The 112299-nt window shown below is 41.1% G+C and overlaps 1 protein-coding gene across 2 annotated transcripts; it reads right to left on the bottom strand.

The window, feature by feature from the left end:
• Window positions 1-17109: 17109 nt before the first annotated feature.
• On the bottom strand, window positions 17110-89509 carry mtss1 (MTSS I-BAR domain containing 1). Of its 2 annotated transcripts, XM_030051181.1 has the most exons (14): window positions 88655-89509; window positions 65435-65496; window positions 60386-60459; window positions 51443-51527; window positions 50664-50755; window positions 50490-50564; window positions 37743-37900; window positions 37374-37481; window positions 32472-32569; window positions 31972-32050; window positions 26920-27063; window positions 25341-25491; window positions 22320-22346; window positions 17110-20824 (listed from the first exon to the last, which is right to left on the bottom strand). In XM_030051181.1, exons 1-14 carry the CDS (start codon window positions 88724-88726, stop codon window positions 19665-19667), a joined length of 2385 nt encoding a protein of 794 aa, XP_029907041.1. In that variant the 5' UTR covers window positions 88727-89509; the 3' UTR covers window positions 17110-19664. The 2 variants fall into 2 exon arrangements, with proteins under 2 accessions (XP_029907041.1, XP_029907042.1); XM_030051182.1 differs by lacking the exon at window positions 22320-22346.
• Window positions 89510-112299: the final 22790 nt, after the last annotated feature.

The raw sequence follows: 112299 nt of genomic DNA, 5'->3' as shown, positions 1-112299 counted from the left end.
CTGATCTGACATTTAAATATATGATTTCAGTTATTCTAAATATAATTTTCTTGCAGTTTTAAAAAAGAGTACAGTTATTTACAAATGTTGGGGTAATTTGGGGGATTATATTTCGCCGTATCCTGAAAGAGATCAAGCAGCTTTATGCAGGTTTCAAAGGTTAAATTGTTTTGATGTCAGACTTGAATTCTGCTAAATCAGGATGACATTAAACCGGAGGGAAGAAAACATTAAAATGATTCCTCAAACATTTTCTGCATTGCAAAAAATTTTAGTGAATTAAATCATACAATAATTAAATTATATAATAATAATAATAATAATAATAATAATAATAATCATTACTCATACTTATTTTTGTGTCACAATGATGTCAAGTGATCGGAAACAAAACAAACAAAAAAAAAACAACATCAGTAGAAAATTTGCAAAACAAAAAAGCAAAACAAATACAAAAAATTGGCAAAACAAAATGTTAAAAGGGCAAGGATAATATATAACACATATAATAATTAAAATGAGATATTTTGAGTTTGGATGAATGATGCTTGTATGTAATGGTCTTTCACCAAGGTGGCAGCGAATACTGGATCATGAACCGTGACTGAACCATTTAATATCATTGCTGTTATTATTCCATGAATGTCATGATTGTCTAGTATCTGACTTTTGGAAATGATCAAAAATTGATATTTTAATGTTTGGACGCAAATATTTTATATTATTGTCAATAAAATTAACTAACTAACTAAATGCTTGTGAAAGGCGTCCACATTTTGCCGAGGATCCTCAGCGACCTTCGGGGGTCCCCGGACCGCACTTTGAAAACCGCCGCTGTAGAAAACGCAGAACATGTCCCATCACGGAGGTCAGGTCCTCTGAAATGTTGAAATGTTTTGGCTCCTGTCCGAGTTTCTCGCTGATAAGAGTCAACGAGTCAGCGAGCAGGAAGTGGAGAGCAAACAACAGACCACAGAGTGGACGGCGGCTGATGATGTCATCGCCTGTCAGATGTCATAAACTGCCCGCTAAACGCTCTGAATACGTTATAAAACCATTTAATGAGATAAATTATCAGGCGCTCCAATAAAACCGCCTGATAAAAAAAAAGTATTAACCAGCTGCTCCATGAAAAGTGTGTCATTGTGACCTCAACTGATGATGCAATAATAACTCTGAATGTAATCATGAATATAAAACAGTATCTCATGGAAAACTGTAGAAAGTCAAGTTATTATTATGTTCTGTTATTTTACTGGAATGTTTTGTTATTGCAGTAAAATGATAATAATAAACTCAATTAGCGATTAATTACAGTTGTGATGAAACGACTCGTTGATTGATCAGTGGACTGACAACCTGACAGAAGCCAACAGGAAATTAATCGATCATAACTGCGGTAACTGGTTGATTGTTTTTGTCATTTATAAAGTAAAAACACCAACGACTGTAGGATTCCAGCTTCACTGAGATGCAAAGATTGTTTTAACTTTCCTCCACTCATTTCTTAATAAAATCAGTACTTTTTTTTTTTTTTATTTGGCTGCAGCTCAGACTGACGAAGAAATTTGAAGACGTCACTTTGGGCTCTGATCACCTCCCATCAGACTTTGGCTTTATCTTTCACACGTTAAATAAATAGAATAATTTATCATCAGCGAAAATGATCATTATTTGCAGCTCTGCGTTACGGAAAATTACATTACTGATGCTTAGCTCAGTCTTGAACAAGGTAAATAAAATTTTTTCATCACATGCAGCTAACTGGGTCAACATCCTGCAACCAGGGGCCCCGCCACAGATTTTGGGCCCCCGTGAAGACACTGTGTATCACCTGGGGGGCCCCACCACCGCCCGACCCCATGCGCTGGGTATAAAATATTAAAAATGTGACTTAAATCCAAGGTTAATCAACTAAAATCAAAGATGATACTTTTGTCAACAAAGACGATGATGAAAAATGTTCGTCATAAACCTTTTTTTCCATGACAAAGACGAGACGAGTTACAAATAGATCATACATAATAACAACTTTGACGATGTGTAATTTTGCTTTTTGTTGACGAGATGAGACAGGACCAAAATTTTATTAGTCGAATGTCAAAAGTTCAAAAATCCCCCGTGTTTCTCTCAAATGTACCACCCTGTGATTGGCTGAAGTTCAGTGTGCATTCCTGTCAAGTGGATCTAAAATCATCTGTGAGTGCTTGATGAAAAGTCACTGTGTTGATGTCATTTTAAAAATCACAAAACGCATTTGACTAAAACGAGACTAAAACTTTTATAGATTTCATTGACTAAAACTAACAATAATTCAGACGACTAAAATGTGACTAAAACTAGTCTGCGTTTTAGTCAATAGACTGAGACTAACTCAAAATCAGCTGCCAAAATGAACACTGATGTTGCAATGATTCGGACCTTCGGCTGCTCATGAAAGTCGAAAATTTTCCTCCTCAGATGCTCACCATCTTACCTGTCTGCATTGAAAACAGTGGGATCAGCATGCACACCTTGGATTTACGTCATGTTTTTGCTGTTTTATTCTCAGTGCATATGAGAATGAAGCGAACCCCACATATATAAGTGTGTGTTTTTTATGTTTGTCCATTATTTGTTGATTTTAGAGCGAGGGCAGGATGAACTTGCAGGTTGCTGTTTAGGAGCATCTCTCGCCTCATACATACAGACGACCATAGGATGTCGAAGCTTGTTTGAAGCGGAGCTGGATCTCGCCGACCAGAGGGCAGTTGTCAGATGTCATACTTTCCAGACACACACACACACACACCCTCACACACACACACCCAAACAGACTATCATCAGTTTATGATCACTTGATGATAACAGATAGCAGCTCCAAGGACATTTCCTCCTGCAATCACAGCTCATCTTGTAGTGGATAAACCCTCACAGTCGACACGCTCACAGTGAAGAGCAAAAACCTCCATCATAACAAATCATTCAGTCCCAGTTTGAGAGTAAAGATCTTTAAAAAAAAAAATCTGCCTGTGGGATGAGATAATCCCACTTTTTTCCAGAATTTTTCATGAATCAAGTGTCATTGTCTTGATCCTAATGGGCTGATCTGCCTTATTCTGCCTTGTTTCAACACATTTATAAAAACTAAAAAAAAAAAAAAAAAAAAAAATCTCACTGGAAACTAGTGGGATTATCTCATCCCACTGGCAGATTTTTTTTTTTAATCTTATTTGAGAAAAAAAAAGATTTTAATACATAATATGAAACTAAATCACTTGGAAAAGAAAAAAGAAAATATTGCTTACTTTCTAGTGACAACATACAGACATCACAAAATGCATTTTTACTTATTGAGATTTTTTTTTTTTTACAGTGTATTAATGGTGATTGAAAAAAAAAGATGATGGCAGAATAACTGTTGAAGTCCTAATCCTAATCCTAACTCTGAATTTAGCTGTTAAACAGGTAATAATAGACGATTGTGGTTGTATTTCTCGTCTGCCAGGTGTGTGTGTGTGTGTGCTGCTTCCACTTCGCTTGCCTCCGTCGTCCAACACACACTACAGGGAAGGAAATCAGTTATTTTGAGAGTAAACACACACACACACACACCCAGCAGGAGAACGGGGTTAGTCACCTGATAACTTCCTGTCTCAGAGCCGTTATCACACCGGGCTGCGCGGTAATAAAGACTCATCTGTCATCACGGCAGTTAAACCATAAAACACTCCAACACACACTCCAACACCGCTCCTGAGCACACACACACACACCAGCCTGAAGTGGTCGTACGCTCTCGTGCACCTGAGCTGTCGGGACTCCGGTGTTTTATTGGGGCTTTGAAGTTTTATCACAAATCTCCCATCAGCCACAGCTGCCGCCATCACTGGAGCAGCTGTTAATAATAGCAACATTTTTTAAACCGAGGCGAAAAGTGTGCGGTGGAGCAGCTTGTTGTGGCGAGAGAGTGAGTGAAGCTTCATCTTTTTTTAAAACACACAAGCCACAAAGTGCTTCACACGTGCAGATAATAAAGACAAAGGCACAGGAAAACAAACACAAGATCCTCTGTGGAGATCTATAGGAAGGCTGGATTATAAAAAGAGTCTGAAGAAGCCACTTAAAATAAATTCAGCAAATCGACTTGGCTGGGGAAGATTATTTGGATCAGTTGATGGATCAAAGGCCGAGATTTGAGGATCGGCGTGGCTGAGAAGTGGCATGGGGAATAAAGAGATACAAGATCATGCAGCGCTTTATTTGTAATCTTATAGTTTATTCTGAATTTTACCGAGGAAAGCAACAACAGCTACGGCTCGTTCTAGTAAATAATCTGACCCAGCTGAAGACGGTTTAAAGCGGCTTGGCTCAGGCGTGTTTAGAGCGAGTTACAGTAATCCAGACGATTAGCTGAAGAAAACAGGGCTGGAGGAGTTTAGTAACATAAACTGGCAAAGACGGTACCGAGACTCTTTGATCTAAGAGTGAAGTTGACCAATGAACTGATCAATGAGGTGAGGTTATCAGGACCGATTAAAATAACTTCAGTTATGTCAGGGTTAAGGTGGAGGAGCTTAAGGCACATCTAATCTGATCAACTATCACTGGAGGAAAGATAGTTGAGTCAGGTTATTGGGTTTGGCAATCAGCCGGCGGGATGAGGTAATCCAACTTGTTTCCAGAATTTTTCATGAATCAAGTCTAATTTTCTCGATCCTAGTGGCTGATCTGCTTTATTCTGCCTTGTCTCAACTGATTTATGCTACAAATTCAACAAACAAGTGAAACTGCGTTGGAAACCAGTGGGATTATCTCGTCCCACTGGTGTTTTTTTTTTTTTTTTACCTTGTTTGAAGAAAAACAAGGTTGTAAAATGAGACCTGATTTGATATGAGACTAGAGATACTCTGCAGTGTAGTGAGGAGGTCAGAGGTCAGGGGTTCGACGTCCTGGTGGCCGTGGCCGGGGGTCGGCCAGCGTCCCGGTGCAGCAGCAGCAGCAGCCGGTGGCCTTGTCCTGCCCTTCCTGTTCCTGTTCTCCTCCGCTGTTTGTTTTCAGATAGCAGGAGCGTTTGATGTTCACTGTTAACCTTTAACGTGACTGACTGCGGGGCGTTCAGGAGCCACGCTGGAGTTTGTTTGCTGGAGAGTGAAGGAACTGAGTCAGAGAGCTCATAAAATAACACATAACCCTCAGATTAACACCTCTTTTATTGTTTTCGGTAGCCTAAAATCAATGTTAGCAGAGTTACGTGTCAAATGCTTTCAAATCAAATGAAGATCAGACTTTATTAGTGCAGCACTTTTCATATGTAGCACCAGATGCTTCACACAATAAAACACAACATGAAAAAAAAAAGAAGAAAAAAACGAACTAATGAATGAATCACTCAATAAAACAGGAGCTGGGGAAATGCTATTTTACATCTCAACAGTTTGAACTGAGGAAACAGAAGAGGCTAGACTAAGACCTCTGAGAAATGGATAAAAACTTCAAATAGCAAAAATAAGAGTGAGGTATGAAAAATAAAAACTCCAAACAGTAGATAAAAAGTAAAAACAGAAGCTAGAGATAGCAAGATAAATGAATAAAATAATAAGAAAAAAAGAAAAAAGAGTGTAGAACCAGGATATAAAAAAGAAGCATCTGTGAGCTCAGACTCTGATGTTGGACCAGAGGGCCCGGCTCCCAGTCTGCGTTCTAGTTGATCCCAAAGGTGTTGGATGGGGTTGAGGTCGGGGCTCTGTGCGGGCCGCTCAAGTTCTTCCACACCAAACTCAGCCGGCCACGCCTTCATGGAGCTGCTCTGTGCACTGGGGCTCAGTCATGCTGGGACAGGAAAGGGCCTTCCTTCCCCAAACTGGTCCCACAGAGCTGGAAGCAGAGAATCGTCCAAAATGTGTCGGTGAGCTGAAGCGTTCAGATCCAGCCCACAGCGTGATCCCTCCTCCAGAAAACTGCAGAACCAGCCTTTCTTTCACTGATGTCTGTAAAGGCAGACTGCATGGCTGCTACTGGAGGTTACACACCTGTGGGGACGGGACTGAATGAAACACCTGAGTTCAGTGAATAAGAGGTGTGGCCCAGTACTTTGGTCCGGATAGAGTGTGATACAGTGATGGAGGGAGCTGATAGGGGCCTTGTCACACTGGTATTGCAGGAAAGAGCGATCGCAGCAAAACATCATGCGGGTTGCGGGTTGCGGGCAGGTGCAGCGTGAAACCGCGTGGGAGCGTGCAGGTGAGCTCTTCCAGTAAAAGGTGCATGCAAACTGTGATCCTTCACATCTGCCGTGTGACCGACCTTTGATCCACATTCCTCCTCTCCTCTGGCTGTTTACCGTTTGTCAGGCTACATCAGCCCAGGGACTCTACTTTTCTTTGAGTACTGTAGACTCTCTCTCTCTCTCTCTCTCACACACACACACACACACACACACATACATTGGCTGCATCTCTGTCTGTGTCCCTGAAAGTGATTTATCATTCAGAGGTTAGCGTCTAAAAATAGCACAGCGATGCTGTCAGTGTGTGTGTGTGTGTGTGTGTGTGTGTGTGTGTGTGTTTTCCGGTAAACCGCTGAGCTGTGCTCTTACGCCGCTGCAACCTCATCCTCTGTCCTGTCCACTTAGGTAACGACTTCCTGGGTGACATCACCACGATGCGGTACCAAGGAGCAACAATCCCCGATGACGTAGATGAGACGCAGAGGGTGCCGTGACACACACACACACACACACACACACACACACACACACACATTAAGTATGACATTTCCGATTCTCTGCAGGAGCACCACATCATCCTCCAGATAAAGTCAGGTCAGATGGTGACGTGTGAAGGCAAAGTCCCAGAAAACAGTCATGATGCCGCGTGGAGACGGAGCAGGATAAAGGGACGTTACACCCAATCAAAAACATGGACTTTCTAATTTAGCATCATTCATAAGTTCTAATGTCATCCTCCAACAAGATGTAAGAGCTCCTAAAGTCACTACCTGATAAAATGGAGTTTGAATCCGTTCCAGCAGGACTGGATGGGCTTCAGTTCACTGAGACTAAACTCAAATGCCTGTAAACATGAACAGGTCTGAAGCACAGAGATGGAACGAGTAGAAAAGACTCCGACTCAGGGGATTTTACAGCTGCTCACGGCCCAACTGGCAGCCATCACTGAATCATTTTATTGGCAGCTCCATCGCAACAAAACAAGCATGAGAGAAAATATGAATATTGGAAGCAGCAGGTGTTACAGCTGTTGCCATGGCAAAGTCAAACAGCCGGGAAAGCTCCGACCTGTCGTGAACCAGAAGGCCCGAGCTGATTCTGCCCAGCTCTGTTTCTGTGGTCTGAGCTTTCTGAGCTGCACCTGAAGGCAGCAGGGGAGCAAAACCAGGGACATGCAATCACCTGAAAACAGCTGATGTCACCGGGTGAGTCACCACACACACACACACACACACACACACACACACACACTCCATGTATTGTTCTTCAGATGCAACTTTGTTCCGAGAAATCTGAGACTGAGGACACGGCCAGTGAGCCAGCTGCTGTGTGTGTGTGTGTGTGTGTGTGTGTGTGTGTGTGTGTCAGATGCTGTGCCTACTGCAGTAACTCAATCAGCCGGCTATAGAATACTGAAGTAATGACACACACACACAAACACACACACAGACAAAGTTACTACAGTTACACAGGTGTGAGTTTATTCACACAGTGCGGTGATTCAGGATGTGTGTACAGTACATGATGATGATGATGATGATGATGATGATGATGTACATGATTTATTTATGTATTTTCAGTGACCAACAGAGAACACACACACACACACACACACACACACACACACACACACACACACACACACACACACACACACACAGCCGGCCTCACACAGGAGCCGCTTTTATGTCTTCATGTGCTCCTGTCATTCTTTACTTACCTGTACGTTACTATGGAGACCTACTCGTATGACTTTCTGTCTGTCTGTGGATCTATCAATTCAATTCCATTCAATAAGCTTTATTGGCATGACTGTATTATATACAATATTGCCAAAGCATTTTTGGACAGACAGGTAACAAAACAGTGAGTGATGATATACATAAAATAATACAAATGATAATAAGTCATTAATAAGTAAATAAGTAAATAAATAAAATGGATTTCATTATGACATTATTCATATTATCTAATATTTTCACAAGCATTTCTATATGTGTGTAGTAATTTCATCATTAATTTCTATCTCTCTGTCTATCTATGTGTGTATATATATGTATATATACATACACTCAATATATGTATATACACATATAGATATACATACATATTTATCTATTTATATGTGTGTATGTATAGATAGGTAGATAATCAACCCCATTAGTCACATGTGTCACCATAAATATGACATTCATTTTGATACTTTACATATTTCAGTTATACTCAACACCATATTCTCTCTCTACACACACACACACATGCGCATTCACACACATTCAGGCACACACATACAACTGTAACATCTATTTTTTTTTGTTCTGCCTCTCCCTCGACCTGTATTTATACTAATTATACTAATTATTATACTAATATAATTATGTCACCCACTGACGATGTGATAAAGGAAGAAGAAACACCTGTTTTGGGTGAAGTTTCCTCCGTGTGTTTGTGTGTTTGTGCTTCCCGACGTCGCCGCGGCACATCAGGATGAAACGGGGCTGACGGGGTTCAGCTCCACCTCCTGTCCCGTCAGAGCGTCCCGGGACCGCTCTGCTGTGTGCCGCTCCGGGACCCAGACCAGAGCTTTGGAAACACTGATGTAGGGCAAAGTTCACCTCACAGTCTGTCTGCGAGCCTGTGGTCTGCCACACACACACACACACATATACACACTGAATAATGCCGCACACTATGGCTGTATTAAATTACACAGTGTAACTTATTTCCATACACGTGCACACACAGATTTTCCATTCACACACACACACACACACACACACACAGTAAGTCATGCTAAGTCGGCTAAATGACACCGTGTGGCTGCGGTCTGACAGCAGCACACAGCCGGGACAAAACCTGCAGGCAAGTGAGATGAAACAGGAAAACACCAGGAGGAACAGGGAAAAACTAGAATAAAACAGGATAAAACTGAATAAAACAGGAATAAAACTGAATAAAACAGGATAAAACAGGATAAAAACTGAATAAAACAGGAATAAAACAGGATAAAACAGGATAAAAACTGAATAAAACGGAATAAAACAGGATAAAACCTGAATAAAACAGGATACAAACTGAATAAAACTGGAATAAAAGAATATAAATGGAATAAAACTGGAATAAAACAGGATAAAAACTGAATAAAACAGAATAAAAACTGAATAAAACTGGAATAAAAAATAGAAATGGAATAAAACTGGAATAAAACAGGATAAAACCTGAATAAAACTGGAATAAAACTGAATAAAACTAGAATAAAACAGAATAAAACTGAATAAAACTGGAATAAAAAAATAGAAATGGAATAAAACTGGAATAAAACAGGATAAAACCTGAATAAAACTGGAATAAAACAGGATAAAACCTGAATAAAACTGGAATAAAACAGGATAAAAACTGAATAAAACAGAATAAAACAGGATAAAAACTGGAATAAAACTGGAATAAAACAGGATAAAACAGGATAAAAACAGAATAAAAAAGAATAAAACAGGATAAAAACTGAATAAAACTGGAATAAAACAGAATAAAACTGGAATAAAAAAATAGAAATGGAATAAAAATGGAATAAAACTGGAATAAAACTGAATAAAATGGGAATAAAAGAATAAAAACGGAACAAAACTGAAATAAAACAGGATAAAACAGGATAAAACAGGATAAAACAGGATAAAACGGGTACGTGTGGATACAACTAGAACATAGTAAGACTGAAGCAGGATAAAAAGCCCAAATCAGTCAGTAAATAAAAATGAAACAGGATTTGAACCAGAATAAAACAAAGATATGTGTTGATGTTTATGAAGTTCTTGTTTATTGTTTATTCTTGATATTGGATCCTCGTGAGCTTTGAGGAAGTTCTCGCTGATCTTCCTGGAGCTCCACACAAAAACAGCAGCAATAATAAAAAAAAAAAAAAAAAAAAACAAGCAGAAAATTAAAGCCACACGGCAGCGAGAACAGAGAGACAAAAACAAACCAGATGAGAAAATCAGAAAATATGAAAACAAAAACAAAAACACAACAACAAAAAGTAAACAAAGAGAAGCAGCGAGAACATCCAGAGAGCGCGGCGAGGCTCGCTCGGCCAATCAGACGCGAGCAGCTGCACGACCTTGATGACTTTCCCTCTGAGAGCTTCTCCCATCTCCCTGGCAACCGATGTCATCGCTCAGGGTCGCCACGGTGACCAGGTGAGTTAGCAAAACCAGTTCAGATTCGCATAAAGATCAGAAGAACAAGCTTGAGAGTCAACATCGAGGCCAACATCGAGCGTTGCATTGTGGTCTATCGAGGCCGCAGCGTTGCATTCTGGTCCGTGCGCTGCTGCCGTTTGATTGGTTGTAGCGACACCGCCTCGTCTGATTGGCCAGAAGAGCCACGGAGCAGCGAGCACAGAGTTAACAGAGTTACAGGGATTTTGGGTGGAGTTTTCCTTCAGGGTCTCAGTATCAGTATGACGCACACACACACACACACACACACACACACCACATCAGAGAGTGACCACATAAACACACACACACACACACACACACACACTGACTCACTCCCTCATGACCTCCTTTTCTCCTCTCTCTCTTGTTCCTTTCATTGCTCGGCCTCCACTGCCTCACAACACTTAACCCCACTTAACTGCACACACACACACACACACACACACACACACACACACACACTGATGTGGTGGTGGGAGGGGTTTCTTGTCTATTTCTGTCGATGCGTGTATAATTTAAAATTTTCAAGTGTTTGACTCAAGAGGAAGAATTTTGTCTTTTCTGCTCTGACTGGATCCGGATGAATTTACAGGCGTTTCCACTTTGTCTCAGGTTTTATTTCTTTATTTTATTTTTTTTAACCTTTTGGTCCTCGTTCACTTTCATTCGTTCCTCTCATTTCATTTAAGTAAAGTATGAAATTCTTGGCAAAACAGAACAAAGAGTTTATATTGTACAGGGGTCTTTTTAAAATGATTTTTCATTCTTTTAAAGATGAGGAAACGATTCAAATCATTTTTGCCTCTGCTGGAAACACAGACTGTGATTTGGGGAAAAAATTAAAATAAAATAAAAAAAAATCTCCTGACTTTGACGTCTCTGATATCAGACAATATAAATATATCATTTTACTTGATACACAGATTTGTTTGGGGGATGACAGTTTGGAGTTATTGGAGTGTTTGGAGCTGTTCTGAGTTAAAAAAAAAAAAAAAAAAAAAATCTATCATGTCTTTAATTTAATTTAATTTAATTTAATCATGTTATGATGTTCTCTTGTTTGGCCCTGCTCTAGAAACTTCATTGTTGTTGTTAATAAAAATGAATCTGAAACATGATTAATCTGGTCTGTTCTGCCCTCTGCTGGCCGGGAGCAGAACTGCAGCTCACACAGCAGCTGGTGCAACACCGGCGCAACACACACACACACACACACACACACACACTTGTGCTGAGTCACAGTGATGTGGGCGCTGAGTCATGAGATTGCACTGAGCCTGGAAATAGAGAGAGAGAGAGAGAGAGAGAGAGAGAGAGAGAGAGAGAGAGAGAGAGAGAGAGAGAGAATGGAGACTTTTACCCCCTTCAGTATTTAGGTCGGTCTGACTCTGTTATGACAGTTACAGTGTGTGTGTGTGTGTGTGTGTGTGATTATGTTTAGTCATTGTATGACAATGACTAAGCAGATCAGCTCTGACTCACCCCTCTCTCTCTCTCTCTCTCTCTCTCTCTCTCTGCTGAAGTGAAGCCGACTCGCCCAAACAACCAGCAGAGCCTCAGCACAGCGGCTGCCCTCTGACCCACTGATGACTACAACGAAAAACACACACAGCTGTGAGTGTGTGTGTGTGTGTGTGTGTGTGTGTGTGTGTGTGTGTGTGTGTAACTGAACCCCCTCGCCTTCCACCTGTTGCCATCAGATGAAACCGACCCTTAGTTTCGTCTTGTTTGTTGTTGTTTTGGGGGGAAAACCAAGAGGCCGTGCAGGAAGCTGTTAACCCCTCCAAGCCCAGACCCGAGAGGCCCGACTCCTCATTGGTTACTGAGATCATGTGGATCCAAGGGCAGCCGTCTGATTGGCTCGTTTGAAGTGTGAAGACACGACCGAGAAGCAGCGCCTCTCGTTTGTTATTTTGTCTCGTCAGAAACGACAGGAAAACAATAAAAACTGATGAAAACCTCAACTGGACTCGCTTCACTTTGGTCAGAGGTTCGCTCCTGACATTCTGACAGTGATTCTGAACGTTCGGCCTGTTTACTACATTTCCCACATTTTCCATGTCAGCAAAAAAACTGCAAGGAAACGAAAGATTTCACAGCACAGAATCAAAATGTGGATTTTTGCTTGAAACAGACGCTTCATAATGTTCTGCTTCTGCAGCAAACAAAGTCCTCAAACGTTCAGAAACCACACAGCTGATAAACGTTTCCCAGGGGACTATTTTCCCCGGCGGAGGGAGCGTTTCACTCCACTTGATTTCAACACAACAGCGCTGCTGCTCTTAGGAAAACTGATGTGCACGACTTTATCCTGCTGATGGAAAACTGGAGTGAGGAGAAGTGTGAAGGCTCTGAAAGGCTGGAGACACATCACTCCTGTTCCCTGTCGGTCTGGGGGATTCAAACCAGCAACCAGCTTCTTTAGGGTCACAGAGGTCGTGTGTGTGTGTGTGTGTGTGTGTGTGTGTGTGTGTGTGTGCATCCGTAACTCATCTCCTCGCAGCGCCATGTGCTCATCAGATGGAAAATAACTCACTGAGAGTCTCTTTAAATGACAACACATGATAACAGAGGCAGCAGCAAACCATAACTTACTACTGAGAGTGGGCGGAGAGCGCGCACACACACACACACACACACACACTACACACACACTCTGTTGGGTGTGTGTGTTTTTGGGTCAAATGGGGGTTTGTGGGTTCAAACTGCCCCCTGGAGAGAGGGAGAGAGAGAGAGAGAGAGAGAGAGTGTGTGTATGTGTGTGTGTGTGCGCTCCACCCTTGCCTTAATTACACCCTAAGGATCATGGGTAATCATTTGGGTCTGGTAAATCACAGAGAGTCTGAGTCAGGAGGAGCAAGACGTTTCTCACAAGACGATTCAGCAGAATTTCTGCTGCCCTTCCTGTTTCTGCGAGCCACGTGAGGCGTTCAGGGTCCGCCGTGTCCTCGGACAAAACGTGCGTTCGAAACCCTCCACAGGCCGTGTGGGCGGAGCTGCAAACTCGCCTCCTCCTCCTCCTCCTCCTCCTCCTCGCTTGGACACGACGGCGAGACGTCACAGAAGAAAACCCTGACTGAGCTTCGTTTTGCTTTGTTTTGAAAATGCAGCCAGTTCCATGAAATTAAATGATGAAATAAATGGAAATGGAATCAGTCACAGCCGCTAATCAACAGGCTGGTGATTCCTGAGGAGTTACGCCTGAATGTCTTTTTAGTAAAAAGCTGATTTGTAGAAAATAAACATTCATCCTGTTGCTCCTCCGGCAGGACGAGCTGCTGCTTCTGATTGGCTTTTCAGTTTTATTAAAAATTAAACTATTATTGAACATATTAGAAACGTCATTAAATAGTCTCATTAAAATAGTTACTTATTATATTTTAACGGGGTGACTGGTAATCTGTGACCTGCTACGTTTCAAGTGTAATCAGCCCTAGAGACTCTGTTTAAATCTGAAACGTTTGTTATTAAAATGCTTGTTTGTTTAAACGTTTGGCTGAAATGTTGTTTCTGTGATTTTCCTCATTTTTTCACATTTCATCGCACTGTTCAGTTTCCTCGTACGCCTCATGTTCACGGCTGAATCTCTCATGTTGTCTCCAGTGTTAAACACAGCATTTTAATAATCATATAGGTATAATTTCCTTGTCATTTAATTTTTTTTTTTTTTTTTGCTAATTTTCTGGGATTTCATTCACTGATTTTCTTGCTTTTTTTTTTTTATTATTATTTTTAATTTGCTCATGGCCTTTTCTGTGTTTGAGAGAAATCCAATCTTGTTATATTAGAGTCATTATAAATAAATATATATATATATGAATAGTTTTCTTGTCATTTAACTTGTTTGGGCAATTTTACACTTTTTAGCCAATTTTCTGGTAATTTTTTCTGGTAATATTTTCTTTTTCTTTTTTTTCACTAATATAACAATGAAAACTCCTGATCCAAAGCAGGATTTGTGGTGTTTTGCTGAGCCCATCAGTGTGGAAGCTGCATGACAGCATGACGGGCCTGATGATGCACAGATTATTCTTATCATAGTTATTGTTATTATTCATCATGACTTGACTGTCTTGATTTGATTTGAGCAGCAAAGTGAGTTCACTGCACTTCACCGAGCTGCGTCTCATCCAGCTGCTGCGTCTCATCCAGCTGCTGCGTCTCATCCAGCTGCTGCGTCTCATCCAGCTGCTGCTCATCACAGAACCAGGAGCTGCTCTGGTCTCGGATTCGGTGCGGGCCTGACTAATCGCTGACACGCAGCGACGCGGCCGTGACTAACACCTGACCGAACCTCCGTTTCCACACGTTTGCAGAAAAGCTGATTCGAACATCCCGGAGACAGGAGCTGTCACGAAAACCACAAACACACACTGATGCATGATCTGTTTCTCACACACACACAACACACATCTGGAATGTGAGTCAATACTGTGAAATTTCCCAAGAAGAACACATAAATAAATAAATAAATAAATAAAAATAAAAATAGTTTTAATTTGACAGCGGGGGTTTGACTGTGACAGCTCACAACACCAGGAGACCTCGCTGCTCGGAGTGTGTGTGTGTGTGTGTGTGTGTGTGTGTGTGTGTGTGTCATATCATTCTGATGTGAAGCAGAGCCGAGCTCAGATTCCCATGAAGCCACAGATGAAAACAGGAGAACTGCATGATGGGAAAAGGTCAGGAGGTGAAGGAGGGTTTGACTGTGAATCTTCTGGGGAAATAAAAACAAATTTATGATATTGTGTAATTTTTCTGGCCTTGAAATCAAAGTTTTTCCAGGGAATTTGAGTTTCTGCGGTGATTTAGCTCGATCTGCAGCTCAGAGAACCGAGAGGCTCCAACGTCCTCCATCCTCACACACTCCTCGTCTTCTTCTGCGTCACGGTGGCGTTTCATCGACACTCAGAGGGCCCTCAGAAGGACCCTGAGGGCCCTCCAGGGGTCCTGAGCAGGATGAGGGTTATTCTGATGTCACGATGATTTAATTCTCTAAAAAGTTTTAGAGATCGTTTGTCATCACTCAGATATGATATTGAAACAGTTTAACCCTTTGAAACCCGAGCAAATTTACTTTTTCAAAATCATGGAAATGAGCAAATTAGCATAAAATGACTGGAACATTAAAAAAAAAAAAGGTAACACTTTCCAATAAGAGTACAACAATTAACGTTATTTAATGCCATAATGTTAATTAACTGTTAGTTAATGATTATTATGGCATTTACTAATGTTAATATCTACAATAACCCTTAAATAACATAAATTACATATAATAACATATAAATTAATACCTTAGCATGAACAGCATTAACTAACTAATTAAATTAACTAATGTTAATTGTTGTACTCTTATTGGAAAGTGTTACCAAAAAAAAAAAAAAAAAAAAATAGAACCCCACCTCCTACCGAATTACACAAAAAAAAAAAAAAAAAAAAAAAAAAAAACTTGAAATTTGCAAGAAAGCATTATTAATTTATTATTACGAATTGTATATTTAGATAGTGATACTGGATCAGACTCCTTGTGTTTTTTTGTTTGTTTGTTTTTTCATGTTAACCTCTTGCTGTTGTTCCTAATGTTGTTTATGTGTTTAACTTGCAGCTGATTGTTCACCCTGTTGTTATTGTTCTGTTATTATACTGACCGTCTGAACACGGCTAACAGAGTCAACCTGGGGGTCCAGACCCTGAAACCCCCCCAGGAGTTTGTCCCTGGCGGCCATGTTGGCTCCACAGTCGTGAACACTGGACTTGACCCGTCTGAATCAGAGATTACCTATAAGGAGAGATATTCCACCAGGAAGGATATGCGGGGTGACAAAAATCTGAGTCAAGCAGCAGTCAGAGGGACTTTTCCACGAACTCAGCTCTCTAAATCATAATCTCTCTCTTTTTCCATTAAAATAATCCACTTTTGTAAGAGATGAATGAAATCTGGAATCATTTATGCAAAAACAGCACGCAGCCTCGGTTCAGTGGAAATCCTCTGAAACTGCTTTACAACCGTGGGTTTCCTGTCGGCTCAGCTGTGACTTGTGATTATGTCACTGGGCTGAGGGACAGAAACAGTCCAGTCACCGGGAAAAACATGGAGTCACATGAACTGATGCTTTTACTGCCCTCAGCCCCACTGACCTCCATACACTCTGATGGCAAATGTCACTTACATATCTAATCTAATATTCTAATCTGTGAGCCATTCGAACACGGCCAGGAAAAATAATATAACTTAAATATGAAACTGAAATGAAAATAGAAAAAAATGTCTTATAATTATTTAATCTGAGCAGCTGCAGGTTGACTGACGGGTTTAAAGACTTGCTTCTGATTGGTCAGTGGGAATCATTATTCTGACATTTTTCTGTTTTTTTTTTTTTTTTTTTTTTTTTTTTACAAATGGGAAAAAAAAGAATAAAAAATATAAATGTCAGTGTGAGTCTGAAACCTCAGTTTTAGATTTAGCTCATGGACAACCAGCTGAGATTTTACTTTTCATAAATTCCTAATCTTCTTTTGTTTTACATTTTCTCTCAGAATAGCAAACATGTGTGTAACAGCTGTTTAAGTCAACACACACACACACACACACACACACACACACAGCCAGCAGTGAAATAAATGATCCAGCAGCAGAGAAACTAAAGCACCGACAAAAAAAAACAACGACCAGTCAGCCAATCAATCATCAATTCTTATTATTGATCCCAAAATGAACGTTAAAGGTGAAGAAGAAAGGTTTCTACATTCTGTTCGGTGACGTGGTCGTCGTCTGTCCGTCTGTCCTCCGCTCGCCTCCTCAGCTGATCCCGCATCAGTCCCAAACTTTTATCTTCTGTACAAAAATATGATGACCGAGGATCTGTTTACATCGTCTGATCAATAATCAATAATCAACAAAAATACAGCTGAGATATATATAGATATACATACATATATATATAGATCTCTCCCAGGAAATAGTAGCACTAATACACACACACACACACACGCACACAGGACAGCGGTGGGCTGATCAGTTGATTGATTGATGGAGCCAATCAATCAATCAATCAATCAATCAAAATAAACTCTAAGACTGATAGAAGCAAAGGCCTCGTTTTCTTCTCTATAAACACTTGAATCAACTGAGCTGCATCTCCCAGCATGCACCTGGTGTGTACAGGTGTCACTCACACACACACACACACACACACACACACACACAGCGTGCAGGCAGCGTTCAGAGGAAACACAGCAGCGGAGTCATGACCTTTGACCCTTTAAAGGCATCACGTTGTCCAGATTCTTCTTCGTGAGTTTTGTAGATCCAGTCCACCATAATCTGCAGAAATACAAAAAAATTGATCGGTCCAAGACGATTATCAGAGCCAAATTTGTTCAGTGATCAATATCGTAATTTTGATTGACACGATGGCCGATGTGAAAACCCGGCAGACTCCGCCTCCCCGCCTTCAGAGCGCTGACAGTTTTAGTTTCAGTTTCACTGGATATAAATGTTTTTAAAAACGCAGCCTGATCCTGCATCGCCAGTCTGAAGGTTCAACATATCATTTTAAGAAAAAGTAAAAATAAGAGAGTAAAATTTGAAATCCTGCGGGATGCGGGACCTTTAAAACCCAGGAGGCGTTCTGCTGCTGCTCGTCTGAGGAGTTTCACGACACACACGCCGCCATGTTGGAGCAGCGGCGACTTCAACGGGTGTCAAAAAAAACTAAAACTTTCGTCTAAACTGGCAGAACATGTGTGATCTGTCTGGTTAAAGGGGCGATGAGGAGCACAGACAGACACAAACTTCACATCTTCACACTGATGCTGTGATCCAAAGTAAAAACACCTGTTTAGTTTAATTTAGTTCCATAACAGAAGCCGCTGAGACCAACATCAGATCAGGAGTTTGTTGCTCATAGCCCGCTATGTCATCAACCTTTATTTGGTCCCAACTGCTGATCCCCGTCTCCTGCAGCGTCAGGACGCCGTCGCCTCTGAAAGCTGCCCACACACACACACACACACACACACACACACACACACAGACAAACACCCCTCCGTCCTCTTCCTGACATTCCTCATGTAACTAACTAGATATTTACACTGTAAAAAACAGACACCAACAACATCTGAAATCCTTTTCCACAGCGGCTAGCCGGCTTGTGACGCGTCGCCGGTTCGAATCCCTGTCCCGCCTGGGAGGGTGTGGCTGAGACACCTCACCTCCCAGGGTTTTCTACTCCGATCAGTGAATCGTATCGAACCCGAGCCCTGCTGTTCCAGGGCGATCTCACTGAGCGCTGCACAGCCACACGGGGCAGATCACTAGAGCTGCAGCTAATCATTGTCTTTATTGCTGATTGATCTATCGAGTTTTTTAATTTAATCGACCACTCATTTAGTGCATAACGTGTGAAAAATAAAGACAAAGCCTGATGGGAAGTGATCAGAGTCCACAGCGATCAATTGTCTTCCTTAGTCTGACCAGCAGCCAAAAAAAACTAAAGTATTAATTTTAGAATGATATGAACAGAGAAAGGGAAGACAATCTTAGCATCTTAGTGAAGCTGGAATCAGACGATGGTTGGTGTTTTTATTGGATCAATCACTAAGACAATTTAACGATTATCAAAATTATAATCAATTAATTTTCTGTTGACAGATTAATTGACTAATTCTTTAAGCACTATAGAGTTTACTTCCACGAGCACGACTCAGCCATGTAATACTGCGGCGCTGCTGGACTCACTGATAAATGAAAAGTCCAGATCAACGCCCCTCAGACTGGCCGCAGCGCCAGAGAGGATCTAGGATGCTCATTGGTCCACGTCGAGCTATTTAACAGGCCACATCATGATCAGCTGTCTACTCAAACCACCAATCAACAAGTTGACACAGTGCTACGGGACATTCTGATTGGGTAAGACTCAAAGTCAAACAAAAAACTTTATCAACAATCAAAATGCAAACAAGAACCCACAAAGGCAAAAGAAAAAAAATAGAAAAACAGAAAACAGCCTAAAAGGAAGCAGAACTTTGGAAAATAACAGAAAACACACTTTGAGTTCCAGCGTCAGACGGATGCAGATGCAGCCTGTTTTAGTCTTTGTGAATGTGCGTGAACAATTACACACGTGTGTGTGTGTTTCACTTTTCACATGCCTCTGGATCTGTCCATGTGGCCAACATCGGTGCTGATGCTTCGACAGCAGGGAAGCAAAACGACCGCCAAAATCTCTGATTCCTCATTTATGATTGGTTGGAGGGGGCAACATGGGGGCGGAGCGATCGTTGGTAACGGTCCTTCGGAGCTTCACTCCTCTGAGGAGCATCCGCATGTCTGCTCCTCCTCCTCCTCCGGATGCTTCTGCTGGGCTCGGCTCCTGGTCCCGGGACGTCAGAGGAGCCTGGGGCTGCTGAGCACCGGGCAGGGGGTCAGAGGCCTGTGGCTGGGCAGCGGAGCTCTGCTGCTGCGCCTGGAGCTGCTGCTGGTGCTGATGATGATTAAACAGTTGCTGCTGCTGATTCAGTTGCTGGTAATGCTGCTGCTGAGGCAACGACTGGGGTAAGGACCGCTGCTGCTGCTGGACCTGAAGCTGCTGCTGCTGGACCTGAAGCTGCTGCTGCTGCTGGACCTGAAGCTGCTGCTGCTGCTGCTGGACCTGAAGCTGCTGCTGCTGCTGGAGCGGCTGCTGGTAGTGCTGCTGAAGCTGTTGGGTGGACTGGTGATGCTGGATTTGCTGTTGGTGGTGATTCAACTGTTGGTGAAGTTGCTGCTGTTGGTGAAGTTGCTGTTGCTGGAAGGGTCTCTGTGGTTGGTGCAGTTTAGCGACACTGCCCTCTGCTGGCAGAGTGGGCACAGTGGGCACAGGCACTGGGATGGGCATCTGCCCCGGGACCAGCTGGTAGTAGGGGGAGGTGGAGGAGGAGGAGGGCGGCAAGGCGCTGAGGCTCTGCGTGGAGGTACAGAGTTTACTGTAACCTAACCCTCCTGTTGCTGGAGCTCCTCCTGCAGGAGGCACAAAGACGTTCTCCTCGCTGCCGCCGGGGCCTCCCAGTGCCTTCAGGGGAACCTGTGGGGTGCAAATGGGGATGGGAACCCCCCCGCTGATCGTCCCCCTCCGATAGGCCGGTTTGGAGGACGGCTTGCGCCTGATGGTGGCGGTGTGGGACTGCGACTGGTGCAGGGAGCCGGCGCTGAGCTCGGGCTCGGCCAGCAGGCTGACGGTGGAGGCGGGCCGTTTGGACTGCAGCAGCTTCCTGCACTGGAAGCTCAGGTCAGAGTTCCTCGGGATGGTCGACGACTTGTCAAAGTCCGACTGGCTGTTGCCGTGGAGATGGGAAAGGTGGTGCAGGGAGATGGAGTCAGCATCGCCGCCATGGAGAGAGATGGACTCATAGTCGACTGGAGAGACAGAAAAAAAGAGAGAGAGAGAGGGAGGGAGAGAGAGAGAGAGAGATTTCAATTAGTTGCTGTACTGCATACAGCTGCATTTTGTAGCTGAATCCATATTTGTAAAGTGTTTTTTATCACTTTATCTCATGCACAGACAGGGTCCACAATTAACATCCATAAAGCACAAAATGCAGGTAAAAATCATCTTTGGCTGATACATAAATTGGAGTTACTGACTAGTTGGTTGGTGAAGTCATTTTGAAATTGCAATTCAAGGGTGCAATTATGGACTCTGACCAGCTAAGACTATAACCTGCATTCTGAACCATAAAAATCTTGACATGATCCTGAGAGCAAATCAAATTCATCAATAAAAGTAGCCGAGTAATGGCAGTGACAGAGGGAGTTGGCATTTCATCGGGAGATGGTGTTTCCATGACATTTGAAACCCTGCAGGAAAACCTAATTACATTACTGAGTCACTGATTAGCTGTGTGTGTGTTAGAGTCGCTGTTCAACTTGTTACTGGCTATCATCTCATAAAAAAGCCAAAACTGTAGCCCCATTACCTGGCAGTCCCTCTCTCTCCCTTTCACACACACAGACATATCCAGCATGTACAGCCTGTACCGTATAATTGAGTTACAAAACACAGACACACACACGTCACTTGATGAGAATGACGCAAAGCCACACAAACTTAGAAAGGTCACACACACACACGCACACACACGCAGGTCCATTTGCATGTTGAAGGTCACCTGATTATCTGACCAGGAAGTGAATTATACAGAACAAAGGCCACACTGACAACAAGGATTTCATGAGCTCATTCCCAAAACACTGATTTTTACTTTCCATGCAGTTTTGGAGAAGAGAAGAACCACTCACTGCCTCAAGTTCATGGTTTGTTTTCTCTAAAATCTCGAGGATCTGGTCTGTTAGAGTGTTATTTAGTTGACCGAGGACTGAAGTTACCTTGTGTGAATAGGCTGTCAGTTATCTAGCATTTCCTGTGAGAGATTTCATTTTGCATTGAAACTTGGAGCAAGAAACATACCGGCAGCAATGAGGAGCGGGTCAGCAGAAAGTAACATTTCATTAAAGGATGTTTAATCGATTTAAGTCTGTAGAAAGGTTTTTTCTCCTTAAGGAATTAATGATTAGCTTCTTGTCTGACAAACATTTGCACTCTGTTAACCTGACCAAATGAACGTTTGCGTAATGGGACTTCATTTCCAATTCTTTTGTTCCTTATGTATGCTGGCAGAAGGACGTGCAATTATACAGTTTATACTCTCAGGACCAATTACATTTTTAAAATCAAGGTAGTCTGACTGCATAACCGTGATGACTCTGAGTACATTGTTGTGAACTGTCTTGGCAGATTCTGATAAACCAAATAAAGATGGAAAAGTAACTGAACTGAAAGTCAGGCAGACAACAGCAAAGACAGACAGACAGACAGACAGATAGAGGGACATGCAATAAGACTGAGACCTACCATAGAGTGGAGGCTCTCGCTTTACAGCTGGAAGAGAAGGAAGGAGGTTTAACCAGGAAAAATACAACATGACTGAAATTACATGATAAGAAAGCAGAGAGGAGCTGGTGAACCCGGTGACACAGAGACACAGAAACTCGTTCACTAACTTTACAGGACTGAAGTCACAGGTCAACAGACAGACAGGAGACATTTATCACAGACAGACAGAAGAACAAATCTATTAATGAAATAAGATAATGCCACACATACAAGTCTGCTACAAGAGCAGAATGACAGAGAGGAAAAACAACTGATGTCATTTTCTCTGTTGATTAAACGATTTTTTATTCAATCATTTAGAGTATGAAGTGTGAAAAATAAAGCCAAAGTCATGGTGAAGTTACAGGCATCAAAATACAAACCCTGGAACTTTCCTCACTCTGTGCACATTCTCGTCCCACAAAACTCAACAGCTTAGTGTCTCTTGTAATAAATATATTTGTTTACCTCCTCTGAGTTCCTGGTATGCTGAAGCTCTCCTTCAGCACCCACAGATGCTCAAACCAATCAGAACAAGTCATAATTCTGGCATAGCACATTGTGTGCAAATGTTTGTTTCCATGGAATGCATCATTTTGTAACTTAGCTGGTAAACAGTGTTGAATATGTGAAGTGAACTTGAAAATGTAGATGAGAGGATGCAGCTATTTATCATTAATTTAAGAATTGACGAAGAGAGATGAAAACACCCTGTCTGGAAAAAATACCTTCCGTTTAATATGTTGTGTTCATAATCATTGAGCTCTAAAATAAAAAAGACATGTTTCCGCTGTGTTGCACCTTGCTTACGCTGCCTCTAAACTGCGAGGACTGTCCACCTTGGGACCAGGCCTTACTCCTCACCTCCTTAGACTTGCAGGGCTCCTGCTGCATTTCTTTCTTTAGAGTTTTCTATGTGATTTGTTCAGAATTTGTGCACCATGGCCCAAGTGTAAATAAAGAGGCACAAAAGGCCTGGGGGAGTCGAAGGTTGTGTAACCCAGCAGGAAATCTGGGCTTCTGTCTTCAGGCCTGACTGGAGCAACACCGATCCTCATTATCCTGGCCCATGTTCGAGTTCAAGTTCAGGTTAGAGTTTATTTAGAGCCCAAAATCACTTTAAAAGACGTTACAGGCCCACAAGTTTACACCAAACAATACCACACACCAGGGATATCGTGTTTTTGTGCAAACTTTCTTTCCTTTCCACACAGACAACTTGGTCATAATTGCTGTGCACTTACATACGAGACTTTTTGACAAGAGTTTTGTTAAATCCTAGGCTGAGTGATATGAAAGGTTGCCTGATATGAAACAAGACTATGAAACAAGATATTTGTTTGTCCTTTTCTCTACCTTATGATCCTTTCCACCTATTTGTTATCCCCCCTAAATGATGTGTATTCATACTGTAGGTGGTTCTGCTCACAAACCCAATATGAAGGGATGAACAGACCTGATGAGGTGCAGCTGTGTTTTTTCTATTGCATGAGGATTGTGTTTGTTGCATCATTCGTGGCACAGCAAAGTGTGAATCATTATGTTAGTGTTACTATATTTATGTTAAAATACTGTTAAGATAAAAAACCTGACAAGGCAACCCTGCCACACTTGATAGGAATGCTTCAGGACCTTATCAACCTGCTATACTGGTGCTGTGTTATGCTCCTCAGTCCCTCAGTGAGATTTCCCATCAGTCACTGGTGGCGGTTGAGCCTTCATGGGGATTACAAGACCACAGAAACTGTCTGCCGATGTGGTGACGTCTGTAAACGCTACGTTGGCAAGGTCAACCATCTGGAAATAATCTGATTTGCCATGAACCAAAGGCCCATAAAGGCCCATGCCGGTTCTACCTGGCTTACTTGTATGTACAAGACCAACAGGAAAACATCTCAGGTTTCATGAAGGACACCAAGAGCACAGCGTCAGCATCTCACCTGCTGGCCAGGTAGAGGTTTAGAGGCCATCTCTGCCCGTTTACTGGAGCAGAAGGCACAATTTAATGAGGAGAGCAGAAGCTGATTTTTCAATCACCAGTCTCATGACACACAGGAGGAGTTAAGAGCCGCTACGGAGCTTGACAGAGTGTCTTTAAACCAGTAGGTTCATGGGACAAACTGTCTACGCCCGAGGGAAAACTGAAATCAAAGGCCGGTCAGGCTTTGAGATCTCTTGTTACGACGCATCAGGGCGTCAGTCAGTCAAGCGCGTCCCAGTCGCCTGAGAGGACAGTTTCAGTCGGATTACAGTTTGAAGGAAGTTTCTCCCTCAGATATTTTTTTCACTGCTGATTCCTGTGATGCAACACATTCCTGGAGGTATTCTGTGATCAAGTGCTGAAATGTACTTTTTTGTTGTACTTACTTTCCCTCAACCTGCCGAGCCTCCTTCTGCACCAGATGGTGATTTCCTAACGCTTCCCAGAATACCTTTCAACAGCCCTCACAGAGTGAAAGTAAACTTGCTGCTTTCAGCTGTGGAATGTACAGTACGTGCAGGTGGAGAGACAGAGTGATAGTGATGGAGGAACCAGTTTTTTTTTCCACTCAAGTCGTTATTCAAAACTCAACTTCGCACTTGACTTTCTTTTCTTTTCGCACTTGACTCTGCCCTAACATGAACCTTAACCCTAACTGCACTTGTTAAAGTTAGAACACTGAGTTTCACAAATATAGGGTTACCATCATGAAAGGACCCTCTCTGTCTTCTTCTACGATGGATTTCCCCCTGTAAGATGATTGAAAAAGCCAAATGGCAGCTCCAGAAAGAAGGCCTTGCTCTTCACAAAACCTGATGTTTACCGTTGATGTTTTAAATCCTGAAACATTTTCTGACAGGGCAGGGAAGAGTACACGCTTGTTTGCTCCCCTCTCCCTATACGCACTTAAACTTTTGCTTTACTAACAACATATCACAATGGAAAACCACAGTGTACTGACACTGCATTATCGTGTGTGCGTGTGTGTGTGTGTGTGTGTGTGTGTGTTATGTACTCACTGTGTGTGTGTATGGTGTCCTCAGAGCAGGACGGGGTCGTGGTCTGAGTGCTGTAGCCACTGGAACAGTGCAGAGAGTCCCGGCTGCTCCTCGGGGCGTCCGAATTCAACGCACCCAAAGTCAAGGCCAACTGATCCCTGGCCGAACAAGACTGAGGAGAGAGGGAGGGAGAGAGAGAGAGAGAGAGAGAGAGAGAGAGAGAGAGAGAGAGAGAGAGAGAGAGAGAGAGAGAGAGAAATCATTATGATGACGATGATGATGAATACCTTTATACATAATGCATATACTTTTTACAACCAGGATTAATGCACATATTTCTACATAATGCAGACACTTTTTCTTAATTTAATTTCTATTGCACATATTTTTATATTTCTTACTTCTTTTTCTATTTCTTACAAGGTCACTTAAAAGTATAAATATTGTTATTCAATTATTATTGATACTGTAATAGTGAATATAATTTGTAGCTTTCCCAACAAAAGCTAAAGCTGAGTGAAGAGTGGTGTTCTATATAGAGAAGAAATTTAAGAGAGAAGAAAAAAGAGCAGAGATGAAAGCTGTGGAAGAAAGAATGCAGGAAAGGAAGGAAGAGAATGGAGTAGGAGAAGAAAGGTGAGAGGAGAGGAGAAGAACAAGGAAGAAAAGAGAAAAGGAGAGCAGAGAAGAGAGGAATAGAGGGGAGAGGAAAAGCAACAACAGGTGAAGAAAGTGACAGAAGAGTGCAGAAGAAAGGAGAGGGAGAGCAAGGAAAGGAGAAGAGAGGACAGACAAGATGAAGGAAGAGAAGAAGAGGAAAAAAGCAGAATAAAAAAGAACAGAGCAAAATTGAAATAAATAAGGGGGAAAGAGGGAAAGGGAATTCTAAAAGGAAAATAAATCTAAGGTAAAGGACAATTTACATCCACTCGTGCAGGATGATGTCCTGTTTTAGAGGTCATGTCAGGTCATTTCATGTGGACTTTAAGACTCTTGAAAAAAAGTCATGTCTTTCTTCTGGCTCATGCTGCCCTCTAGTGGCTGAGGAGGGTTTCTCATGCTGATTGCACTGGCTGTTTGGGCCTGCATGTAAAACTGTCTTGACTTTTTCTCCACACTTCAACTGTAGTCAGTCCACGTCATTTATTAAAATTCAGAGGGGGAAAAAGATTCTGGAGGCCAAATATCCTTCCGGGAGCATCAGGACCAGAGCTGATGGTGAATTACAGCTTATAATGTATCAAACTGATCAAATATCATTCCATGTAAATATTAGGTGTATACTGTATTCATTCATTTTGCTCATTCATTTTCTAATGTATTTGTTTTTGGTGCTCCTCACTTTGGTAAGAGTATATTTTATTTCAGTAACAATATATTTTTTCAACTCTAGTTACTAGAATTGTGCAGTATACATGGTGTATACAGTCTTGAATGTACATGTTGTCCTATCTGTGCAGCAGTGTTTTGTTTATTTGTGTCCTGACATATGGTCCACTTTCCCTGTGTTTTGACGTTTTGATGTGAAATGATATTAGACATGTTTTACAAACTGCTCTCAGGAAGTGTGTATGTGTGTGTGTGTTTGTGTGTTTGTTACCTTCCCTGATGCCGACATGGCACGGGCTCTCTCTCCATGGTGTGTGTATGCGTTGTGTGGGGGGGCCAATGAGCCGTTCTCTGCCCCGCCGCCGCCCCCGGGACCGGACCAAGGAGCCAGCTGATTGGTGGAGCCGACTGCATCCTATCATGAACAACCCACACACAAATCAATCAATCAATCAATCAATCAATCAATCAATCAATCAATCAATCAATCAATCAATCGAGCATCTTCAGTGCCGTTACAGAAGTCCCTCACCTCACATCTGTCAGCAGTGATCTGGTTTATTAGTGTAGCACATTTCAAAATCATAGCCACAAAGTGTTTATAGGTAACAAAACGATAGACAGGAGCCAATAGTTAGCACTCTACCAGCCAAAAACAGATGGTAATGTAATAATATTCACAATTAAAACACAAATATAATTATACTACAATTCCTGCTGTGGGACTTCTGCAGGGCTGCTTCTGTCCGCTCACACCACTCAACAGGAGACATTCAAAGTTTGTTAACACGAGGTTCAGGGAGAAGAAACGCCTCTCGGGACTCCCTCGTATTAGCTGGTTATGTTAGACCAGTGGTTTTCAAGCTTTTTCATGTTCCAGACCCCAGAGCTGACTTTCATTAAGCCACGGAGAGCCATCGGAAGTGACTTCGCCCTCGAGACCGTGGCATGAAAAGATACAGTATGTACTCAATTGAAAAGCAAAGTACTAAATTAACTGGATGTCGCATTTAAACACTGACAAATACATTCAAAGTGTTAACATTAAAATAATTATTAACATGTTTTTGGTGTCACAATTTTTAATGAAGTTAATTTTAGTGAAATCAAAGTATTTCTCATTCTCCTGAGGGTCCCTGGATCTCACTTTTAAAACCACTGAGTTGTATTACCAGACATTTTGTCTACTTGTGGAAAAAGATGCTTAATTTGTCACTGAGGAAAACTGGCTCATTTGCGTCATTTTTCACTGAAACTAGCAGTCGACTCTCCGTGCCAAAGTGGTTTAAATGGGAAACACTGACCAAAAGTACAGGACAAAATCAAAGACTGTTTTCTCCCAAAGTGACAACTGTCTGGTGAATACAAATAACCAACTTAAATTGAGGAGTTTGGATCCAAAATGAAACTTCCATTTGGAAAACAGCAACCAAAGCTGTGAAATATCACTGACTGACAGTACAACATTAAACCCAGTGATGGAACGTTTTAAAACACAGCAGGAGCCTGAAGGCCTCGGCTGACAAAATGAGATGCTCTAACAGAACCAATCCTCTGTGACGACCTTCAGATGATTTTTCTTTTTAAACCCTTGTAGCATTTTGGAAATGAACTCCTCAATTCAAAATATCCAAGATTTCAAACAATGTTTTTTTTATGTTTTTTTTTAAAGGAATACTCCAATATTTTGGGCAAAATACTCTTCTTCCGACTTACCCCAACTGAGACAAGATGTCAGCCAAGCACTGTCAAAGTGAAAAAATAAATAAATAAATAAAATAAAATAAAATAAAAACTTTTACAGCAACTTCAAAGCTCTGTTCTTTGCACAATTGAGTTGAAATAAGATTTATTTTAGGCTAGGCTAATGACTTCCATAGAGTTCAAGACTTTATGCTAAGCTAACACGAAATGCTACCCATAGGAACTGAACCACTGGATGTACAGCGGTGAAAATGGTATCAAACATCTTGTCTCAGTCTGAGGAAGTCAGAAAAAGGGTACTTTGCCCAAAATGTTGGAGTATTCCTTTAAAGGAATCAGACACACACACACACAGTACGGTTTATTTCCAACACCACTGACAGATACAGAAATCCATCATTACAGGACCACTGACAGCAATGTTAACACCACACTTAATACAGCAAAAAGGGGCATTACACCACATTTCCAAACAAAGATTGTCTTGATAACAGGACGGAGATTTGACGACGATGTGGCGACAGTGGAACGAAGGCTGGCTGAGGTTTGCGTGACGGGGAAAACGTGAAAGGTAGATATGCACGGTGGGAGGTACGATGTGTTGGATTTAAGGCTGCATCTAACAGTTAATTCATCTGTTGATTGTTTTTTGATTAACTGATAAATCTAATTTGTCTGTAAAGATTCAAAAATATAGAAAAGTCTCATTGGAAGTGATGAGAGCCCAAAGTGATGTCTTCAAATTTCTGCCTTGGTCTGACCAGCTGCTGGTGCACTGGGAGCTGCCCAGTCCAACCAGTCAGCTACAACCAGTCTCTGTCATTCATTCACAAATCTGCTTCCATAACCTCATCTCCATCACAACCCACTGAGTGTTTCCCTTTAGATCCTTTACATGAGTCTGAAAAAGGCACACACTGCAAAAAAAAAAAAACCCTCTATGTTACCAAGAGTTAAAATCTTGTCTTTCTTCAAACAAAGTAAAAAATCTGTCAGTGGGATCAGATAATTTCCACTGCTAATCAATGTGTTTCCAGAATTTTCTTGATTTAAATTTCATGTTCTTGATCCTAGTGGGCTCTTCCTTATTCTGCCTTTTTTCAACATATTTATACATGTTCCCAGGGAAAAAAAAAAAAAAAAAAAAAAACTGAAACAAGTGGAACTGCTTTGGAAACAACTATTATTATCCCATCCCACTGGCAGATTTTTTTCTAACTTGTTGGAAGAAAAGCAAAATTTTAACACTGACGATGAAACAAATGACTTGCTAAGACAGCTTTTTTGCTAAGACAGCTTTTTTTTTTTTTTTTTTTTTTTTTTTTAAATCTAGAAGCCATGGCTATAATTCAATATGTCTTTTTAACTAACGATATATTCAGTGGTACATAACTATGTTGTTGTTACCAGCAGTTCGCAAAGTTTCTGCTGTAAGTCCTTGAATACTTTTTTACAGACAGACACAGTCCAATAGAAAACACAGCTCAACACAGAGAAACAGATACACACACACACACACACACACACACACACACACACACACAGACGAATACTTATAAATACATCATGATGGAGAACAACAAGATACACACTCCAACCCAACACATACACACAGACAATCAAGCAAAACACTGACACTAAACCTGCTTGTTGTACTGTACACTGCAGCTCTATGCTGGGTCTGACTACACACACAAAGACATAGACAAGCACATTCACACAGAATGACACGTTACCACTACAGACTGTAGACAGTAAACAAAGAGGCAGACTGCACCAGTCAGGTGGACAGAGGTATGAGGAGGGGACGAGGATGAGGAGTGAATCTGACAGCAGGAAGTTACAGACACATGAAGCGTCAGACTGCGTGGTAGGAAACAAAAAGGGAATCATGCGGCGAATGCATCAGGGATGGTGTGGAATCAGCTCAGTTACAGAAATACTCTGGAGCCGCCTAACATCTTGACTTTTTTGGTTTTTGGTTGTGTGACTGGTAATGCTTGTCGTCTTCTTTGACCAAAATAGACCAGAGGAAGCAGCACTCTTTACTCCGACAGGGTCAGGCCTGACAGATCTTCTGACTGCCAAATTTATCACCAAAGCCTCGTGATTCAGAGGAAGTTTTTAGTCCTGTTCTGTCTACCGCATGCTGTCCATCTGCTTAGCAGCTCGGCAACGTTCAATTTCACCGATTTAATAGTGGAGTTTGGTGTGACATTTTCTACCATATGACAAGAAAATGAGAGCAGCACTTCTTGGAGCTCAGCCTGAAAACACTTGAAGGCCTATTCACCCAGAGTCCAGTGTAAATAAACGACAAAAAATGACAAAATATTTGCACCTTTTTTTTTTTCTTCTTGCACCATAAGTATTCACGCCGACTCAGACACCAAATTCTGGTCAGTGTCAGAAAAAGTTGGGAAAGTTAAATGAAAGAGAAGAGTGGAATTTCCTGGAATGTGTGTCTGAAAAATCTTTTGGAAAAACATATGCAAAGCGATCAGATTTCTGAATCTGGATCAGAGAAATATATACAATGAAATTAAAAGATATAAGGGGCTAATTTAGACACGTCTGATTTAACACAAACATGGTGCAAATACAGAGAAATCCAGGATGGAATCAGAGCTGCATGAGGTTAAATCGCAGAATGGGACTGGCAGCATATGAATGAAATCAGAGCTATAAAGGATGGAACCAGCGACACATGACAAAAAATATAAAACTGTTAAAACAGCAGGGCGCGATATGGGATGGGACCAGAGGATGACGTACAACGGTGAAACACAGGAGGGTAACCAGGGTAGGAAATGTTAAAAGTTATAGTTTTTGTTTTTCCTCACAGTGGTCATATCCCTGCGGCTAACGCGGCGGGTCAGCGCGGGGCGGTGGGCGTAACCGTGGTGACCACAGCTGCCGCGACGACAGGGGCGAGAGGGGGAGTTCCCTTCGCTCAGGGACCGCCCAGTTTCATCACAGCCAATCAGCAGATAGGGGGAGGAGCAGTGCTACACATATGGGAGAGGGTTAGAGCGGTGTGTGTGTGTGTGTGTGTGTGTGTGTGTGTGTCAGTGTGAGGTCTAGGTCTTTGTTTGTTTGTACTGTTTATTCTGAATATGCAAATAGTAGAAATCTTTGGATACTCTTACTTTTGTATGTACAGTATATTTCAGAGAACTACAAATTTTTTTAACAATAATGCAAAAATAATAATGAAAAATAAAGCTGTGAAATTTCATTTTTAATTTAGTGAATACAACGTACCTTTTTCTGGAAACAGAACAATGTTTTTTTCTTTGCATACACCGTCACATCTTATTTTAATGGCTCATTTTATTTTATTGCACAAATTATTTTTGACTTTTTATTTTTGTCATTTTTTGACATACACAGCAATTCCACTGTACAAACAATACAATGAGGTTTAATAATATACTGTATATGAATATGTATACCTACTTGTGAAACACCTGTTAATAATATGATGACTTTTATGCAGGAAAAAAAAATAATGTATAGTATTTTGGAATTAAACCTTCTGAGTTGACAAAAGTTCACTGTATCTGCAATGTCTCTGAAGGTGTGTGTGTGTGTGTGTGTGTGTGTGTGTGTGTTTTACCTGGATGTGTATTCCATCCACAGCACAGCTGATGGAGTCCAGGGAGGGAACATGTCTCACTGATCCAGACTGGTAGTTACTATGGAAACACAGAGCGACATGACACACACAACAATTACCACAAATGATTTAACAAAAAAAAAAAAAAAAAAAAAAGGTGACTGACTTGCAAGATATATTGAACAAAAAAAAGTGAAAATTAAATACGTAGGGAAAAATAAAAAATAAAGATGCAAATAGAACACAGACCCTGGTTTAGTGGAGAGTGGGGAGGGGTTTCAGCTAAAAAAGCATATTAAATAAATAAATAAATAAATAAATAAATAAATAAATAAATCAGATAATTAAAAAAATGAAGATCTTAAAGTAAGGTATGGTGAAAGTTACTGTGTGGAAAATTAATTTGCTAACAAGGTGAAAAAGGCTTTTGTATTTCCTTGTGACTAACAAGCAGTTAGTGTGTGTGTGTGTGTGTGTGTGTGTGTGTGTGTGTGTGTTACCTGCTGATGCTGCTCTTCCTGGACAGAGTGTTACTGGGAGAAGCTGGAGGTGTCTGGTAGGTGTAGCTGAAATCAGAACCCTTCAGGTCCAAAATCACCTAAAACACACACATGAACACACCAACAAATCTGATTTATTCTGGTTTTTATTCTGTTCTGTTTTCCTTTCAAGACAAACAAGCAGGTGAGTATGAACGAGAGCCCCATTTTCACACGACCGCTTCTAAGCCCACACTCTCACGTTGAGAATTACACACTCTAGTAGCAAGCCATATGCTGTTTCATTATGTCAACAAACAAACAAACAAACAAAGTCAAATTTACTAGGTGAACGTGTATCATTAATAAGTGGCCATTGGCCTTAGCTAGAGAACAGAAACAAACATCAGGATGTTATCATAGTACTACACTAAATCTAACCGGGGCACATCACCCCGGTCTCTGTCACGTTCTCAGAACAACACACTGCTGGCACTGTAGGCGAGGACAATTACAGAATTTATAATTGAAAAGGAAGCCACCTGCAAATTAAACATAATTATCAAATCTCACAAAGGATCTCAGACCTTTCCAATTCATAATATTACTTCAGTGTGAACACCTTTTTCAGTTCACTGTCTAAAAGTCAAGGTTTCCCTGTATGCAAAATGAGCTATTTCCATTTAACAGAGGAACAAAATGGCATTTTTTTTTTTTTTTTTAAATGAAACTTCATCTTTTCTAATTCTCATTTGGAAATAAAACTTGAGATAACAGCAGCAGGATTAACATGTGAGGAAAGACTTTATTTTGTCTAATATCGTTGCATGATTTTTGAGTGCATGAACAATTGGAGATAAAGGTCATCCTTGTCATGTGCCTTTAGTGCAAATCTTTCTCAACAATGGCTGACTGCAATGACGCTTCCAGAGAAACCTTATGACAAATTTTTTACCATATCCACATACACACCACATACTCAGTACCTACCACTTTGGACAAGGCAGACATGACAAACATTTCCCTCTTAAATTCATTCTTTATTGTTGTGATATGTGAAGAAAACTGTATTTCATTTTTTGATCAATTAAATTCTGTAATTTTACAAAGTGAGTTCAACAGTACAGAAAGTGTCTCTTCCTAAATAACAACCATTACATAAAGTTATGTAAAAAAAAAAAAATTTTTACGGATAGGAAGTGCATTGAAGGTGCTGTGTAACAATCTATGAGGTTTCTATCATCGAAACTGTAAAGATAATCTCAGTTAAAAGCTATACATCAGAATAGAGAGAAAAATTCAGTTAGATACTGAAATCTGACAGTAGAGAAAATTCAATGTATATAATTTCAATACAAATATACAATTTCAATTCATTTACATAACACTTTACACAACAATTTTCATTTTGTATTTTAATTGACTTTTTTTCTTTTTGCGTTTGACTTGCTTGTGATCATATTTTTCCCAAGTCCCTTTTAAACCGCACAAATATAGATTTTATTTTGTAAAAAGACCTGGCTGTAGATTCTGCCTGTTTATCTGAGTTAAATTCCAGTTTGGTCACTGGTGTGAAACATCCTCTACACAGGATCAATCAAATTGAACAGTGATATACAAAAGTGTCTGGTAAACAGAAGACAGCCAGAAAGCAACGCTACATATTTTCCTCTCTTGTTTTTGCTTTCTTTTGGCATAAAGCATCATAGACAAGTTTCCTGACATTACACCACAGGATTTCTATTCATTAATGTTAAACATTTTCAGAAACGTCTTGATGCCATTTTGAGCCACCAGTGTATGAAGTTGCCTAGTCTAGCTTTAAAATTTCCTGTAAGTTAGTTAGTTATTCCTTTATTTCAGACCCAGGGGATCCATATCACAATAAAAAACAGCACAGTAAAAAAGATAAATACAAAGCTATCCACCATATTCAATGTCCAACATACAGACATGCTCGCCAGTGACTCCACAGCTTAGAGAAAAATCTGACAGAGCTGCGTACAGGGTTAGCCAGGACAGCAATTAAGTCATTTTTTGACTCAGATGCCCAACACAAAAATCTATACATCAGGTTACGTAAAACAGCAGGGCAGGTAGGTACCCTGACACTGACAAACATATGGCTTGCACTGGAGCTTCCTGGAGCTCTCAGCAGCAGCCTGTAAATAAAGAATTAGTAAATAATAATAAAAAGTAAATACAATCTGTTTAACTTAGAGCTTAAATTATTATTATATACATTTTCACAACACATATCCACATTTCTGAACATTTTCTGTATAGATATGTCTATAAATCTGTTAATGTGATTTATGATTAGGAATATGTCAACCTGTAAATTTTCTGTTGTTTCACTTATCTGTTTACCTCATGTTCTCACTGCATTTGTTTGATTTTTTTTTATTTTTTTTTTTTGGTATATTTTCTAATAATTTCTAGGAATACATACAGTGTAGTCTACATTGTTTTATTCATTCTTTGTCAGTGTGTGTATATTAATGGTGTTATTTAATACCTCCAAATAATGTCATTATCCATAGATCTCTATATACTTTTTATACATCTATTCTACATAATGTTGTGTTAAAACTGTCACTTGTGCATTTTTACAAAAGTCCTGTTTACTATTTTTTTCCGTTTTGTTTTTGTCTAGTGCCATTTGCTAATTCAATAACTTGTCATTGTAAACTTGTAAACTGACTCCTGAAATGCTAGATGTCTGGTTGTGCACATCATCTAATGATCACAGTTATTAATCTCCTTGCCTCTCACCATTCTGGTTTCACTGTTAAACCTTCACCGGTAAAATCCTTAAAGCCAATTCATCCAGAGTGTTGATGTATGGAAACAGCCTGTCAGTGAAAGTGTGTGTGAAGGTGTGTATGTGGGTGTTAGTATCAGCATCATAGAATGACAGCTTTCTTCCATCAAAGTCCAGATTAACTCTGATCTTCTGGATCCAATTTTTTACTTCAAGAATAGTGGGTGGATTTGGTGGGGAGTCTGCTGTGTATTTACAATTATAATGTCCTACATTCCATAATCCAGACACTATTTTTCCCTTCCTCTGGACAGACCCTGCTAACACACCCACTCTCCAGACTTTATTGATTCCAATCTGAACTTCCCAGCTGTGAGTCCCTGAGTTAAAGCCTTCGGAGCCCAGGACAGAGCAGTAGTAGTCAATTCTTTCTGGGTTTTTAGGCATATTTTGTCTTCTTCCACGTCTAAAACTGGTAAGCTGTCCAGAGAGCATCAGTGTGGGGTCAGCAGTGTTGGGGTCCAGAATCACAGGAGTGTAGGAGACCATCTCCTTCATCTTATTCCAGACGGTGAAGCTCAGGTTGCCCAGGTGTTTGGCCTCATCTATCAGAGCTCCTGAGGGCAGCTGTGGATCCTCCAGCAGGGGGTGCTGGGCTCTCTCCACTGTGGCCTTGTAGTTCTGCAGGAATGAGACGTCTTCAGCTCTCAGCTCTGTCTCCATGGCTCTGATTGTGTCTGAAAGAGCCACTATCTCTCTGCTCAGACACTCAATCTTCTCCTTCATCATCCAACTCTTCTGCTCCTCTTCCTCCCTCAGTGCAGTGATCCTGGCTTTCTTTTCATTTAGTAGAAACTGATGAAGCTTCTTAAAATCTTCCCTAATCTGCCTCTCTGTGCGTCGGGCCTGGACCTTAATGTACTCTGCTGTTTCATCACAATTTTCTTTAACTTTATTAAAGAGCTTCAGCTTCTCCTGTAAGAGTTTCAGTGATTCGCAAAGTTCTTTTTTTTGATTCGATGCAGCTTCAGCGATGGGTCTGAATTTGTGGTTGGTGTGTGTTTTTGAATGCAGACAGACAATACACACTGGCTGCTGGTGGTCCAGGCAGAAGAGCTTCAGTTTCTCAGAGTGCAGACTGCAGAGCAGCTCAGACATTGCAGAAGGTGACTGACCTCTCTCCAGTACAAACACCTCACACAGGTTCTTCAAAGCCAAGTTACGAGGTGGTTCACTCTTTGAAGATCTTCTCTTACAAACTGGACACTCACGTATTGGTTTCTCTGTCCACCAGGTCTTTAGACAGCCTTTACAGACGCTGTGGCTACATGACAGAAGGACAGGATCTTGGAAGATGTCATGGCAGACAGGACAGGAGAAATCTTCCACTGACTGAGAAGATATTTTCTGTCCAAATAAAGCTAAAAACGCATTTGCTGTTAGAAAAGGAAATTACTCAATCAATCACGTTACCAGTCCCTTCTGCAGAAATTCCTCCAAAAGTGAGTTTCACTTTGTGTCCTGTTTCTTTTAAAACTCCCGTTCAGTGTTACAATTCAGCAGCATCGGTAAGAGGCAGTAAAACGGTACACAAAAAATCCAAGTATTCCCAGTATTCTCTGCAGTAGCTGTCCTCTCTCAGTGGAAGTTGTAGATTTGGTCTGGAGGTGAATCTTATTGCCTGTCTCTTGGTGTGTGTCTCTTCTCAGCAAGCAGAAGTCAAGGAATGACTACCCATGTCCTGTTTTTTTCTAAACTGAGTCAAATAAGGGGTGGAGTTTTGATCAGGACTGGATCCAAGTTTGATACAGGTTGGATTTCATTTTATCAAAATGAAAGCAAAAATAAAATGCTTGGAGGAATTTGAAAAAGCCAACAAACGCAGTTGCATGCTGTATCATTCCTTGAACTGTAAAATCTGACAAGTAAACCCCACCCACGCCTAAGCCAGTCAGCCACAAATTACACAAATAACTGGCTTAGGCTTAACTTTTCTGAAAATGTGATGAGCGGAGTTCAACTTACAGTGTGTGATGGATAGACAATAAAACAAATGCAGCTCTGATGTGGAGCACAGGCCAGGAGAAAGACCTGGGACGGCTCAGTCAGAGAGGAGGAGGAGGAGGAGTAAGACGAGGAAGAGGAATAACATGAGGTACCTGTTCACTAGCTGGTGGGAGTTTTGTGGGGTCAGCTGTCAGGTTGGTCAGGTCTTCTAGAATGGTCTGCAGGTGGGTCACCTCACCCAGCATGCTGATCTCATGGTCCTACACACACACACACACACACACACACACATACACACACGGGCATATTAATGACCAGGCTAACTGACAACAAAGAAACCAGTCTTGCCCATAATAGAGCTGGGAGGACATGCCACTTTGAAAAATCAATATATTGGCACAACATTATTGATAATTCATGATATTTTTATTATATTTACAGTACTGTCAAGTTGTAAAAAGACCCAAATGTGTTCAACTTCAGCTTATTTTTTTTTTTTTTTTTCACGCCTCAGCACTTACCAGGACAGGTTTGAGCATGCTGACAAAGCTGCAGTAGCGTCCTCGTTCTTCGACCAGCGCTCGGCACACCGCTCTCTTCTCTGTCTCCTCCAGGACGACGTAACGCACATTGACGTCCTGCAGCGCGCTGTCCAGCTGGCCGCGCGCCTCGTCCTTCCCTACAGAAACACACACAGGGAGCAACTAATGTTAGCACACACACACGGGGAAGAATCAGTGTTAGGAGACACACAGTGAGGACACAATGTTAGGTCTGCATACAAAATTCCACCAAAATAGCATGTGAAAATTTTCAGCATGTCCGCAACCTTTGACTGAATTGAAGGGTATGTGAACTGCATACTGTTTCCGGTGAGATATTACAGTATGCCAACACTGGACACTATTAGAGTGTCCACGGGACCTGCATTAGCTTCCATGACCACCGTAACATAAACAGCTCACTGTCAGTAATGCTTCAATTCAGTGTATTAATACTTTTCCATTTTCCAGTGATTTCATGAGGAAGAGGAGATGAAGATGGTCTCTGTGAGCTACAGAACGAGTTCACCTGCAGCTCAGATTTTGTAACGCACTCTGGACTTTCCACAGAGGGAAAGACGAGCAAAAAACTCAAGAGGTTTATCATGTTTACACCAATGGTAAATTGAGGACTGGAAGCCCTTGGAGGATGCCACAGGTTACCATGGTTACGCATCATTAGCAGCAATGGGTTGGCAGGAGGTGATGTGCACGATGATAATAATGCAGCATGTCCGAAAAGCCATCGTACCGTAGGTTGACATACTAAAGTACACTGCGTGACAGTGCACATAGAGTAGGTTTGTTAAACTCATCACTCCCTCTGGAAAAGCAGACAGGCAGGAGCAGGTGTTTACTCAAAAGAAACTCTGCCTGGTAATCTCAACTAACAAGTTTCTCAAGGATACAGAGGAGAAGTTACATCCAAAAACAAAACTCCTTCCACAGGCGTTCAGCATTTTACATTATGTTTTCAGCCATTTAGCTGCAGTGTGAAAGATTTGATTTAGTTCAGAGTTGCAATTAAACTAAATGAATTATATTACATATTAGCAATTATAAGCATGACAAGACATTACCCCCTCTCTCTCTTCAATTTTACCCAGATGACAGCATTGTTTAAATATTTGGAAACTTGAGCGTTTAGTAAGCGAAGTTTTTTTGTTTTTACTTTTTTTTTTTTTTTGATCATCCCAGAAGGTATGGGTTGTACAACAAGACAAAGACATAAAATCCATCAATCCAAATCTGCAGAGCTGGCATTAGTAGAACTTACAGGATCCGATCCAAATCCTACCAGCAGGAGGCAGCACAATTCTATACAACTGTCCTACAGCTGAGGAGAGACCAACACACATACACACACACACACACACACACACACACACAATCAGCTGTCTCTCACACACATCTTGCATGACCTTGTCCATGTCCGTGTGTGTGTGTGTGCGTGCGTGCGTGCGTGTGTGTGTGTGTGTGCACATGTCTGAATGTGACAGAGATGGAAAGAGAGACAAATCAAATAAGAAAAGCAACAGACTGTGTGTGTGTGTGTGTGTGTGTGTGTGTGTGCGTGTGTGTGCGTGTGTGTGTGTGAGAGAAAGTGAGAGAGGGATGGTAGAGAGATGCTGATGGAGACAGGAAAGCAGAGAGAGAGACAGTTAAGAGACACAGACCTGGACACAGAGTCAATGAGTCAATACCACCTCTCTCTCTCTCTCTCTCTCTCTCTCTCTCTCTCTCTCTCTCTCTCTCTCTCTCTCTCTCTCCCTCTCTCTCTCCCTCTCTCTCTCTGATGTAATTTAGTAGATTGTTTATTGGACTCCACCATTAGCATGTGAACTGGCTTCATCACATGATGGAGAGAAAGAGAGGGAGAGCGAGGAAGACTAACACCATCCTCCCCCTCTGTCCTGAAAGCAGCACATGAACAAACCCTGACATTCAGTTTTCTGCTCTGGATCAGAGAAGAATACAATCCATCAAGTTTGTCTGATATTACACATTTATTTACAAAAATGTTCAGAATAATTCCATGCACTGAGTGTTTCCCTTTGAATTTTATTCTTATCAAAATGGAGAAGCCTCTAAAACAGCATTTAGATAATCATGGGGCACTAAAACTCTCCACTGGCAGCCAGACTAACAACAATAACTACTACTGCTAAAAGTAATAATAATGATACAAGAAAATGATACAAATAATTATTTTTTCAAACTAATATTTATTGGCCTTGGGTCATTTCCTGTGAGGAACATGAATCAGAAAAAAAATTTCAATTACCCCCTCTCCACATTTATATTACATACAGGGTCTTCGGGTCCAGTGAAAGTCTCTCTCTCTCTCTCTCTCTCTCACAATTGATATTGGAAGAGAGAGAAGGTGATGATGATGATGCAGAGGAAGAGGTTTCAGAATGTGAGGATCACATTTCTGAAAATTCTGTCTGACACTGAGTTTGAAGAGGAGGATGAGTATCAGCCAACTCAGAAGCGTAAAAGAGCCTCTGGACCAGCCCTTCAGCAAACCAGGACGATGTGAGCAGCCAGGACCAGCCCATGAGCAACCAGGCCCAGGACTAGCCCATGAGCAACCAGGCCCAGGACCAGCCCAGGAGCAACCAGGCCCAGGACCAGCCCATGAGCAACCAGGCCCAGGACCAACCCATGAGAGGCCAGGATCAGCCCATCAGCCGCCTCCCAAACGCAAGCGTACCTCAGGACCAGCAGGCCAGCAGCCAGCCCCAGGGCCAGCTGGTGAGCAGCTTGCAAATCACAACATATGGATGTCAAAAAATGGCAGATTGAATGGTCTTCGTTTTCAAGAAATGAACCACCCTGCATAGCTGCCAATGTGACGAGTGTTAGTAGATCTTTATCTTTTCATTATTCTAGATTGTGGCCAGTAACACAAAGAAGCGCTGTGAGGTGTGTGGGCCCAAGATGGACAAAAAAACACTATACATGCACCCAGTGCAAGAAGTACATTTGCAATGCACACAGTGAAACTCTGCACCTATTGTATGGCATAGTCTGGTATGAAATGGCTGTGTTCAATTGGGCTAATGTGTTGTTCAGACAGATTTTAGGTGTAAATGTTAAGTTACATTTCTAATGAAATTCAAATAAAACACTAGTTATGAACAAAAATGCCTTCATTTGTACATTTGCTGATTATTTTCTAGTTATGCCTGTTTTATGATAGATTTTCTTATTTTGTTGCATTTTAATAAAAAAAACGAGTGTTATTTTTATTCATAAATGTGATTTTACAAAGGTAAAGGGAACAAATTTAACATATGTATTGTTTATATTACTTGCAATTGGGATGAAGTAAAAATCTAGTGAGTATTTTAACAAAAAAAGGTTTGATTATGTTGAATTAAAAGCCCCAAAATGCAACGGGTCCACCAGACCCAGCAGGACTCCCTGTGTAACAAAAAAACGAATACCATATAAGGGTTAAGCATTCATAGCTATTTGTGTAAATTCTGATCAAAATGTCTCATTAGAATCAGTTCAGGTCTAGCCAATCAATCTGCATTATGTGCATCAGATCAGAGGTGGAAAAATGAACATACTGAGCGCCGGCACAATAATACTGGCAAGGACATTCCAAAAATCAGTTTCATCAGTTGAAAATTAATCTGAACATGAGGATGAACAATGACCTACAGAGGTGATTTATTCAGACGGGCAGGAAAACAGGACAGACTGGTATCGACCCGGCTCTGACCTGCAGCCCGTCCCGCTGTGGAAACACACCAGGCCAGCAAATTCACTTTTTGGTCCAGCTGCCACAGCGCCTGCTGGAACCTCTGATTTGAACAGCTTCTCACATTTTATACAAAACAATTTTTGGTTTTTACATTTTTGAGTGACTGAAAAAGCATTTTTACCTGTGACCAGCCCTATTCATCTTGTCATTCTGAATCAAAAACAGGCCATCCTCTGGTTTCTCAGGTTTGGCTGGTTCATTTCGTCACAACCTTCTTTTCTTTGGAATTTCACTTCCATTCTTGTTGGCTTCATTTGTTGTCGATACCTCTGTTTTAAAACCTGAGGTGCTGTTTGAATCATTGTTTTGATTGGCTGAGCTGCTGCTTTGTTGACTCGTGGCATCTGGGGTTAAACATCCAAGCATGACTAGAATTTACACAGGACGAAGAGAAGCTTGCTGCACAGCTTTGTTCCTTTTTGGATCATTTTACTGAACCTGTGGCTGTGTCTGGTTTGTGGAATAAATCCACCTGTCTGGTGCTATTAATTACCCAAATTTGGTATGTTGTGTGTGTTACTTTGCCAACTGAGGGCATGAACTAGAAGGTTTTAGGTAGAGCACAAACCTCCACCAACACTGAACAAATCCCCCTGGTAAAATGGACTTTTGTACATCTCAGTTATGAAACAGAATGGGGGAAATCCAAGAATAGATCACCACCAAAATCTAATCAAATGGTCCTCAGGCTGAAAATAATCTGTCCAGATTTCAGCTATTTACTGCAATTTTTTTGAAGAGATCTTGCTAACAAACAGATTGATGACAAACAGGTGAGAACAAAGCCTCCTTTTAAGAGTAAAGACAGAGAAACACAGAGAAACAGACTGTTAATCCTGCTGAGAGCGAGACAGAGCTGAGGAGTTTCCACTGCCAAGAAACACGGCCAGGGCTCTCAGGTAGGTGTGTGTGTGTGAGACTATGTGTATATATGTGTGTGTGGGTGTGTGTGAGTGAGGACAGAGCAGCAGTGTAATTTTCCTCTTCTGACAGTAGTGTACTGTGTGTATGCTGTTAGTGGTGTGTTAGCTCAGCTGACGTTGACCCTCTGCGGAAACACACAGACAGGCTGAGTGTTGTCCTGCAGTGTTTCTACAGCCTTCCGACTCCACACACACACACACACACACACACACACACACACACACACACACACACACACACACACACACACACACACACACACACACACACAAAATGTTGATTCATAACCTGCCTCCCACAACGGCTGGTCTGCACTGAACCTGCTCAGACACCTCTGAAAGTGGTGATCTGCAAGAAACTTTTATTTTGTTAAATTTGTCCCTCACCATCGAGCATCAGCAACAGGACTATGGATTGGCCTCCGTGTGATTCCTATAATCCTGATTCGCCAACCACAGCGCCACCACCGGGCCAAAAAGTCCCCAAGCCTCGCACACCAGACATCGCACAGACATCACGGTCACTCGTGACTTATCTGACTTCTGTCTCCATCTTTGCTAAGCGTTCATGGCTGTGAGATGTTTTTGTATGGTGTTTACAGTTTTCAAAAATTATGAATATTGGCACAAAAAAATGGGTGTTTTCAAGCTTCAATCAGAAAATACTGGCACTGATATCAGCCTTCAAAATCCCATTGTGCAGTCAAACTGTGTTAACTACTTTGCAATGAAACCTCTTCATTCGTTCCACCAACAGGAACACATGAACTGCTTTCTGTTTTCTTTGTTGGTGTATTTTTAAGAGCGCGTGTCATTTCCCAGTATAGCAGATGTCATTTCCACTGGGTTGTACTGTAATGAAAGTGCGAAGCAGCTGCTATCAAAGGTTTATTCATCCAAAAGTCTAGACCGTGTGCGTCACATACTGATGATGTCATCGGCGTCAGGTAGCCAGGCCAGGTAGTGCAGCCGGGGTGTTAAACGGGTTCCTGTGCTGTTCTTCCAGACACGCTGAGACACGAGGTGACCGCATGGGAACGGAAAATAAATAAATAAAAAACACCTGTCGATTCAGATGGAAATGCTTAACTTTCACCTTATCAAACTCCTCTTCCTCCAGCCTCTCTTTGCCCATCTCTCCCCATTTCTTGCCTTGTTTCTTTCATTTTTTCACTCTTCTTTCTGAATGCCCTCAACCTTCCTCCTCTTCATCTTGTTTTCCTCCTCCTCCGTTTTCTCTCTGTTCTTTAATGCTGCCATTTGAAAGAGAGAGAGGATGACATCACCATCCACCAATCAGTCTACTTCAATCTTTAATGTCCTCTTTCTTCTCTCTTCCTTGAAGAAAATAGTCAGGAACATTTCACTTCTGTCCTTTATTTGGAGTGTCCTCCAGCCTTCTCTTCCTCCACCTTCCTCCTCCTCTCTCTCTAACCTCAGTATATGCTGTATGTTCTTCTCCTCCATACAAACAGGATACCTTTCACCATGTTTTTATCCTTTTATCTTTAACTTCTCCTCCTCTTTTGTCTCCCAAGATCCATATCAGTAGAATAAAATCTGGGGCTTCAGTGGAGAAATACTCCAGACAAGAAAGAGAGAGAAGGAACGACAAATTCATTACATCTTAAAAAAAAAATTGATAATATGTATTGTGGTGCAGAAAAATGAATCGTATTACCCACTTCGTTATATTCTGCTGGAGTAATAAATGAGACGAGTCACCTTTCACAGTTTCACATGCTCTCCGTCCTTATTATACTGACTAGAACTGTATTGGGAGAGAACGTGTTCCCCCATTGATTCCTCAGGTTCGCTCAACAGGAAGCAACAGAAAGCAACGGGTGAAACGTTGTTGTGTTGTTTGCCCATTGTTTGTTCCCAATGAAGTTTTGCTAACGTTATTTCAATGTGCAGTGGTTAATTTTTGTTTTCCCTGAGATGTTCCTGACGCCGCCAAGCACCTGATCGCAAATACTTTGCACTAGGAGTTTTGTTCACTGTTACACTGTCATGGCTTTGAAATGTCACCATATTTAGACTGTTCACACACACAATCCAATGTCGCTAACATGAATACTCGTGGCTCAGACATTCACAGTTCTGCACAGCCATAGTCTGTTGTCCGTGAACTGTGAGACTGGTTTGTCAGTCGCTACACGGTGCAACGCTGTCGCTGCTCAGAGCACATGTTGGGTAAAGGCAGGGGCTTTAACCACTTCTCGACTATTATTATTATATGACATATTTTGCAAGGTTTACAAAGCAAGACAATATAAAAATGTAACTTTCAACTAATTTAACTGTAAAAGGAAACTAGCATCTTCAGGTAACAGCAGCGATGTGCTGATCATGTGAGAAGAGGCAGACCCCGGCCGAGCTAATGAAATCAAAAAGCAGCACACGAGTATAAGGAAGCTCATCAAGACTTGACACCTCCTTGTTGCAAAAATATAAACTGAAACTGAAGAGCGCTGACTTGAAGATTTAATGACTTGACAGTACCAGAGTTAATAAATATATCCATGATTATTGATCATTCTGTCCCAGTATATTGATTTATCAAAATTACATTTCATCCCAGCCCTGGTTAAAAGTACCAGGAAGAAGGAAAAGAAACACCTGTGGTTGAGGGTGGTTTAATGAAACCTGACAGACAAACTGATGCCTGCAGTTACCGGAGCCGTCGGCTGAACTGGGAATACTGGCTGTGCCCGAACTCAGGCGCCGCCTCCTTCGAAGAATAACGTCTGCGAGGGTGTGGTCTTCAGAGGACTGAGGGCTAAACCTTCTGGCAAGCTAACAAAGGCTAAGTGGGACAGTTTTCTGAGGATTCACCCTGTGTAACTGAGGGTTCCCACCCTGAGTGTAGCCGGATATGATGAAACAGCTGGGAAAAAAAAAAAAAGTTTCTAACTAAAACGTCAAAGCTCAATCATCATATCGATAGTGCATAGATAAATGAGCAAAATGGATTTGGACCCTGTTTTTTGTCGGTCGGTCCTGAGATTGAATTTTTTTTTAGGCTTCATAGCTGAAAACGTGCTTCGATGCTGCTCGCTCTCTCACTCGCCCGCAGCATCACAGTGTCTCTCTCTTTCTCTTTGTAAAGCAGCTGGAGGTTCCCTGCGTCTGAAGTGGTCACACACCACATAATGACAGAGCACACACACACACACACACACACACACACACACACACACACACACACACACACACAGTCACAGAAGGATATGTCCTCTGATAGAACAGATGTTTACTGTTAGGAGCAAGTTATTTTTATGTAACTGTATGTAGATGCTGTGGTGACACTAACTAACTTCAAACCTGAACTGCACTGAACTGGTTTCCTTTGTTCGTGCTGTTCGCTTGAAACGTTCTACATTTCTGCGAAGACATTTCTGTGTAGAGAGAATTATCATACAACAAGACAGTCTGGACAGATGAGGCGAGGTTCAGTCTTGTTAGACACTGTCAGATGTTAGATATTACTTGTTGCTGTTTCAGAAAAGCGGCAAATGAAGAGTTCTGTATTTCTCCTGCTTTCATTACTTCATATTACTACACAGTCAAGTATGGAGGCATGAGAGTGTGAGGAGAATTATTGCTGAACTTAAGGGCAAAAAAAAAAAAAAGAAAGAAAAAAAAGGAAAAAAAAAAATCAAAATATCGAACATGTCTGATCTGCCTCTGAAGAGATTAAAGGGAATTTCAAGGGCTAGAAAAAGGGCTCCATTTTCTTGTGTCCGGAGCCAAACACAAAATACACTTCTGTAAAACCCAACTATTTCTAAAAACATGGACCGATTGAGAAGACAGTGTTTAAAGACAATTCATCCTTAAAATAACACTGGGGACGACATCCACTCCTGCCTCCACCCAAATCTACACCAATGTTCTTGTGACCGAATTACTCACTTTAAATGAAAGTGTGTCACATACAAAATGACGTAACTTTGTTATTTGAATTACAACTCCGGCTGCTGTTCACATATTATGACCCTTACACAGAAAATTTCAGAGCAAAGCTGCGCAGCCAGAAAAATGAATCCAGCCAGACGAGCTTCAAGTGTTTTTACATGACACTGGTTGTATTTTAACCTCTCTTCTAACAGCTGATCATTTGGATCTGATCATTTGGATCTGACTTGTGAAAACCATCTAAGCTCCAACCAGAGCATCAGTGGTAGCCACCAAACAGCTGGACCAATCAGCATCCTTTGAAGAACAACAGGCTTGGTTAAGGTAATGATGACAACAAGCTTACGACATGCTAACCAGCTAGCAATATGCTTACTGATACGCTGACATGTTAGCTAATGATTGACGGATGGTTGATCCAATCACCTGCTCTGTATCTTTATAAACTCCCGTTGCTACTTCCCCTTTTTCAAATGGTCTGAAGTTGTGTTAAGTTAATGATTAATCAATGGATGCTGCAGAATAAACTTTTGATAATGATCAGGCAAAGCGCCAAACAATGTCTTTTTATGAATAGCCTGTGAAAGTGCAGAGTAGTGTCTTCAGGGGGAATCAGGTAGGAACACAGCTCAGGGTACCTACACCTTTCTCAAGTAAAATTTAAGCAATTTTCAAGCATTTTCAAGGTGCATTTACAAGATGTTCCACCATCTTACAGCTGTGGTAAATTACATATATATACACAGTATATATACATATATATATGTTTGCATTAAATACTCAAAACTACAATACAATACAATACGATGCAATACAATGCTCAAAATGATTATTCCACTTCTTCATCACATTAAATCAGATATAACGAAGTTACAAACAATCAAAAGGAGACAAATTAAAAGGTAAACTCAAAAAAGTTCCAAATTTCAAAATGTTACAATTTCAAGCAGTTTCAACCACTTCAAAATCCTCGCACTTCTCAAACCTTGAAAATACCACATTAAAATTCCAGGGTTTGCCGGATTTCCAGCATCTGTAATAACCGTGACAGTTTCTAAACGGTTGGATTATATGTAAATTACAAGGTAGAGCACTGCCAACAGTGGGTGAGACCACTGATAAGAGGACAAACGTACATGAGAGAAGAGATGCTCTGGACAAAAGGAGAAAGAGCTGATGCAGTAGGAGAGGAGGGTTATTTTCTGCTACAATGGACGACTGAAAGTTGCCTGGGATCATTCTGAATCAAAACAGAAATGTCCACTATAGGTACCACAAATTCTTCTGTGTTAAAATATATTTCCACCTTGTCTCCAATAATGTACCATTTTGACACTTCAACATCTTGCGATGATGATGGATGAAAATCCTCACAGCTGGCAATCACATTATTGCTGCTCACCAACAGATTAATCAACTGATTGATCATTTATGTTGTTGATTCTTGATTAGGGAAAAATCTCAACATGTCCAAGTGTGGCTCTGCGAGGCAGGTTGTGTTTCTCCAGTAATTTCTGTTGGAAAGCATGAGGAACCACAGCAGTTCAGTCCTCTTTCCTATCACTGCTCACTCATTATGTGGTGTTTAACACACGCATGTACACACACACACACACACACACACACACTGTACAGCAGGGATAATTGCAATGTGAAGGTCTGAGTAGTGAGTGTACAGAGCATTTAAATGCCTGTGTTCTTGTAGGCGTGTCGTGTCGTGTGTGTGTGTGTGTGTGTGTGTGTGTGTGTGCGTGGGTGCGTGCGTGGGTGCGCGTGCTGTGTCATTACGTGGTAACTGCCGGACAACATTAGAAGTTGTGGCCCAGTGACGAGGCACTTTCTATTTTCTGTCACATTCTCTCTCTCTCTCTCTCTCTGACATTTTGTCATTGTCTCTCAGATAAATAACTAGACTCATTTTTTTGTTCTTTTGCTGTGATTTTGTGATTCACTTATGATGACTGTAGAGAGAGCAAGAGAGCGAGCGAGCAAGAGAGCGAGCGAGAGAGGTACATAGCAGTGAACATGTCCAGAGACGTTCAACACCACATCAGACACTTCATTGCTCTGTTTACCATGGGTGGGTCTGCACTCTGTGTGTGTGTGTGTGTGGACATGCAATTATGTTTTGGTTTCATAGAAAGACTGTGTGTGTGTGTGTGTATTCATTTTTTTGGATGTGTATATGTGTGCAGATGCCTGGTGGTTTCTTTTCAGTCGTGTGTGCGTGTGTGTGTGTGTGTGTGTGTGTGTGTGTGTGTGTGAATGCACGCACACAGATGCTTGGGCGTTTCCATTCTATCTACTCTCTCTCTTATTTCGGTAATGGGACGGCGAGGCCAGGTGTTACCACAGTAACCGCAAGGTGTATTGCTTGCACAGCACAGGAGGGCGTGGCCCAGGTGAGTGATTGGCAGTTATGTCCGGGTTGCCATGGCGACTGTGCAGCCCAGGTGAGGCAGGTTGGTGCAGATCGCCCACTTCCACAGCCCAGTTTGGAAGCAGTTAGACTTATAATCTGATTTTAATGAAAACTCTGAATTGAAGGCCCAGCACCTGGACCAGTTTTGTTTGGGAGGTTTGGAACTTTTTGTTTAAGATGTTTTGTCAGAAAAAAAAACAAAACAGACAAAATCACTGCACAGGGCTTAGCTTGAGGCAAAGCCCTGTGCTTTCTTGCCTGTGATTTCTTGCCTTCACCCTAGCCCTGGTAGTAACTTTATCTGAAACCTTTGGGCCCACACTTTCTCCTGCTAAAATTCCCATCAAGAACACAGAATTCATCCTAGGTAATTTTCCTGGCCCTTGGCATTGATACAGACTCACACCTGAATCTGTAGCTCAATCTCTGTGTGGAACTTTGGATCCAAATAAAACGGATTTAGTCTTTTCTAGATGATGCAAGAGTTTACTGTAATTCAACCAATTCCAGATTTTTGAAAGTTCAGAAACACTTAAGATCTTCTGAAGCTTGTCCTTGTCCTTGTGCAACACAAACGCCACTGAATCATCTGCATACAAGAACAGGCTGTCCACACAGGCAGGCGCCCTGTTGCATACATACAACAAAAACAAAAGAAGCCCCAGAGCAGCACCGTGTGGCACTCCACAGGAAATGGGATTAGCCTTGGACAGATGCCCACAAACTTCTACCTACAGGCCATGATCATACTAAAACAGGCAAATCTGAAAATGCTGTTTTGGTGTTCCAGACCATTTTCCAAAAGCCTGTTGTCCACAAAACATCCCCAAGAAAATGTGCACACCTACACACATGGGCCACACTTGCTCAACAGCAGACTGCCATTCTAGACCACAGGACAATCCTTTGTCACCGTTTTCAAAAAGCATCGTTCCCTCCGTCCACACTGCAACATCAGACATTTTAATATTTACACACCTTGGAGAGCATTTTCTAAACATCCTGTTTGCACAGATGGAAAAGATTAGCTTTTTGTCGACAGAAGGCCAAAACGGAGAATAAAAGATGTGTTTTCAAATGCACCCAGATTAGTGTGGACATGTCCTCTGCTTCCTGTTGGACAGATGAGGTTAGCAGCCACTCAGCAGTTATCCAACCCTGGTGCTTTCAGCTTTGTGAGTGGCTAGTTAAAGGTGTTGAGGGCCTTCTGGAAATCTAATAGAACCATAGCACACATCTTCCTAATAGGGATGCTCCGAGCTGAAGTGTTTGTGTTTTTTGTTCTTACAATCAGCGGATTGCAATGCCGTTTTTTTTACTTAATTTTCCCCACATGACATTTTCTTTTTGCCTATGTTGCAAATCACATTTTTGTCATTTCTGACAGTGTATTAAAACTCCCACCAAGAGACAACATGGCCCTGAGGCATTTGGAGGAGAATTTGGCTGCCATGTTGTGTGTCGGCTTCCATATTTTAAACAGACATGTGATCAAAGACTGAATTTCCAGACCAGAAAATTTAGAGACTACCGACTGAGCCAACTGGGACAGAATACATAATGTTATGTAAATCGTTGGCCAATCTATCGGAGGATCCCCACATCCTCAAGCCAAACTCAAGATTGTACTCATGCTTGAATATTAATTTTAGCTACAATTTGAGCACTAAGCAGCTTCTTACCTTTCTTCACTTTCTTCTGTAGTTTGATGGTGTCTGAAGATTTCTTCTTGATGTCTGCTCTCGCCTTCTTATACTCTGTACAGGACAACACACAAAGTTACAAACAAGACACAGAGAAGGTGTGTGTATGTGTGTATGTGTGTGTGTGTGTGTGTGCGCGTGTGTGTGAGATACCTTTAGCGTGGTCTTTGTCCAGCTGGCTCGCTACTTTCTTCCACTCCTCCATCTTCAGCTCCAGCGGAGTGATGAGATTGTCTGACAGCGCTCTGAAAGAGAGAAAGACCCTCTTACAAAAGAGTTAGTGGGGCACACCGGTGGCTCACCGGTCAAGAGCGCGTACTGAATGTTGAACAACAGAAAATAATCAATTATAATTTTGATAATACACTAAGATCACTAAGATGCAAATATTGTCTTACTTTTCTCTGTCATCATAACACTTTGGTTTTTTTTGGCTGCTGGTCAGACAAAGGAAGACATCTGAAGATGTCACTATGGGCTCTGATCACTTCAGAGCTTTATTTTTCGGCTTTGGCTGTATTTTTAACATTTTACATACACTAAATGATTCTTCAGAGAAAAAAAAATGAACACATAACTGATAATGAAAATAATTAAGCTGAATTTACTCTCATGGTCACCACCTCTGTTACTGTTTAAACAGCAAGAATCCATTCAACATCAAAGTGTGTGTGAGTATGTGAAAATGTCACTCAGTAGACAGTAATGACAGACAAATAGGTGTGTGATGCAGAGGTGACAATTAATTACAATTAAATACACACAAACACACCCCTCAGGCCCCTGTGTGTGTGTGTGTTAATTTGACAGTTGAGAGCAGAGCAGTTAGCTGCACTGGTTCCCTGTGAACTGTGTGTGTGTGTGTGTGTGTGTGTGTGTGTGTGTGTGTGTGTGTGTGTGTGTGTGTGTGTGTGTGTGTGTGTGTGTCTTACGTGGTGAACAGTTTGAGTTTGGACTCAATGCTGCGGTGCCTCATACACATCCTGGTCAGCGCTGAGCCGATCTCCTTGGTTGCTCCTGGAAAACAAACATCAGCATCACGTTATTTTTCTCATCAACTGGCAACTGCAAGTTTCACAACACAAACACACAGTGACACTCTGACCCACTGCCATGCACTGCAACACAGACTGCAACTGAGCAACATCTACCAGAGCAACTTAATGTGTGGGAATCACCCCCACTTCCATAATCAACTTGGGATAATATAATGTTCCAATACAGGGAATACACACACACACACACACACACACACACACACACACACACACAGACAGAGAGAGAGAGAGAGAGAGAGAGAGAGAGCAGTGATTTAAAGGCAGAATGAGCAGGATTTCACTGAAATAATGTGGGCAGTGGGTGTGTAGCTCCAAGCCAATAACAGGGCATGGTGCCAGATCGATAGCACAACATCCAATAGGAAGCTATGAAAATCATGGACTGTGGAAAAAGGGAAATCTAGCGAGGGGAAACGCCAAGTGGACAAAGCTCATTCCACAACAAGACTGAATCTGGGGTTGGCTTTCACCCGCTGGCGATCACTGAGGGAGAGGATGAGGATGAAGAGTGATGCGGTGTTGGCCTGTTTTCTGTTGGGCAGGTAGGTGCCAGCGGGCCAAATTTTTTACTAGGATGGCGATGGAATGAAAACTCGCTGCAGGCGGTTAACCTAGCCAGGGAGGAGGGGCAAACTTTGAAGGCTGTGTTTACAAATCGCATCTGACAAATCCTACTCATTCTGCCTTTAAGCCCATCAGACAAACACATTACCACTGTCAGACATTAATCAGACAGGCTGAATGCGACTGAAGCTACTGCTAAACACTGCTAACACTGTCTTTGTTGCTGAACCACTTTCTGTCTCACACACACACACACATGCACATATACACACGCAGCTATTTTATTTTGTTGAACCGCAGAGAGAAACAGACATAAACAGAGGGAGAGGAGCTTGGAGACTTCCTACTTCGACAGTGAGCCCACTGTGGTCTACACACACACACACACACACACACACACACACACACACGGCTATTATAATGATTCCTTTGTAGCACCCAGCCTGCATGTGGACACAACACTTCCTGTTAAATTAACCTCTGTCTCCCGCTCTCTCTCTCACATACACACACCCACCCAGGCACCCACACACACTTACACACACACACACACACACACACACACACACACAGTGTATGGTAACATGTATAGTGCGTTGTTGACACTATTCTGTCTGGTTGTGATTTTTATGGTGAAGTGTGAAGCAGGGCTGTGCAGTAAATCTAATCTCAGAGGAAATAAACAGTCTTTATGAGGATGGCTGCTGTAACCTCAGCACACTGCCCGCTGGCCTGCTCTTTCTACTGTCAGCCACAGCTGAGCGCATTTGTCAGTTAATAAGTGGAAGTATGATTCTGAGAATTATCATTTTGCTTTCTCTCCCCTTTCATGTGTCTCTGTCTCTCTTTATCTGTGAGTGTGAAGGTTGCAACAGGTCACATGACTCCGCTCCCCTCGCTCAAAGAAAAACATCGTCCCCCTGCCCTCCTCTCGTCTTCACCTTGTAAGATGTTAACAGTGACAGTGAAGAAATTTATGACGAACAGCCAAACATTCATAAATAACAAGCATGCACAGTTTGGGTTAACATTAACATTTTAAGATGCAAAATGTTACTGCAAATTGTTTAAGCCCAGTTGGAGGGGTGATGTGAAACTATGGAACAAGACATTGCACTTTAACTCATTAATGGGTCAAATTATAATTGGGCTGCCGTTAATATAACTGAGCAGGACGACCAGGTATGACATATGTGTGGAAAACACAATTATTGCGTTATACACAGTGGACTGTGTCAAAATATTGTTTACAGCTGAATGATGTACATGCTTTACTGCCAGCAAATGAGATCCCTAATATGATGTTAATACTAATGTAATGTGCCCTTCTCTCTCTCTTGTTTTGGATTTAGTAAATCTATCAGGATTTCTTCATGCAGCTAACAGCAGAACTATAGTATTAGCAGAATCAAATCAACGTTGCACCATATCGCATCATGACAAGGCTGAATCGAATCATACCGAATCGAAATGTACCTAGATGCATTGTATCACTGAGAGTGTATCAAGAAGTGTATCAAATCCACCTTGATATAAAGGCTGCCTGGGGATTACCAACAGCATTTAAATTCAGTTCCTGAATGAACTGACTGACTCTCTCTCTCTCACACACACACACAGACCAAGCTGAGTCATGGCTCAGTTATGTAAGTCAGACGTCATCACAGTCAGAGTGAAAAAAACAAAAGAAAAAAAAAAAATCACACATGCCATCAGGTGTGTGTTTGTGTGTGTCTGTCTAGTCATCACTTCTTCCTTCTCTCCCTCAACCTTCATTCACGTGGCAAAAACGTGAATTGAGTGATGTGGCAGAATGCGCACGCACACACGCACACACACACACGCGCACACACACGCGCGCGCACACACACGCGCGCGCACACACACACACACACACACACACACACACACACACACACACACACACAGGTATGATGTGAGGATTTCACATTGAGGTGTGGCAGGGTGTGTTTGTTTGATTTGCCACTCTCTCTCCCTCTCTCTCTCTCTCTCTCTCTCTCACACACACACACACACACACACACACACACACACACACACACACACACACACACACACGCAATACTGACATTATTTTAATGCCATGCAAACAGATGTGTCAGAAGTCTGTCATTCAGCAGTGTGTGAGTGCAGTGTGTGTGTGTGTGTGTGTGTGTGTGTGTGTGTGTGTGTGTGAATCCTCTGATCCATAAGCCAGTTGCTCTTTTAAACTAATTAAAAACAACACACACGCAATTTTTCTCCCACAGCTTCCATGTTCATTCAGCAAAGGATCCATTACATTATGAGCCACAGCCCCTGCGTGTGTGTGTGTGTGTGTGTGTGTGTGTGTGTGTGTGTGTGTGTGTAGTGTTCCCTTCTGTTCAGACTTGTCTGATATTCCAGAGTGTGATTACCACATATTATCACACAGACTTTGAGACAAGGACACACTCAAAGTGACAGCTCTGCTCTCATTCTGCTGTATATTATTACTATTATTTTAATACATGACATCATATCTTTAAGTCAGCACAATATAAAACAAGTAAACTGCAAAACCATCTCAACTAGTGCTTTTACCTGCTTCTGCTCTTTCTTGTAATTGGTGTTTTACTCAACATATGTATTTTTTAGGTGAAGCACATTATGCTGCAATTAAATGTTAAAATTAGACACCACTGAATCAAAAATGTCCCACACTTCCTTTAGTGTAAAACAGCCCTGCAAGCCGGCAGAGTGTCTCAGGTTTTCACAGTGTGAGATATGCCTGGTTAACCACTACATCGAGAGCATTTAGCAGAGGCAGCTGTTCCAAGATTCACGTTAGTAAAGCTTTAAATAACAATTTGGCCAATAGCCCATACAGATTTTCCATTTTATTTATTTTATTTTATTTATTCATTTTTTTACTTAACTGCTTTACAGTCTTTTAGGCTTTTATTATACTATCTGTGAATGAGCATGAATTTCATCATCAAATTTTATGACAATCTTTTTTTTTAAAAAAGATTTTTTTTTGGCATTTCTGTTTTATTTGACAGTCTCAGTGGAGATAGACAGGAAAGGCAGGGAAGAGAGAGGGGATGGCATGCAGCAAAGGACCTGAGGTCGGATTCGAACCCCAGTCGCTGCGATCGGGACTAAGCCTTGGTACATGGTATGCGCTCTTAACCGGTGAGCCACCGGTGCGCCCGATGGCATAATCTTTAATATAACCTTCTTTCACATGACAGAGATTCCTTTTGTGAAAAATGACAGTTTCAAAAGCCTTTTCAGTCTGCTATACAACTGTTTACTCCCACAAATTTCTCCTTCAAACAAATGTAGCCAATTTAATTCTAGCTGATTTAATTCTAATTGAATTAATTTAATAATTCTAGCTGAAGCTGATTTGTCCATATGAATGTTGGAACAGCCCACCTCCTCGAAATGCTACCGATGTGGTGAGTGGTCACCACATAGTGCTACAACAGAAAACTTCAATCTAACCATCTTTTTACTGCAGCTTTGGAGTAAGCTTTTATCTTTTTTTGTTTGTTTAAACAAAGACAGTATATTCACACATGATGATTTTTTTTGTTATTGGGTTTTGTCTTTATGGCACTTAACCATTTCTGAGATTATTCATAAACTGCTTTGGGTCACACTGCTGTATGAAATATTCTGTAGAAACAGAGTTTGACATTTGACGCTAATCAACTGGATCCTGGCTGTGAAAGAGTCACATTCAATAAGCCGAGGACTAGATGTCCCTTCTGTCCTTGGAAAAGTTTAAGTGTTTGGTTTACTGCAATGTGTGCTGTCAATCATTTAGTCACACACACACACACACACACACACACACACACACACACACACACACACACACACACACACACACACACACACACACACACACACACACACACAGCAGTGAGGAGCTGTGAGTGAATGGTGTATTCTCTGGTCATAAACTTCTCTGGGTGGAAAAAGAGGAAAATGAAATGCTGCTCCAGTAACTGAATTTCCCTCCATTTTCCAAAAAACACAACGTCATAGAGGGGGGGAGGGAGAGAGAGGGAGAGAGAGAGAGAGAGAGAGAGAGAGAGAGAGAGAGAGAGAGAGACACACACACACTCACAGAACTATTCACCCTCTTCCTAAACCCATATTTTCCAACTCCACTCTTCTCCACTGCTTATAATGTGGCCCTTTCAGAGCTGTGTGTGTGTGTGTGTGTGTGTGTGTGTGTGTGTGTGTGCATTAATTCCAGTGGTTTCCTTGAATACAGCTCCCAGGTTATTCCAGACACATAGCGGGTTTGAGTAGTTTTCTCCCTCTCTCTCTGACTCAGCTCACCAAATTCTAGTCTCGTTTCAACAGAGCACAGCCACCAACAGAGAGTGCAACCAAATGATGTCACCGCGTCACCATGGCAATGCCTCAACTTCCTGGGTGACATGTGGAAAAAAGTGCAAAAACATTCTTCACAGCCAGGTTGAAAAAAAAAAAAAAAAAAAAAAAAAAAAAAAAAACTACTTATATTATCAACAGGGAGTGTGACTGTTCAACGCACTGTTGTTCTGGATCAATATTACAGTGGTCACCATGGCAACAATCCCATCCTGCACCAGTACCACAACGGTCGCCACGTTAACAGACCTGTCCTAACTCAGTACCACACAGGTCACCACGGTAATGGTCTCATTCTACATCAGTCCTACAGTGGTCGTCATGGTGACAATCCCAACCTGCATCAGTGCTCTGATATAAAAATATCCGCCCAGCCTGTGGAGTCAGACCAGTGGAAGTCTAGGTCCAGCTACACCCGCACCAGTAGCGCACCAGCTGCAGGTGAGCACAGGTACGCCGCAGGAAGAGACATGACTCACACACACCATCCGGGTAAGTCAGAGGAACTCATAGAAGCAGACCTGGGTCAGATGGAGGATAGCACTCCCTGGCTGATAAAATGTTTGTTATTGTGTTTCATAACATCATCCTTATATCCTACATCATTAACACACATTGCATAGTCTCCCCATATGGTAGGGAGAATACTCTACTCTACTCTTCCTTCTCTTTTGTTTCCACTCTGTCCATCCTCCTCCCTTACTCTCTCACTCTCTCTCTATTGATCCACTCCTGGACTGACTGACTGGCCCACTGGCTAATCGATAAGGATACCAATCACTATCTCTGTGTCTTTACATCAGCAATACTTCTGCAAACACACACACACACACACACACAGACACACACAAAGTTTGCCTTGAGACAGCTCTATCAGCAGTCAGCACTCAGTTGGTAGTCTTGTGATTTGTGTGAGTGTGTGTGTGTTATGCACACCCCACAATGCCAAAGACGTCAACGATTCCTTAGTTACCACAGAACCCAGTCATGTGTGTTTGCCCGGAGAGAGATAGAGAGGAACTCTGAAATCAGCTGATTGTGACAAAGCTGCCAACTCTGACCGCTGTTTGTTTTACTGCATTATTATACATGATAGTAACAACACACAAGTCAGCTGTTAGTATCAAAAAGAAAGAAAAACAGTTTCATCAGGATAAAAACGTAACGTCACACAACTCATAAACTTGATGTCACACACCACATGTTTAAAACACTGCACAGAGGAACACAGATTTGTTTCTTATGTCTCACATCTCGGGTTTGATAAAATAAATCAGGTTATAGTGACATGTAGTGTAGTGACATGTGTACAAATAGTGACATGTTGAAGCAAATTTCTGAGAGAACTTCCTGGTAATCTGGGCCAGTTTAACACAACCAGCATAGAGCCTATGGAAATGTACAGACGTAACGTGGCATCTGATAGATGTTTCTGCATCATCTGACTTGTGCTTGTGTCTCCCTGTGACACAGACATGTGACGCCGGTCACGAGCTGGGATCAAACCCACACTGTTATGAGTACATGGCACGCAGCTCGAGACACTGCCATCTCTCCCGCTGCACAGTCAAATTAAATCACATGATTTAATTTGACGTGAAGTCAGCAGAGCAGACAGGGAACAGGGCTGAGATCACACAGGAAACCACTGAGAGAACTTTATTCCAAATCAATACAACAATATCTGACATGTTGCTGTTGTCATGTGTCCAAAAGGTAAACCGGTCAAGAATGTCAACAACAACTTTAAAAATATACCTCCTGTGTTGTTTAAGGTCTAAGGTCTCATTTCTTGAATTGTTATTAGAGACTGAATCAGGTCGGTGTCAGCTGTCGAGACTTTTGTTTTGTTCTGCTGCAGCCACTGCACTGAATCACTGACTGACCAGGGAAGACAGTATACATCTGTGCTTACATCACCATACCAAAATTTTGATTTTGATACTGACAGGTTAAGTATCACCATACTCCATACCAAAACAATACCATGGCCAAAAAGGAAAACACAAATTACACAGTTTATTAAACTCAGACAAGCTACACAAGCTCCGCTTCCAACAGCATAACAGCTGCAACATCACTAGGCTGATTTCAGAATGGCCTTCTAACAGAGTGTGTGTGTTTGCGTGTGTGTGTGTGTGTGTGTGTGTGTGTGTGTGTGTGTGTGTGTACGTACATGTGTGTGAGTGTATGCCTGTGTGTGTCTGTCTCTGGTTTTCATCATGGAAACAAGCTGGTTGTCTGTTTCTAGAGCTGCAAGATAAGATCTTTACCCAGTGGAAACACACAGCATTTCACACATGGAAATTGAACTTAATTGTAAATAATGCCCCACTTCGTAAAGAAGTCCCTATGATGGAGTGGTTTGCCTCCTGAAAAGCCCTGAGAAAGTCTTGATCTACAACTGGTACCAAATTAAAGTTATCATGAGTGAAATTTCAAGTGATACCCAGTAAATATTATGCCACCCAAGTATCATTCTACTGAAAAAGAAGTCATGATAATACTGACTTCCTGCCCAGTCCTGCAGCCTCTAAACTGATGAAGTGCCATCATGCAAGGCAACAAACCCCCAGCTGCTCAGGCTGCACTCTCAATAAACAAAATTACACACACACACACACACACACACACACACACACACACACACACACACACCCACCTACCTCAGCATTCTTATGTTCCCCAGTTAACGGTAAGATGAGAGCATGGGCATTATTGAGGCATACAGCCCACAGACAAACCCACTAGACCAGTTCTGATGCACACACACGCACACAGCTCCCTGCAGGAGTTGGGAGCATCACAGATCCACAGATCCATACAGATCCACAAGAACCCTCGGACACAAGACCCGACTTGGGACCTGTGCATATGTGGATCCACGTTTTATAAGGTCAGTCAGATCCGGGTCAGACCCCTTTTCTTGCTACAGGCTCCAGGTCTGTTTAACATGATGTTAAAAATAGATCAGAGAAGACCCGGCCATGATCAGACAGTGCTGATATCGTTAGCTATAGTCAATAAGCTTATCTTACTGGAGCTACGGCTCGCCAGTATCAGCATTGGAGCCACACTCATGAGCATGCCTGCAGGTGGGAGGGGCTTGGAGGAGGGACTTAGCTCAGCTGTTTGGGCTGTTTGAGTTCGAATCGTTCAAATAAAAAGTTTATCTGGAGTCAGCAAGCTCTGAAGGTTAGCAAGGTTCATTTTCCAAGAAACTAATGCGCCTCTGAGCGATGAAGCAAAGCTCAGCCTACAGCAGTGAGTCTGACCCAGCAGCCAACCAGGAGGCAGAGATTCAATAACCCACCCTGCTTCATTAGTATTAATATTATTATCAAGTCCTCAGTGGTGTGACTGCTGATGACAGTGAAAAGGTAATTCCACCCTGCAGTCCTGATGGAACCTTCTCTGTGTGTGTGTGTGAGTGTATGTAACCCTAGCCAAGGTAAAATGAAGCAGCTTAATAGGAGGTGTCAGCGGTCCATGAGAGAGAGAGAAAATAGAGGAAAGAAAGACAGACAGGCAGACAGAAAGAAAGTTAAGTGATGCAGTGACATTCCCCCGGGTCATTTTTCTAGTCCGTTTCATCCTTCAGTACAACACTGGTTTCAACATATTACATCACACACACACACACATACACACACACATAGAGAGAGAGAGCGGTGTACACAGAGCAGTAATGGAGGTAATTAGTTCCCTCATGATTTTACTATTAATAATGAAGAGGGAGAGAGCAATCACACAGAGCAAGTAGGAAAAGAAAGGGAAGAGAAGGAGGTTTCTTTTGCATCCCTGACATGACACTCACTCACTCCCTCCCTCCCTCCCTGCCTCCCTTGCTGTGTGTACCTCTGGTCCCAGTGGCCATGTCAGCCACCTTCTGGAAGGCGTCCAGGAAGGCTCCGGTCACCAAGATGGTCGTCCTGAAACAACACACAAACATGTTCATGACATCACAACAACACTGAGTGACATAAACACACAGGAAGCTGTCTGGGTGACCTCTCAAATCTGGGGGAAAGCCCTAATGGTTGTGCTATAACACTGTCCTAAAGTTTAAAACATATTAAAAATAATAATTAATAATCAGTAATACACGCTACAGCTCTGAATGATCTAAGGATGTTGGTCCAAACAAGAGGAAACTTTTGTACCCTGGTACTCGTACGTAAGTTCCTCCAAGAGATTTTTTTTTTTAAAACTGATAAACTAATCTAACTAGTCTAACTAATCCCATGATGCATAAATAAAATGAAGACTACAGAGCATCCTTAGACCTGCACAAATAAAAGTGCTGTGGAATTCTTCATTTCATCAAAAAATGAGTCAGAGTGACAATGGACAGTTCTGTACACTGCCACTGGAAACTCAAACACCATGACCGATCTTCATGTGGAAAAATACAAAATAAATAAATCGATAAATGCTGTCTCATAGATGAAATGCCATCTTCATTTGATGAAGCTAGCACTGTTTCATCTCTGATCTTATTTAAATTCTGCTGTTAAGGAAAGCAGTGTAGTCATTGGAAAAGAGAACACTTATAAAAGTCATTTTTGGCTTGTGGCGGACTAGATCTTTGTGAAAATAAATTACAGGGCTTTAAATGTTCTCTTGATAAAGAACAAAAAAGTTTACGGTGAGTTTTATGCTGAAAACTTTTGACACTGAAGTCTGTCTCAGTATGGAAGGACAGTGTTTATCATGACCTGGTGACTGCATTAGCCAGGGTGGGAAGCTGCCTTTACTTCCTTAGATTCATTTACTTTTACCTAATTACCTAATTACTTTCTTGAATACACTTTCCCTTACATACTTATATTTACTTATTTATACTCAGGTCAGCATAAATTTATTGACTTTTATTCTGCACGGGAAGTGACGCTTCTGTACCAACAGACCTTCATCAGAGTGTCAAAATGTTAAGAGTGAGAGACCTGTTGGGTAAATTAAGAAAAAAAAAAAAGAAAAAAAGATGTCCTTGTACAAGAGTTCAGTGTGAGAAATATCATTCTTGGATAACTTAAAGCTTAAGTATTGGTATTAAATGAGAAGGTATACAGCAGTGAACCTTATACAGAAATCCACTAGGCTAACTCATTCTTTATACAATATTATTTTAAAAATGGACGGTAATGCCATATACTGCAGTATAATCAGAGGAAGTAACAAAATTTGGAAACCGCCCAACATCAGCAGGAGGAGACGGATGCAGTGGGGTCATGCTTGGAGAGCCGAGCGTGACAGGATGAAACAACAAACTGCAGCCTCTAACCACTCAGAGTGATAGCTGACAGAAACTGACCAATCAACAGGCTTTTTCTGAATCATGTGACTTCTGTTTACAAAGCCTGGTTCACTTGCAGCTGTGTGGTATGACTGTTAACAAGCCAAAAACATCAGGGCAGTGAAGTGTCAATGTTCTGCAGGAACCACACACATACACACACAGACACAGGGTCTGAAAGGGCTTTTATTTTGGAGGATGGACCTGTGGAGTCAAATAAAAGGCCAGTTGCACTCAAAAGCCAATGTTAGGAGTGCAAGTGGAGACCTTCTGACACACACACTCACCATCAACAGACCTATTGTACAACCTCTGTGAGTGTCTGTGTGTGTGTGAGTATGTGAGTATGTTCTATTGTGAGTCAAGCCTGCAGTGTTTTCTAGCGCACACGCACACACACACACACACACACACACAGCCATTAGCTCTCAAAACCTGACCGAGGAGATCAGATGACACTGCTGTCAATTGTGTGTGTGTGTGTGTGTGTGTGTGTGTGTGTGTGTGTTCATGCTGTGGTGTGTCTGACTTCAGTGGAAATTCTCTTTCATATAAAGACCAAAGGCTCATGTGCGCGCACGCACGCACGCGCATGCACGCACGCACACACACACACACGCACACACACACACACACACACACAGTTCCACTGTAAGCCCAGTAACTGCTAGTTGTGTTTCTGCACTGGAGCTGATATCTCTCAGTCTGGTGAAGAAAATCATGAGCCAAAATAGCCAAACAGGCGACTAATCTTTCAACAGATGACTACTGAACGAGACATATTGATTTTTTTCTTTGTTCCACTAACATTCATATGATAATACATTACAGCTTATTTGATTTTTAGGTTTTGCCTAAAAGTTGCCTAAATGCACCAGTGTGTCTAACCCATGTCATCATGCTGAAACTGTACAGCAGACAGAGGCTGCAGGTCCATTCAACAAGAGCACAAAGACCCACACCCAAAAGAGCTCTCATGTTCATCTGTGACCTTTGCCTTAATTACCAAGAAAGGAGTTAAGAAATTGTGATTCAACTAATTGTTCTAACAACACACCAATCTTAAAAAATGGACTCCTGTACATCACTGGAAAACATCAGGATGTCTCATTGTTTTTTCCGGTTTAACTGAGCAGACACTAATTGGACATTTTCATGTCACGTAATAAGGCTTCTGCCTCTAATTTTATTTTTGTATAGACAGTGACTGAAGGTGACAATCCCCTGAATCCTGCTCAAATGACAGCTGCCAATCAGATTGGCTGGGTAAGCTCAAAACTCTGAATTTGGTGATCAAAGTTTTAAGTTCAACAAGGCAGAACTAAAATGAAGTAAGAATGAGCAGCTGGAGCAGCCTGCTTCCAGGTCCGTGAATCACGCGTTCAGTTTACAACATTTAGAGTGATTCAGAAAGTCTGGTGTTGCTGATTGGGCAGTACACATATTGTTGATCTGTGCCAGAGCCAGAGAGATTCATAGCATGTTAGCTAACACCAGAAAATGGATGATAAAGTTATAGACAGTGCTACTGACAATATCTTAAAAGAATTCAAAGTAATAACACTCAAAGCAGCAACGACCCTGGGCTGTCTGTTGGATTTTTTTTTTTTTTTTGTGATCTGCTTTTTGGCAACATAGAGCTCTTGCATTTGCCCTTTCTTCAAAAAATTAACTCCGCATAAACTCCACAAAATGTCAAGACTGACTGACAATTTCGTAGGTGGCTAAAGTTGCTTTGTTAGGCTGGCTTGCAGTAGCGCTGTAAACTGGCTAAAGCAGCTCCTGTGATGAATGAAAACTACGTCACAGCAGCTGGACACATCATGCACTAACTAATCCTGCTAACCAATTACTAGTGACTCACTAGTGATTGGTTAGCAGGATTCAAATCCCTCCACCTGCAGAAACACCAGCGAGAAGAGCTTTCAACCAACTGGTTAAAGTAACATCCAAAACTGAAAAGAAAGTAAAAACAACCAGGCAGCAATAAAGAAAAAAAAGTGGTTAATGTGAAAATATATGCAGCATGAAATGGATGGAAACACTATAAAACAGGTTTGTACAGCGTGGAGTGTATGTCATCTGTGTGTGTGTGTGTGTGTGTGTGTGTGTCTGACTGGCTGGGTTAAATGGGCTGTGACTGGCTGCAGCAGGCAGAGCGATGCTTATCACAGTAAACTGGCCCGCTGGGAAACAGAGTCATTATACTGTTATCATACTGCATGTACCGGAGAGACTGCGTGTGTGTGTGTGTGTGTGTGTGTGTGTGTGTGTGTGTGTGTGAGTGAGTGAGTGAGTGAGTGAGTGAGTGAGTGAGTGAGTGAGTGAGAGAGTGTGTCTGTGTGTGGGTGGGTGTGTTTTAACACAGAGGGCGCAGATGCATTACGATGACCAGATTTCTGGATGAAATACACATAGTGGAAACAAGAAAACAAACAAACAAAAAAGACTAAACTTTCGCCGTGTGTCTTGTATAAACAGCAAAATAAAACATGGCTCGATTTCTTTTGAGCCTTGGAAAGTTTGTTTTCTGCACTGGGATGGAAAAAAAAAACAGAAGCAAAGGAAAAATGGAAAAATAAAAACTAAAATTTGCATTTCCTTATTGAGAATTACAAATCTAAAACGCTTAATTGTGTTTTTTTTTTTTGTTGTTGTTTTTTTTTACTTTCCCCTATTGAGAGTTTGTTTTCTCGACTGGAAATAGCAGAGAATGAGAATTTGGCTCGGATTTTGCTTTGAGAATATCTGGAAACTGGGTCGTGGCTACACCCAGGTCAGCCCCCTCGTCAAAATCAGATTCCTGGTGTGACGATGGTTTTGTCAGTGTCAAAACGTGTGATAACTTTACTAATCCATAATGAAAAGTTTTGCGGTTTTCTGTTCATTAAGAGGCCAGGACTGTCCCAGATGGAAGTGTTTGGCACGTGAGATTGTGGTATTTGGTGAAATTCCCACCAGGCTGTTAGAGTTGCAGCTATGGCTTTTGAAGCAAGGATAGTGTGTGATGTAGCTGCCTATGAATACCAAGTTTGAAATATGGATTTCTTTACATAATGTTTGTTCCATGTCTATGCAGGAGTGGTCTAATTGATTGGGATTGGTCCATTTGTGAATGTACTGGAGTCGGTGGGCAATGAAGTAATGGAGAAAATTTGGTGCTTTGATTCTAGATATCCTGTTTTTCCTGTAGAATTCATCAGCATCAAAATTAAAAAAAAAAAAAAAAAAAAAAAAACATAATACACATAAATTAATTCTGCAATGACTTTTTTCATCTTTAATTGGGCTATTAATAATTTTTATATGCATTTTAGGCCTTTTAAGTTTCTTCATTGTAGAACATATGAATTACCAATAGGAAACAGTGACATTTAAAGGAATCACAGTCATCAAATAAGATTAAAAAGGAAAAGAGAGGAGAATAAAACCTCTGGCTGCTACAAGGGAACTCCACTGAACACTGTAAATGTAGCCTACATTTTAGTCTTTTTGGTCATTTTCAACAAATTTGACATACGCCTGTGGCAACATATAAAGCCCTTTGCAGCAATTTAATAGCTCCATACCATATTTTTTCTTTTTTTTCTGTGTGTGTGTGAGTGTCTTACCTGAGCTGTGATTGTAGTTTGGCTGCTTTGGTTACAAAATCCTCCCATGCAGGATAACTGGCCTGCAGGAAAAAGAGAGAGAGAGACGGTCAGTGACATGAAACGTGTGCATGTGACGTCTTGTTTAAACGACAACAAGAAAACATGAAGACTCACTGAATTCAACTAAGAGACACAGTTACAGTTACCACACTGTGATGGAAGCACCAAAGCTAATAGGACTGACGCAACACACAGTTTCCTCATTCAGATTCAACTTCAATTTTTCAATTTTATTTATTTATATAGCCCAGAATCACAAATTACAAATTTGTCTCAAAGAGCTTTACAGGAAGTACAACATCCTCTGTCCTTAGACCCTCACATCGGATGAGGAACAACTCCCTAAAAAAAACCTTTAACAGGGAGAAAAATAGGGGAGCAACAGAGGAGCGATCCCTCCCCAGGACGGACAGACGTGTTGTAGACACAGAAAACAAACAACAAAAAATATAAATGTATAACACAAAGGATGTAGTGTAAAAACAGTCTATATTAAACAGATCCCATTTGGCCATTCAACATGACGAGTATATTTGTTGTTTTATTTTTTTCATATAATTCATAATCAAAGCAATCATAATTTAATGTAACACTAATACAAACATATACTTTGAACATTTAAAATCTATGAAATTCATTAAAAGAGCTGCATAATGCCTCCGATTTGCTATACCATGTGGCTTTGTTCGAATAATGAGAAGAAATGAGTAAAACGCAAATGATTGTTTGACAAATTCCAAATAAATAAATAAATAAATAAATAATAAAACAAAAACTGCTTGTCCTGAAGAATCTCAGTGGACTGAGGAGTGTGATCGATGGTTTACCATGTAAACTTTGAGGCTGCAGCACTAAAAGCTTTGACAATGTGTGTTTCATAGCAGTAATCCAGAGGAGATTAAGTCCTGAGTGACAATACAGCTATTGAGTGACTGGGAGAGAGACTCATTATGGAGGTATTAGCATTAAACCCTGCTGCTGCACTGCACTAAACTGTGTGGATCTGATGCCAGAGAGGCTCATTAAAAACTGAACTGAGAGAAAGTCCAAATATTACAATATTATGGCAATAGAAATAAAATTTAAAGCAAATTAGTCAATAGAGCTGGTATGCACAGACTCTATGGCAATAAGACATAAGACACTTTGTCACGTAGCTTGTACGATGAAATTTTGTGTGGCACTTCTCATAAAGCAGCATAAAATGACAGCAATCTTCCAAGAACTAAAACTAATGTGAGTTCATTTCATGGGGAAATAATAAAGATTCTTAAATTGAACTGGGAAACCAAGTGTTATTGTATTATTATGACTACAAAACTCTGACTCTTTCTGTGGTTCTTACAAAATGTGTTGTACATAAAAACAAGCAGAGAGCGGCCGGTGAGTGAATGTGTCTCTAATGTGTGTTGTGCCTGCAGGGCATTAAAGCTGCTGCAGTCGGTGTGTTGCTGCCAATAAGGATTAATGGACCGCACTGAAATAAATTGGAGATCTGAACTGATGCAACACTGAGAGAAACAACAAAAAGGAAGGAAACAATGACCGTTAAAAAAAAGCAAGGAATGTATAAAGACGGAAGGGACAACATGTTGGGTAGAGTGTGGAAAAATTCAGTGCAGCTGTCATTGTTTTGAATAGGTTTGATTATGAATCATTTGTTGCTAACTAGCTCATATTTAATATGTGAGATTGTACATTTTAAACTGGAATGTGGCTAACATCAGCAGTGATAAGAACAGCAACAAAGACAACCGCTAAAAAAAGCAGTCCAGATCATGTAAAGTGTGTTTGAAGCTGAATCTCTGTTCTGTCACATTTCTAACAACAGAGGCATAGTGGCTTAAGGTGGGATTCTTCCACACTCATCCCATTGACTTCAAGGGGCAGCAGTGCAGAGTTGGATCAATGACACTGTCACGTTTTGCCCCTTAATTCTTTACATGTTCCCTCAGGAAAACAAGGAGACGAGAAGGAGAGAGAGCAAAGTGCAAAAACAAAGAGACCCCTAGGTGGGAAGAAAGGGAGAAAGGAAGAAAGACATAAGGACAAAGAGGAAAAGCAGAAAAGCAAAAACCAAAGGAAGTTAGACAGTGAAAAACAGCATAAGACAAATTGCCAGAGTCTTGTGTTAAGTTTAGTTTCTTATGCTCAGTTCAGTCCTACGTCTGTAGAGTCTGTGGCTACGGGGGTCAAAGGTCACAGTTCTCCATCTCAGCTGGTTGACTTGTCTGACTTGGTGTGTTTGACATTTGCTTCAAACACTGAACTAGGGCTGCAACTACAGCATATTTTCATTGTTGACTGTTCAATAGATTATTTTATCAATTAACTACTTTATCATTTAGACCTATAAAGTATCAAAAGAATCATGGCAAATTCTCATGGGAAGCCAACAAAGCCAAAAGTGATGCATTCAAATGGCTCCTTTAGTATGATCAAGTACTCAATCAACAGAAAATTAACTGATAATCAATGTCAATTTCACTAAGATCACTAAGATCTGTTTCTGCATTCATACATTAATTAAATGAATCCGTTTATGCTTTTTGGCTCGTTGTCAGACTAAAAAAAGACATCTGAAGAAATCGCTTTGGTCTCTGATCACTTCCCATCAGCCTTTGGCTTTATTTTTCATACTTTATAAACTAAATGATTCATCATTCATTGTCAGTTCATCATTCATTCATTCTTCATCATTCAACTTCTTCTTCTTGTGTGATGTTTGGCATCTGAGACGTTGATGCATGAAGCTTGGGGACTTTTTGGTCTGTTGTTGGAGCTGTGGTGAGGCAATCTGTTTTATTTTGTGGATACTGGATATCAATGTAAAACATATCATTCCCCAAAGGTTCATAAAATTTGAGCTGGCACTGTCTGAGATATTGAGCCTGAAGCTCAGGGCCATGTTGGCCTTGTGGTGGCACTGTGATGGGTCAGTTTTATATTCAAAATGTAAAAACCCATCACTCCCCCAAGTTTCATCCAAAACAGGTAGCAGAGGCTCAGAGATAACACAGGAGACCAAAACATAATCACTGATCGTTGACTGTTGAGAACATAAATTGACAGACTGACAGTGAAAAATAATGATTGGCAGCAGCTTCAGTTCAATATATTGGCATGGTCACATGTCGGTCTATAGCCGCAGGTTTGATGCACTCATGCTAAATTACATAAGAGCAGGTTGGGCAACAAGTGTAGGCTCAACACTGATGTGTCTGATAGGGCTGCAGCTCTGCCACCTGTCACTCCCAAACTCAATTTGACTGGCAAAACAGCTGATTTCACTTCCAATCCACCTGACACTGCTACCCAAGGCTGATGTTTCCTGACCTGCTCAAGACATGTTCACAACATGAACCCATCTGCACAGCACAAAATACACTTTTCACCGTCCTTTTTTACTAGGAATCACTGGGGACGTCCCAATACGATTCAATTCACAATATGTGGGTGTCAGTTCAATCTGTATTGCAATTCTGCAATTATTGCAATTCGATATTACAATTTCTCGCAATTTTGCAGCTCTTTTTTTTTTTTTTTTTTGGATCACTGGATTATGAGAAGCTGAATCAGACGTCCAATGATGATCACATGAAAGTCAGTCAAATTCACATGGAGCTTTCAATTTGAGCTATCTATTCCAGGCTTCAACACTGTGTTTGCAAGTTTTCCTTGCAGCCTTTAATTTTTGTGATGACCTGCATGATTACCGCAATGACCTTGGAAAAAAAGATCTTTTTTGGGGTCATAACTTATTTCCACCTCAAACGAAATGCCAAAAAATGCCTTGAAATAAAAACAAAATGTTGATTCTGGGTCAGCATGTTGATATAAAAATCCTCAAAGGAAAAAAACTGCTTTTTGTGACTGAAGTGATTTTTTTCCCCTATCTCTATTTGTTACACATGTACATTAACATTAATTCAACTGTCAAGATTACTGCATGTTTGTTTCAAGATTGCAGGTCAAACTCCTGAGACAGGACTTCAAATTGCGTATTCAAAGAGAATATTGGTTTCAATAATATATCTGACCCACCCTATGTTTTATTTGAGGAATGCTGTTAATTTGTTTAAATTAATCTGTCTATGTTAATGTTATTGTATGTGCATCGTGCCTGTCTGAACAGTGTGTCTTGGGACACTGGACCAATTTCAGTTAATCTAATCTGAACTCCCAAGACAACAGATATTCATGTAGTTTATCCCTTCTGTCTCTCTGGCTTGCCTGGTACCCCTACTGTCTTCCTCCACCAAAGCACGCAGTGTGGGCGGCGGCAGGCGGCATGAATCGATTTGAAAGGCTGCTGTTTGACTGAAATAGCTGCTGCCTGTGGATTACATGAGAGCTGTAAACACCAGTGAAGCCTGACGACTCAAGAGAATATCCTCATGTCAGTTTTTAACTTTCTGTCTGAATGTTTAGATGAAACAATGTTAAAAGTGACAAATTTCATCATGGAGCCTGGCGTGACGTTACAAGAGAAACAGGAATAAATGAGCACCAAAACAGAAACGTGACTCAGACATGAGAGGAAGGCGGAATCGCTGAGGCCAAGAGTTTCTCCTGCCTCGAAGAAAATCCTTCAAAAAACAAATGAGCGTCAAGCACTTGCTGGTCAGTTGTTTTTATATTGTTGTGGTGTTCAGCCTTCTCTAACTTCTCCTCCTTCCACCCACAAACAGCAGCCAGTGTTTCCTGCAAGCAGCTGCTTCACACCCATTGTAAACTATGGCAGCCTGAGTCATTATTCATCAGCTCCGTGTGTTTCCTTGTGACTGCTCACTGCACATCATCTGGCAAATATGAGGGAAAAAATAGCTTCTGTTCTTCCCCTTAGCTTTCAGTTTATTTCTTTTGGCCATATTATTGTCTTATGACACAATTAAATATACCATACAGTCTTCGCTATTTGATACAACCACAACACAAGATAATAAACTTCAATGAAAAAGTGTGAATATGCAGAATAAATTTTATTTGAGAAGCAAAACTTTTTAGTAGAAAGGAGACAGCTCTCTTACAACTCTAGACCAGTTTTGCTCGTTTTTCAGTCCCTTTAATTCCAGTTTTATAGAAGAGTCATGACAGGCTGACATATATAGTTTTTTTCTCAGGACAAATGAGGGTCTCTAAAACTGCAATCATTTGGCTTGTAAGATGGTATGGTGGTAAAAAGAGATGCACAGATATCATTTTTTCCAGTGCTGAAACTGAGTACAAAACTGTACTGAGGCCATTACTGTCGCTGGCCAGTGTAACTTGGACCATCACTAGGGGTCTTCGGACAAAATCATGGGTAAAAACCAATTTTTTTGAAAAAAAATGAGGCGTCTGTGAGCAAAAATGCAGAAAATTAAGACATTTTTGCTTTGGTTTCTGATGTGTTAAGGCTCAGTCACATTGCCATTTAAAACTGTGAAATTTCTGTGATTGACTCCCAAATCTCCTCAAATCTATGCAAAAGGTGAAAAAACATGGCATTTCCGGTAGCAAAGTGATTTCGCAGGTCTGCATCACAGAAAGCTTGAATAAGTTGAACGTAGGCTTGCTAATTCTCACTGCTCAGCTGATGTCAGAGAATGGCTACTTCACTCTTTTGATACTGCCTTCTTATCGACTGCATCATATCCTGTTTGGCTGCGAAATGCAAAACTCGATGTAAGATGCAAAGGAGATTGAGGACTTAATCAGGGCTTTGGGTACTGGATATTAATCTTGGATAAACTCTTTCTTTTAGCTCAGTGTTGGTGCATCCCAGATATCTATATCTATATCTATATATATATAGATCTATATAGATCTATAGATATAGATAGATATACATCATTATTTGGTCTCCATGTTGTAACACTAGCTGAATCATTAACTACCTTGATCCTGGTTCATTTCTGAAGGCTTGCCTCGTCCCTGCTCACAGGTTACATCTGTGTCTGCCAGCTGCTGCTGTGTCTCTGCTGGCTGAATTTAAACAAAAACACACCAGGTCCTGGTGGGAACCAAGCCTAAATGTCACTTCCTGTCTGTTGTCCTGCAGCCGGATGCCCTGTGTGTCTGCCTGTCAGCCACAGACGGGACAATACCGATTTAACCCCTCACCCCACACCATTAGCCTCTTATCCCCACACCGCTAAAGCTGCTAGCCGGCACTGCTTCACAGCTAGCAGCTTCACTGGTCACAATGACTCATCTCTGCAGGATGAAATACTCTGTCTCATCCAGCTAATAGCCTGAGACCTGAGCATGATATATATAGAGCAAGGCATTGAATGGAGCTCAGTTTCTATGAAAATATATATATTTATTGATCCCCAGGTGGCAAATGAGGTCACTGCAGCAGTACATTTCATACATTAAGCATGATGGAGGCAAACAGAATATAAGTACATACACTGAATATATAAAATTAAAGTGCACTAAGGGCAATCTATCAAGTTAGTTATAAGAACTTTGCATTCAAATCAGTTACTTTTGAGGCTTGGATCATCATTGCTTTTAAACTTCTGATTGGTGAGCTGGTGAATACGTACAGCCTTTTGAAATGAACGTCTTATATCCCTCCTTCTCATGCAAAAGGATTTTTCACTGTGTGCATTCTTGAGAAACTATGTCGAATAAATCTGACCTGATTTGTGTGTAGTGTCACTGTAAAGACTGCAATGTTCGTGACTGAGGAACTGAAGTCAATTCTGCTGGGTGAATTCATTGCATCTCACTCTGGATTAACTGCTAAATACCAGGAATATGCAATGCAAAACGTCATGTCTGTTTGTATTCCAGCTCTTGAAGGCAAACCTCCCCCACTGCCTGCCCACTTCTCGCCTGAACCTTAAATTCTCTCAGGGTTTGTTGTGACTGTCAGGAATGTCACAGTCGCAGACAAAATACTCCAACTAAAGAAAAAAAAAAAAACAGTCTAGCTCTGACAGATTCAGAGCTAAAGAATCGTCTGGGACTCTAGGAGGCTTCCAACAACAAGAGGAACAGTCTGATTTGCTGATGAAATGATCAGTCAATTAACTTATGTATGATTTATCTGGTAAAAACCCAAATTTGTCTGATTCCAACCTCACTGAGATCACTTCTAATTCTAATATTGACTTCCTTTTCTCCTTTCATATCTTTATAAAATTAATAGTTTGGGTTTTTTTGGCTGCTGATCAGATGATGGACATATTAACGGATCTGATCACTTCCCATCAGGCATTTTGGCTTTATTTTTCATAGTTTACACACTGAAATAATTTATTATAGCTGCCTGCGGCTGTAATGTGCATATCTGGAGGATGAAACCATTTGAGATCCCCTGCTTTAGAGTGTATCAGTCTCCATAATCTGTGCCAAAGGGCTATTGTGTGCACTGAAGAGTCTTTAACCCCAAGAAAGTTTCAGTATTTTAGCAGCCGGCAACATGCTGATGGCTGGTTACCTGTCACAGCTGGCGGACAGTTGTAAGTCTGTAAATGGTTGTCACAGCTTTTCTGTCCCACACATCAAGCTGGCTGCTACACCAGTGAACATGACAAGTGAGTTACACACTGGAGTGTCATGCCGACCTGAAACGGGTTGGGAACTTGTTGGAAACATCTCCTCGCTCACCAACACCAACAGAGGAAACTCTGTAGACAGAGCCCCAGTTTCCATGTATAGAAGACATACAGAGCTGTAACCCTATCTGCTTAGTGAGCCAACCAGCATAACCAGGTATATGGTTACTGTAGCTGTGTGTGTGTGAGTGTATGTGTGTAGTCACCTGCCACTGCCTTCTAATCCTACCACTATAATCCTGACTTGCTCTACTGCCCGAGAGACAGAGAGATAAAGAGGGAGAGAGCAAGAGAGAGAGAGACAGTGAGAGAAAGGATGATTAAGGAAAAAAAATTCCCATTGCAGACTGCCTGTGGAAACAGCATACAGGCGGTCAATCAGTCACTCACTCAGCAAGGCACTAAAACATGGTAATCAGGGCTCAATTGCCTCTGGGGCTAAAAATGTATGCATTAAAGCCATGAACACTGATGCTGCTAAAAGGTGGTTTGGATGACAGCGTCCACCTGATGGCTGAGGTTCCTCTCTGGAAGGTAAGCAGCATCAGGCTGTGATCAGACAGAGGCTTTTTTATTCTGCAGAAACAACAAGCTCTGCTGTGAGCCTCGCTGCTAACAGAGCATGAGGTCAAAGGGTGCAAGGGAGCATTATGCAGGGTTTTCCATTTATGTATTAAGTGTAGCAATCCCCTACAAGCATCACGCTTTGTTCCGTGTCCCAACAGAGCTGTGAAAATCAAAGTGAAACTTCAAATTTTGCTTCAAACTCACATCTTAGGGTCTGTAAAAATTATCTGGACACCTCTAAGTTAAGTAGATGTGTAAAACTGGCCATCACTCAGCAGTAAAAGCTATACAGTGTCTGTGAACACCAGTGGTGCTGTAGTGCACACTAGAAAAACAAGGTCCCTGTTTTGTTTACATTAGGCTGCATGCTCTTCCAGCACACCACAATCATGGAGGTTACACATTACATACTGCAGCTGAACAATTCAACAATCAAAATATTATTAAAATCACAGTATGGCTGAGTACATTATCCAAATTGCAGGGGGTGCAATTTTTTGATAAAGGTAAAATGTGTGTCAAAACATTTTGGTAAATAGTAAGTATTACAGTGCTACAGAGATGCCAACAAATTTACAATTCCAAATGTACAGACCCTAGCAAAAATCACACCATCATCATTTTAGTTTTTCAGTGAAAATGCAGAAATGATCATTCCTACTAAAATCGTAAATCATATCACAATTGCAGTATCTGTAGACAGCATACCTCCACCAAGGTCACAGCAGGAGGTTACAGCCCTGTTTGTGATGGACCACACCCCCTTTTGGCTATACTGCCATCACAGGACACACCACTTTCAGCCAATGAGTGTGGACAGCTGGTCAGTGCTCCACTGAACCATGATGCATGCAAGTGGATGCATTTGGAAACTAAACTCTTGCTGCTAAGCAAGCCAAATGGACAAAAAATTAATCTCTTTTCTTCTGGCCCATAAACAACTTTCAACTTTTCCAACAAAATTCAGTGCAAATCCATCCAGGACTTTTTGAGTTATCCTGCTGACAGATAGACAGAAGGACAGGGATGACAACATGATCCCCTGCCAGAGGTTTCACCTCCTTGGTGGAAGCATCACGTCTGGAGCCATGAGCATTGACAATAAAACAGATTTCTAATTTTGTATTTACAATGCAATATTTGGTTATATATTTTCAATTTTAAGTAGTTTTGCAATTTATTACAAAACGATGGTGCTGGGTGATACAGACCAAATCAAACCTGATATTTTTGATTGAGAACCTCAAAATAGCAGAGATATGTATTGGTGCACAAGAGATTTTTGTCATTGTAATGTGGATATGATGACCAAGCAAGTAGAGTCAAATAACAGAACAGCTACAACAGTCTGATAAGTGCAGAAAACTGCCTTCCTTATGACATATCACGATCTTACCATATCCAAAACCCAAGACCAATCTCATAATCTCCTATCATGATTATCAATATAATGTCCAGCCCTAAATGGAGCACTGTAACAAAACACTGTTTACCAGTGGATCCTGATTAAGGATGAAGTTAATTGACCATGAATTGTACCTTGTGCTATAAAGACTAAAAAACACTGCTAGATATAACAGAAGTGAACGAGCCATAGATTTATCTCCAAAGTATTCCAGTGGATATCCCGTTGCACTGCTAACAAGTCATCTGATTCAGTTCACAGTGATGATTTAACTGTTCAGCATTTGTTATGAATGATCTGAATTTGAATATCATTTGGTTTGAAGTGACTGGAGTCTGAATGCAGGCTGGCTGCATGTTGACACGAGTCAGATCTCCTTCATTGTGTCCTTGTATAAACTGCTGCTGCCTTGATAATCATGTCTGATATCATTTAGTGGGCTGGAGGTTAATTTTAGCTTTTTTCTGTGTTAGCTCTGGGTTTTCTCCTAATGCAGGCTCTACAGCACTAACCTGAACCTGGATATTTAATGATGTTCAAAGTGATGCTTTTAAAGCCTGACAGCTCCTGTGCTGAGGGGAGGATTAAACTGTTTTCGCCCTCCCTTTTCTCCTCCACAATTGACTAATCTCTTGCTCTTTATGGGGAAACCTGTCCATGATTTATTATTTCATGCATGATTTAACAGAAGTGGAAAATGGAAATAATGATCTGGCCCTCCAGTGTAAATCATTCTTGTTGCAGTGAGCAGAAAAGGCATCTGCAAGCAGCATAAGTGATGGAACTTCCTCTGAAACCAGTTTGAGAGTGGAGCCTGAAGGTGATCACACAGGATAAGTGGTCTGAGCTCCTAGCTTGGCTACTGGCAATATAGGGAAATAAACCTGGTAGCACCGTCTGACTGCTGACAGTTTCCATGAAGTGTTTTTTTTTTTTTGGTCCAAGGTTGTATGTGTGCATTTTTTTAATTATTGGCATATAACGCAAGATGTTCAGTTCCAGGGGTGGGTATCTTGAATCTGATTGGATGCGCTTCAAAAGGTCACCGGCAAAGTGGATCAAAATTGAAATATATTGAACTTTGAGAAGATCACAAAACAGAACATCGGAGGTGTGCGTGACGCTGAAGGTGCCGCTGCCGCAGGGTTGGGCGACACAGATCTCTCCATAGGAAAACAATGGCACAGGCAGCACAGAGCAGTTTTACCACAGGCCCACAGAGGTTAGAGGGGACTACAACTCATCTGTCACTTTCTCCTTCACTGTCTTTTGCACTTAAAAACAAGCCTGAGGCCTCTGTCTGTCGGCATCAGCCTAACTAATCATGTTTCTCTGCTAAAACAAACTCCACGCCCACAGACAGTAATCTCATTATCTACATTTTTATATCACTTTCCCACACACAGGCTATACTTTAGCAGCCTTTCCATGTATTTTTCAACCTATTTTAACAATGTTAACCTTTTACTAATCCCTCCAACAACAACATTTATATAGCTCTTCTGAGAAAACATCATGCCTTGTTTCCAGGTAGGCTGTGACTTGTGGGCATGTTTAAACAAGTTGATATTAGTTAAATTCCAACCAAACTTCACCACAAACTTCTATGGAAGAAAGTGGATGCCTGCCCAAACATTCTGTTTATTACTGTAGAACTACATCCTGTTTATCACTTTGCCACACAGTCTACCTGCCCAGTACGTGTGAGCCATGAACCTCTTGGTAGCAGCCACACAGCCTGCGTGAGCACTTCATTTAAGGCGCGGCCTGAGTCTCACTGAAGCAGTGCATCAGCTGAAGTTTCGGCATGTCCATTCTCTCTGCGTGAGGCTCAGGATACTCACCTCACCTGAGCTACAGGAGCTGCTTCAGCCCAAAAAGCACACTGCTTCCTGTAGTTTGGAATGAATTTTGGTCGGTTCACAGTAACCCCACAAATAAGCCACTCCAGAATTTGTTTGTAACCGAGAAAGACCACCTCCTCTTCGGGGTCTCGGTCGAGGTGTTTTGTGCAAGTGTGTTTGCTCGTTTCCCAAATTCCCAAATGAACTCAATGAAAGGGATAAAAGCACCAGAGTTTAATTCAATCAGACTAAACAAGGCAGGTGTGAAAACACCCAGAAAGGTGAAATGTGAGGCCAAGTACCTCTAATATTAGGCCTATAGGGTAAATATAATATATAATATTGATTATCTCTTTTAAATCTACCTACCTGTGCTCATGGTGTAAAAACAGAAGTGAAACCAATTTGAGAGAGACACTATGGTAATGACTATGTGCTCTTGACTTTGGATATTGCCAGTGGTATGATGGTGTGTGTTTTCTACACCAAATAAATTATCATCTGAATATCTGAATTAAGCAGTGTTATTATGCTTATTATCAACCACAACGAGGAAATTACCACAACTGCAAGAGAAAATATAAGCTTAATGTTATGTAAAACTAAACAATGTGTAGCCCAGGTGGTTTAGCAGTAATGATTATATAGTAATTGATAACATTTTCAGCACTAGAACCTCAACTTTAAACATTACTTAGACCCAAAGAGTGACAGATATGGGACTAAACTGGAATTATTGCCTAAAGCAACACAGCTCTAGTAAAATGACAGAGGAAACACTGGAATGAGGAAAGTGACATTGTGTTAAGTGCTTTGGCGATGCAGTGATAAGCAGTCATGGCGACAGAGCTGCTGAGCTGGACAGACGAGCTGAGGGAGAGAGAGGGCGAGAGAGAGAGAGAGAGAGAGAGAGAGAGAGAGAGACTGTTCAAACAGCGGTTGCAGGTTTGTTTAGTGCCAGTGGTGTGTTTGAGGAACACTGGTTGACTTGGACACAGCGAGAGGCGGACTGTGTTGACATCAGGTTAATGGTTTGCTCGGTGCGGAGTGTGTGTGTGTGTGTGTGTGTGTGTGTGTGTGTCTGTCCTAACAGCAGTGTGTGGTCAACCAGCCGGCTCGTTATCTGAGACATAACGAGCTCTTTATGAACTCTGTCAATTAGACAAAAGAGCATCCATCCCTCTTATGTCATCATCCTCAAATAACTCACTCTCTTTTCCATGGACTGAGCTCCTGTTCCTCTGGTTGTTGTTTCTCACAAACAGCTGACTGAATTTTTTTAAGGCCCTATGAAATTGTTTTGCGCATTTTACTTACTGTTGATTTGTAACTTACATTTTTACCATTTTTGAAAGCAGGAAATTTTTGTGTGTCCATTACAATGATAAAAAACATAAGCAAAACGCCGGTTTAAGGTCACTTAAATCAAAGTGCTTTGACCAGCGCAGTCTACAAATAAAAATGCACAAAGTAAAGTTCGCAAAGTGGAATAAGCAAATAATAATAATAATAATAATAAATTATAATTATTAAGAGTTTGCAAAACAGTAATAATACTCAAGTCCTTAAAAATGCTACCTTGTGCTCACTCAATTTCGCCAGTTTTGCTTTTGAACTACCTCCAAAAACTGCTACAAGTCCATCTTACTTTCAGGTACAGCTGACAGTGTGCTGGCAGAACCTAGCTGTTCCGATTCATAAAAACCATTGAGAAACTGTTCTATCCTGTTTCTGAGCTTTTTAGAAGTTGTTGTCGTATTGTTTGCTGGCTGCTTGTTCAGATATCTGTGTGTGTTTGAAGCTGTTCACAGTGAGCTACTACACAAAAGCAACAGGATTTCTGCGATGGAAAGAAACTGATTTTCTGTGGATAAAGTTTTATCTGTATCTCGGCCTAAATTATTGATATAATCTGACTTTATGAGATTGCTATATATGTGAATGTTATTATTCTGCATTTTTATGTGTTAATATACGAAAGCCTATTATGTCCCAACTCTATGACTCAGTCAGTGTTGCCTCCTCTGTGTGTGTGTGTGTGTGTGTGTGTTACTTTGGTGCTGGTTGCCATGGAGGAAAAGGAAGTCAACATCAGCTGATCTCCACATGTTACTTTGTCTCTCTGTGTTCACTATATTTGTCTCTACTCATTTGCATACTATTTGTGTATCTGTTGCCATCTCCCTTGCCTATTCCTGACTTTTATCATGTATCTGTCAGTCAGCTGTTTGCTCTAAATATCCATAAACACACATTTACATATAAAGTCCACTGCTGCAACTCATCAGTGCCATAAAAGTACCAATTCTTGGAGCAGGACTGGGTACCAGGTAGTGGTTCTTTAATGGCAAACACCAAAAAAGAGGGCAAAACCAATCATGCCCACAAGATCTAAACTAATGCTGCATCTTACTGGTGCACAGAGGAGTGAATTACAGTCTCTTAAACAAGTGAGTAATACATAGAAATTAAGGTATAGAACAGACATTTCTATTCATAAACACAGATGATAATCACTGAATCAAACCCAGAAGAAACAGAAAAACTCCAGAGTATCAAACTGACAGTACTTTCAGAAGTGCTTCTGATTACACACGGAGACAAAAAACAAATATTTACAAATTACTCTCAGGTTGTTTCTTCTTAGTGCAAGGTTACCGTGGGAAAGTTTCCTGCAGACACCACCTGCCGGATCTACTTTCCAATTCAAATATTAAACAACAAGGGATGTTCTTCTAACAAAAAAGGGTACTGGGACATTGATATTTCACCACCATCTGTACTCATATCACACCCTGGGAATCATACAACCCAACACTACACTGAAGTTCAATTTGCTTAAAATGCAATCAATTTTATTGGCATCAAAACTGTAGAGGTGGTTGGGTTTTATTGTCTTTTTTTTCCTTCTTCTTCATCTCTTTAAAGTTGTTTTGTTTAACTGTAAAGCACATTGCATTGCATCTGATGGAATAAAATGTGCCAAATAACGTTTGCTGTGGTTGGTTGGTGAGAAATCAAGTGATACATGATACATAATTACAGGCAGAAGTGGGAATCACTTGTGACATGATACCATATGATGATACCATCATGATATTTTTCCCACATAATGATGTTATCACAATACAGGCAATTCTGCATTAAGCTACAATACATTAAGATATCTGTAACTGAGGAAGAAAAAGTACCCTGGAAAAGGCAAAATAATTTTGAAATAAGCAGGAATCAATCATGTCCAAATGAAATATCTAAAGGCAGACATAAATACGCCTCATAGTAACACAATGTGCATCTGTGCAAATTACGTTGATAACTCAGATACAGATCTTTGGCACAAGTTTATCAATAACATATCACAAGAGCAAGTGTATGTTGCAGTATTGATTTATTTTTTATTTTTTCGTGCAGGTATTATTTTGTATTTGTATCGACAACGGGAACCAGTATTCTTATCAATACATTCTTACTGACAGCAATCCAGATCTAGAAGAGAGTCCATTTTAGTGAACTGATAAAAACGCAGCCTCAGTCACAAGTTAATACCGGTGCATGTGCGTGCGTGTGTGTGTGTGTGTGTTTGTTTGTTGGATAATCCACATCTCCCATTGAACTGCACTCATCCATAATGCCATATCAAATCTTTCTCTCTGCCACATACACACCCATCACCAATCTCTACCTGCTGACTCATGTCCCACCTCCTCTCCACACCTTTCCCTCCAAACACACACACACACACACACACACACACACACACTTGTCCACATCTAATTGCTCTTTCTCTACTTGTTTGTTTTCTCTCCTCCTTCATTCCTCTCTTCCCTCCTTTGCAACAAAGACCTCGAAATAACACCTTTACCTTTGTGTCTGTGTGTGTGTGTGTGTGTGTGTGTGTGTGTGTGTGTGTGTGTGTGTGTGTGTGTGTGTATGTGTTTGTGTGTCCACACCCATATTAACCCGAGGCTGCCTATTTTTCTGTCAGCACTGCAATGGTTTGGACTTCTCTGAAATCAACCGCTCCCATTACACACACACACACACACACACACACACACACACACACACACACACACACACACACACACACACATATACACATACACACACATACACACCTTTGTCTACCAGAAAGTATACAGTACACTACCAGGGATGTGACTAAAGCTTTACTCACATCACAGTATGACTGCATGTGTGCGTGTGTGTGTGTGTGTGTGTGTGTGTGTGTGGTCACTGCTCCAGTGCACATAGCTCCTCTGTATTTTACTGTCTGCACACATCGGGCTGGTTATATACAGACAGAAGTCTATGATATAATAATGATTATAAAACAGCACAGGACACCTAACCATTGTTTACAAGTGTGGAGAGAGAGAGAGAGAGAGTGTGTGTGTGTGTGTGTATGAGGACCAACTATTGTGAAACCATTGTTCTCGTGACAATTTGGGTTATGTGGACATTTTGGGTGGTCCTCTAGCTTCTGTCAGGCAGTACATTTCCTCGTCAAAATGCAGCCTTTTACAGAATAGACCAAAAAAAAAAAAGATTTTGGCTAAGCACAGCTACAATTCAGTGTCTTGCCACCACTTTTCTGTCCTGGCATTTGCAGCAATTTGTTGCTCACTACTTTTTCAATGTTTCAGTGGGGCTACGTGTGCACCAAGTAATTCTTTTATGGCATTACTTGTCATTTTTTACAGTAGTGAAATGTCAGGCTCCGGCATTATTTACAGTGCTGTGTGTGTCAGATCTGTAGGCTGTTGGCTTGCAGAGGATAAAGTCACCCAAAAAACACACCCGTGTTTGGAATGAACATGGCCACAGTAGAATACCCAAACGAGCGAGCTACATAGTGAATGACGTAAGAAAACAACAAAGCAGCCAGCAGAATGAGAACCATGCACAAAAAATTTAAACCTGAAAGTAAGGCCGAAGCTTCAAATATTCACTGTTGAAGCTCCAGAGCCACAGAAGCTCCAGAGCCCCAAAAAATGATTCGGAAGGGCTCTGTATGTTTCATTGCAAGCTTTGGAAACTCGCGTTGGCACAGTACCTCTGTCCTTAGGGAAATCTGTGCGGTTGTTTGGTGCGCGCTCCGTGATTGCCCCATTTGGATTTATAGGCCAACTCATTTAGAGTGAACATCTGAGTATCTGTTCGTAAAACTGAGGGATTATCCAGGTAATTTACTTTAAAAAAAAAAAAAAAAAAGGTGGTCAGGACAGCCCAAGAGATTTCAGATCAGTCGGTCATTTCATGTGCGTTGTGTCGCTGTTTTTTCAGGACACACACTCTCCTCTCTCGTCAGCACACACATAAACACACACTGTGCTGCACTGAAGCAGCCCGGACGTCTTAATAACACTGATCAGCTGCATACAGGACAGAGCGGCCCAGTTTCATTTAATTAAACCATTAACTGCAGGATAAGTGCTCCTGGTAACTCTCTTCCAGGACAATAATTTCTACCAGTGCATACCGACACACCGCCCACAGTCTTACACCACTGTGTTCTCTCTCTGATCAACATGAGCACATCACACCAAACATGTACACACACGCAGATCTCTCACTCTTTCTCTCTCACACATACAGTCATTTTTGCCCGGGGGGGAAGGAGGAAGGCAAGTCAACTGCTGTTTTGATTGACGTTTTACTCAGAAGTCTACAATTAACAGAGAATATAATGCACAACCCACAGTGGAGGAAGAGTGCAGAGAGGGGAGGGAGAGAAAAGAAAGGGACGGGTGAAGAAAAGAAATGATGGAGGAGGAGACAGCAGGAGAAAGAGAGAAAATAATAATAGAGAGTGGAGAGGTGAGTGGCTAAACCTGACAGGATAGAGAGATGGAGGAGGAGGAGTGCAGAAGGTCGCCGGCTCATAATGTCAGTCCTGATATAGCTGAGACAGAAATCAATAAGCTGTCTGTCTCTCTGTCTGTACGGAGGCAGAGTGCTGTACTACTGCCAGTTTTCTGCACGACTCCTCTCTTCTCTGCAGGCTGCAGATGGGACAAAATGTCAAAATTTGATATATCATGATACACAAAATGTGACATTACAGACTGTATGTATTCAGCAATCACAGATGAGACGACTGCCAAAGAAAACTGTCCCTGCTCAGCAACCATACTGACAAGTAACTTTTTGTATATCAGTCTCTGATTATGTATTTCAGTCTTTGCTTATCAATTAATTATTTCAGTCATTTATCATGTAAAACCATAACTACTGTCTGATTCCAGCTTCACAAAGATTTCAAAGATGCAGAAATTGTCCTTCTCTCCTCCATTCATACCGTTATAATATTAATAATTTGTTTTTTGTTTTGTTTTTTTGGCTGCTGGTCAGGCTAAGGAAGCCAACTTGAAGACATTCAATTAATCAACATATTAATAGTCAACTGAAATAGTTGCAGCCCTTAACAATGTTGACAGCAGAGTTTAATTTAGTGAAGCAGGGAAAACCTGCAGCCTCTGAGTTCCACTGTCATTCAGGCTGACAGGTATATTTCACCTAAACATCTCGTCTGAATTTATGGTTTCACGACCAGAGGCCTGCTGGGTGGAATTTTTTTCCAAAGATAAACATGATGTATTTTTTTAAATACTGTATGCAACCACAATTTCATATTTTATATATTATTTTCTGTCAAGCTGTTCAATCCTGATTGAAATCAAATCTTGGGCATCTTACCATATAATGACCTAAAATCTGTGTGTGTGTGTGTGTGTGTGTGTGTGTGTGTGTGTGTGTGTGTGTGTGTGCGTGTGTGCATGTGTGTGTGAGAGAGAGAGAGAGAGAGAGAGCACTTCACAGGCGTGGCATGATGGCCTGGGGTGAATATTTTTCTGAACAGCTACTCTCCACTTAATTAAACATGACTTCTGTGTGTGTGTGTATGTGTGTGTGTGTGTGTGTGTGTGCGGCAGATGGCGGGAGTGCCCCCATTGGATCTCTGCCACATTTGGTAATATACCAGGATATGATGCTACAAGCCCTGCAACCCCCCCCACCAATGCGCACACACACACACACATACACACACACACACACACACACACACACACACACACACACACACACACACAGGATCCAATAAACCTCTCCCTTCGTTCGTACACAGTTTATTTTACCACAAGTTCCATCAGGTTCCACTGAAGCCGCTGATTGTTCAGATTCCAGTTAGCATTGAAATGTCAGACAGCTGGAGTGAACATGACAACAACACCCCGTCCAATCAGAGTGAAGGTCAGAGTGACTGACAGCAGCGAGGATTTCTCATCAGAAAAAACTAAAGACAGCAAATCTTTGAAGACGCTGAAAACCTGAATATAAAGAGCCTCAACTGTACTGGAGGGTTTTCGGGCCTAATATTCAGATGTAGAGCACCATAACCACAATCCAAACAGGGAGAAATCAACTATCCACACAAAGTCTGAATTTTCAGCATTAGAGAAACAGGACGAGATTTGAAAACAAAATGATGCATCTCTATGAATTCCTTCACAACAAGTCTGGAATTTCTCACTGCAAAGGTTTTTTTTTTTTTTTTTTTGTCAGAGGCTGACAAATCAGATGTTTTTTTGGGTCATGTCTCCATGGAGATGTTGATCTACTTTGGTCTCCAAGAACAGAGAACTATATGATAAAAGCCAAAAGAGCTACAAACAAGCAGAACAAACATAATTGATATGGCAACTAGCTGCTGACAAAATGTGAGTTCATGATATAGAGATTCTATTGAAGACTGTCAGCTTGTATTTTACGCTGTAGTTTCTGTAGCATTAGCTAGGCTCAAACTGATGGCAGCACTAGTGAGCTAACTTCTCCTAACTTCTCCTAACCAGCGTCTGTGTTATGTCTTGGGGGAGGTCGGCCAAACCTGACAGACAAACACACACACCTAAAGACTCCACTGCTTCAGAATTTAATTAAATGCGGACTAGACTCAAATGAGCAGTCGTCTCCACTTTGCGGGTGAACAACTGGAGCAGTGACAGGATGTCAACCACTCTCTAAGGCTTGTGTTATACTTCCTGCATCTGTGAGTGTATGAGCGTCCATTAGGGCATGATGCAAATCTCCTAAAAAGTCCGCAAAAGTCCGCATGAACCTGTCAGCGTGCAGCCCAAACCATCAAAGTGGCGGCCACACTGCCACTACGCTTCGCCCAGCTGCAAGAGCTCCAATTGCAATCCCCTGCCTGTGTATGGAATACACCCCCTCCTGGTCTCCAGAAAGAAGTATACACAACTACTACACCTCCATGGTGTCTACAGCTATCCGTGTACTCGTCCACACGGTATAACTAAGCCTTAAGTCATAATGACCAATTAAACAATACTAGGTCAAAAGCTAGAACACAGCACAGCTAGAGCACCTAGAGGGCTTTTAATTTGAAGAAACTGATACAGGAAGTGACGATACTCCACCGCTGCCTGATCAAGGTACACCATTGATCAAGGTGCATTGGTTCATCAGTCAGTCAGTAACTCACAGACTTTCATATTTATAAGGCTGGGTCCATTTTCACCTCAGGCGGACAAACAAGGCAGAGGAGAGGATTATGATACTGGAGAACAAGTAAGAAGGTAAATTTAACTGGCTAATGTTGAGTTAGACAGATTTTACAGTTCACATAAACACTGATAATGTATTCTCCACTGATGTTCATGGCCAACTAATTATTAGTTTGTTTTGCAGTCAAGTGTCATTTCATGTCAAGTTTTAAAGTCACATATTGATATTCAGTCCCACCAGGGCACGCACACACCACCCACATTATGTAAATTCGGAATGAGCGTGTTGTCTGGCCTGAACCAGACTCTGGGACTATTTAACTCTCTCTGAAGTTTCCCACTGCGACGGTATAGGAGGGGGCTCGTGTTTTCTCTCTGATTCGTCACGATCCAGAGAGAAAATGCCAACATCAGGGAGCGATTCAGCTGATTCTGTTTGGGAAAGTGGTGAAAGCAGAGTGAAATCAAAAAGGCACTAACATGTACAAAAAATGATGTCTAATGTTTATTATAATGACTATTTGTCCATCTTATTAATTGACGGAAAGCATTGTGAAATGTGTACCAACAGTCTTTGAAAATAAAGCGTTCCATTTGACACTGAAACAGATTAATCAATTAGCAACATAGCTGTTTAGCCACTTATTGCTGATCCTATTAGGCCTGAATATAATATTATTAACATTCTCTGTCCAGGTGCCAATATTGAAAATATTTTCAAAACTGCATGAGGGCCAAGTGCAATACCCAAATCTCAGAAGCTGAAATTTTCCGATCATTTCCTGATTCTTAAATGCAGTAATGTGGAGCCACAGCGATGCACTTGTCTACAAATCCTCTTCACCAGATGTAAGAAAACATGAGCAAGACAGAGAGAGAGATTATTATAATGAGACGGAACGAGAGGGAGAAAGGGAGAAGGAGAAAGAGAGAGAGAGGGATGTGTTCGACAAGAGAGAGAGGGGAGAGTAGACAGCGGAGGAGGAGGAGGAGGAGGCGGCTGTGTGTCCTGTTTGACCTCCAGAGAACAGCTGACACACTCACACTAACACTGACTGGATGTTTAAAGGCACAATCTAACAGCATTTACAGAGCCGGCACAGTTCCTCTCTTACAGCAGGGTGATATATCGATATTATATTAACACCATGATGTGAGACTAGATCTGGTGTGAGGTTTTGGATATGGTAATATGGTGATATCATGCAAATGTTTTAAAGGCTGCATTAGTGTAACGAACACTCACACTATGACTCGTTCAAAGACATGAACGGAGAGACGTCTGAGAGTTATCTGTCAAGCTAAACGCCTGGACCTGGCCGGGTCCAGATCCTGTAGAATGAAAAGAGCTCTGACTGGCACTGAGGACAGCAATGAGCTACAGCCAATGAGAGCACGGGACACCCAGGGGAGGAGTGCTCCATATTTCTTTATTTCTATCTCCTTGTTTTTTCACCGTGAATCAGCGCAAACTCTTTAGGAAGAAAAAAAAGCACGGTGTTGCATCATTTCCAATGTTTTTGTAACAAAATGTAGTTTGGAGAGGAAATTCCTCCAGGTGAAAGAAGGTTGTGTAATGTGGGATTTATCTTGGGGAGGTGTCAACCAATAAAACATCAGTCAGGTAGTGGCAGGCGTAACAAAGGCGATTGTATTTGTTTGCTAAGGTAAGAAGTCAGAACAGGGCCATAAGGTGTGCCACAGATGTGTCGTGCTGCAGCTGTAGCCTGAAAACAGAAATGACTAATATGACTGTGCACATTTGAATGTGTGTGTCGTGCTGTGTTGCACGAGCGCTCAGACAGCTGTCAAAACGCAACTGAAACGTGACATTAGCGACGAGGTTAGCAAGGACTGTTTCTTCTGTTAACCTGACTCCTCCAGTCAACATCTGCCAACGAGCAAACCCAGCATCCTCAAACAGACCTCTGACCGAATATAAACCTCTTACATGCTACAAACTGTCGTAGTTTAGCAGGGAGGAAGTGCTTGGTAACTTTAAAGGACCGTAACACGCAATTCATTTCCAATGGAAGCAGTTTTACACACACACACACACTCACAGTCATATGTGATGAATGTGTCATTATTTCACTTATTTCGCTCCAACCACTTCTCTCTCTCTCTCAATCTGTCAGCCAGCAGGAATAAACTGGACAGGTTAGAGTCCAAACTGAGACATCAGCTGGAAAAGTTCACACACCTCCTCTTACAAAATGATTTCACACACAAAAGCACAAGAGGCTTACGATATGAGGAATGAATGAGCAACCAAAAACTTTGTTAAAATGTATACTCAAGACACACGCCACATTAAAAGAGTAAGATGAATGGGCTCATCAAATAATAATAATTAAAAAAGAAAAGCTGTGATGAAAAGAGTCTTGATTTTCCGGGGGAGTCCTTGGGTGACCCTGAAGGCCCCCTGGAGGTCCATGAACGCCTCACAGACAGACAGACAGCAAAGGGCAGCTTGCTCAACAAACATCAAAGAGCACACAACTGGTACAGACACCCCCCCTCCCACACACACACACACACACACACACACCTCCTAAATCCTCCCCTCTCTTTTTACACTCCTCTAATTCAATACCCAGTCAACATCATTAGCCCTAATAATCAATTTAAACAGTTGTTCATAAGATACAGGGCTTCAGATTTGCATTTTTACATTACACTTCACCATTCTTCTCTGTTTTAAAGCCTGTCCTTCTTTCCACATCTAGTAGTCTGTTTGAAATATGGGATTAGAAGGAATCCATGATGCAGGGGGGGAAAAACACAGCAAAACATGAATCTCCCATTAGAAATGAATGGGAAACACACCACCAAGAACTCTTCCTTTACTTCTAGTAGAAATGTATTGAATCCCACCGAGTCTTCTTGTTTAACTACCACTTTGGGATGTTGTTGATCTAATCTAATCCGGTCTCTGAAGCAGAGATTTATGACAAGAAAAAGAAAACATAAAGCACAAACAGACTTCAACATAAACCAGATAATGATAAAATAAAAAGCAAAACAACATAGAAACAATTACCTGAAAACAATAAAATAATAAAGTCAGGTTTTAAATTGAATCTTAAAAACTAAATGAAAATTAAAAATATACTTTGTTATTAAATTAAATTTTAACAAGTGATCATGTGAAAATAAAGTTAAGATAAAGCGCAGATAATGAAAAAGCATTTGAAAACAAATTGTAAAAAATTATCAAATATAGAATAAAGAAAATTACAAATTAAAATAAATAAAAAAAAAGATTTATGAATTTTTCTTGCCTTCATGTCGTTCATGATGAGCTGGAAGAGCCCTCCCAAGGCGCTGCATTCCTTCTCTATACCCGCATCCATTTTTCCACAGGCTCCGGAAAAAAAAAGCTTCCCAACACACAAAACAGTTGAAAAAGTCTCCCAACCAAGTTATGAAATACTCCGGCACAAGAATCAGCACAGGCTCTTTGAGAGGGGGGCCGAGTTACAACACCCGGAGGGCAAAGTCCAGTCCAAAACAGCGGCGGAGAGGGAAAACAGTTTTTAAAAAAGCACAAGTAAAATCCAGGTCGGACAGAGAGGGAGAGAGAGAGAGAAAGTCAGTTCAAGCGGATAGTCTCTCACCCAAACCTGGCTCCAACTAACGTTCAGCTTAGTCAGCCGATGCTACCAGCCGGCCAACTTGATAGACGTCCGAAAAAACACATCATCATGGCTGAATCATGCGGCACACAGCCTGGAAAATGTCTGGCACTGATTTTTTTTAGCTGCTTTTAGTTCCGGCTGGTCCGTGACTTCAGGAAAAAACAGCGGCTGCGGAGCTAACTTGGCGAGCTAACTCCGCTAGCAACCTGTGACTGGCTCTGCCTTCCCAACCGAAAACACACACACACACACACACACACAGATAGATACACACACACACCTCGGTCCCGTTACGCTAATTCGCTCAAAATAAAGCCGTATCGCTCGTGTCCGCTGCCCGGCTCGGGTTTTAAATCTTCCCCCGTCTCTTTCCGACGTGTATCCGACAGATTGGACGCGGCTTCTCCGTGAGTTTCAACGGGCAACGCGGCCGTTTTTCCTCCACTTTCTTCAATGGGAGTCCAGCAGTGAGCGGAGCGGAGCGGAGCGCGAGCGACGTCAAGCTGCGCAGAAGAAAGCACGTCACCCCTGGACGTCACTTTACAAAATAAAAGCCTGACAATGTTGGAGTGGATTAGGTGAAACTTTGTTGATTAAATTAAATTAAATTAAATTAAATTAAATTAAATTAAATTAAATTAAATTAAATTAAATTAAATTAAATACTCATATTCAATCTGATTAAATCTGTTTTTTCTGTTTTTTTGTTGCACATTTTAGATCTTATTCTGTTGTACTCAGATCTTATTCTGTTGTACTTAGATCCTATTCTTTATTTATTTATTTATTTATTTATTTTTAATCTTTTTTTATTTATTTATTTAATCTGTAATCTGTGGATACTGCTGAAAAACTACGAATTTCCTGCGGGATGAATAAAGTATCTATCTATCTATCTATCTAAATTAAATTGAAATTGAATTGGAAGCAAAATTTTCAACACAATCATACTGAGTTGAAATTTAGATTTGCTAAATGTTTGGATCACAGCATTGTAATGACTTGCAGAACAGTGGCAGTAATGTAAAACTTACTCAGACAGAGAGTGATTATGACATATCTGTGTTAATAACAATGTTTTGAAAAATTGTTTATTCACACGGAGTACACCACTGAAATATGCTCACTTTTACGAAACAACAGCAATTATGATAATAATGATGTAATTAATTATTGCATTTAAATGGGAGTCAGATGCTTCCCTGCCAACTGGAGATCAGTTTTGGAAACAGACCGATTGACTGATAGATAGATAGATAGATAGATAGATAGATAGACAGACAGATAGATAGATAGATAGATAGATAGATAGATAGATATGGGTAAAACATTTAACACAGTATGAAAGTTGTTGTTGTCGTTGCCCATCACCCTTTTTTCTCTTGTGTCTTAAATAACTTCAGATTTTTCTCATTAAATCTTGTTTCTTGATAACATGTATCTGTCCAAGCAAAACAAAAAATACCCTAAGATAAAAATAAAGACTAGCCCACAGTAAATACAATTCAATACAATGTTTTTTTTTTTTTTGTTTGTTTTTTTTGTTTTGTTTGTTTTTTTCACAACACATCTCAGAGGCCTGTTGCACAAAACTAGGATAAGGGATTAAGCCGGGATATCTTGGTTATCCTGGATTAACTTATCCTTGATCCGGTTGCACAAAAGTAGGATAGTGGATAGCAGGATATGTTTTGATATAAGTTACCATGGAGATGTATTCTGTGGAGCTAGCCTGCTCCAGACCAGGCTAAGTTCCAGGATTTATTTAATCTTATCCCTTATCTCAGTCAGCAGTCACCACAAACGGAAACTAAACGTTATTCTACTGCCCACTACGCATTGTTATCACATCGTCACCTTCCTAAAATAATCGCCTAAGTCATTTTTTCAGGTTTTTCAAGAGACACAAAAAAATTCACCAAAAATTAACTATGATATTTATTGATAATTTCACTCAAAAATGTTATATAAAAAAAGATGACTACTGACATACTAAAAACAATGTCAGTCAATTATGTAACATAACAGAAATAAATGACTTAGGCAAATTTCTGAACATGCCTTTGTTGACTTAGGCAATTGTAATATGTTATATGCCAAAGTTATACTAAACCTCATCACTTACCAATTGAGGATGAGCCCTGGATCATTGAAATAACTTCACTGGCAGAGAAAATTTTCTTTCTTCTTGATACCGCTGCCATCTTGAAATGCTTAAAATAGCCTAAAAACGTTTTTTTTTTTTTTTTTTTTTGCCTTAGGCAAAAATAAAACTACCAAAGTCACAGTTTTTGCACACAAGTGATTTAGGCAGTTATACTTCAGGGGTAGAATGGCATGACCTGTTCTGATGCTGGTGATTTCACCAGAGGTGGCCAGCATCAAGAGGAGATGATTTAGGCAAAAAACTCATTTTTGACAAAAAAAAAAAAAAAAAAAAAAGACTTAGGCGATTATTTTAGGAAAGTGTCGAAACTAGACCCCCTGTCATTTAAACATTTGTGATCATTAATTTGATGATTTTAGATGTTGCAATATTAGATAATTTACAGTTTCCCATAGACTATAAAATACACATCCCATATAAATATAAATACACATCAAAGAGTAACATGACATTCCTTTATTGAATAAGGACAAATCAAAGCAGGTAAACAATCAGCTCCTTCACACAGTGACTCTACATGATAGAAAGCACAGAATCAAAGCATATTATACAATACAAGAATAAAGACACATTCAAAGGTCTGTATGTAATACACCCTGCATGTGTGCACACTGAAATAAATGCAGGACAAATCCATACACAACAAATGAACAGACAAATGAATGGATGCAGTAGCAAGCTTGTATACACACAGTATACAGCACAAACGACATAAGAGGCCAAATCAGTTTCAATACAATTAAGCATTCTTTTTTTTTTTAATTCCTCTGCCAATGCAGGCCATATTTAACTGAAATTCACAGCATGCATCTCTGCCACTGCAGGACATATTTAACTTAAATTTAAAGCATGCATGTTAACTAAAATAATTTAACACATATTGGTCCCTGAGCAGCCGACCACTGTCGTCATCAGGGAAGATGCAGGATTGTCCCAGTCTGTGTGATGGCACTCTGGGGGCCCTCTCCTTCCTCAGGCAGGCCACACTGTGGAGGACAGCACAGGCCACAGTGATGTCACATGCCCTCAAAGGGCTGACCCTTAAGTCCTGAGGACAGTGAAAAGCGTGCCTTCAGGAGGCCAAAGGTCATTTCAGTCCTGGCCCTTGTCCTGGCATGGGCAGGACTGTAGGCCTGCTGTGCTCCCTGGGGGTCTGTGGTGTCAGGAGAAAAGGCTGGCAGGCATACCCCCTGTCCCCTAGCAACATACCAGAGAATTCACCTGTCAATACAAAATCTCGTCATCACAAGCTCATAAATAGAGTGACATTCTTGACACAGCCATGATGTAAAAAGTGGTTATTAATAGAGGTTGTGTGGCTCACCTTGTGATAGGCGCTGATAGATTCCAGAGGTCTGAAAGACTTGGGAGTCATGGACTGAGCCAGGCCACTTTGCCACAACATTGCTGATCAGACAGTCAGCATTGCAGACCATCTGAAATTATAAGATGAAGACTATTAAACCAATCAACTGACATCACAAGCAGTGTTCATTAATTGACAATATCAAAAAGTCATGTTCACCTGAACATAATGCTGTGAAAGGATTTCCTATTCACAAAACCCACCTCATGGGCACCTGAGGGGGATTTTATCTTGATGTGCATGCAGGGGAGCATGAGGGGCAAATATAAGGATAACATAAGAGGAACTTTATTTATCCTAAAGTGAAATTCAATTCAGTCAGTGAGCTCATCTATTTATCAAATTGTTATACAGTCTGAAGGAGTTACATTTACACAATTTCACTCACATCTGCAGTAAATTTCACTTACAATTTCAACTGATTAATAATCAGAGTACAGCTACGTTTTCGGAGATGTTAATTAACTATTTGGATTGTAATTGTGATGGTTTCAGCGGAACAGTGAGTGTGTATTTGCGCACTACTTACGCATTCAGGCGGTCTGCAGTACTTTTCCACGCTTTCTCTCGTTGTTTGATAACAGTGGCCGTGCTGCCCTTCTTTTTTATTTGATTTTTCACCTCCTCGTAAGCCTCCATAAGGATTTCTGCCTCAGAGGGGGAGAAATACGCTGCTCTCGCTGCTACGGTGAATCGGTGAATCTGTGATCGATGGCGGGGTCTACTGAGGAAGCCGCGTGCGCGCACTTATCCAGGATAGGTTTCAGCTGGCTTGATGAATCCGTGTCTGCTGATCCTGGCTTGGCCTTTGTGCAACCAATTGAGCCTGGACGCTCGTGTTTTGGATTCGTTGAGCTCGGCTCAGTCACTTATCCCGGATGTCTTAATCCTACTTTTGTGCAACGGGCACCAGCAGCCATACCCACCCATGGATACCAAATATTTGCCAGACGCTGTAACTGTTGCAATGGCATGAAAACAGAAAATGATGAAATAACTTTATTTTCAAAGAAAACATAAAGATAAGGGCTTAATGTTTGTTATTCAGTTGTTTTGTGTTCAAAGTTGTCTGTTGATAAAAGCTGTAGGCTAAATAATCAAATAAATCAGATTTTGCATGCAAGTTTGGCGCATCTTTCCAGAACCCAGTTTTAGCTGTTACACCTCATTTCTCTTCAGTGGAGCTTGACATTTTCCTCTGTAGGGATTTAGCAGCAGGGGGCTATTCCATGAAAGCAGCTAAAGAAAGCTGCGCTTACGTGATATAGCCTGACTTGAATTAGCGTCAACTTTCACTAAAGCCTCAACCCGTTCCACTAACGCGATTCAGCCGCGTCAGGTCAACGCTAATTCTAGCCACGTTTGAACAAGCCTCAAGTGCGCGCGTTCACGGGGAACATAAGCAGCCCAGAACAGTCGATTGTCGAAACGAAGATACAACTGCCTCAAAATGAGGGGAAAAGGAGAGCCTCGACATTTTCAGCGGCGGAGCAGACACTGCTGATGGAACTATATGAAGAATATAGGGAAATCATCACAAACAGGGCCGGCTTTTGGCATAGGCGGTACAGGCAATTGCCTAGGGCGCCATCTGCTGGAGGGGCGCCGCTAGTGGCCAGGGGGGCGCCGGAAGCAGGATTGTTGACCGGCGTGACACCGTCGGGATATGGAAATCAAAAAACTGGAAGTAGGCTAAGTAGCCTATAAATTTAAACACAACAGAAAGCCATGGTTTGGACTGTATTTAATGCTTTCATTCTTTGTCTTCACAGCTTGAACAAAATGATGATTATTGAGTTGTTTTTTTTTTTGTTTGTTTGTTTTTTTAATGGTTAATAGGCTAAATGATTTCAAAACTTAGGAATTTATATTAGCCTATATATGAAATTATAGGTAGGCTACATGTAAAAATCCAAATATAAAGGGATCATTCAAAAAGTGGGACGACCATGAATCCAATTGGGATTAACTGAAATATGTGTTCTTGTAAACGTCCCTCACCTGTGTCAACTCACCTCTTGGCTTCGGGCAGAATAGAGGCGGATCATTGCAAATTGCAGGTGGGAAATAAAATAAGACGTCTTTTTTTATTTAACCTCATGTTCTTTTCAACCCTTTTATGTTCAACGCTTGTTGTTGCATTTGATTTATGACTTGTGCTATATGAATAAAATTTGATTGAGTAATTGATTGTTTATTCGGTTGATTTCGGAGACTGACAGTGATAACACATGATTTTCATTAGGTTTATTTTTATTAAGTAAACACGTACATTCATGCTTGGTCACATTGTGGGAAATAGGCTAAGTCTGAATTTATATTTCCGAACACGGACATGGTGTTATTTGTGTCATTTGGGGGTCTGTTTGCGTCCGTCGGACATTCACTGACACGCAGCTGAGCTAAGCTTGGCTGTAAGCCTGCCACGGAGCAGGCTAGTTCTGCTGACTAAGTTGCCATGGTTATTGAGCTGCAGCTTATACAAGCCACTTTGATGGAACGGAACTCTCACTTAAATTAGCGAGACTCATCGAAATAAGCCAGGCTATCCCGTTAGCCAGCTTGATGGAATAGGCCCCAGGTCGTATCCAGAGACACACAAATAACATTACACTGATGTGAAATACAGTCAGTACAGTTCACACTTCATGGAGAAAAACTATGCCTACTTTACAATTTACAATGTTATTGGTCTTTTATTCTTCAACATTAAACATTAATCTTATTTATCATGTTTTTATTAAAGGCTTTTATATATTATTATGATATTTTGAAAGTGAATGTGAACAACGTGAATTAAAAAGCTGCATTTGTGTGCTTAAGTTATGTCTTTGCCTTTTTGCATGTTTGTTTGTTTTTATTCTCAAATCTTGCAAAGTTTCACCCAAAACTGTTTAGCAGAGTCTTTTTAAGTACAAGAAAGTATTTGAAAGCAGTGTGAAAGCTCATTTATTAAACATGTGTTTCATATGTTATCTACTTATGTATTTATTGACACCAACAATCGTGTCATTTTTTTCCCCCAGGTCAGTTTTTTTTTTTTTTTTTAGCGTTTTATTCTGAAGGTTGACACAAATTTCCGGCCAGGGCTTACTCTGGCGCGCTTGACGCAGCTGCGGCTCGTCGCTGGGTTGCTATGTGGCGAAGCCGCGGCGGCCCGGCGGGGCGGAGCTATAGAGACATTTAATGACAGAGAGCAGTGAATGAAAAGGACGAAAATATCCCGCTGAAGCAGGAATTTACTGTCACTTTACTGACACTCTACTGCAGCGGGAGCAACGTTACTGCGAGAAAGCTCGACTTCAATAAATAATAATAATAATAATAATAATTAAAAAAAAAGTAAATAAGAACATAAAATAAAATAAAATAAAAACTGTAGCTGGTGGAACTTCATGGAAGCGCACATTTACTCCAACATTCGACATGAACCGATGAAGCTATGTTGTTTTTAGAGAGAGCTCAGCAGAGAATGAACAAAATATGTTAAAGTGTTATTGTTTGCTGAATTTGAAAATTTAGTGCCATGTGTAACATCAATTTACACACTGAATGACTTGCTGTCACTTACTAATGTGTAAATTGATTTTGCATCTCTCTCTCTCTCTCTCTCTCTCTCTCTCTCTCTCTCTCTCTCTCTCTCTCTCTCTCTCTCTCTCTCTGTGTGTGTGTGTGTGTGTGTGTGTGTGTGTGTGTGTGTGTGTGTCTTTGTGTGTTTTCAGTTAAAACCATTTCATTAGTTCTAAGGCAATATTGACTTCTGCAGCCGTCAGCAGAGGAACTGCAGGTGGAGAGTGAAGTATGCACCATGTACTGAGTAGTTCTGAAGACTGACACTAGGGGGCGTATTCCAAATGTTGTTCATATAGTCATGCATAGGATAGTTTAACTGGAACCTTAAATTTGAGATGAACATCAAGCAACGTTTAGGTAGAAACTAGACACCGAGACTTTAACCCTTGAACTTATTGATCTTTTTTTAAAAAAATCTTTTTCATGTCTTTCATTATCTGTTTTATTTTATGTATGCACGGCACTTTGTAACTGTGTTAAATAAGTGCTATAAATAGGAAGTTATTTGAAATATTATTAGTATAACATTAGGAGGACAGTGTTAAGGCTACTGAAGTAAAAAAAAAAAAAAAAAAAATCAAGTGAAAATACAGTTTTTTCCCATTAATTTCCATTCTTTCTGACTCTCTTTTTCAGGCTGTATTGACGCCATCTGCTGGCCGTAAGTAGGAGCTACAACTGAAAATACTTCCACATTGGCTTCGACACACTTTACTGTGACTTTGTCTACAGAGGGAGTGTTTAGCAAAGGCGTAACGCAAACACGAAGGCTGTTCCTTGTGTTCTTGTGAGGCAAAATGTGCAGCCGAAAATTTGTAATGCGATACAAAACCATCTGCTGTAGTGTCACATGTTTCAGGTGGGGGGCGCTGAAAGAAAACTGCTGGGAAAGAGCATTACCAACAGAGAGGAAGTCGTAATTTGGTTTGCTCCGGTGGAAACAAATGGCAGTTGTGGCAGATTTTGAGGAGAAAATTGATTCATACTACGTTTGCAAAACTGTTTGTGGCAGTGATGGAGCGTCACGTAAAGCACATGTTCTGCTGTTGTCGCCATTTTTAAATCCCTCTCTCCACCATCACATTGCTTTTATTTCCCCAGTGTAGAAAAAAAATCAGTGTAAACTGGACCAACAGTGGACCTGCAGGAGTCACTTTACATGTGTGCCATGTTAAAAAAAAAAAAAAAAAAAAAAAAAAAAAAAAAATATATATATATATATATATATATATATATATATATATATATATACATATATATATATATATATATATATATAAACAGCTGGTGTGGGTGAAGAGCTTGCATTCACATTTGCGCAACTTGTGTAGAGTATGAACAACCGACATCTGTGGAGGTGACATTTTAAATAAAGTCCCAGCTCAGTTTTTCACCAAAACTCACAGCCTCTTGCTCATGAAGCCTTTTCAGTTTGGACCGTAGCAACGCTGCTTTTAACAAGAGATAGTTTGGTTTGACCTTCAGCGACCCCTGATGAAGGGCTGAATGGTATGGTGCAAAAAAACATTGTGATTAATTTTACAGATATTGCAATTGCGATTTGAGTCATGATTTTAGTAGAAATGGTAATTTTTGGTCATTTTTGTGATTTCTGCTGGGTCGTCTAACGTCTGGAGGGTATGATTCATCTTGGTTACCACTATTAAACATCAGCTAGCTAGTGAATCCAAATAAGATAACATTAGCTAACAGCTAATTTAACTTCTTCCACGGCCGTCCACACACGCTTCATGACCGCACAGGACGATTTTGCAGAGGTGGCCTTTGCAGCAATATGTGAGCGAAAATCCAAGTGTTTGGGAGGTACTGAACACACTGGAGACCTGGATTATACAACATGATGAGAGTGAGCTTTTTAAATGGAACTTTTCATAATATTTTGTTGCTGTAAAATCATAAAATTACAGCCACAATCAGAGATGGCTGGTGTTTTTGGAAGATGAGTTTACCATGAAGTTTCCACTGAATGCTGCAGTCAGGGAACAGCAAACTTGAGAGAGATCGCCGGTATGAACGCAACAGAGTTTGTTCACACTTTAAAACACATCACATAAGTTATGGTTTGTTAACATTCATTAAATTCATTTCTGAAACTGAATGTTGTACTGATTGACTCATGGTAAAGTCATCATATGTGGCCTTGTCAGTTCTGTCGCAGCTCCCATTGCAACAAGAGTAACAACATGTTTCTGTTTTTTCCTCCATCCCCTGAACACAGCACCCATGGGAGCCAGTTGGAGCTGCAGGGAACCAGTGTTACGTAACCTTATAATAACCATTACTGAGAGAGAGAGAGAGAGAGAGAGAGAGAACAAGACAGCTAAGAAAAGAGTCTTTGCATGTGTGTATACCATCATTTACATGCAGGCGTGCGTGTAGGCATTCATGGTTGATCCCCAGATCTGTGTGTGTGTGTGTGTGTGTGTGTGTGTGTGTGTGTGCGTGCTCGCGCTTTCCCCAGGCTCTCGTTGTGTTTTGCTGATTCACCCAGCAACAAGCTGAATCACCAAGCCAGCATCCACCTACCGACCGCTCTGATTGCCATGGCGACCAACCAGTCTCAGCATGTGTATCTGTATCTGTGTGTGTGTGTGTGTGTGTGTGTGTGTGTGTGTGTGTGTGTGTTTTGCTGAATCACAGGGCTGCCATCTACTTACCAGTCCCATCACCACAGAAACCACCACATCAGTATAGACAGCAGGCTATATTTACACTGTACTTGTTGAATCATGTCTTTAAGAAATGACTTGTGGAGCATGAAAAACCATATATGCATTCTATAATTCACAATATGCATTTCTATAAACTATAATTCTGTTTTGCATTTCTGTGGTGAGTGCCTATTGCATGTGAGGGGGAAAAAAAAGCCCAGCGAACACAGATTTAGACCTGCTGATGCTGGCGGTACACACTCCTCCTCTGATCATAATGAGCATCTCACAGATGAAAATCATCTGACCCGGCCGCAGAAACGTCTCCTGACACTTTCACTTTCTGCTGCGCGCTCGGAGACACGAGGCACTGAAGCGTCTATTCAGGGTTTCAAGTTTTGCCCCTGGACTATGCCGTGGTGTTCAGTTGGTGGTGGTTAAAATACGGGTCGCGACCCAAAAAATGGGTCGTAGGGCTTGTCTTCCGCGGTCCAGAGCAGGAGAGGAGGGGGAGCAGAGCAGAGTCACCTCGCTTGAAAGAGTTTACCAAGCTTATAATTTAGGTGGATAGAAATTTTCATGATTATATTCATAGTATAAACACCAAAGCAAATGGCACTGGAAAAATGACAGAAAATCACCAACTCAACTTTATTATATAGCATCTTTCTAAAAAAAAAAAAAAAAAAAAAAAAGCTTACCAAGTGCTTCCAACAAAAAATTAGATAAAATGGAATTAATTACAGAAAAACTAGAAAATAAAAATGAATAGTGAATAAATTTCAGTGATTTAAGATTGAAGTGATCTCATCTAGGCCCAGCTGTTCTGATGTTTTTTCACCTCTTTTCTCTCTTTGAGAAAAGAGTCTCTTCGGCTTCATTAAAAGCGCCTCTGAAACGTCACGTTCTGCAGATAAACATGTCCAAATTTCAGATCAGTGGTGTGTGCGCTCCTTCAGAAAAAGTTCATTCTAAGCAGCGCCACCTTGTAGCTGAAAGTCTGCAGCTTCACCACGTTTTCAAACTGGAGCTCAGAGAGAAAATAAGGAGCCTTGTGGGAGTGAAATTCATCTCTCATTTATTGGTAATCAAAGCACAGAAGCTCAAGTTTGGTTCATGACAAATGCAGTGGTGGGAGGATATCGTGTCGTCGAATGAAACATCGTCTGTGATGTTTTATACAAAAACCAAAACCGAGGAGGTGTGAGAGGAAATGATGTGATGTTTGTGAGTCAAGCGCTCTGTCTCTCTGCTGTTTAGGAGACAGTGCAGTAGTTTGGTTTGTCGTCTAAAAAGTACCATCATTTAAAATCTGCACCATCACTCACTTTGTCACAGTCGGTGTCACTTGCTGTACAAGATGTCCTTTTTGATTCTGGACTTTGAGCAGCGTTGTAGCTCTGTGGTGAACTCACTGTAAGCCACTCCGGAGCAGTAATTCAGCCAAAGGCTCGACATGTTAGATGTAAATGGCTGATTATGCATGCTGGCACTGTAATCTGTAACCTGCTGTAGTTATTTTCCGCTTTTGGATAAAATGTGTTCAGATTTACTGAGGTTTATTTCAGCAGCAGTGTTCTCACGTTTAGCTGACGAAATTAACTCAAACAAGTAATGACGAGGCTGGCAGCATGAAGTTGGTGCTTTAATTAAATGACATACACATAGATAGATAGATAGATAGATAGATAGATAGATAGATAAGAACTTCATTGATCCATAATTGGAGAATTCTTGTGATCCAGCAGCAGGCTGTTCAGACATCATCACACAGGAACAATAGTACACTACACAAAATATACCATATATAAAAAAAATATATCAGTACTGGAAAAGAGAAACACATATCTTTATAACAATAAATACAACAAATAACAAAATAACTAAAGTAGCTCAATACAAAGAATGAAACCTTTGCACATCCTAGAGGAGCAATAAAAAAAATTGTATGTAGCGTGAGTTTTGTGATGCAGGCGATATAAAGTCCAGTACATCTGAGTGTTTATGGCTTTGTCCACTAGAGGGAGCCCTCCTCTGCTGTGTCCTTGACTGTCAGACACACGCTCAGCCTCCTCATCATCAGCTGTCGATGAAAAGAGTTTACGAAGTTTACTGTGACAGGGAGAACGTCGACACAGAGATCCTGCCGTCTGATCATGGCTTAACAGATACAACTGAGCATGTGCAAAAATCTGCGCGTTAAACACAGTTTGATGTTAGCATAGTTTGAAATGTGTTCACTATATTAAAGGAATACTCCAATCTTTTGGGCAAAATACTATAATACAATATACCAGACTGAAACAAGATGTTAGACACCATTTTCACTTCTGGACATCCAGTGGTTCAGTTCCTATGGGTAGCATTTCCTCTTAGCTTAGCATAAAGACTTGAAGTCTATAGGAGTCATTAGCCTAGCAGTTACAGTTCCACCATCCAAAGTCTCCTCAAACTACTCTCGTTTTTAATTTTTCATTATAAGACTTGTATTTCAAATCCACATGATCCACTGTGTAAATCAGACAGCTTCAGAGCTGCTGGACGGTTTATTTTTTCACTTTGATGGAGCCAGGCTAACGACTTCCATAGACTTCAAGTCTTTATGCTAAGCTAACACAAAACACTACCCTAGGCTAGGAACGGAACCAGTGGACATACGGAGGTGAAAATAGTATTGAACATCTTGTCCCAGTCTGGGCATGTTGGGAAACGGGGATTTTGCCCAAAAGTAGTATTCGGTTACAATAATCTGTATTTCAGGTGTCAAATTCTCGCATCAGTCAGCTTATTGTGTTGATCAAAACTGCTGAGCCATGTAACCTACAATTTTTTTTCTACTGTCATTATTTTAAATCCTCAGATTCTTGGCTGAATATGAGTGTACTGGTTTTCATTTCCACCATATTAGTTTTCCCACCATTCTGATTGAATACAAAACCTATAATTTTCCATTTGCATGCAGCTTTTGTGGACCGAGTCCAGATCCAAGGCATTTGGTCGTGACAGAGAAGAGACTTCGACATGCAGCCTGGCAGGGAGGCAGACCTCTGTGATCCTCACGCAGCTCAGCTCTTCTAGAAAAGACTGAAAAAGTGCAGAGGCGTTGTGCCCCCCCCCCAAACTGGTGGGGCACATACCCCCCCAGAGTTTTGATGTCTGGATTTTTTGTTTTGTTTTGTTTTGTTTTTTACATATTTAGTGTATGTTAAATTTGATTTTAATCATTTTAATGATGTTATAAAATGTAGTTATAGACATTTTGTATTATCAGTCACATTGATCTAATTATGCTATCTCATACTTTAAAAGGTCAAGTCCCCCCCCAGCAAGGCATCACTTGTAGTAATGTTAGTGTCGTACAGCTTACTACGGGTTACCTAGAGCGGTGTGACTCATGGCAGAGAGCTGAGCTGCTAAAACTGACAGAATGAAGTTTTTACAACTTCCAGCCTTAAAGTCTTTGAATATATACGAATGTGTCAAATTGCAAGAAATCACATCATTCTCTTTTTTCTGGACCTCGTGCCACCTGTAATTGTGCCCCCCCAAAACATTTCTGTTTGCATGACGCCCCTGAAAAGTGTGTCAGACCACATCTGGACTGAGCTCTGCAGCTTTAAAACTGTTTTTAAAACAGCATTATGTCAGACACTGTTTCCCCAGCAGCTGTGACGGAAGTGATAGTTCAAGTACAAACACAAGGTTTTACTACAGGCTTTATTATAATATCATATGAGGTGAAAAGCGTGGCAGTAGAGCAGGATCCTTCCCTCTGAGCCTCACAGCAGCGGCTAAATCTGGTAAATCTGGTAAATCTGTCTGCTGTCGGATGTTTTGGGGGAAATAAGTCCACAGCAGGTCTCCCACTAACACACTGACAGAGGCAGTGAAGTGTGAGAACTGCAGACCTGCTGCTGTCTGAGCAGCGGAGGATGCTGCCATCTAGTGGTGGAGATCACAAACAACAACAGCAGCGACTACCTGTAACCACAGAGTGTCCATATAGCAGTGGAACTCCTAGCGGTATGTTTCAGTACTGCAGGGGGTACATGAGATTTTTTTTTTTTTTTTTTAAATGATAATTTAATAAATAGTCATGCATTCTTCCTAAAATAATCACTATAATAAGTTCAACAAAAAATGCGAATATATTTTTGATAAACCACATTTTACATCCAGTTATCCAAATTTCAGTATAATTTTGTTGTTTCAGACACTTTTTTTTTTTTTGGCTCAGTTTATCCTTATAAACAAGATGAAATACCTGACAGATTTATTTCACCCTCTGGATAAAAAAGATTTATTATTTTTCATGTATTTTTCATTTATTATTTATATTTCATTTTGGCCTAAAATTTCAGTTAATTTTTTCAGACTTTCTTTGGTGGTGACTTTAGCTTATTTATTTATTCACCAATTTCCTGGGGTAATTTTATGGTATTTTTTTTCTTGTAATATGATTTTTATTTTTATTTTATTTTATTCATTTATTTATTTGTTTATTTTTAAAGTACCCTGATTGACTCAGTATCTTAATAAAGCTGTACTGGTGGAACTCCAGTTCTGATTTCAATAATTCATACTGCTTCAGCAGTCACAGTTCTTACTGAATTTGGAAAATCTGCTTTTTGTCGCTGAGCTCCACCCACCTGGGACACTCCTCAGGAGAATCTCAAGCTGACCTCATGAACGCATGAGGCAGCTCTGAGCTCTGATTGCTAATTTTACTGATTTCAACTGTCATTGCTTTTAATTTTCCTACTTTTTATTTATTTGTATTATGTTCTGTATTTATTTATTTAGTTAGTTTTTCCCTGATTTTTTTTATTATTATTGTTTTTATTACTTTATTTGTTTTATTTAATTATTTTAACTCACTGTCAGGTCCTACAGTTTTACCTTTTAGTGTTGCTCGTTTTGTTTTTAATTGATATTTGTACTGTATCTATTTATTCTTTCACTGCTGTTTGATTCTAGTTGTGTCCCTGTGTTTTGTATGGACCCCGGCACCGCTCCCTGAGGGCTTACATAAATAAAATGATGATGATGATGATGATGATGATGATTAAGTCTGTTTACTGGCTGAGTAACGAGCAGTCACACATGGACATCAAAGCAATGTGTGTGCGTGTGTGTGTGTGTGTGTGTGTCTTCCTTACTGTCTCCTGCCCCAGTGGTGATGACTTGGCCCTTTGCCTGTACCCTCCCATAGACCGCACACACACACACACACACACACACACACACACACACACACACACACACCTCGTTCCCAGACCGCTGTGACAGGCAGCAACAGGCCGCAGTTTGTCATCAGAGACGAACACACACACACACACACACACACACAAACACACACACACACACACACACACACACACACACACACTGTCACTGCAGCCGCACCGCCAGGCCTGCAGGGGGAGCCCAGTGTCTGCACTCCAAGCTTCTGATCCACAAAGGACATTTTTTAAAATTAATTTATCTATTAATTAATTAATTGATTCATTTATTTATTTTTGAAAGCTCAATTAATCCTTTGAAACCCAATAAAATGCATTTGGTTTCTTGGGACAAAATGAAACTAACTAAATAAATAAATAAAATGAATTGAAAAAATAAATTGAAAAATTAGAATTCAATTCTAAATATTAAAATTATTTATTTTCAATTAGATTTGTTGCGTTTAAAATCAGTTAACCCTTTGAAACCTGAGCAAGTTTACATGATTTCTTTGAAAAACATGAGAAAATAATCAGGAGGCGAGGAGCAAATTGTCAACAAATGGCCCAAAAGTTAGCCAGAAATCAGTAAAAGAAAAATTTGAAAATAAAAAAAATAGAAAATTATGAGAAAATTTGTAAAACCAAAAAAAAAAAAAAAAAAAAATGAAAAGGGAAAATTAGTAAAAAATAAAAAGTAAAAAGTGCCAAGAAAATTATCAAAACAATCAATCAAAAAACAAATTAACACACCAACATTAAAGTAAACTATATAATTATTATAATATCTACAATTATGTTACAAGAAAAAGTACCAAAAACCCCCCTATCAAACCGTTGCTAAATGAGCAAATAAATAAAAAAAATCCCACAATAATTACTCCCTGTCCAAAGGAAAAAAAAAACTTGAAAAAATGTCAAATTAAAAGCATATTTTTGGACGTACGTTGGATCAGTGGTGCAAGGCAGAGCCGGTCTTGGGAGCCGAACAGCAACCCGATATGACTCTGCCAGCGGGAGGGAGAGACAGAAGCTGGTGCAGGAGGAGGTTCGAGCTTCAGTGGAAGAGGAAGGAAGGAAGAGCTAACCAGCAGAGCAGTGGCCATGCAGCAGCAAGGCGCATGGATGAAGTGGGAGCAGGCGATGGAGTGGAGTGTCACCTGGAGTGACATCTGGAAGTGGAACCCCCAGAGGATCAGGTTCTTGATTTAGGGGGTCTATGATGTCCTCCCCAGTCCATCGAACCTGTGCACATGGGGCAAAATAGAAACACCTGCATACCCCCTGTGTTCCGAAACAGGGACACTAGAACACATCTTGAGCAGCTGCTCCAAGGCGCTGGGCGAGGGCCGGTATCGATGGAGGCATGACCAGGTCCTCAAATCCATTGCAGAGGCAATCAGCAACGATACCAAGGACAGCCGATACAACCAAGCTTCAGCCAAGGCTGTTCGCTTTGTCAAGGAAGGGCAAAGGCCAGAGAGAACACCGAAAAACTTCTCAGGTGGTTTGCTCTCTATGGCCTGTGACTGGGCGATGACAGCTGACCTGGAGAGGCACCTGAAAATTCCACCACACATCACCCAGTCCAGATTGAGACCTGACATCATCTTGGTCTCTGAGGCCACAAAACAACTAATCTTGCTGGAGCTGACAGTGCCCTGGGAGGAGAGGATGGAGGAGGCTCAAGAGAGAAAGAGGGTGAAGTACCAGGAGCTGGTGGAGGATTGTCAGAGGAACGGGTGGAGGATCAGGTGTATGCCAGTGGAAGTGGGCAGTCGGGGATTTGCCAGCCACTCCCTGAGCAAGGCCTACAGCACACTTGGCATAACAGGGGCCAACCGAAGAAGAGCCATAAACAACAACGTGGAGGCAGCAGAAAAAGCATCCAGATGGCTGTGGTTGAGGAGGGGAGAGCAGTGGGGGCAGTAGAATGCCACTTGGATACAGGCCGGGGTCGCCTGGAGGAGGGTGTCTGTTGTAAGACCCAAAACACCGTGTGAATCTAGGAAACAACACTGATGATGTGTCCAAGGTCATGCATCAGAAGATACTTCTGTAACTAATTTATGTTAAAAACACCTAAAAGTCCACCACATATCCAGGTATTCAGTCATGGAGATGTTTACTGTAATTATATGTAATTATATGTAATAAATCTGACATAAAGTGTCTGTAACTGTGTCGAGCTCCGGCCACAGAGGAAGAGCTCTGGTAACTTCAGGTCAGCTGCTGTGTTTTTTAAATCAGTCCCTCTGTGCTCGCTCTGCTGGTGTTTGTGCTCATTCCTCACCAGATTCCTCTGCTGGCTATTATGTCATTATAAAGCTGCAGAAAAAAGCCCTGCAGAGGGTTTGCAGATCCCAGAGAGTGGCTGGCTTTCATTTGGTCTAACGAGGGTTTGTTTGGCAGCAGAGATGCCAAGTGAGCACAAACCAGAGCTTTACACAGCGACCAGCAGAAAACAGACTTCTCCTCAACAGTGTTCATAGGAAGTTATTGGAAATTAACAGAAACTAAGAGCCACCACACATAATGGATGATTAATACACTCAGTGTCACTCTATCAGCTCCACCTGTACAGTCTAATGCAGTTCAGGTCAGCAGCTCTGCCATAAATTTTACCTTTTAGCAGAGTTTATAATGTCCAGTTTGTGTTCACATTGTGGAGAATTTAATTCTGTGTTTATTATTGAGGTTATAGTTTGCAGAGGTCTTGCACTGGACTACATTATATTGAGAGGTGTTTCTAATTTTTTGTCCTCCCTATTTATATACAATGAGGGGGGACAGTATAATGGAAACAGCTCTCAATAAAATGCAGTCCAATACAACAGCAGCACTAACTATGAGCTCAATGCCAAACATAGAAGTGAATGAACACCTCTATTAGTGTGACAACAAGAAAACCTGAGCATTATAGGCAGCAGGAGAGGAAACTTTATGGCACAACAGTTGGATTGGATTAGGTTAGATTGTGCAGATGGAGCTGATAGTTATAAACATATATTTTTATTACTTTAAAAACATTTTCTTGCTACTTTTCAGTTTTTTGTTGATCACTCAACTCCTGGAGGGATGCACACGTCATCCCTGAACCTCTGAGCAGGTCTGTCACAGAGGATCTGATGAACTTCTCAGGCAGCTCAGTCAAAAGGGGGCGGGGGTCACACAGCTGCCCATCAGACTAGCATAAGACCACAAAAGTTTGTGTTTTTTGCTTTTTCTTGACTGAGGAACCAACGCATATTGATTTGTCACACTGCCTGGGACCCCAACTTTAGTTTTTTTGCATTTCCTTCACTGCAGTTCCTTCATCAAACAAAATAAAGATGATCTTCATGTGTGCGTCTCCATCTGAGAGCTGAGCTCAGATCTCCTTTAGTGTGCCAGGCCTCAATCTCTTCACCTCTGTTCTACCCACCGGTGGGCTTTTCATCGCCGCACAACCAAACTTTGTTTGAACTGTCAGAACTTTATTAAAAATTCTAGTTTAGATCCCAAGGTTTCCAAAGATCCCAAACATGTGCTGCTAAATTCCAGGGAAATGTGTCTAAGATACACTGAACACCTGTGACACTGTTTTACAATATGGAGAAAAAAAAAAAAAAAAAAACATTTTTCAGCCAAAGAGAAGTGGTATGAGGAAAACAGCATCTCTGCTTGCACCACTGATCTGAGGCCAGCCCATGTTAAAGACACAGTAAATTAGTGAAGGAGGGTCAGAGGACTGTCGGTATCACCAGTGGAAGATGATGGATGTTTTTTTGGAGTGTGTGTTTTTTCTGCGCACTAATCATGCATACACACAGACTGATAGGCACAACCCAACATGTTTCTGTGTTTCTGATTTTTTCTCCACTGGTTGCTGGCTGAGCTGAGCCTGTGTTCGCTGGTGGCTGCTGGTCTCGTCAGATTATACAGGCACTGTTTGGGCGTGGTCAGGCCTCTAGTACAGACTGTTCAGTGCCAGTGAACCACAACAGCAACAGTAAAACAAACAAACTTGGATGTAAATCATTATCTGTTCTGTAAAATTCATTTTATTCGAGTCCTTTTCTCGGTGTGGTGAAAACTTCAGCGTTGTGTCGCCACTTGAAATCCTGTTGTTTTCTGGCGTGTATCTGCTTCACTCTTTTTGGAGCGGCACACTCGCGGTGAAGCTCTCCCAGAGTTAATAATTTCTGACAGCACACTCTCAAGATGTTCTGGCCAGCTCCGAGGCCATTGTTGCAACAAGAGCTCGTTAAATTAAATAAAAATGAAGTGGTTCCATATGCCCCTTTAACTCTGAGCGCTCAGCCGCCATGTCTCTGCCCAAACCCGTTCTGTGTGCCGTGTCCTTAAATGCCCCGTTGTAAAAACTGCCATATGGAAGCTGGGTGAGATACGGGCTGCCGCTGCAGAGGAGCTCGGCGCTCGGGCGGTGTGTTTGAGGTGTGCAGGGAGGTGTGTGTGTGTGTGTTGGCTCAGGTTGGCTGTTGCTCTCTGTGTAAACAAGACTGAGCTGTGTATGTGAATTCAACATCACCCAAAAATATGAATACAAGAAAATGGCCATAAAATCAGCAAAACAATCAAACAAATCACCAAAAAATTAACCACAATGTTGCAAAAAAGAACAAAAAAGCATCTCCAGTCAAGTGAATGTGCTTGTGCATGCACACTTCATGACTGTGCATGACAGGATTTTGGCAGAAGTGATTTTTGCAGCTGTATTTGAGCGAGTACCTGTGTGTCTGGTTCAGTCCTGAGCATACAACTGGACACCAGAGACTCACTGATCATACAGCATGACGAGTGTGAGCTTTTGATCGAGTTTTGCTGTTGCAATATCATAAAATTACCCCATATTAAGAGGGAGGCAGATGCTAATTTACCACAACTAAAGGCACAACTAAATACATGCACAGGCCAGGCACACACACACACCCACATGCTCCAGGGTCAAATACTTTTACTGCACAGGAGACAACAAAAATATGCACTGCCTATTTGCCATATATACACTGTGTGGTGTGCTGTGGAATTAGTTTGACTCGCTGCTGTGTTACCTGTTTCTGTTGCTCTGAGCGAAACCTGGGGAGGATTTTGCAAAGTGAGCTTTAAAAAAATCCAGCCTACTGTCACAAAGCCTGACTTGAGTGAGTGGGACGTATTAAACAGAGCTGTTCTGGTTTTGAAAAAGGTAATCGGTGCTCAGTCAAGCCAGGCTTGCGATACCTGGACGTGCATTTAAAAACAGCAAAGCTCAGAAGGTCTAAATCACAGCAGAGAGGAAAGAGAGAGCAGTTGATCATGTAGACAGAGCTGCAAAACAAAACGTAATACAAAAATGCCCATATTTATATCACACATGCATGTATTGTTAGCATCCCATGTGCACAATTCCTCTTGTTCAAGTTTTTAGACTATACACTTTAATATGTGGTCAGTGTGTTTATGTGCGTGTTCATTTCGACGTCCATATTCACAGATTAGAGCGGCCACCCAGCCTGTGTGAGCGGAGCGTCTGAGGCGTGGCTCGAGCCTCGATGCAGCGGCGCCTCTGCTCTGCTGGGATGTGGAGCCCATGTTTCTGTGTGGGACATGCAGTTTTCAGTAAAAACAGACAGGGAAAATGATCTGCTGATAGTCATGCTGGCAGCATACCAGCAACATCATGTAAGTGACATCCATCACTAGAAAACATATCTTAAGACATGTATCCGTATCTATGACATCATAGACATGAAAACAGTTCTGACTAAAGGCTGAATTATGCTTCAGCGTTAGAAGAGCGTACGGGGGTTGTGCGAAGCCCCTAACCCTAACCCTAACTATTTCAGCAATTCCATGGAGAAAGTGGAGGCTACACCTGTGTGGGTTTTCGGCGATGCTGAACTTTCCAGTCATGGTTGTGTGTTTCTGTGACCCTCTGTTTCAAAATGGCATTGGCCAAGATGAACTCAGTGATGTAAAAAAGCCAAGGCTGCCAATTGCAGCGCTGCAGCAGCACTGCTGTGTGTGTGGACACACACACCTGCAGCGAGACAGCTGTCACACACAGGCAGGGGGAACCAGTCTGTTCTCATTTCAGACCAGAGTCAGTTTTACAGACTTAATCTTTATCCTCCCTCCGGGTGAGAATGCAAACACCATTAAAGCCTCATTTTTCCCTGGATAGCTTCATTACGGCACGGTGCCTGCTTTGGGACTCACTGACTCTAAACAGTCCGGTGGTCTGCTGATGAATCAGGATATATTCATAAACCTTCATATTCATATTGCCATAAACCTACATTGTCCTGTTGCGGCAACAACATGCTAACTTTTCACACTGATTGGGCCACACCCACTTCCATCCAGGCCACGCCCACTTTAGGTTTTTGCAGTCTCTCCAAAGGGGGTCTTGTTGGGTGTCCTCTGATGTAGAGAGTTTGGCCACGCCCACTTTTGGATGTGCTCTTTATCACAGATTCTGGACCAGCGCAATCTTCTGTACTGAGTTTTATTCATCCCATACCGAGTGGTCAGCCCGCACGGAAAACAAATCATTCATTCAAATTCATTCACTCCTCTGCTATCAGGCTACTAAATGCTGATAGCAGCCAGACCTCAGGACCACCATGTGATTTTCTTAATCTTTCTCAATAAACTGAAGTTTCTGATGATCTAACCTGCTGGTCTGTGCTCTGGTCACTGGTATGTTGATGTTGTCGCTGATGTTGTTGTCTGATTGCTGCCACTAATTTACTTATTCATTTATTTTTATCTACATGAATGGGACAGGCTGTAGAAATGAGCTGCCCTTTAGGACTAACAAAGTATTCTGAAGTGAACTGAACTGAATTGAACTTAAGTGAATGAGAAACTCCTTTTTTAACATCACGCTGCCTCACATGGTGCTGATCAAAGTGTGTGTGTGTGTGTGTGTGTGTGTGTGTGTGTGTGTGTGGAGGAGGGGATGCACCCTCAGTGGAGGACAACATGTTTCCTTGTTAATCTGGCAGTGGTTCACCATCTTAATAACTGTAACATGAGACTAGAAGACAAAAAAGACATTAGAGGGGGAAAAAAAAAAGCACCAAATGTTTGTTTGTGTCGACACACCGCCTGCCTGAGCCCGGCCCGTTTTGCAGGCGTGGACTAATCCTGCTGCTGAGATGGTGACAGGTGTGCTTCTGATTCCCATAATTTATCTAGTACTTGATAGCTTGTATTTTGGCCGAGTCTGACAGCGTACTAATCCTCATCACTTATTGTATTCCTGAAATACATTAGCAATAGAATAGCAATAAAGTCGTACTACAAAGGAAACATGATTAGATTTACTTTTTTTGTTATATTGTTCATGTCACGTGATTTTTATCTTTTTACCATATAGTGTCTCTGAGTACCAAGAAAAGCGCTATACAAGTAAAATATATTATTATTATTATTACTAATATTGTTATTGTTATTATGACAGACACAGGGAAGACAACAAAAGCAGCAGAATGTTAATGCTCACACTTGTGTCATGGATTTCCATGGTGTGCGTGTGTGTGTGTGTGTTTACGTATACCTCCAGCATGTACAGTTCTGCCACAGTATACATTCTTACATTTGACAACTGATATTTTTTGACATCTGCTCCAGTCAAACCCGCACGACCAGTTTTCATCATCACTGACAGAAACTAGGACATGATGATTATTTACAAGCTCAAACAGCTCCCCTGTGTGCAGTCGTGGCTGTGAAAACTACTCAAGCCAAAGAAAGGAACATAAAAAACATAATAATTTATATTAGATGCTGGAACGCCTAACGAGTGTGCTGATCCTTGCACTACATTAAAGAACAAGTTTTTTTTTTTTTTTTTTTACTGTAATTATTTACTACAACATCACAGCAGCTGCATCACTTTGTCTTTATGATTCTGCTACAACACCTTTCAAATAACTGATTCTGCTTGTGTCTGTGTTGCTAAAACTGGATGTTTCCAAATCTAACTTTTGGTTTGGGTTAGGAGTCTGAAGAAGAAAAAAAAATAGCAGTTAAACTCCTCATCTCGTTGCTTCTCAGAAGATGAGCAGAACAAAGTGGAGAAGAAATGAGCAAAGAAAGACAGCACAACACTCACCATGCAGTGTTTGTGTGTGTGTGTGTGTGTGTGTGTGTGTGTGTGTGTGTGTGTGTGTGTGTGTGTGTGTGTGTGTGTGCATCTGTCCGCAGCTCTCATACTACTGGGCTCACCGCCTCAAATTTTCTGTTCAGCTTTCGTTGCTGTGTTGATTCAAATCCTTTGAAAAGAGTTTGCTCTTACT

Source organism: Myripristis murdjan, chromosome 5 (assembly GCF_902150065.1).
Source record: "Myripristis murdjan chromosome 5, fMyrMur1.1, whole genome shotgun sequence".
Classification (NCBI taxonomy): Eukaryota; Metazoa; Chordata; class Actinopteri; order Holocentriformes; family Holocentridae; genus Myripristis; species Myripristis murdjan.
Note: the sequence above shows the minus strand (reverse complement) of the source record. Positions and strands in the feature narration are given on the sequence as shown.

Excerpts from the sequence above, each read along its gene's own strand:
- mtss1 (XM_030051181.1), bottom strand. The coding sequence starts at position 88,726 with ATGGATGCGGGTATAGAGAAGGAATGCAGCGCCTTGGGAGGGCTCTTC. Across the intron at positions 37,482-37,742 it reads GCATGCTCAAACCTGTCCTG|GACCATGAGATCAGCATGCT; the intron begins GTAAGTGCTGAG and ends GTGTGTGTGTAG. Across the intron at positions 32,051-32,471 it reads AGGAAGAGCAGCATCAGCAG|TAACTACCAGTCTGGATCAG; the intron begins GTAACACACACA and ends GTGTTTCCATAG.